At 42.6% G+C, this 144,179-nt stretch overlaps 1 protein-coding gene across 1 annotated transcript; it reads left to right on the top strand.

Moving 5' to 3' along the window:
* The first annotated feature begins 27,055 nt into the window (after positions 1–27,055).
* On the top strand, positions 27,056–122,252 carry THBS2 (thrombospondin 2). The gene is made up of 22 exons (XM_060242482.1): positions 27,056–27,076; positions 29,410–29,484; positions 30,951–31,507; positions 40,800–40,884; positions 52,314–52,510; positions 60,101–60,241; positions 61,548–61,644; positions 63,917–64,087; positions 66,360–66,536; positions 67,857–68,030; positions 68,475–68,602; positions 68,716–68,868; positions 70,401–70,619; positions 72,738–72,845; positions 74,143–74,302; positions 77,501–77,619; positions 81,425–81,659; positions 96,544–96,771; positions 97,668–97,939; positions 102,756–102,853; positions 111,233–111,372; positions 121,931–122,252. Exons 2-22 carry the CDS (start codon positions 29,415–29,417, stop codon positions 121,936–121,938), a joined length of 3,537 nt encoding a protein of 1,178 aa, XP_060098465.1. The 5' UTR covers positions 27,056–27,076; positions 29,410–29,414; the 3' UTR covers positions 121,939–122,252.
* The last annotated feature ends 21,927 nt before the right edge of the window (positions 122,253–144,179 follow it).

Below are 144,179 nucleotides of genomic sequence, written 5' to 3'. Positions count from 1 at the left end.
AGTGACCCGAGCATCTTATAGAGAGAGTTTGAAGGCCTATGAGATGGCAATCAAATCCGCAAAGAGGGCATTCTTTGCGGCTAAGATTGCATCCGCAACTTCGCGCCCGGCACAATTATTTGATGTAATTAGAGGACTTACTACGCTGCCGCAAGGCAGGTTAAATTCTACTGAATTGGAAATAGGCTGTGAGGCTTTTGCGAAATTTTTTGCGGATAAAGTCGCATCACTCCGCCCCGACTCCCCTGTCAGTTTGGAGACAGTTAGCGAACCTGAGGCCCCGAGCCTGTCCTCGGATTATATACTGGATGGCTTTGACCCCCTCAGTCTGGAGGAAGTTGACAGGATTCTTGTATCTGCTCGCCCAACAACTTGTAAATTAGACCCATGCCCTTCCTGGCTTATTAAATCTTGCAAGGGGGACCTTAGATATCCCGTGCGGGATATCATAAATAGATCCCTAACGGAAGGGCACTTTCCAACGCCACTTAAAGAGGCTGTGGTCCGACCCCTCTTAAAAAAGCCATCTCTAGATCCGGCCCAATTGACACACTATCGGCCGGTTTCAAATTTGCCCTTTCTGGGTAAACTTATTGAGAGGGCAGTGGCGAAGCAGTTACAGACCTTCCTGGATGACACTTCCGTCCTCGACCCATTTCAGTCCGGCTTTCGCCCGGGACACGGGACGGAGACAGTGTTGGTTGCCTTAGTGGATGACCTTCAACGGCATCTGGATCGGGGTGGCTCGGCGGTGCTGATGTTGTTAGACCTGTCGGCGGCGTTCGACACGGTCGACCATCGGCTACTGACGTGCCGCCTCGCCGACGCAGGGATTCAGGGGTTGGCCTTACAGTGGCTTTCCTCTTTCCTGGAAGGTCGGGGACAAAGGGTCGCAATTGGGGGGGAGCTGTCTCAGAGGCGCCCACTTGATTGTGGTGTGCCCCAAGGGGCGGTTCTCTCCCCGATGTTATTTAACATCTACATGCGGCCCCTTGCCCAGATTGCCCGAAGGTATGGGTTGGGGTGTCACCAGTATGCTGATGACACCCAGCTCTATCTGCTGATGGATGGTCAGCCTGTCTGCGCCCCGGAAAACCTTGACCAGGCACTACGGGCCGTGGCTGAGTGGCTCAGACTGAGTGGGCTGAAGTTAAATCCTACGAAGACAGAGGTCCTTTGCTTGGGCCGCCGCGGCCCGGGGAGGGGGATCCCCCTGCCGGCTTTTGATGGTGCGCCGCTTATGGCGGCGGACAGGGTCAGGAGCTTGGGGGTGCTATTGGAGCCTTCTTTAAAGATGGAGGCTCAGATAGCAGCCGCTGCCAAGTCCGCATTTTTTCATCTTAGACGGGCAAGGCAGCTGGCCCCCTTTCTGGAGCGCGACGACCTAGCAACAGTGATCCATGCTACGGTCACCTCAAGGTTGGACTACTGCAACGGCCTCTACATGGGGCTGCCCTTGTCTCGGACCCGGAAACTGCAGCTGGTGCAGAATGCCGCGGCCCGGCTGTTATTGGGTCTCCCAAAGTGGGAACACATTCAGCCGGGTCTTCGGACCCTGCACTGGCTTCCAGTGATATACCGAGTCCGGTACAAGGTGCTGGTTATTACCTTTAAAGCCCTATATGGCCTGGGACCTGCCTACCTGAAGGACCGTCTCTCCCCACATGTTCCCCAGAGAGCACTGAGGTCAGGAACACAAAATCTCCTCACTATCCCCGGGCCAAAAGAAGCCCGCCTGAAAGCCACCAGGGAAAGGGCTTTCTCCGTTATGGCCCCTGTATGGTGGAATCAGCTGCCGGAAGAGGTGAGGGCCCTGCGGGACTTAGCGCAGTTCCGCAGGGCCTGTAAGACGACCCTCTTCCGGCTAGCCTATACCTAGCCTACATTTAGCTAGGATAACAACCTGAGGAAACTGGCCAGCCATCTGTTCATAGGAAACTGCATTACTCTGTTTTAATGTTTTAACTGTTTAAATTATTTAATTGTTTTACATTTGAAATTGTTTATTTTTAAGTTTGATTAATTGTTGGAAGCCGCCCTGAGCCATCCGTGGGAAGGGCGGGATATAAATCCCAAATAAATATATATATATATATATATATATATATATATATATATATATATATATATATATAATTTTTTGGGCCACTGTGTGACACAGAGTGTTGGACTGGATGGGCCATTGGCCTGATCCAACATGGCTTCTCTCATATTCTTATGTTCTCAGGAAAAAAATTACTTCCGACTTTTTCCAGATTCTCATCATTTTTATTTCAAAGCTGGTTTCCTCCAGGCAATGAAACAAAGGTCACAGAAATCTGGAGACAAGCGGGACTAACAAGACTAGTAGATATAGCTAATAATTCTGGATTATTACCTAAAAATATATTGGAAAGAAAACTGCAATGACAGATTCCTTGGTACTTTCATCTCCTCACTCTGATTTTGAACTACTTCTTAAACATTCGGACTATAATCACAAAGGCATAATTCCTAAAACTTATGCTATATTGATTTCTCTGGATAGTGTTCAACATTTACCATTCCAGTCAAAATGGCAACATAATTGTGGGATACCTCTCAGCGATGACCAATGGGACAAGATCTGGTCCTCTGATTTGTTCCGCATCAAACTGATCAGTTCAAAATTAATATCTTACAAAATTATAACGCAGTGGTACCTTACACCTAAAAGACTATCCTTATTATCATTTAACCACTCTCTGTTATGCTGGAAAAACTGTGGTGAAGTCAGTGATTTTGCCTGCTGCTGGTGAAGATGTCCTCATATTACTTCATTCTGGCATGAGATTTTACAACAAATCAAAATTATAACAGGATATGAAATTCCATTACTTCCTCAACTGATCTGCCTGGACCCCTGGCAAGATCCAACAGTACCTCAATTTAGGCGAACACTGATAACTAACATGATGATAGTAGCAAAAACCCTAATTGCATGTTTAATTAATTGTGTATGAATATTAATATTAACTTGTACATTTTTTAAAAAATGCAATTAAAAATATAAAGAGGAAAAGACTGAGAAAAAGATTGCCAAAAAAAAAAGATAGTGCTGGCTGGTATAAACTAGAAAAATCATTATACCAGATTCTTTCATTCCTGATTTATGGCACTAGGACTATGACCCATTTGCAACATCAGTCACTGACTTGGGTGACATAGGAAACATGAAAATAAACTGCAATTAAAAATTTTCAGTGGGAAATTAAGTGCCATATTGTCCCTTCCAGGAGGCTAAAGTCTATCCAATCAGTGCCCCCCCTCCCTACAAAGGTTTTGACTCCTGCCATGGACAACTCCCCAGGGAGTTGTGCACACGGCACAGCACTCTGCTCCAGAGGGCCATGCCATGTGGACTTAGCGCAAGGAGGGGTGCACTTGGTGGAGGGAACGACACAGAGAAGGATGTTAGTTAAGTTAGAGCAGCTGGACTTGGGGGGAGGTGAGCTATGCTGGCATACCCAGCATAGTGGAAGCAGAAAGGCACTAGTGGAAGCAGAAAGCACACGCCGACGGCGCCGATGCGGCAGTGCACAAACCTGTTTGAGAGCCGTGTTATGGCCCCACCAATCCCCTCCCGCTCCAGGCTGGGCACGGCCCCCTCCCACACCCAATCAGTGCCCCCCTTCCCTACAAAGGTTTTTACTCCTGCCATGCACAACTTTCCAGGGAGGTCAGGGTGCACAGCACAGCACTCTGCTCTGGAGGGCCATGCCATGCGTTCTTAGCGCGAGGAGGGGTGCACTCAGTGGAGGAAACGGCACAAAGAAGGATGTTAGTTAAGTTAGAGCAACTGGACTTGGGGGGAGGTGAGCTAAATTTGGGCTGCCTGTTTAACCGCTTGTGCTTCCCAGTCCTAACAGGTCTTGCTTCCAGAGCCCCCCATATCCCCACGGCCCCCAGGCCCCAAGACTGTCCAGTGTGATTGTGGCTTCAGCCAGGGTGCCGGCCACTGCACATGTGCATGTGGGAGTGCGCCCTGGCTGTCCATCCCACTGGTGGCCCTCCACACCCCAACGTGTCTCGGGCATCCACGTGCCGGGGCGAAGGGGGTGCGACACGTGTCCCGGTTTTTCTGCAGCCCAGCCAGCAACTCGACATATGTGGCAGGTCCTGCCACTCACACCAACCCCTGCCACAGCTGCCGTGATTGCAGGGAGCACGTGGGGAGCTGTGAGTGGTGGCTATCATCCCCGTAGGTCGCTGTTTGCCGAGGGATGGCTTTAGCCGGGAGTTGAGTCTGTGGCCACTCAAATCTCACAGAATGCCTGCCAGGGTGCTCTGCCTGACAGTCCCATGGCCATGGCATGCGGGAATCCTGCCGAGGCGTGCCCGACATTGTATACGGGTTTCCTGGTCCCCTCCCTACGTTTTTCTACCTTGTCTTTCTTTTTTGTGTCTCCCCCCAGGACTTCAGCTCTGCCTGCCATTTTGTCATCTTCCCCATGCCTTTTCCAACAAGTGCATGAATTTTTGAAGGGATCCCGAGAGTGGTCCCGACAATTCTGGTTTAATAATAGAATGAAGTGCCAGACTTCTGGGGAAGGAAAATGCCGAGCTGAACTGTCTCTCATAACGGGAGCAGGCTGAAACTCTTGTTCGGGGTAGTAGAAGGCAAATTAATGCCTACTGCCTACTTTTCTCAGTGAGAGAAAGGTCCAAGACTTGCACAGAAACTTTGAAAAGAGATTTACCTTGGCTGAAAAGAAGCCCTGGAGGGGGACTTCTTTGAGGCTTTGAGGGGTCTCCTGGAGTTTGCATAGCCAACGTCTGCAAGAGTTCTCAGAGTCATTGATTTGACATAAGCTCACCAGGATCCTAACCTTCTTGGACATTTCTAAACAACTAAAGCTTTGAAAGACCAGTGGAAACTTGGATAAGTGGAGAAAAAGGTACAGAAGTTTTCTTTTCATTCCGGAGCTATTTATAGCTTAAAGGGACAAACTTAAAGGTGGAGAAAAGGAAAAATAGAAAGCCTGCAAGAAGAAGAAGGAAGGGGTGAAGTTTGGACTGTTTAAATATAAGGACAGTGCTAAAAACTGCTAAAAAAAGTGAAAAGGAATAATTGTTTAGTCTACTTGCGGTTTTGAAAAAAAAGCAGCCACATCGCACTGGAATACATTGGAACAGATCTGCAGCACTACTGAGCAAGACAGGAAGTACGTCAAGTATCGTGAGATCTCCATGAGAGTTGATGGTGACAGAGGCAGGAAGCAGTAAAGAAAAAAGCCTACTCTATACCATAGAGAAACATCGGCAGCCATTGCTGGGAGGTCAAATTTAAAACATTGTTTTAAAAAGAATTTGGGACTTTAAAAATTGACAGAATCAACTGGAAAAAGGGTAAGAAGACAGGAACTATTGGCTACATTATTTGTGGGCTCCTAGGGTGATTTTAAAAGGAATTTTTTTTTGAAGAAGGAGTAAAAAATCGCGGCCGCCATTTTGAAAATTTTAAAGACTTCTTTGTTAAATATCTTGATTTTGGGGGCTCAGAAACCAGCGAAATTGGGCTTGCTGGAAAGGGCAAGTCCTACTCTATTGAACCTGACTGTCAGATTCCAAATTGGTGAGGATAAAAATTTTGTCATTTTTTTAAAGGGGAAATTTTTTTAAAAAAAATTATATCTGGGCCTGGGAAGCTCAGAAGAAGATAGAATAAAGTTTAATTAAAAGAGTAAATTTAGATCTTTTGAATTTGGTAGTTAAACTTGTAATTTGTGAGACTGAAATTTTTGGTATTTATTATTATTATTATTATTATTATTATTATTATTTTATTCCTTCTATCCCTTTGGGGGTTTTTTTGCCTAAATGTCTGAACCCAAGCAGACCCGACAAAGGGCTCTTTCACTAGAGAAAATGCAGGATCAAATGGACGCCATGGAAGTTAGAATAATAAAAGGAGTTAAGAGAATGATAGATGATTTAAAGGAAGAAATTATTACAGAGATTAAAAAAGAAGTGGATGATCTCAAAATAAAAGCTGAGGAAACAGATAAGAAAGTGCAGGGGATGGAAGAGAAAGTTAAAGTACATGATACCACCTTGTTGAAAATTCAAGAAAAAGTGACAATCCACGACTGCAAATTAATGGAAACTCAGATACGTCTGAGAGGAGTACCTGAAGCAGAGAAGGGAGATTTGAAAGGATATATAATAAAAATAATTGCAGAATTTTTAGATGAAGACCCTGATGAGACCAAAAACATGTATGATTACATGTATAGAGTTAATTCACTCTATGCCAAGAAAAACAATTTACCAAGAGATGTTGTTATAAGATATATGACAAAGGAAATGGTGGGAAGGATCATGAACAAAAACTTTAAAAAGTCACTGATAGTAGGAGGCAGTAAAGTGAGAATCATGAAGGAGCTGCCAAGACAAGTGATAAACGACAGGAGAACTTACAAAAAGTTGACAGAAAAACTGAAAGACAATGGCACAAGGTTCAGATGGATAATACCCGAATGTTTGAGCTTTGAACTTCAGAGGAAGAGAGTTACAATTACAAATGCTCGGGAGTTGAGTAGATTTTTTGAAGAAAATAAAGAATTTGCACCATGATGGATTACAAATTACTGTCTTGGAATGTTAATGGTCTAAATTCACCACAAAAAAGAAGGGCAACATTTCATTGGATCAAGAAGCAAAATTGTAACATAATTTGTTTGCAAGAAGTACACATTAAACAAAAGGATTATAAATTTCTATGGAACAAACAATTGGGAATGGAATTTTTTTCATTAGCTGAACAGAAGAAAAGGGGAGTAATTTTCTATATTAAACAAGAATTGGAGCCAAAGTTAGTATTTAAAGATAAAGATGGAAGATTTGTAGCAGTTGAGATAATATTAAGTGGGAAAAAAAGTTGTTATTGGGACTATAAGCACCTAATGGTGCAAAGGATGCTTTTTTAAAAGACATTATACAACAGTTAGATGAGTTGACTTACGATCAAATACTCTTAATGGGAGATTTTAATGGAACAGTCGAGAACTCATTGGATAGATCTGGAGGGGGAAAAAATGATGGGAAAGAAGGGAAACTGCCAAAGTCTTTCTTTGAATTAGTTAAACAAGAAAATTTAGAAGATATATGGAGGAAGTTCAATCCTGAAGTGCGGGACTATACTTTTTTTTCTGCAAGACATAAGACTTTTTCCAGAATTGACATGCTGTGGGGAACTAGAGACTTAGGCCTCATAACAAGGAAGATAGAGATTCTACCTAAAATTGGGGCTGATCATAACCCAATAATGTGGATTACAAAATTGTCCAAAAGATTGAGAAGATGGAGACTGAATGAAGATTTGCTACAGAGCAAAGAAACAGTGACATTTCTAGGAAAAGAAACTAAGGAATTTTTCCAAGTGAATGACAAAGAAGATATTGACTTTCAGATGGTCTGGGATGCCTATAAAGCAGTAATGAGAGGGTTGTTGATTACTCTGAACAATAAAGACAAAAGGAAAAAAGAAAAACAATTATTGGACATTCAAAATGAAATAAAGAAAAAAGAAGGGGAGCTGAGGAAAAGACCAGGGAAAAAGAAAATTCTAAGGGAAATTTCAATATTACAAACTCAAGACATTTGTTAAACAAAGAAGTGGAATGGAACCTGAAAAGGCTTCAGCAGAAATCATTTGAAGGGGCAAATAAGACGAGAAAGTATTTGGCGTGGCAATTGAAGAAAAAGAGAAAACAAAATAATTAGTAGAATTGTGATAGATGGAAGAGAAGTAGTTACTCAAGAGGGAATAAAAAGAGAATTTTTTAAGTACTATGCCAAGCTGTTTAAAGGTGCTGAAGTAAAGAGAGAAAAGATAGATGAATATCTACAAAAAAATAAAAATTGAGCCCCTAACTGAAAATATGAGAAAAGTTTTGAATGATCCAATTGAAAAAATAGAAATTGAAGCAGCAATCAACGCGATGAAAAATGACAAAACTCCCGGGCCAGATGGATATACAGCTAAATACTTTAAAACTTTTAAAGATGAATTAATACCAAAATTGCAGAAGCTGATGAATGTAATAAGAACCAAAGGGAATGTACCAAATACATGGAAAGAAGCCGTTATTTCTTTGATACCTAACGAAGATAGAGAAGCCACAAATGTGAAAAATTACAGACCAATTTCGCTTTTGAATAATGATTATAAAATATTTACAAGAATTCTGGCAGAACGACTTAAGCAATATTTGATAAACTTTATAAAGGAAGATCAAGCTGGTTTTCTTCCCAAAAGACAAATAAGAGACAATATTAGAACTGTTGTAAATATTGTAGAATATTATGAAAGACATCCAGAAAAAGAAGTAGCATTATTCTTTGTGGATGCAGAGAAAGCATTTGATAATTTAAACTGGGACTTTATGTTTGCAGTGATGGAAAAAATGGAGCTTGGAGAAAGTTTTATAAGAATGATAAAGGCAATATATTCTGAACAAAGGGCAAGGTTGTGTGTTAATGCAGATCTTACAGATGAAATGAAAATCAGCAAAGGTACTAGACAAGGTTGCCCGCTTTCACCATTGTTGTTCATAATGACTCTTGAAATTTTATTGATGCAGATCCAAGAAGAAAAAGATTTAGAAGGGTTACAAATAAAAGGATATACCTATAAGTACAGAGCATTTGCTGATGATATAATGTTTATAAATGAAAATCCCATACAAGTTACACCTTTGTTATTAATGAGAATACAAGAGTTTGGGGAGTTGGCGGGACTTTATATAAATAAAGAAAAATCAAAAATGTTGTGCAAGAATATGCAGGTAAATAGACAACAATAATTACAAAGACTAACGGGTTGTGAAGTTACCTCTAAGGTAAAATACCTAGGGGTAGAGATAACAATGAAAAATATTGATTTGTTCAAGAATAATTATGAGAAGCTATGGCATAGAATAGAGGAAGATATGCTAAAGTGGAACAAGCTCAATTTGTCATTGTTGGGCAGAATAGCTGCAATAAAAATGAACATTCTACCAAGGATTATGTATCTGTTTCAAACTATTCCTATTGTGAAAGATGCTAAACAGTTTGATAAATGGCGAAGGAAAATTTCAGAATTTGTGTGGGCCGGGAAGAAACCAAGAATTAAAATGAAAATTTTGACAGATGCAAAAGAGAGAGGTGGATTCCAATTACCAGATTTGAAATTGTATCATGAAGCAGTTTGTTTAGTATGGATGAAAGAATGGATAACGTTGTTAAATAAAAAAACTTTTAGTGCTGGAAGGCCATGGAAAAAAATTTGGCTGGCATGCATACTTGTATTACGGAAAAAAGAAGATGGATGGCCTTTTCTCTCACCATTATATAAGAAGTAATCTACTAAATGTATGGATAAAGTATAAGGAATATGGTGATGAGAGGAGACCTTTGTGGATAGTGCCAGCTGAAGTGATAAAGATAACGGCTAAAACAGCCAAAGAAAAACGGCTATCATACAACCAGTTACTAAAAATACAAAGTGGAAAAATAGAACTGAAAACTGCAGAAGAACTGAGTTACAAATATGTTTGGTTTCAAATGCAACAAATAAACAGTTTGGTGGAAAATGATATTAAAACTGAAGGAATAAGGAAAGAGCAAACAGAAATGGAAAGAGTTCTGCTTGGAGATAATGAGAAATTAATTTCAAAAGTATATAAATTACTTTTACAATGGTCTACAGAAGATGAAGTAGTGAAATCTCAAATGATAAAATGGGCAATTAATGTAAACAAAGAAATAAAGATGGAATCTTGGGAATATCTGTGGAAGAATTCTATGAAACTCGCAACATGTCATAGTATTAAAGAAAACTATTTTAAGATGATATATAGATGGTATATGACTCCAAAAAAAATTAGCAAAGATGAACAACAAGATGCCAGATAGGTGTTGGAAATGTAAAAAGCACGAAGGCTCTTTCTACCATATGTGGTGGACTTGTGAAAGGGCTAAAATGTTTTGGCAGATGATTCAGCAAGAGATTTCTAAGATTTTGGGATATGAATTCAACAAAGTGGCAGAGACTTTTCTGCTGGGATTACAAATGGAAAAATTTCCAAAAGAAGATAGAACTTTAATATGGTACTTGCTCTCAGCTGCTAGGACATTGTATGCGCAGCTGTGGAAGCAAGAAAAAATACCAGAGAAATGGGATTGGATTACAAAAGTTATGTCATGGAGTGAAATGGACAATTTAACAAGAAAACTAAGAGACTATGATTTGGAACTTTTTAAGTTGGAGTGGAAGAAATTCAGAAGATACGTAGAAAAAGAGTGGAAAATAAAAGGACATTGGAAATCTTTGATGATGATTAAGATTTTTAAAATAAGAATATAACTTATGGGTTTTTTTGTTTTTTCTTAATAGTTAAGGGTACCTTTAATATTTGCTTTCTTTAAGAAAATAACACTGGCGGGGGTCAAGTAACAGAGGGAGGGGTGGGGGAAAAGTAAGATATGGGGTAGAAAGATCTTTCTTTTATTTTAAGCTTTTATAAGTTGTAGATATAGTTCTGCTACCATATGTTACTAATAAAATTGTTTATACCACGAATAATAGAATGAAGTGCCCAAGAGGCATCAGCATATATGGGAATGCATGGTGTCCCCCCAGTGGCCCTGCGTGTGTGAGCGGCTGCACTTACGGCATGCTCTCGTCCCTGAGTGCCCTGCCCGTGTGCCAATTGGCCCATATGTGAGTTCGCACACGCTTCTGGTGCAAGTGCCCCCCATAGTCCTGCTGGGTGGCGGCCCATACCCCCGCCTCCTCATTCTCCCCCATTGGTGACCTGGGGTCTGGGAGGGGAAGGTTCTGGGAGGCTGGCAGGCATTGACGAGTGGCGATGTTGTATAGCTTGATGCACACAGTGACCAGCATAGCCACAGACAGGGGCTACATTGGCCACCTGTGTGGTGCAGGAAGCGGAACCTCATCTTCACCTGCCCGAAGGCATGCTCGATGACCATGCGAGTGGCCCTGTGCATCTGGTTGTATGCTGCCCGGTCCTCGGCTGCGTCCTCCTGGTACAGCGTCAGCAGGTAGGTCAGCAAGGGGTACCCTCGGTAACCTGTGGAGGACAGGAAGGTGAGGACAGGGGATGGGAGGGGCGTCTCATGCCACCACCTGGTGGCCTTATCTAGCAACCACCCCTGCCCATCTGGCCAGGTTGCCAGGAGGCGATTGAGGCCTGAGGACGTGAAGATCTGGGCATCGTGTACACTCCCTGGGAACTTCGTCACCAGATCTGTGAAAAGTCCCTGGTGGTCGCAGGATGCCTGCACGTTGAGGCTGTAGAAGTGGTGCCTGTTCTGGTACACCATGGGATCCTCCCGCGGGGCCACCAGGGTGACATGCATGCAGTCCAATGCCCCCACAATATTGGGGAACCCCGTGACTGCTGTGAAGCCAGCTCTGGCAGTCCGCAGCCCCTCCTTGCCTGTTGGGAACCGCACATGCTTCTGGAGGTGCTGAAGCATGGTGTCTAGTAAGGAGTGGAGGCAGCGGATGGCCAATGACTGGGAGACCTCCAGGACCTTGGCCACTGCAACCTGGAAGGAAATGGTTGCCAGGAAGCGCAGGGAGATGAGGATCCGCTGCAGGACGGGGATAGGGTGGGGGCTGGTCACGTGGCTGCAGAGGCTCGCCCTGAGCTGCTCACACAGGTCCTGTATGGCGGCGCGGTCCAGGTGAAAGCAGTCCAGACAGGTGGCATCCTTGAGACACAAAGTGCTCAGGCGCTTCTGGTATCTGCGTGTCTGACGGCATCTCTGCCATCACCGTGCAACCCACACATAGAGAGTGGGGAGGATGTACAATGCCGCCAAACCCAGGAAGGCTTTGGAGGCAGGATGAGGAGGCACCACTCACCATGGGCCCCCATGGTTTGCATGCTGTGGCGCGGGCTGTGGTGGCCGTGCTGCCGCCCCAAGGCACTCCACCACAGCTTCCAGACACTGCTGGAGCTGTGAGGGGCCCTGCACGAGCAGCGGCATGGGGCCATCGAGGCCAAAAGATGCCCTGCTTGTGTCCCATGGGAAAGCTGGGCAGGGTGGCATGAGAGTGACCACTGTCAGCCAACTGCGGACAGCAGCTCCCGCATTCTACTGCCTGTTGGAGGAATGGTGGCAGACAGATCGGCATCGACTGAGAGTCACCGCCAACTGAACTGGACTGAGGCAGAAAAGATGCTTCTCTTTGGCTTGGTGGCTGAGAACGCTGCAGTGGTGCTCACTGCCATAAGAGCCAGTGGGGCGAACTCCTGTTGGCGGGGTTTCTGGCGAATGGCAGTGGAGCGAGTGTCCTCTGTGAGCCAGGTTCCCCACACAGAGCAGTCCACCTTGAAGTGGTGGAACGACTCCTTCGGCCCTGCCAAGAAGTGAGTCTGGCATCTCATCGCTTAGGGCTCGACCTATGAGGAAGCAGTGGCCCGGGCCCTGACCGGCTCTGAGGCAATCATGGGACCCCTCATCCGCCTGGTGGCTGTAGCTGGCCATGGCATTGAGGTGATTTGCGGTAGGTTGGCACCTTCCCCACCCCCCCCGTCCTCGCCACCGTGGGACTGCCAGATTCTGATGGCAACACCCTTTGCCCCCCCCTCCAGGTGACTCCCAGGAATCGTCGCGGGCTGCCACGAGCTTCACTGTGGACTCAGAGGCAGGAGGCTGCTCTAGCAAGATAGCCGAGGACTGGAGCTGGCTGCCCAGCACCTGCAGGATGGGAGGTCAGCAAGTCCAGCGCCCCCCACTGCCCCCAGGACGTCCAGACAGCCTTTAGGAGGTGCCTAATTGGGAGGAGGACACATCGAATGAGGAGGTCATGGATGCTGCGGTGGGTGACCTCCGTCTGTCCACAGATGATGAGTGACCTCAACATGTGACACTGAGCGTGGGGCGTCCTCGACTGGCCCTTCGTGCCAGCATCTGACCCCTGTCCAATTCCGCAGATAGCCACTCCATGACACTGGTGGCCAACGTGATGGAGAACCTATGGAGGGTGTCACCACACAGACAATAGGCCCTAGCTGCCTTCCTCATGCTGTGGACCCTGGGTCTGCCCACATCCCTTCCCCATGTCCCGGGGGCCGGGAATGCAGAGGGACTGGGCACAGCAGACCTAACCAGGGGGAGCCGCTGAGGGATCCGGAAGGTGACAGGGGGAGCCGCTGAGGGATCCGGAAGCTGAGGGATCCGGAAGCAGTGCAGAAGGCTGTGCAGGTGGCCGGGAACCAGGACCCAGGGTTTGGGGACCACGGTCAGCTCAGAGATCCCCGCCACCCTGTCCTCCATGTGGGCAACCATTGAGTGGGACCAGCTTGAGGGTCACTGAGAATGGCGGGAGGTCACGGCCGCGGGCCAACACTGGACGGCAAGAATGGAGGGGACCTTGTCCACTGCCACTGGCCACCTGTCCAGTCTTCTGGCCATGGCGAGGCAGTCACGGGAGTGGTGCGCAAGGGTGGAGCGGCTGCTTGCCAATATTGATTAGTCCCTGGTGGCCGGCAGAGGGGCTGCTCCTGACACTCCTGAAGCGGGCCCCCCTGGCAAGGTGGGTGGGGAGATGCTGCATGTGGATGCCACCAGGGACGACATCTGGGACACCATGCCCGCCCTTGAGAGGGGACCAGCCGCCCCACATTTCCTCCCTCAGGCAGCCACCTCTGCCCACCGCAGCTTGAGACGGCTTTCTGTGAGGGGGCCGGGCGGCAGCCCCTCTACAGCCCGGTGCTTTAATAAATTTTAACCCTGCACATTGCATTGAGTCCTTATTCAAGGGGGATCTGGGGGTGGGGGATGGCGAGTCCTGCACATGGCCACTTCAAAACCACCTTGCGCCCCTCATGGGTGTCCGATTCTCTGTGGGCGGGCACGAGCGCAAGTCACCGCAGCGACTGTCTCCGGCACCTTTGGTGCATGGGTGCACCCAGTGGGTGGCCTACTGTGTCCTGGCAGGGAGTCCCTGTGGCATCTGGGATGCCATCCGGCCATGCAACCAATGGGAGGGACACTGACAGGGGCTCGGCTTTGCTCCTTTGGTGGGTAGGCTTCTCCATGGAGCTAGCCGTAAGTGCTTCCCCAAGGATTACACAGCCACACCATGGGGCTGGGTGTGTGCGTGAGGGGGGTGGGGCATGCGGGCAGCCTATCACCGGGGAGCGCCTAGTGTCATGTGGGTCGGCTCCCTGGCCGCCGCCAGCCAATCCCTGGCATCCCTGTGGAAGCGCCCCCTCCTGTCCCCACCCTCAAGCTGCTCTGGGAGCCTACACTCCAGCGTATTTTACACATCTACAGGCTGCAGTCTGGGCTTGGGCCTGCTGTGCTCTGGCGCTCCAAACCCCTTTGGAAGCCAACGAGCAGCGCCATAGATCTGCCCGAGCGGCCGGCTGCCACATATGTCTGGATTGGGTTGCCCATTTTCCATGTTCTCTCCCTAAATTTAAGTATTGCAATATCACTCCCTCATATACAAACACCTCAGTGGGAATATCACAGTGTAGAAGATGAAGAAGAAGAAGAAGATAGAAGATATTGGATTTATATCCCGCCCTCCACTCCAAAGAGTCTCAGAGCGGCTCACAATCTCTTTTACCTTCCTCCCCCACAACAAACACCCTGTGAGGTGGGTGGGGCTGGAGAGGGCTCTCACAGCAGCTGCCCTTTCAAGGACAACTTCTGCCAGAGCTATGGCTGACCCAAGGCCATTCCAGCAGGTGCAAGTGGAGGAGTGGGGAATCAAACCCGCTTCTCCCAGATAAGAGTCCGCACACTTAACCACTACACCAAAGTGTAAAACTCTGCAGAGGCTTAGCAAATATGCAATCAGTCTTGCCTGTTTCTTTCTCCACTTCAGCTTTTACTTCCCTTTTACTTTCTTCTCTTTCCTGGATGGAATTTACAGATTATAACCTTGTGACACATTTTGGACCCCCCCCCCAAAAAAAAAAAAAACATATAGTCCTTCTCTTCTTAGCATATTGGCTCTTGTGTGAAAGGAAAGAGTGGGTGGGAGAGGTGATGTCATTAGTGAAGAATGTCATTGGTTTATCTGAGATCTACAATCATAGTGGAAAACTGTAAACAGACAAGCACTGTAGTATTAACAAAAGTGAAGGGTGGCATATGTCACACATCAGTAGCTTAATTTCCTCGGCAAAAATATGTGGGCAATACAGAAGTCATACATTTGATAAAGGACTTAAAAATCTTGGTTGTCTCCTGATATTTTAATCTGATCTGAAGCCAGTAAGGTTATGAATGGGTTCTCATGCAAAATCAGTTACAAAAGCAAAGACTGGACATTGGGCAATAATTACAAGAGCTAACATGCAAGTCTTGTTACAAGTTTAGGAAAGAACCTACAGACTAGAGAAATGACACAAAATAGGTCTTTGGGGACTGCAATTCTGGCTGTCTGATGGAAGCCGCTAGGGGAAGCTGGGTTTGAGATAGTTCCAGGTTAACTGGGAGTTGTTTCCCAAGGTCTTCTTCTGAGTAAAAATAAATAAATAAAGTGGAGAATCAATGAGATCAACAGAGTTGGAACTAGTTGTAGAAAACATTTACATAATTTCCCAATTAAGATACACAGGACGGTTTTGGACAAGCCTTTCAATGATTCTCAAGTTGATCTTTAGCTGTGGCTTTAGGATGGGGTATCCTCAGAATATTTATGGGGGCTATATGTGGAGCCACAACTATAGTCTATAGAAAGCAGCAGAGCAAACAAATGCCTTGACAGTCACATCAAAACTTTCTGTTGACTGTACTGGAGACACTCTAACATCAGCCTAAACAGTGATTTAGCATAAATGACAGTTATAAAAACAGACAAATGCTTCTCCAGCTCCCATCTGTGAACACCCCTCTTATAGAGATTTATTGATATTTTAATCATCTGGATGCATGGGAAAGAAGCACTGAAGCAATTTCACCACACCTTCGTCAACTTCCAATCTACCATCTGTCCAAGAATCGATGCATACAAGAAATCCCTTTTCTAGACATTTCTAGACACCACAGTACAACCACATAATGGTGGTATAAAAAACACCTTATACTGGAAACCTACTGATTGCCAAACATGTCTACATGTCTCCAGTCGCCATTCTAAACCTTGTGAACCTTCTGATGGCCCTTGGGGGTTTTTTTTGGCCATTGTGTGACACAGAGTGTTGGACTGGATGGGCCATTGGCCTGATCCAACATGGCTTCTCTTATGTTCTTATGTTCTAAACACACCAAGCATTCCATTGTCTATCGGCTGCGTTCAATACGGTTGACCACGGGTTACTGACCTGCCGCCTTGCCAACGCAGGTATTCAGGGGCTGGCCTGACAATGGCTTTCCTCTTTTCTGGATGGTTGGGGACAAAGAGTGGTGATTAGGGGAGAGCTGTCCCAGAGATACCCACTTAATTGTGGGGTGCCTCAGGGGGCAGTGCTCTCCCCGATGTTGTTTAACATCTACATGTGCCCCCTTGCCTAGATTGCCCGGAGGTATGGGCTGGGTTGCCATCAGTACGCTGATGCCACCCAGCTCTATCTACTGATGGACAACTGGCCTGGCGATGTCCCAGAAAATCTGGACTGGGAGTTGCAAGCTGTGGCAGGCTGGCTCAGGCTGAGTGGGTTGAAGCTGAATCCAGTGAAGACAGAGGTCCTGTGCCTGGGCCATGGCGGTCTAGGAAGGGAAATTCCTCTACCGGTCTTTGATGGTGCGCCACTGAAAACAGTGCGCAGGATCAAGAGCCTGGGGGTACTACTGGAGCCTTCCTTGTCAATGGAGGCCCAGATAGCAGCCACTGCTAAATCTGCCTTTTTTCATCTGAGATGGGCGAGGCAGTTGGCTCCCTTCCTGGAGCACGATGACCTGGCAACAGTGATCCATGCAACAGTCACCTTGAGGTTAGACTACTGTAATGCCCTCTACATGGAGCTGCCCCTGTGCCAAACCCTGAAACTGCAGCTAGTGCAGAATGCAGCGGCCAGATTGTTAATGGGACTCCCTAAGTGGGAGCACATACAGCCTAGACTGCGGGAACTGCACTGGCTGCCAATTTTGTACTGGATTCGTTATAAGGTGCTGGTTACTATCTTTAAATCCCTATATGGCTGAGGACCTGTCTACCTTAGGGATCGTCTCTCCCCATTTGTTCCCCAGAGAGTGCTTTGATCTAGCTCGCAAAACCTGCTGACAATCCCTGGGCTGAAGGAGGTCAAATTGAAAACAACAAGAGAGAGGGCCTTCTTGGCTATAGCTCCCCGCCGGTGGAACCAGCTACCAGAAGAGGTACAGGCCTTGCGGGACCTTAACCAGTTCCGCCGAACCTGTAAGACCATCCTCTTCCAGCTGGCTTTTTAATGTGGAAATTATACCATCACTATGCAAGCTATGTTATATTTGTAGCACCAATTAATCTGTGGTTTTAAATTTTGTTTTATTGATGTCTTAATGCTTAACTGAGTAATAACTGTAAATTGGGATATTTTATCTGTTTTATTATTTTATTATTGTAATGCTGTATTTATGCTATGTGAGCATAACCTGAACCTGCTTCGGCGGGGAGGGCGGGATATAAATTATTATTATTATTATAGTCAAGCTTTACACTACAGCCACATTTGACCCCTATGACAGAGATTCTCACCTGTGGGATCTACAACAGAGATTTCTGGAATTACAATACCCATCTGATGTAATAAAGAAGCAGATCAACAAAGCAAGAATTACACCATGCGTTAACTTGCTACAAGACAGGCCCAAACAGACGAACAACAGAACACCACTGGGGTCACATGAAGCACTGAGCTCAAACTATTCCAATGCATCATTAATGACTTGCAAACTCTGCTAGACAATGACTTGCAAACTCTGCTAGACAATGATACCCCTCTCTCATAGTCATTGGGAGGCAAACCTTCTTTTGTCCGGAGACAGCCACTTAATTTTAAACAACTTCTCATCCACAATAATGGACTTTATAATATGGACACCAACTCTGGGACCAGAGCCTGCAACCAGCCAAATGCCAGTTCTGTCCCCATATTCACTCTGACAACAAACATAATCATAAACCTAATAACACCAGTTGTACCATCTCAGGACCATTCACTGGTTTATCTTCCAGCAGTATACATGCCATTAAGTGTCTCTCACTACCCCATTCCAATCTTATTCAGCTCCATTATTCCTTATTCCTTATGAGGAATCTTTCCTGAGGACTGAAGTGGCTTCCACCCTTTTAAAAGCAAATTGCACCAAAATTGCAGTGGATCTGCTAGTATCTGACCTTTAAGGACTCAAAAATTCCAAGTGAATTGGACCAAGAGATCCAATTCTATGGGCCCTGAACAAGGTGCTCCCCCCAGCCATTCTTCATTTTTTGCTATGGGAGCTAGTCCTTTCTTCAGGACAAAGAATAGTCAATTACACAAGAGCAAACCAAGCAATCCCAGGCCAAAAGCCTCTCAAAGCAGACAGAACCAACAAGCTCAGTGCAGAACCAGGGAAACCCAGAAGAACATTAGGGCAATACGACAAACTTAACACAACAAATGTACAACCTGAAAATCCATGCCAACATCAAACCAGAGGATTGTCCAATCCAATCAAAATAGGACCACTGCTGCAAGCCCAACAAATGTAAAATTAGAAAATCAGAGCAATGTACAACCCAATAATCAAAGCCAATGCCAAAACCCAAGAATCCACAGTAAAAATCAGACCCAATACAAAGCAACTTGGACAAGGAATACATTGTTGCAAGACTAGCAAAACCAGTTTCAAAGGACATCATCAAAGTCATCCAACATGGCAAGCCAATACCAAGCCCTGGGAACACACAGACACTCCAGCAAAATAAAGAAAAAGCAGTCCTGGGAGTCTCAAAATTCAGGCTCTCAATATTTCCAGTTATTCCTGAACATTTCTGGGATTTTTCAGGACCTGTTTATTAATATCCCAACAATTCATATACCATCTGGACACCTAAATATATCCAGAAAATACCAATAATGTTTAATATATATTTTACCAGATATATCCAAATACATATCCCTCATCCTGACACCTTTCTTTGCAACAAATCTCCCACCTTCAGATCATGATATAAAGACTAATGGATCTCCAGTCCAATTTGCAGGTCTCATTTTGGGTAGGAGCTTATAGGAGCAGAACTCCAGAACCTCTAAATTTTATTGAGCTCTTTCTTTCTTAACCCCCCTCTCATAATTACGTCTGGGCTCCATTGTTCCAATCCCATGAGAATTTTGCTAACTTTCTAATATTTTCCTCCACAAAAAACGAGAAAATAACCAAAATATATAAAGCAGAAAGATGGAAATCTTCATGCCACTGTGGCCACATAGGAGAAAGTCATTTAAAAAGTATGATGTAAGTAAGTTTTATTATGACATTTATAATTCAAGAAGCATTTTAAGGTAGATGCTGAACTGACATAATTTAGTACACCTTTTGGTGACATCAGGGTGTGTGGCATATGCAAATGAGTTGTGCTAATGAGCTCTGGCACCTCTTTTTTATGAAATGATCCCTGCTCACTTATATCTGATGAAGGGAACATTGACTCTTGAAAGCTCAACCCCCCTAAAATCTTGTTGGTCTCTAAGGTGCTACTGGGATCAAATCTAGCTTTTCCAGACCAGGCTAAAGATATGGAGCAATTAATAAATTATATACATAGGAAAATAATGGTATGAATTTGATATGAGAAGATAATGTCAGTAGATGAGCAGTACTGAAGCAAAGTGCTGGTGATATTTGACTTCCACCCCACACACTAGATTTTTCAGAATAAAAACAGTAAAAGGACTGAATAACAACTCAAAATGGGTTCCAGCAATGGATTCAACTACAGGATAAGTTCATTTTATTTTTTGAGTTATGCAAAGAGAGTGTTTATTTTATAGGTACACTTCCTGGGTGGATGAAGTGACCTGTACTTTGTAAAATATGCCAACATCTTTGAATGGGAAGATCTATCATGATTCAAATTATTGTGGTCTGTCTCATGACCAGCTCTGTTAATTCTGTTACAAATATAGCACATCTTTCAAAGGAAGAAAAACATGAACATATTTATAAGTTTATTTTGTTGTTGTTTTCCTTCTCTCTGCAGAAGGTGAAAACGACAATTTACAAGCCATTTGAGCACATCATTCTCATAACTGATAGAGATGTGTTGCAAAATGTTCCCTGAACACCCAAGACAATGAGATAGCAATGAAATCAGTAAAGTCCACCTGTTCCTCAAACAGCCATTTACAGAGTCATCTTGAGGGTAATCATATATGTTCTACTCACAGTCTGTCATTATTCATTTACAACCCCCGTTTCCTTCAAGGAAGACTCCCTTTTCATCTTCAACCCTATGAGGTGGGTTACACTAAGAGAGAGTGATTCTCCTGAGGCCATCCAGTGAACTTAATGGCTGAGTGGAGAACTGAATGCCTGTTTCCCCTACTGAGGGGTGGGCAAGGCCAGCACACTACCCAATACACTACATTGGTTCATCAAGCAATTTCCTTGCACTTTTGTGCTCAATTGCTGATGGACAGAAAACCATATAAGCACCAGATAGTGAGGAATGCTGCATGTCTTCAGGATCTCCTTAGGAGAATGCTTAACAGAGCTGAAAATACTTCCCCCCCCCCCATCAAGTCACAGTTGACTTATGGAAACCCTGTACAGTTTTTAAGGCAAGAGATGTTCAGAGGTGATTTGCCATTGCCTGCCTCTGCCTAGAGACCCTAGAATTCCTTGGTGGTCTCCCATTCAAATACTAACTAGGGCTAACTCAGCTTCTGTGATCTGACAAGATCAGGCTACTCTGGGCTGTCCATGTCAGGCGAAAGATACTTACATTACTGTAATTACATGAATCACCTCTGGATGAGATTGAATGTAGAACATAAGAACATAAGAGAAGCCATGTTGGATCAGGCCAACAGCCCATCAAGTCCAACACTCTGTGTCACACAGTGGCAAAAAAATTTATATACACACATACACTGTGGCTAATAGCTCTCATTAATAACTCTAATGTAGAGTCTGAAGACAAGCGTACCCTGGGAAGAGATGTTTATCAAAATACCATGTGTACTTTAAACAGGTTGCTTTTCAGTCAGGCGTGGAGTAGCTCTTGTGCAAACAAGAGTGAATGAAAATGAGGGAGTGAGATCTTGTGGCACAGGGGCTCCAGGATTTGCTAGCAACTCCCTGAAGGACTGCTAGTAAGCATAATGCATCTGGACAAGTGTGAGCAGTAGAAGTGGTGTTTATGTAGATGGATCATACAGGGTGATGCTGGTCAAGATTTCTCACACAACATATGCAAAATTGTTCATCATTAAAACTTTTAAAATCTGGTTTGTTAAGGTGGTGAGACTCAAGATTAATAAGGCCACTTGCCAAGCCCTCTCCCTAATCACCTTATGGTAGCTTCATTGTTGCAGTCCCCACCTCAGGTAATAATCTGTTTTCATCTCATCTCATGTCTTGAAATGAATATGATTATCATTTCAAAAGTCACTCAAACAGAGGTGGTAAAATGTCCCGCTTAAGACTGTGGCAAGGGGATCGCATACTAAAATGCTCCTCCATCTTAAAAGATCCTGGGATACAGAAATCTTAATATCAGTGAGGACAGGTCAAGTGTAGCTTTCTCCCCCATGTGCTAAAAGTCTAGGGATTTCTTTCTCCCTCATGGGAGAAACCTATTCAACCATGTGATCCACAGTATTAAGTGGTACACTTCTGGAACAGTGTTACCATGTCATCTGCTGTTTGTGTGAATCAGAACTTACAGGAGCAAAAGACCTGAACTAGGAAATGGCAGAAGAACTCTTGAAATCAGCTACTGTAGAAGGGTAAGTTTAGTTCATAAAATCAATCTTCCAGTTTAGAGGTGGAGCAGAGCAAGATGAAGAATTTCCTGTCTGGAGCTCCAAGGCTGCCAGTATGGCATACTGTTCTGCACTGCAAAGATTTTCCCTGGCTGTTGTCTTGCAGCTGGACCCTGCTGAAGTGTTCACTTTTGCGTGCTCTCTCTCTTCCCCTCCTGCTCTGGAGTCATTTTGCTGTTTCACCTCCTGTCGCATGCCAGCATCTCCGAAAGTGAAGAATAGATCCCCCCCCCCTTTTTAATTCCCTTGCTGTGCCTATATTCTGACACTGGAGCTGGGGAGGCAGCGGCTGCTGCTGCTCTCTGGCCTCAAGCCTTGCTTCAACCCAGCTAATGAGGGCCAGGTGTATTCCACACACTAGTGTGGCTGCCAAGGAGACAGCATTGCTGGAAGCTGGAGGAGAAATCCACGTCAGGCATGACTTCCCACTGCTTTTTTTAAGTCTGGCAACTGGAACAATCAGCGATGTGATATGGATGTGTCTGAATCAGGCACCACTGTATGCCTCTCTCTTTCCCTAGTCTACTCTTCAGTAAAAATAAATACTTGACTGATCATAAATTTCAGCAAAACTTAGTATAAATAGCCCTTTAATAAATAACAAACAGAAAAATGCATGAGTTGTTCTCATAGGTCCTGTAGTTTTTTTTTCTACAAACCAGGTTGCTGGGATTGCCATCTACTGAGATGCTTGCATGGGGACTTTGCTGATACATGTGGCTTGGCTGTGCACCTCAGCAGGGAAAGAAATATGCTCTGATGATGTTCAGAACTATTTCCTGTGTTAGTCTTGTCACCAGGGTCGGCCCTAGATTGTCTGGCACCCTAGTCAAGGCTAATTTCTGGTCCCACCCCCTCACTGATAATGTCACTGAGTCACATGGGGACACCCAATACAGCACCCCCAGAAGGCCAGCGCCCTAGTACATTGCCTAGTTTGCCTAGTGGCAGGATTGGCCCTGCTTGTCACAAAAATCCTAAAGAGTTACAGCCTTCTAAGCCATAGAAGGGTGTGACTCCAATTTAGGATTGCAGTGTATTTTCAGCAGAGTGCAATACATACTGCTTTAAGATATGTCATTGAGCATTTGAGAGCTGTTATATCTGCCTGGCATACTTCCAAGTGGTGGTGCTTACTTTTAAAGCCCTAAACCCCTTCGGATGGGGTACTTGGGGCTGCCTTCTTCCATAGTGTCTGAACTCCTATATAAGATAATCATTGCAAGCCCGCTAACAGTGTCATCACCCACAAGACTGGCAGTGAGAGACAGGGCTTTCTCAGTGACTATTTCCCCAGTTGTGGAATGCCCTCTCCTTGTCCCTACCTTTTGCGCATCAGGTGAAAATATTTCTCTTCACCCAGATTTTTAGATCATCTTAACTCCCATTTGGCATTTGGCCTCTACTCTACAGCTTGTCCTCTCTGCTGTCTGGGTGGGAAAATTCAAATTTTCTGCCCCATATGGCAGTCATTTCCCTTGACCCTGTAGCAGCCATTTCTTTCCCTGATGGGACGTGGGGGGGGGGGGGACTTGTAATTTTTTAAATTAAAAAATCAGTACTAGAATATCATTATTATGTCAATATACCATTGCCACAATAGGTGTAGCTGCTGCAGCTGAAGTAACAGTATAGTGATATAATAGATCCCAGTAGGCAGCCGTGTTGGTCTGAAGCAATAGAACAAAGCAGTAGACAAGTGCACCTTTAAGACAAACTAAGTTTTATTTAGAATGTAAGCTTTCGTATGCTCTTAAGCAGACTTCATCAGATAGTGATATAATGATATTCTATTGCTGATTTAAAAACAAACAAACAAACCCAATAGCCTTGGAGGCCTTGGAGAGGAGTAGCCACTGTTGGAGGATGAGGGCAGGAAAACTTAACATGTGTAAGTCCCCTTGCTGCTGCACTTTACCCAAAGCTGTGCCAACAATGGGGAAACTGCACAATCCCACACCCATATGGATGACACCTTGAGTACCATCTGGCTTTCAGTTATGCCTCATGGCTCTCTATGGACAATGTGACTTGTCCTTCTTAGTGTCAGGAACATTGTACTTGTCTCTCGGGCTCATCAACTGTATGAGGGAAAAACTGCCATCTTTCAATTGGACAAATCAACTCATTCTCTCCTTACAATCCAGCTTGCCTACTCCCCCTTTCCCACCATCCTGGGAATTTTTTAGTCCCTGCTGAAGTGAGAAGTGTGCCTGCACAGGAGGCTTATGCGCAGAATAAAATTTTGTTGATCCTAAGGGTGCCACTGGACTGACTCAGACTTTGCAGTGTCATCCTAAGCATTTCTACTCAAAATCCTACCGCAAGTTTACTTGGGAAAAGGTTCCTGGGTTTGTAATGTAAATTGTTTTGCAGTTAATGCTTTCACTCTCATGGGCTGAATTGTCCTGTCAACTGATGAAGAGGATTTTAACCATTCATCTGGTGCAGAGGTGTGGAAGAAAGAATGTGCGCTAACATTCCACAAGTTAGGAAGGGCACAAACAAGTATAAGAGAAGGCCTGCATGGTTAACAAACAAAGTAATGGAAGCTGTAAAAGGTAAGAAGGACTCCTTAAAGCGGTGGAAAGCTAGTCCAAGTGAGATTAATAAAAGGGAACACAGGCTGTGGCAAATCAAATGCAAGACTGTGATCAGGCAGGCAAAAAGGGACTATGAGGAGCATATTGCAAAAAACATAAAGACCAACAATAAAAATTTCTTCAAATATATTAGAAGCAGGAAACCAGCCAGGGAGGCAGTGGGGCCCTTGGATGACCAAGGGGTAAAAGGATTACTGAAGGAGGATAGGGAAATGGCTGAGAAGCTGAATTCATTTGTTGCCTCCATCTTCACTGTGGAAGATGAGAAGTGTTTGCCCACTCCAGAACCACTAATTTTGGAAGGGGTGTTGAAAGACCTGAGTCAGATTGAGGTGACAAGAGAGGAGGTCCTACAACTGATAGACAAATTAAAAACTAATAAGTCACCAGGTCCGGATGGCATACATCCAAGAGTTCTGAAAGAACTCAAAGTTGAACTTGTGGATCTTCTGACAAAAATATGTAATCTTTCATTGAAATCTGCCTCCGTTCCTGAGGACTGGAAGGTAGCAAATGTTACCCCCATCTTTAAAAAGGGTTCCAGAGGAGATCCGGGAAATTACAGGCCAGTCAGTCTGACTTCAATACCGGGAAAGTTGGTAGAAATCATTATCAAGGACAGAAAGAGTAAGCACATTGATGAACATGGGTTATTGAGCAAGACTCAGCATGGCTTCTGTAAGGGAAGATCTTGCCTCACTAACCTGTTACATTTCTTTGAGGGGGTGATGTTGTTTACCTTGACTTCCAGAAAGCTTCTGATAGTTCCTCATCAAAGGCTTCTTAGAAAGCTCGAGAGTCATGGAGTAAAAGGACAGGTCCTCTTGTGGATCAAAAACTGGCTAATTAATAGGAAGCAGAGAGTGAGTATAAATGGGCAGTCTTCGCAGTGGAGGACGGTAAGCAGTAGGGTGCCGCAGGGCTCGGTACTGGGTCCCATGCTCTTTAACTTGTTCATAAATGATTTGGAGTTGGGAGTGAGCAGTGAAGTGGCCAAGTTTGCAGATGACACTAAATTGTTCAGGGTGGTGAGAACCAGAGAAGATTGTGTGGCACTCCAAAGGGATCTGTTGAGGCTGAGTGAGTGGGCGTCAACATGGCAGATGAGGTTCAATGTGGTCAAGTGCAAAGTAATGCACATTGGGGCCAAGAATCCCAGCTACAAATACAAGTTGATGGGGTGTGAACTGACAGAGACTGACCAAGAGAGATATCTTGGGGTCCTGGTAGATAACTCACTGAAAATGTCAAGACAATGTGCGATTGCAATAAAAAAGGCCAACACCATGCTGGGAATTATTATGAAGGGAATTGAAAACAAATCAGCCAGTATCATAATGCCCCTGTATAAATCGATGGTGCGGTCTCATTTGGAATACTGTGTGCAATTCTGGTCACCACACCTCAAAAAGGATATTATAGCATTGGAAAAAGTCCAGAAAAGGGCAACTAGAATGATTAAAGGGTTGGAACACTTTCCCTATGAAGAGAGTTAAAATGCTTGGGGCTCTTTAGCTTGGAGAAACGTCGACTGTGGGGTGACATGATAGAGTTTTACAAGATAATGCATGGGATGGAAAAAGTAGAGAAAGAAGTACTTTTCTCCCTTTCTCACAATACAAGAACTCGTGGGCATTCAATGAAATTGCTGGCAGGTTAAAACGGATAAAAGGAAGTACTTCTTCACCCAAAGGGTGATTAACATGTGGAATTCACTGCCACAGGAGGTGGTGGCGGCTACAAGCATAGACATCTTCAAGAGGGGTTAGATAAAAATATGGAGCAGAGGTCCATCAATGGCTATTAGCCACAGTGTGTATATGTGTGTGTGTGTGTATATATAATGTTTTGGGCCACTGTGTGACACAGAGTGTTGGACTGGATGGGCCACTGGCCTGATCCAACATGGCTTCTCTTATGTTCTAACATAGGCATCTCACCAGCCTTTGTTTCTCATGTTGTTTTTCAGGTCCCCCCCCCCCCTTCAGATTTCGTACGCGATAAAATCTAGGGGGTTCTTCTCAGTTCGACAGAAGGCAATCCCTTCGAAGGTTTAGGATTGGGGTGAGGAGGGCAGAGTCACTGGCGAGCTGCCTGGCTCCTCCTCTCCCCTAAATGAGCAACTGCCAGTGGGGCGGAGGGGGGTGGGGAGAGTGCACTGGTTCAGGATGTGGCTGGATTTGGGGTCGCTTTCCAGGTAGACGCGAGAAACTCTTCAGCTGGGAATTATGTCATAGCCGCAGAGGAATGGATTCGAAAGCGTTTCCTCTGCTGGCTGACTGACAGCTCTTGCATGGAAAAGGAGCCTATATAAAGCAGACGCGCGCGCCGCTGGAAAGCCACTTAAAGAGCTCCCCGCCAGAGGCCAAGCGGGGTTTTTTCCACACCCCCACCGCGGAGGAGGACTGCCCTGGGAAGGAGCTCGCCTGTGCTCGCGGCCATAGACGCTGGAGCCGGGACTCCTCGGGGAGTGATTGGTCAGCGGGCAAGTCTCCGAGCATCACTGGAGACCTTTGGGGCCAGGTAAGGGCGGCGATCGTGACCCCGGGGGCCTTTGGCAGTGGAAACGCGCCTTTCCTCAGCTGGGACTCGCGCAGCGTCCAATTGAGGGGCTTGCTGCCACGTCAAAGAGACCAAACACTTTCTCTGATTCCGCCTCCCACCCCCATTTACTCTTGTTAGTCGACTACTCGTCGGAGCCTTGTTATATTTTCCTGCTAGGGCTAAAAAGAGAATCGATGTTTTGGCTAGGGAACGATCTACAGGGAAGTTTAATTGTCCTGCCCAAAGAGCGTTGAAAACGAATGGGAGGCATGCAAGAGCGCAAGTGAGTCGTGTGCCTACAGCACCGGAGAAGATAGCCTTTGGGGCAGGGACTCTTTTGATCTGTACAGCATCATCCGAATTTGAATGAAGAAGCTTTTGCTTCCAGAAATGCACATGCCAGTCTCCAACAGGCATCGGAGTCTGAGGGGCAAAATCCATGAGGAAGCGTACAAGCTTGCCCGTTCACTTCAGTGGCACTTGTGCAGAAGACATTCCCCTTCTCCGTAGTATTTCTAAAGGATTTTCTCTATGTTCAGGCAGATTACCTTTGACCTGCTGATCTCTTTCCTAATGGCTTGCTAGGGTAACACTGCTTCGAAAGTAGTGCACGCTAAGCACACGTTGAGTGGCAAACATTTTTAGACCTGACCACACTAAGCATGTGCCTGAATCTTCCAGTGAAGTCCATAAGATGAAATTGTTCCTAACTTTGTCTTGTCCTAGCTGTATATCCACCAAAGGAATAAATAAAAGCACATATCTGTAATTGGTCCTATTCTGGTGTTCAGGGAATGTGGAGAATAGATCAGCTGCCTCTGCCTGGACATCCATGCATTAATATCAAGTCCACATGGAGCCCGGATATACAAAGTCTCTGCACAAGCAGTCTGGGAGTCTACTTTTTACTGGGTTACTGACAGCATAAGGAGATATGTACATATTGTTTGCACAGGCTGTGACCATACCTTCAGATCCATGCATTCACTGAATCCGGGAAAGCCCTCAGTCAAACAATATCAAAGTGCTTCATTCCTAACATGGGAATAGTAATCTTATTCAAGCTGTCTTGATTTTGATGTTACCTTTGTATCAAGGTTCCCTCTAAGCTGTGGAGTCTTGTGAGCAAAAATTCTACTTTGTGAGCTACTGGCATTAAAGTTATTTTTCCAGAGCTAAAACAAAAATGTGTGAGCTGAAGGCTAAAAGTCTGTGAGCCAGCTCATGCTAACTCAGCTTAGAGGGAATAATGCTTTGGATATATGCAGTTGGTAATGATGAGGGATGGAGAAAGGGTTAGAGGTTCAGTCCTACACTTTACACAGAGGTCTGCCCCACTGATTCATGAGGATGTATTTCCTATTAAGTATATTTGCAGCCTCAAAAATAAATACCACTGAAGTCAGTAGCACTTACTTCCAGAGAAGGGTGTATAGGATTGCAGGCTTAAATACTAACTTTGGTTGGCTCATGAGATTGTAGATAGTTATGATTAAAACAAAGAGAATTTAGCAAGGAATGTACAAACCCTTTAGGCTTCCTCTGCTGGGTCCATTCTACTCACACACCCTCACGTGCACACGCCAGATGTGCAATCCATTCCTATGAATGTTTACTCAGAAGTAAGTTTCCCTGAGTACAGAATAGCTTACTTCAAAGCAAGTATGCTTTGGATTGCAGTCTTAGATCCAGACAGAGATATAGGATCATTTCATGCTAGTGTAAAAAATAAAGAGAAGCAGACTGCTATTTTTACCACACTGCACATGAGAGGGAGAGAGAGAGAGAGAGAGATTTGACTTTGTAGCATAAATGTAGGTTAAATTACATGTGAAACCCTGCTGGAAATACCATTATCTTTCAAGAATGTGGCTCTACAGCTAGCCAAAAGTGGATTTAAGAGATGCAATAACTAGCAGACCTATATCTGAGTGCCTAGACATCTCACAGAAGAGTTTAAAGTCAATTTTACATATGCAGTATATATTTCCTTTAATATATTAGGAAAGTTATTATTTGCTTCTGAATTTCCAAGGAATGTTCTCTTGACCACCACCAAAATCAATTGAGGATAAAGCATTCACATGATTACAGATGTAGAAGTAGGGCCAAAACTATGGAATAAACAGCAAGATTAAAAAATAAAATGGCAAAAATGCCTTCTTTTGAGTCAAAGAATAACAAAGTTGCTATAATGTAAGAACAGAATTTCCTTCCAATATAGTGGTTTTCATTTTAAGTTTATAGGGGAATGTGTTGATCTTTGGAAAAGGACAAAGACTCAATAATGCATACATCTTGTTTTTTCATAGACATTATGGTGTACAAGAGCTGGCTGTTGTGGCTAACAGTTTTGCTAACATTGTGGATGTCATCAAAAGCTCAAGGTAGGTCATGAACAATGCAGTACCATACAGTTTTTATAGAAAGAATGCTTTCTTATGATGGATTTTTTTTGTATTTGTATTTTGTTTGTTCTTAAGAAAACCCAGAACAGCTGACATAGGGGATTTCTATACTCTCCAGATACTGCTCCAAACTTGCTAGGCTTCAATAATGCTCCAGTATTGGGTTCTTATTGACAATTCACTGGACCCGAAGATTTCAGATTAAAACTTTCTTCAGTTTCACTTACGGTAGTTCTTCCATAGATTGGCCAAGCAGCAACAGCAAATAAGTAACTTGCTGAATATGGTGTTTTGTGCTAAATAAGCAGCAGTTACCCATATGACCAGCCAGAGGCAGTAACAGATATAGGAACAAAGCTGCATATGTGCTGTTATTCTCTGTTCTACCACCAGTCCAGTTGGACAAGTCATCACATAGTGGCAGAGCTCAGACTGAGTCCCTGTCATTTCCAGTTATAGGATCTCAGGCAACAGATCTAGGGAAGACCTTTGCCTGAAGGCCCAACTGCTGCATTGGAATAGATTATTTAGTTAGATGAACTGTTGGTCTGAATTGGTATAAAACAGTGCTTGATTTAATTTGGTAATCTATCTATGGCAGTGGATACTTAAGAAATAGTCTCATGTGAGTGATGGAGTTCCTGTGTCTTCTCGTAGTCATAGGCCATTGTTTTGAATCTACAGCATACAGGCTGTTGCAGTGCCAATCCTTCAAGCACATTTAAGTAATCTGAGAAGCTTTGTTCTATGCAGGAGGCAATTCTCCCTCTAAACTGTGGAGTCTTGTGAGCAAAAAAAATCTACTTTGTGAGCTACTGCCATTAAAGGTGTGAGCTGCTGCATAAATTAGTTCACTCTGGGGCCATTTTTCCTGAGCTAAGACAAAAATGTGTGAGCCAGAGGCCAAAAAACTGTGAGCTAGCTCACACTAACTCAGCTTAAAGGGGACACTGGTAGGAGGACCCCGTGCTGAAGCTCTCCAACACCAGTGTCAATGCTTTAATGCCTGGGCAAGGAACAGCAGCAGAATTTACTCTTCACGCTTAAACCGAGGCTGGGGCAGTGCAGAATGAATCAGCACTTCAGTATTCCCTATGCTGCTGTGGTAACAACCTTGGAAAAAATCTACTGATATATTCCTGCTTTATTGAGCCAGTGTATTCAGTTGGCAGCATTGAATTCAGATTTCTGTTTCAATATGAACCTTCTGGGTGGTTGAGGAAAAAAATGAACTCTCAGCCTTCCATCTGAGAAAATGGAATATGAATGACTTAGCCTCTCTGGTGTTGTGAAGATATAAGTTACAATACCAGTAAATCACTCTGTAACTTTGAAGAATAATTATAGCTAGCAATGCTAAAAACTATGCTACTGAGAGAAAGTGATTGGATCGATGGATGCTGTATGTTACTAATCATGTTGCTGCATGTTGGTGGCTTCTGCAGATGGTGACAGAGGGGATGAGATGACTTTTGACTTACTGCAAATCAGCAATATAAACAGGAAGACAATTGGAGCAAAAACGTTTCGGGGGAACATTTCCAGTGGCCCAGCATACCGTTTTGTCCGGTTTGATCACATCCCTCCCATTAATGCAGAGAAAGCAGAACAAATTATTAAACTGATCCAGCAGAATGAGGGCTTCATCCTCACAGCCACCTTAAGGCAGGATAGGAAGTCCAGAGGCACCCTCATTGGTCTGGAAGGATCTGGTATCTCTCAGCGACAGTTTGAGATTATTTCTAATGGCCGAGACAATACCCTGGAACTTTCCTACTGGGTAGATGGCTTCCGGAAGGTGTTTCCTTTAGAAGATGTGGACCTAGCAGATTCACACTGGAAGAATATCACAGTGCAAGTAACAGGAGAAAACTACAGCCTCTATATAGGCTGTGACCTCATTGACAGCCTAAACCTGGAGGAACCTTTCTATGAACGCCTGAAAGCAGAGAACAGTAGAATGTATGTGGTAAAAGGATCTATCAGAGAGAACCATTTCCGGGTAGGTAACCTGAAAGAAACATATCTTAAAATGACATATGACTGTCAACGTAATCCAAAATATGTTTACTTGGATGTATGTAGCGGTTGAGTTAAATGGAGCTTGCTCCATTGTAAATATGTTGCAGTGCAATCCTAAACATGCATACTTAGAAATTAATGGGAACTTACTCCCAACATGTGTGTTTAGGATTGCAGCCTTGGTGTTGCAGAGTTTAGGTCAGAACTAAATGTGATGGACATCACAAGCCATTGCCCCAAACCGCAGCCCCTCTACAACTCTCTGTCAGTATCTGCTCCTCATAATGTCTGATTAAGGAAATACCATCATGGGGTGAGGAAATGTATGACAGACAATAACAAAATGTCACACATTCCTTTAACTACACATAATTATGGAGAGAAAACTTGACATGGGATTGCAGTTTTTGGCAGCAACCATATGGTTCACTGCATGTCTAGTTCTGGCCTTAGTGCCAGGTTAACCACATAGAATTCCTGGATAATTCCCCCAGGGGCCATCCATTTCTTGACGATTTGCCTTTCCTCCAATTAAGGGACTCCTTATGATAAAATATATAAGCCCACAGCTTATATATGGCTAAAGAATTAATCATATAAAGAACTGAGGTGTACTTTGCCACTAGTGACTAGAACATCCTTCTAGAGAATGCTGAGGTATATACAGTACATTTGGAGGTGGTTATATAATTGTTTCCTGGTCATTGATGGTTGTAGTATAGCTGTGAAGTACTGTTTTCATCAGAGGGAGGGTCAGTTCACATGATTAGTTGAGGTGGTAGTATAGGTATTACCTTGACTCCTTTGATTGGTGTGTTCTTAAACAGAATGCTTACCTCTTCTAGCTGTTTTAACAACATTGAACAAATATGAAAAACAGTAGTATTGTTTCTTCCTGGAATTGCCCTCCTGGGCCTTTACCTTTTCTAAACTTCTTTTCTGTTTTGTTTTTCAAATGAGGTTCACTGCAAAGAATTATTAGATCAACCCTTTCCTTTCTTGATGGTGGTATTCAATGTTCCCTCTAAGCTGCAGAGTCTTGTGAGCAAAAATTCTACTTTGTGAGCTACTGGCATTCAAGTTGTGAGCTATTGCATAAATTAGTGTGCTCTGGGGTCAATTTTCCTGAGCTAAGACACAAATGTGTGAGCTGGAGGCTAAAATTCTGTGAGCTAGCTTATGCTAACTCAGCTTAGAGGGAACACTGGTGGTATTTCAGTTTTTTAAAAGGGACATGACACCAAATTGAACACTCACGTTCCCCATGCAGTGAATGATGCATATATGCATTTTGCACACCTGAGTAGAAAAACCAAAGTCACACACTTGTGTAACCAAGAATTGGTCACTAGAGTGAAGCGATGTAGAGGCAAACTCATTTCTCAAGGTTGCATTTTGTTCCACAACATTCAAAAATGCAAGTCACAGTTAAGACACAGAAGGATAATGGGGGCAGGGCTTCCCTCTAGCCCAGACAATGTTATGGAGAGAGGTGGTTTTGCTCCCTCCAACTATGTTTCTGAGTACTGTTGCTTACTTTCTCTCATTTGTCAGTGATTTTCATTGACTTATGTCGGACAAAGAGAATATGCACAAAGAGGCAATGGATAGAGATAAAATCTGCTCCTGCCCAACATACTGGGCAGAACAATGCTTCCAGGTACATCCCTTTGATTTCTTTCATGTAACTGAGAAAACAGGGCCACAGGAACCACTTGTGGGTGCTCCAGACTCTGCTGTCAAGAACTCCTTCTTTATGTGAGTGAATGTGTCTTGTACATATTGTATATGGAGGTGCATTACAGTTTGAGCTCCTTGAAAATATTTAATCAACAAATAAAGGAGACCAGGGATGATCACATAGCTATAAAATACAAGAAAAGCCCCAGAGTAACAAAATACTTGAATACTTAACAGCACTATAAAGAAGTGATGGCGAACCTTTTAGAGACTGAGTGCCCAAACTGCAACCCAAAACCCACTTATTTATCGCAAAGTGCCAACACGGCAATTTAACCTGAATACTGAAGTTTTAGTTTAGAAAAAAAACAACTAATAGTGAAATTAACAAACTGAAAGAACATTTGGTCTGGATAGCATTTGCTTAGGAAACCAACAAAAATAGTAACATGTCAGAATGGGAGAATGATGGTGAGAGTGTCATAAGGCAATAAATGGAGGCTGTTCATTGCTCTGTTGCTTGCAAGTCTGGGTTAAACTGAGAACATGCCTTTCCCAGAGGTGTTTCTGTCCACCTAATTTACTTTTGAACATGTAACATACATTATAAACATCATTCTTGTTTGCCAGAGGAAAAAAGAATACATTAAAATATAGTGTGTTTAGTAGGAGCTGGTGATTAGGGTGTCCAAATCAGACCTGGGAGGTCATGATTCATATGCCCAATCTGCCCTAGCAGTTTGCTGGGAAACCTTGGACCAGTAATATACTCTGAGTTAATCTGCCTCATAGGTTTGTTGTGAGGATAAAAGAGAAGGGGAGAGTGTGTCAAACCACTTCAGTATCCTTTTGGGGGAGGAAGGCAGGGGATACAGGATGTTAGTTAATAAATTAAGTTGATGAAAGGAGTCCACTGATTTATATGGCTAAATCTGAGTCCAGCAACACCTTAGAGAACAAGATTTTTGAGAGTCAAAGCTCCTTTTATCTAATCAAGGGAGCTCTAATGCTGGAAAACTTGTGCCCCCTTCCCAAAATCTTGTTAGTCTCTAAGGTGCTCCTGGGCTCGAATCTAGTTGTTCTACTATGGACCAGCATGGCTACCCTTGGAAACTTCAGGGATTGTATTAACTAGAAAGTCTGATGTGAGAAAGGAGGGCCAGTTTGGTGTAGAGATTAAGTGCATGGACTCTTATCTGGGAGAACCGGGGTTGATTCCCCACCCTTCCACTTTCAGCTGCTGGAATGCCCTTGGGTCAGCCATAGCTATCACAAAGCTGCCCTTGAAAGGGCAGCTTCTGGGAGAGCTTCTCTCAGCCCAACCTACCTCACAGGATGTCTGTTGTGGGGGAGGAAGATAAAGGAGATTGTGAGCTGCTCTGAGACCCTGTGATTCAGAGTGAAGGGTGGGATATAAATCCAATATCTTCTTCTTTCTTTAAACTAAAACTGCAATCCTGAGCATGTGTAGAGAGTAGGTGCCACAGTGCTCACTGTAAATTACTTCCAAGTAACCATGGAGAGCAAGCCCAATGAGGAAAGGCTAAGGGACTTGGGGATATTCAGTCTGGAGAAGAGGAGGTTGGGGAGAGACATGATTGCTCTTTTGAAGTATTAGAAGGGCTGCGACTTAGAGAAGGGCAGGGAGCTGTTCCTGCTGGCAGCAGAAGAGAGGACTGGCATAGGAAAAACTTTTTAACAGTAAGAGTTCAACAGTGCAATCAACCCCCTCACTGGCAGTCTTTAAGCAGCAGCTGGACAAACACTTGTCAGGGATGCTCTAGAAAACCAGAACAGCAGTGCAACAGTTCAAAAACAGCTTATCAAAATTTTGCCTTATGGTCCCTGTAGCTTGAAAGAGCTCTGCTCAGATACTGCTATCAGAAGCATCGTATTTGAAAGCAAGGAAGCTAGCAGTTCCTCCCTTTCCACTCCTAAACCAGAGGCGATCCTGGCCGCTGTTTCTGCCAGATTAGTAGGATCCAACATTTCCTGTAATAAACCCACATCCCTTCAAAAAAACATGCTTGATTCAAGGTCCTGATCTCTCCTCAGCCCCCCTCCATCCCCCCACACCCATGCTCTCTTCTTCCATTTGGCTTGGACCATGCCACAACAGTTTTGAAATATGAAACACAACCAGGTCTTGGCCTCATGAAAACGTGAAGCTGCCTTAAACCCATCTCTCTAGTGCAGGGGTGGCCAAACTGTGGCTCAGGAGTCACATATGGCTCTTTTACATACATTGTGCGGCTCTTGAAGCCCCTTCCAGAGAAGGCATTTGCCTCTTCAAATCACTTCTTCAAGCCAAGCCAGCCAGTGGCTTGGAGAATGCATTTAAAGAACCTTTGGAGACCAGCTTGGAGAATGCATTTAAAGTTCACGTTGCTTTCTTTCCACCTCTCCCTCCCTGCTCCCACCCACCATCTATTTTCCTTCCTTCCTTCCTTCCTTCCTTCCTTCCTTCCTTCCTTCCTTCCTTCCTTCCTTCCTTCCTTCCTTCCTTCCTTCCTTCCTTCCTTCCTTCCTTCCTTCCTTCCTTCTCTCAGATATCTGGCATTTGTGTCTGGTGGCTCTCACATGTCTTACATTTATTCTATGTGGCTCTTATGTTAAGCAACTTTGGCCACCCCTGCCCTAGTGGGTCCCATCTAACCCCCTCCCTAAAACTGCAGGAACACCTGCAAGGAAGTTTCCTCTGTGTGTTGTGCTTGGGGGCTGCATTGTGGTTGCAGCCCCCCCCCCCAATGTCAGAATTCCAAAGGTGCCCATGAGCTCAAAAAGGTTGGAGTACCCTGTTGTCTCTCTGAAGGAGGCTCAGATAGGGTTGCCAGGTTTGGGTTGGGAAATACCTGGAGATTTGGGAGAAGGAGCCTGAGTTTGGGGAGAGAAGGAGCTTCAATGATATCTCATTGACTCCATAGAGTCCACCTTCCAAAGCAGCCATCTTCTCCAGGAAAACTGTTCTCTTATTGCCTAGAGATTCATTGTAATCCCAGGAGGTTTCCAGCCACCACCTGGGGGTTGGCAACCCTGTTCTGCACCCATGCTCAGAAGGGCATAATGCCACAGGGTCCACCTTCCAAAGCAGATATTTTCTCCAGGCGAACTGACCTCTGTCACCTGGAGATCAGTTGTAAAAGTCAGCAACCTCCAGCTACCACCTGGGGCAGGGGTGGCCAAACCGTGACTTGGGAGCTACAGATGGTTCTTTCGCAACTATTGTGTGGCTCTCGAAGCCCCCACTGCCCCATCAGCCAGCTTGGAGAAGGCATTTTTTTCTTTAAATTCCTCTTCAAACCATGCCACTCAGAGTCCTCGTGCACTCCCTGCCCCTCCCCACGCACAAGGCTCAGCTCCCCCCCCCCCGTGACTCCCCTGCTGCCTTCCCTCCCTCCCTGGAGTTGCAATGCAGCCGTGCTCCATGGCCCCCCCTCCTCTTCAGAGGCACGCCACACCGCACTGAAGGTGGACCCTACTGGCTTTGATGTGGCTGGCGCACCTTCTAACTCTTTGAAGCCGGAAGTGAGGGGGAGTAAAGCCTTCTCCCGCGTGGGCTTCAAAGAGTTAGAAGGTGTGCCGGCTGCACTGAAGCTGGTAGGGTCCAGCTTCAGCGCAGCATGGCTCGGCACACCTCAGAGCATTGCAGCTCTGGGGAGGGAGGGAAGACGGGGGGCAGCAGTGGGAAGGCTGCGGTGTGGGGGGGAGCCGAGCCTCGTGCGCGGGGGTGGGGGGGGGTGAGGGAGCGCGTGTGCCATAGGTTCACCACCACTGCAAGTATTTGACAACTGTAATAACAAACATAAATAAAGTAACAGAGCCCACTCTGACAAGGAAAATTCTGCTAACAAGTAATACAACAAGCAGTGTAACACAGTGCAGTAATCAGTACAAATGCAGGTTGCTCTTGACAAACAAATAAATATCAAGCCAGTCTAAAAACGTGGCTCAGCCAACAGTATTCTTCTCTGGCCACTTTAGACTTGAGCACCTTAAAGAAGCAAAGCTGGATTGGTGATCGATAAAATCCGGTTTCAGGTAGCCTTAGTCTTCAGCTTGCATAAATCTCAGAGCAATGTCCCCATGCCTGAAATACATTCTAAAAAGGACTAGGAGTAGAAGAATATTTCAATCCAAAGGAAGGCAGTAGACGTCCCAACAGCTAGAACTGGCTAGATATTTATTTGTTTGTCAGGAGCAACTTGCATTTGTACTGATTACTGCACTGTGTTACACTGCTTGTTATATTACTTGTTAGTAGAATTTTCCTTGTTAGAGTGGCTCTGTTACTTTATATATTGTTTGTTATTACAGTTGTCAAATACTTTAGAGTGTTGTTAAGTATTCAAGTCTTTTGTTACCCTGGGGTTTTTCTTGTATTTTATACTTTGAAAATATTTACGCTGCCTCTATTTTGCAGATTTTGTCTACATAATAATGTAAATTTTGTCCTTGATGTAACCTAATGAAAAAAGGTAGGTGTCTACTAGCATAGTCTGGTCATGAGTATGATAATGCATATAATGTAAGGCTAGGATCTCACATATAGCCACCTTTAGACTTTGGTCTGTTGAGCTGGGGAAGCTAAGAGCATCTGACTATATTATCTCTTTGTGTATTCTAAGGTGTAAGGGAATTTAGGGAAATAACATCTGCTTATCTCAGTTTCTCCTTTCTCTGCTCCCTAGATCTCTTTTTTTCTCTTCCTTCTCCCCACCACTCCAATCACTGCCTTCTCTCCATTCTCCTATGCCATGCCAGTAGGGTTGCCAACTTACCAATGAAGGCTGGAGTTTCCCTGGAATTACAGACTACAGAGTTCAGAAAATGGCAGCTTTGTAGGGTGGACTAGTAGCATCATATCATTGCTGGGCTCCCTCCCCAAACTCCCCCTCCAGGCTTTGCCCCAAATTGTCCAGAAATTTCTCAACCTGGAGTTGGCAACTCTGGGTGTCAGGGTTCCAAGGCAACCCCACAATGCCACTGTTTTGTGACACCAGTTAATATTCTCTTTGGGGTTTTTTTTTTTTACCCTCTCTGAATTTTTAAAAATAAATGTTTGGATTTTTTTTTCTATAGTTGAATGTCTGCTTAATGTCAGTGCATATGATTTTCAGGTCATGTTTTAGAATAAGCCCAGTTTTGAAGAACACACTCTTACTTTCTAAGAATTACATCTGTGCTATAAAACTGTTTTTACTTTCTAAAATTTCAAATGAAGCATTTCTGGATCCACTTACACCTTTTGTATTTCTAAACATTTTCATAAGTGCCTGATATCTGGTGACCTGATGAATGGGATGAGTTCCTATATAGAGAAATTAATTAGGGTTGCCAGGTCCCCCCTGGCAACTGGCGGGTGGTGGTGGGGGTACAATTGATAGATGCAGGTTGGGAAACTCCTGGAAATTTTGGGATGGTGTCTGGGATGGACATTGGGTTGCCAGGTCCTACCTGCTTCCCGGTGGGGGGATTTTCTGGGATTCCCGGGAGCTTCTGGCACACATGCTTTGTGTGTGTGGTGCAGTGATGTCACCCAGAAGTGACATCATAATGCAGACAGTGTTGCACAGGGGTGGCCAAACTTGTTTAACGCAAGAGCCATAAAGAATAAACATCAGATGTTTGAGAGCTGCAAGACATGAAGGTCAGATGTTTGAGAGAAGGAAGGAAGGAAGGAAGGAAGGAAGGAAGGAAGGAAGGAAGGAAGGAAGGAAGGAAGGAAGGAAGGAAGGAAGGAAGGAAGGAAGGAAGGAAGGAAGGAAGGAAGGAAGGAAGGAAAATAGATTGAGGAGGGAGAGGTGGAAAGAAAGCAACTTTAACAGCTGGCTTGACTTGGAGAAGTGATTTAAAGAGACAAATGCCCTTTCCAAGCCAGCTGATGGGGCAGTGGGGGCTTCAAGAGGCACACAGTAGGTGTGAAAGTGTCACATGTGGCTCCCACGCTACAGTTTAGACACCCCTGATGTTGCAGATAGATTTTTGCACCAAAACTAGTTGGCAGATGATGTCATTTCCAGGTTTGAAAACCTGCATCAGTTGCTCCCCTACAGTGCAATCCTAAGCAGAGATACACCCTTCTAAGTCAATTGGCATCTGTCACAAGCAGGGGACCTGGGAGGGCCTTTACAGGCTGCCACCACTCTTGTATGGGTCTGTCTGGGAGGACCCAGAGCACCCACCTGACCCATGTCTTCCTTTTATCCATGACCGAAGAAATGTGAGGACCCAGGCAGCATGACAATACGTTTATTGTAAGTGCTCAGTAACAAACAAGTGAGTTTTAATTATTAGTGGAACCAGGGGGTGGAATTCTAACAGGAGCTCCTTTGCATATTAGGCCACACACCCCTGATGTAGCCAATCCTTCAAGAGCTTACAAGGCTCTTTTGTAAACTCTTGGAGGATTGGCTACATCAGGAGGTGTGGCCTAATATGCAAAGGAGTTCCTGCTAGAATTCCACCCCTGAGTACAACAATTAAATAGGAAGGAGGAGGAGATTGGATTTATACCCCACCCTTCACTACCCGAAGGAGTTTCAGAGTGGCTTACAATCTCCTTTCCCTTCCCTTCTCCTCAACAGATACCCTGTGATAATGTAGGTGGAGCTGAGATCTCTGAGAGAAACTGCTCTTTCCAGAACAGCCTCTGACAAATTTAATATTGACCCAAGTTCACTCCAGCAATTGCATGTGCAGGAGTGGGGAATCAAACCCAGTTCTCCCAGATAAGAGTCTGAGCACTTAACCACTATACCAAATTGGCATCAAAACAGTAAAAGGTGGTACAAAGAAAAATAAAAACCCTGATGCAACTAAGTATACATTCCCTCCTTCTGATTCCAACTCACCCACCCCTCTTTGGATGAAGGAACCCTGCTGCAGCCTCTCTCCCATTCAGCCTTTTCAAAGAGAACACCCCTCCCTCTCTAGCTAGTTCTTTTATTGTTTCCTTCAAGGTCCCACCCCTCTGGTCCCCACAGAGCAAGTTTTCCCTCCAAAATTTTTGCCCACCCAATCAGAGGGGCAGAAGGGATTGTGGGAAATGTAGGCCTGGTTGCTACTGTAATACAGGCTTCCCTGGAGCCTGTAGGTGGCATTAGGCCTAGGATCATGATAGCATTGCAACTACACATTATTTATTTAGCTATCTCCCCTCCCCCCCGGGAATTCTGGGAACTATAATTGTGTGGGTGGGTCTAGGGATCCGTATGAGATAATTCTCACCATCTGTTTCAAATTACAATCCTGTACTGGTTGGGAAGAACATGATTGATATAAAGCTAATATGAATGTGTACTTTAGATGAACCCTGCCACTACAGTTGAGTTTAGAATTCTTGATAAGGCACCAAAAGGAAAGAAGCTGCTTGAATATTATCTCACATGCTGAAACATGTTTATTAGGTAAATAATATTTATCACATACATAATCATCTCTGCATTACTGCAAGATTAATTTCAGTCAAAGTGGAAAAGATATAGATACAAAGATTGATTTATATCAATCATGTTCTTCATATGTTCATATGACCCCACATATATTATCAGCCTGTCTTTGGATTGTACATTTTCCCGTTTTCTAATTTGCAGGGTCTCTTACAAAATATTCACCTGATTTTTGAAACTTCAATAGAGGACATTTTATACAGCAAAGGATGCCGGAAGGGCCAGTCAGGTAAGGGATTCTTTTTTTTTTTTTAACCACTGTTAGTTAGAGTTGCCAGAACCCCTGGTAGAGTGTGCACTGGAACTGATGCCATGTTGGTGAAGTCTGGGTGATGCTCTGATTTTTGGGCAAAAACTTTATGGTAGAAGCCAATTTTACCATAGAGTATTCCCTCAAATAGCAATGCATTGCCTCAGTGTCATGCTATGACATCACCATATCCCAGGTGATATCACCTGGGCCTCCTTCCTGCTTCTGGTAAGTCCCCCATCCCCTGCCAGTTGCCAGGAGGGTCCTGGCAACTCTACTGTGAAGTCTTATGCAGGTTGGTTTCTTCCACAGCTGGTATTAGGAAATGTGACAGTATTAGGAAACATTTCTTTTTCAAAAAATAAAAAAAAATAATGCGACTGGCTGTAAAGCCTATTAGGGTTGCCAGGTCCAACTCAGAAAATATCTGGGACTTTGGGGGTAGAGCCAGGAGACTTTGGGGCTGGAGCTGGGAGACTTTCCCAGTCTCTAAAAAGAAATAATAAAAAATACAGCAGTGCAGTTCCCCTGAATACAGTATTTCCTCTTCCTCATTTTTTTCATTCAAATGGTTCCACAGCAGTTGCACTTCCACTAAAATGAAAGTGAACTCACACATACTTACAAAGCAGCGAAAATGAACAGTTTGCATGCCCACACTTTCGTGATTTGCTTGGGGCAATGATATAGATAGGGTTTTTTCCACCATAGCTGCTGAATGTAACAATCTGATGTATTTCAACCAGCTTACAGAGAGAGAGGTCTACAGGGTGGAGTTTTCCTCTATCCCCTATGCAGGTTCTAGTTAACGCTTTACTATCCCTTTTACTATGCAAACAGCTTCCGAAAGAAATGCAAAATAAACAGAGAGACTGGGGTCTCTTGCTTCCTCTCTCTCTGACACACACACGTGGCTTTTCCTGTTCAACCCCCCATGCAGCTTCAGTCTCACTGAGATTTAAAGGCACACACATACATTCCAAAACAGAAGCAGCTGCAAGCTTCCAAACCTGCCTGAGATCTAAAAGGTACATCATGGCTGTTGGGGTGGGGCTTCCCCCCAGCTGCCAGCTGGCTGGCAGCAGGGAAGAGCCTGGAAAACCAGGGGATCCTCTGCCTGGACCTGGAAACTGGCAATCCTAAAGCCTATGGATGGTTATAAATGGATAGGGGAGCCTGGGAGTTACAGTTCATTTCCAGGCTGCACTTCCCTTGGAGAAAATGGCTGCTTTGGAGGCCGCTCTATGGCATTGTACCCCACTGAGGTCCCTGTCTACCATAGGCGCCATTCCCAAATCTCCAGGAGTCTCCCAGCCCAGATCAGGCAACCCTACCCCTCATCCCCGGCCAGTGGACAGGGAAGCCTGGCAACCCTTGGGAGGACCATGGGAAGTATGTCAGCCAGCCCAACACCAACAAACACATGTTTAATATTATCAGTTTGTCAAAATGTCTGAATACAGCCAAAGTTAAGTAATGATGGCTTTCTTATTTTGCTAGGTGTTAGATGTCTACTACTATGAATATACCTGAACCATAACTCTTTAATTCTTGCATCGAAAGTGTTATAATTTGCATGTATAATGGAAAGATTCACAATATCAATTATTAAAGCTGCACATTAAAATTATACATACAGAAATCTACATTAAATAGGGTTGGCAAATTCAGACTGGGAAATTCCTGGAGATTTGGAGGTGGAGCTTAGAGAGGGTGGGGTACAATGTGACACAGCGCACTCTCCAAAACAGCCATTTTCTTCAGGGCACATGATCTCTGCAGTCTGATACCAGTTGCAATTCCAGGAGCACTTCAGGCTCCACCTGGAGGTTGGTAACCTTATATTAGTTCTCACTCCTTCTGTACAGCTTAATTATTCTCTCTTTTTTTTTTTTGCTTAATTGTCCTTTGAAAGTTTGGTAGGGGGAGTGATCAGATCAAGGAGACGGGTTTCCTAAGTATACTGTGTTAAGGAGTTTAGTAGGCCAGTCAAAACTACTCAACAGAATCTCTTAAACATATAAGGGACAGGAGCACAGCGATTGCTAAACATCAGGTTGCTGATCACCTCCCTCCTATAATAAACTAAGGAAAAAGAAGCAAACAAAAACAAATTTCCTGCAATGCACATGCATTGATAGACGTGAACAGTGCATCAAAATAAACTGGAGTAAAAATAGAAGACTCTCGGGGAAAATATTTAAAATAGTAAAGACTTTATGAGTTAATAATGACATTTTTAAATGTACACCAGAAATTTGGTAGTAGTAAAAAAGTAAAGGTAAAGGTAGTCCCCTGTGCAAGCACCAGTCGTTTCCGACTCTGGGGTGACGTTGCTTTCACAACGTTTTCACGGCAGACTTTTAATGGGCTGGTTTGCCATTGCCTTCCCCAGTCATCCACACTTATCCCCCAGCAAGCTGGGTCCTCATTTTACCGAACTTGGAAGGATGGAAGGCTGAGTCAACCCGGAGCCAGCTACCTGAGCCCAGCTTCCGCCAGGATCAAACTCAGGTCGTGAGCAGGGAGCTCAGACTGCTGTAGCAGGGAAATAATGAGGCACACACTTACTGATTGAAAACGAGGTATTTTACTATTTGGCACCAATAGCAAGGTTCATTTGAGCAACAAGGCTCCTAAAAATAATGAACCCCGCACACTTCTCAGACCATCCGCTTTAAGCAAAAGCAAGCCTGCAGGCTGGCCCCTTACACGTTATCTGATTCACTTCCCCCCTCCCCTTTCTCCCTGGTAGTTTTCCATTGTGTCTGCTTATCTATTCAGCAAGGAGTTTCCTTATAGAAACGTGTCTGCCATCAATACACATCTGTGACTCATACCCATTTGGGCTGCCTGGTTTTAACAGTTTAGCAGAAGCTCCTCTGAGGGGCCTCTTAACAGTCACTCTAAATGTTGCATCAGACATTCTCTTTTGAAGGCACAACCATATTTTCATTTATTATTATTATAGGGGTGTTCATAATTATTCAGGGGTCTCCCCTTCATTGCAGTACTGCAGCTTTACCACTCTGCACCACGGGGCTCAATTGGTAGTAGTAGTAAAGCCCAATCTACAAAGAGCAGTATTTGCAAAGAAAGAGAGAGAGGGAAAGAGAGAGATTATTCCAATTAAAAATGAAGTTATAAAACTAAGGGCAGAGAAGGAAAAGCCTGAGAAGATTCACCCTGCAAAAAAGATTCAAATTAAACAAAATCATCCCGTAGCTGTTGGCCTAGTCTCAAAAGTGCACAATCCACAATCTCAGGACATGGCTACACACATTCTCAGCACTGACTCCTTCCAATATGAAAATTGTGTGAAGAAGCAAATACAAAATTTGAGCATCCACATAACAAGTGCAGGGCTCCCAGCAAACTCTAGCCTTAGATGGTGTCTGGATGTCAAATGCCAGGAAGAAGTGTGGCCTGCATATGTAGTTTGGATGCCTGAACCTCACAGTGCTGCTTTCAGTCTTAATAAGATTCCTAAAATGCTCAAATTGAGCCATAATTGAGGTTGGTGTCAAAATCAGAAGTTGATGACTGCAAAAATGTTGCATGTTTAGTTTCAGCACACAAGCTTTTTATGCTCCTACATAGCAAGAATACTTCATTTCATTGAGTAAAGATGACACTCAAGCAAATGGCAGTCTTTGATTAATTGCTGTGTTGTGCTGTCTTGCATTTTTAGGGTTTCCTGTTTGGAGGCCAAGGCAGCCAAGTTATTTACATTTTTGAGTGCTGGAAATAATTCTTTATGGACTTTGGAACGTGTTTACAATAATTGTCACCATGGTTAGATTGATGAGCTTTTTGAACAGAAACTGTCACCCGCCAAACTGTGTGTTTGATTTTTGTGTCTCTGATTGTTTACAGATCTATTGCCTGTTTTTTGTTGTCATTTACTCTCTGCTTACATGGTGTTAGAATTTTATTCGCTCCCCTGGAATTACTCCTTATTTTACACCAATTAATTATACAGTTGCCAGGTCTTAGGTTTTGACCCTAAAGCTAAGGTTTTGGGATTCAGTTTTAGGGCCTCAGAGCAATGGTTTGTAATAATTTCTATTATGTAAATTGGAGATTGGAAGCGATAATCTGGCACTACCTAACTACATTTTCCTTTAAGCACATCATTAATTTGACTTTTAAATGTGAGAATGGTAAATAGAGGTGTTTTTTTAAAGCCACATGATTGTGATTAGTAGGGTTGCCAACTCTGGGTTAGGACATTCATTCAAATTTTGAGGTGGACTTTGGGGGGGGGTGGTTTGGAAAGGACTTCAGCAGGGTATAATGCCTTTGAGTCCACCCTCCAAAGCAGCCATTTTCTCCAGGAGAACTGATCTCTATAGTCTGGACATCAGTTGTAATTCCAGGAGACCTCCAGGTCTTACCTGGAGGATTGTGACTCTAGTTTATCACAGGTGACATATAGTACAATCCTAGTGTTTTGTGTATGTACTACTGTTAGTATTGCTATTCAATCTGACATCACCAAGCCCTGACCAATAACATTGCTGGGGCCTGTCCCATGAATTGAGAAGCAGGCCTCCTACACACTGGGACACTTCTTGGCCAGGTCCCCTGTTTCCCACTGTTGCTCATCAGGCCAGCAGTGGGCAGGGTTGCCAGCCCCCCTGGTGGAGGTGCCAACCCCCTACCAATCCTCACCCCCACCACTGGCCCTTCTGCTGCTGATCAGTTGGCCAGTGGGGAGACTTTTCAGGAGACAAAGGGAGGGCCAGGCTACATCACTGGTGATGTGGTGATATCACTTCTGGTGCACATCATCATGCTGGCAACATATAGGTGACCCTCTGGCATTTGGGAAAAACTCTATGGTAGAAGCAATTTTTACCATAGAATCTCTGCCCAAATACCAGAGGGTCACCACGACATCACAATATGATGATGTCACTTCTAGCACACACTGAAAGTGACATAGCCACATCAGTGGCAACATTGCTTGGGCCTTCCTGCCACACCTGGTAAGTGGAAATCTGGCAACCCTGGGGAGGGGTGAGGAATAGAGGGGAAATTGGTGCAAATTGGAAGTGACATCAATATGTTGGGGAATTTTACCTTAGAGTTTTAGGCAAATGCTAGAACACTATTCCCAAATATTGACATGCCTTCCATTTCTCACCAGATGTGACACTGCAACTCCAGAGAGACTAAATTTGGTAGCCACCATCCCCGCCCCCCCAGTAGTATCATTAGTAATGTTTGAGGACAAATGAAGAAATGTATTAATAAATAAGTAAATGACTAGATTTTAATTCACAAGCTCTACTATCTGATTCTTCCTGTTGTGATAGTTCTTAAAAGGAAAAGTTTTATAATTACATACCTTTCTGTAAATAAGTTGAACAAAATATGAACAACAATATTATTGAGCTGCTTCCATTGTTCTTGTGCCTCTTTAAGTAATATAAATTTTACTGGAAAAATGTGCACTACTATATAAAATGGGCATCAATCGTCTAGCCAAAACTGCCCCTCACGCCAGTCTCAAATGTTATACAAAGTGAAGTTTCTTTCATATGGAGTAGAAAAATATATTAAAAATGTAAGACATACAGGTATTCCCATTTTGATTAGAGGAGTCTGGTCCTATCTGTATTTAGTTGGAAAAATCCACTGTGTTTAATGGGGCTTGACCTTTCTTTGGGATCTGTAATGCTCTCAGTGTTCCTGAGTACATGTCCTCTGTGGCTGCAAAACATTTATGGCTCAATGGTACCAGATTCATTATGGCAGCTGATCACCCATGTCACTTTGCGCAGCAAAATACTTCCAGTCCCAAACTACTGTCTGGAGAACATAGGGTTGCAGAGTCTTTTCACTGCTCCGGCAGGGAACTCTTTTCTTGTGAGCGGCATGATGACATCACCCACAAGTGGTGTCATCATGCCAGGCATGTTGTGCCACAGATGCTCTAGGATTCACAGTCCAAACTCAATGGTACCATAGAGTTTACTGCAAATCCTAGAGTGTCCACGGTGTGACGTGCCTGGCGTGATTACATCACTTCCAGGTGACATCATCATGTCGGATATGTCACATGGTGATGGGGCTGTTTGGGGTGGGATCCCTCCAGTGGCCTGCTCTGTGCCTGTGGGTTGGGCCTCCCCAAACCAGGGGATCCCCTGCCCTCAGTGGGAACTTGGGAGCCCTAGGAGAACAGGATATATAGAAGTTGGCCATCCAAGAGTCATAATAGAAGATCTCTTTCTACTAGCTATGTTGAGAAGCATTCTAAGTATTAGGATGTATTATGATGGAGTGTCTCAATAGGACACATATTGCCCTATTTTTTAGACATGGTACAGAATCTCCAGATGACTATAATGTTAAATCTATGTGAGGGAAATGCTGGACAAATTTTTTAAAATCATTCAGTGATCTGCTTTATGCAAAACAAAAAACAAAAACCAATAACTATTTTTGTAATGGTATTAAGGGTGTGCAAGATTCTATTAGGGTTTTATTTTCTGTACTTGGACTTTTAGCAAAAACACTCTTCTAGCAAAAAAACTGCAAGACCCAGTGCTTTTTTGTAGAAAAAGCCCAGCAGGAGCTCATTTGCATATTAGGCCACACTGCCTGGCCTGGGAGCATGTGGCTCCTGTATGGCAGATTGGGCCAGCTGGAGCCCTGGCCAGCCCAGGTGGAGCTCTGCTCCAATGGGCTCTGGCAGGAAAAAAGCCCTGGCAAGGCCTACATTGCTGTCTGCAGAGAACCATCTGCTGAGAGGACCATCTAGTTCAGAAGGGACTAGGATTGCCAGGTCCCGCCGGCCACTTGTGGGGGATGGGTAGGGTTGCCAGATCCAGGTTGGGAAACTCCTGGAGATTTGGGGATTGAGCCTGGGGAGGACAGGGACCTTAGGGGGTACTATGCCATAGGCAGGGGTGGCAATCAGGGCCTGGGGGCCGAATCAGGCCTCTGGAGGGCTCCTATCAGGCCCCCAAGTAACTGGCTGTCATCTGCTTCTGTAATGTACTCAGTGACGAGACGTGTAAGGCAACATACTTTATTAGAAGGTACATTACGGAACTGTGACACGTGGGCCGGGACCCGCTTTATATACATTTATCCCAGAACAGTCCCCTAGCTGGCCAGCCCAATCCTGGCCAGTCAAACTTCCCGCCGCTGGTCTTGATAGGCGGAGTCTTTTCCCGCACTGCACAGGGTGACCAAGGGACTTCCCCTGGTCGCCCTTTACTGTGGGGCCACGTGTACCCGGCCAGCTACCCATTCTGGACCGCTTGCAAAGTTCTTCGCATAGACGGGATCGCCCGGAAAGAACCCTTGCACCGCTTCCCTGACTTCTGGGGAACTGCGGGCGTCTGTGGCTCGGTCCGGGTGTAGCCTGTCTAACCTGGTTGTTAATTTCCTCCCCATGAGTACTTCCGCGGGGCTGGACCCTGTTGTTGGGTTGGGGGTAATCCTGTTGTGGAACAGGAAGGCTGCGAGGCGGTGGTCCCAGTCCCCTTGGACAATGCGACCCAGCGCCTCTTTGGTGGTTCGCACCATGCGTTCAGCCTGGCCGTTGGTGGCTGGATGGAAGGGGACGGACATAATGTGCTTTATGAAGTATCTCTCGATGAACTCCCGGAACTCCCGGGAGGTAAATGCGGTGCCATATTCAGTGACCAGGGTATCGGGGATCCCGTGCATGCAGAAAACCCTCCGTAAGGCTCTGATGGCTGTCGCCGTGGAGGTAGACGCTACCGGGATTACCTCCAGCCATTTTGAATAGGCATCGACCAGGATAAAGAATATTTGACCCTGGTATGGCCCAGCGAAATCTAAGTGAAGACGGGACCACGGCCGCCTGTTAGACTCCCATCAGTGGACTGGTGCGGAGGGCGAATCGGGCCTGGACTCCTGGCATGGTTGGCACCTTCTCATCCACCCCTCTATTTCCTCATCCATGCCTGGCCACCACACATAGCTTCGGGCCAGGGCTTTCATCCTTACAATCCCCGGGTGGGTTTCGTGCAGAGCTTCGAGTACCTGTTTGCGCATGGGGGGGGGGGGGGGAACCACCAGCCTGCTACCCCAGAGTATGCACCCCTTGTGGGAGGATAGTTCGTCTTTACGGGATGCGAATGGCCTGAACTCACTGTCCACCTTGCCCATGGGCCACCCCCTTCCCACCCAGTCCAAAACCCGTGCTTTGTTTAAGCACACGACACTACAGCTTCCTTCTCCCTCTCTCTTGCTTCCTTCTGCATAACAGCTTGCTTTGCAAGGCTTGCTCAATCGCAGAAGAGCTACAGAGCAAAACCTCTGTTTGGCTGTGGCTCCTCCCTTGGGGAGGAAGGGGGGAGACAGAGCTTGCTTTGCCAGGCTCTCTCAATTACACAGCAGAACTACTGAGCCAAGCCTCTCTTCCTTCTCTTGACTGAGGCTCCTCCCCCTCCTGGTCCCCTGGGGAAGGAAGGAAAGAGCCAGAGCTTCCTTTGCCCAGTTTCCTGAATCCCTTGGGAAAAATACCAAAAAAGCACATTTAAGACTGAGAGCTAATGTTTTAAGGATGATTTAATTTTCTTTTAAAAAACCTTTAATTGTGTTTGTCTGTGTCCTTTATAAAGTTTATAACTCTGCTACCTAATCTTAAATAGGTACGCACATGGCCCAGCCCAACATGACCTGGCCCGAAAAGGTCTCATTTATGTCAGATCTGGTCCTCATAATAAATGAGTTTGACACCCCTGGCATAGAGTCCACCCTCCAGAGCACCCATTTGCTCCAGGGAAACTCATCTCTGTAGTCTGGAGATGAGCTATAAATCCAGAGGATCCCCAGATCCCACTGGTAGACTGGCACCCCTAGAGTTAGGAGGGTGAAATAGGGTTCAGATTTTTTCAAGAAATTATAGAAGTACTGCACTGTTTAAGAAAAACAAAAATGTTTTTGTTGACTAGAAATGTTCTGAAATTCAATTATCTAGAGGGGGCAGTGCTTTAAAGGAGAGTAGAAATACTCCCTGCAGGAGGAAAAAAATCCTCTTTATTATCCTCTTTATTATCTCTCTTTCCCCCCTCCCAGCTTTGTTGGCCATTGTTATCATTGTGTCCCATCTCTGCTGCTTTTGTGCCATTTTTTTTCTCCTTTGATCTCAGCCAGCTGGAGATTTTGTAGTCAATGAGATGATGTCACAATTCTATTACTGAGAATGAAGTTAGCCAATGTCCTCATTCTGAATAAGCAAACACTTACAGGCTAGTCATACTCTAAACCTAAACTACTACACAGGATTGTTGTGGGGATAAAACAGAGAAAGGGAACAGGGTAAAGAGAGGGAGTAAAATAACTTTGTGTTTTGCTTCTTAGATTGCTGATGCACCCTTCACTATATTTTCAATATTAACATGCCCAAACCCTTTCTGAGTGTTCTTTCCCACAAATATGCCCCCCTTTAGGTTCAGCTCTAGTTCTCACAGCCTGTCTGAATCTCCAATAACTGAGAATTCACAGCTATTTTTTTTTTAGAAAAGACAAGTTGTTAAATAAGTGCTCCTGCTAGAACGACTCCAGTTGTAAAGATTGGTGATTTATTTAGTTCAGGATAATTGCCTTTCCTTGAAGAGATATAATTATAAAATAATTTTATTAATATATGTAAATTAGTTTTCCTGTTACAAATGTATCTTAGAGAATAAATGGATCAACCAAAATTTTTACATTTTTGACACGTTTTTAATTCTGACACCAGAATGCTGCCATACTTCAGCACAAGCCTTTTCTTTACAATAAATACAATGTCTGGAATTAGGACTGTTGTGTCTGAATGTTCCTGCTCTGGCCTACACCTGAAGAGGCTTTTCTGCCACTCTTGGGTAGCCCATCAGCACCACCTGAACTTATGCAGGATTTCCTACTGGGAAGGTCAGGACTCCCAGCTTCGAATCCCAGCTTCCCTTTCAAGTTTTGAGGTCTTGTCTCTTGTGTGTCCCTAAAGGAATAGTCACTTGCCCACTGCCTGCCTTCTCCTTGGCACTCCTTTTCAAATATGGTGTCTAAGACAGTGGAGGTCTATGTGGTACAGAGAACCACTGCCAGCATAAAAAGTTATAAAGTATTAATTAAAAAGAAAATGTTCAGAAGCATACTTGTAGCACAGCACCAGATTGAGTAAGGAATTCAAAAGAAATGGGTAAAACACAAATTCTCTCTCTCTCTCTCTCCCTGCCCTATCAAATGTTAAAATAGGACAGGCCTTTTAGTTTAGGAGTTCTTGATCTCTACAGAGTTTGCATTACCTTGAAGCTTGTTCCAGCTCTTTAGGCGAGCACATGATCAATGGCTGCTTTCCCAATTGAGACTTGGTGACCTCTCATGGACTCAGCATCTAAGGAAAGAGATCTCCTTCTGGCACAAGGAGTTTTTATCATATCTGTTTCTCCACCCACTGACCAGATCACACCAGGTCCAAGAGGCTTTTCCTAGAGATTTCCAGGAATTTCCTCCCTGAGATCTGAGAGAACCAGTTTGGTGTAGTGGTTTAAGTGTGCAGACTCTAATCTGGGAGAACCAGGTATGATCCCCCACTCCTCCATGTGCAGCTGCTGGGTGACCTTGGGTCAGTCAGAGTTCTCTCAGAGCTGTTCTCTTAAGAGCAGTTTTTGAAAGAGCTCTCTCAGCCCCACCTACCTCACAGGGTGTCTGTTGTGGGGAGAGGATAGAGACTATAAGCTGCTCCGAGGGTCTGAGGGAAGGGCGGGGTATAATACCAATCTCCTCCTCCTCTAGCACTTAACACCTTCAAATCTGTTCCTGGCTTGAAGGGGGAGATGAGTGGGCTGACCCATCAAATTGTTTCTAGCTAGACATATTAGCATTTGTTAAGAGGCAGCTATGGTGAGCCTGGACAGCCACTGACTGACTTCTTCCTGCTCACTTGTTCAGCTCGAATTTCCCAGGAAAAAAGGTGTTTCTTCACAATTATAAATGATACCTTCTTGTTAATAGCACTGCATATCTTGATATGCATACTGTATCTTGATATTATGTTCAAGAGGTTAGCCATGTTGCAGTAGAGCAAAGTTTGAGTCCAGTGGCGCCTTTAAGACCAACAAAGTTGTTGATGCCACTGGATTCAAACTTTGTTCTGATGTTATGTGGTCTTCCTAAAGGATTGTTTTCTATCGCTTCAGATGAGGCTATTTTTGAGCTAGGATATAACTTTTGAAAAGGAATGACTACAACAGGAAGAAGGTTGCATCCAATCCTTTTCTTTTGCTCTTGGGTATAATTTGATATGAAACATGTTTCAAAAGAGAGATAGTTAAAACCCACCTATTATGCCAATATATAATTTGAGTCCAAAGTTATAGTCAGACAAAAGCTGTTGCATATACATAACTCATTTTCCTTTGTGCTTTTCTTGTCAGCTGAAGTGAATACCATCAATGAGAGCACAGAAATCCTTCATCTTAACCCTTCCATCATGACAGAATATGTTGGTGAAAAGACAGAGAAGAAGGCAGAGTTTTGTGATCGCTCTTGTGAGGAGCTTGGATCTATGTTTACTGAATTAACTGGACTGCGTATTGTTGTCAATGGCTTAACAGAAAATCTACAAAAAGTGGTAGGTATGCCTCAAGTGGTCAGGCACTGTTTTGCAGGAATACTTTTAGAAGATTTGTAAAAGTCAGAATCATGAGACAAGAGTATAGTCCTAAGCCTTTTGGTTATAAACCAGTCATCACCAATGGGACCCATCCACAAGACCTAAAGCCCTTTGTGAAATGGTCTATAAAGGGCAGAGAATCATGGGATGATATATTACTTATGTCATCCATGGCTTGGCCATGCTGTAAAGCAGACTGTTGCCTCAGGTAATAGATTATGAGTGTCTATTGCTAGTTACTTAAATTGTGAGTATATTTTTAATGGATGCTATTTGAAGATAGTGCCTCAGCTACGAAAGGATTTTGAACTGCCATCATGTTATTGTGGCTTTTCCTAACTTTCCAGAAATCCCATAGTAATTTATTCTCATTAGCCAAGGCAAGTTGATATAACAAAAGAGAGCAGGAATAACCTTGCTGTGAGCGCAATACATTATCATAGGAGACAGCCAAATTTATAAACACACACCCTCTTGGCAAAAAAAGATGGGTAAGGGCAAAAAGATATTAATTACTCTCCCCCCCCCTGCCCAATGCTGAGATTTGAGTCTAGGCAGGAAATGACAGCACAGTCACAGGCTGGAAGGTTATGGTAAACTACAGCAGTTATTATAAAACTACAAAATGGAGAGTTATGGTAAACCTACAGTCAGGCACCTGTGGCACTGGTGCAACCTTTGTCTCCACTGCAAACATTTGTTGTAGGGCAAGAATAACTGTATCATAGCAATTGACAGAAGGATGGGAACACCTAGCTTATCAACAACAACAATCTGCCAATACTACGTTATTGGTGCAGATGGAATTGGGGATCAGCATAAAGGCTCTCAGTAGATAATCACCAGAATATCTGTATATTGTATGCAATAACTAGGGATAATTCAGATTTGAAAATATTTAGAAACACCAAGTAATGGTTCAGATGGTTAAGAATAATTGTGAATCCAAGTTTTATAGTTCTGGATACTTGAAATAATTCCTAATATTCAAAGTCCCATTGACTCCTATAAAAAGCAGGCTAGGCTGCTTGCAAGAAGAGGGAACTAAAACCTGTTCCTCAGAGGACATGGTCTGGCTTCTTGATAAATGAAACTGAAACTTCTCCTTCAGTGAGGGAAGTCATCTAAGCTGATAGCCCTACAGCTCCAGCAAATGCATCAGTGTAGACTCTATGCCTTAAAAAAGAAAGAAAGAAATTTAATTAGAAAGAAGTGAAACAAAGAAACAAATTATTTTACTGAAATGAAAGACTAAAAGACCTCAAGAAAGGCCTCTATGGTGGGATCAAATCCTCTCCTGCCCAGAGCTCTGGAGCCGGCAGCTGCTGCTACGAGCAGAGCAGGAAGATCCAAAGCTTGAGATCTCTCCCTTGGTGTACCACTGCTGCAAGCTGTGTGAGGGCCCCTGTAGTGGGCCACACAGAGCAGACTATGACTGGATTTGCCTGATGGCACCTGGAAGCTTCCAGGTGTACAGGCACTGCAGTCATCAGGTAGAGCAGGGCAATCTGAAGCTTTGGATCTCTCCTTTACTGCACTGCTTATGGAAGATGTATGAAGGCCCCTGCAGACTGTAGCAGGCCATGTGGAGTAGATCAGGGTTAGAGTTGCCAATCCCCAGTTGGGTAATACCAAAAAAACACTGTGTAATAGTACTCTTATAACTTCATATGGTACTTTATTTATATTTTTCAACCAGTTTTATACAAAGTATACTATCACCTTACAAATTGAACCAAATGTATACACTATCCTTGAAGCATATAATTTGTATACATACAAATAGCCATTCTACAGAGTCATTCAATATCAGCAGTAATTCATTAGTCTCTCAATACTTAAAGTGATAATCCATTTGTCTGATGCTGAGGCATGAGGCTGGCACTCCCATCTGCTACTATGCTGGAAATCCTGTATTGAAGCCTGCAGACAATAACAGATCAACCTTGACTTGTAGTTGGGCAGTAAGACTGCTGTTCAACAGGCTACATGATTCCTAGGTAGTTCGTGTTTCATGGACCACTTCCTCTGGCCACAAATTTACACCAGAATTAACAAATTAACAACACATTACTAAGAAAACTGAAAAATTGAAATCATAATAATATTACAGAAACATTTCATAGCTTACCCCGTGCTCAAGCGATCACTCTCATTGTGATACTACAACATTCCGTCGGCATGCTCAGTTCTCAATGCATTGCTCTCCCATTCACCACTTAAATATCTGACTCAGCTGAATCCAATTATACAGCTAATTAATACCCAGCATAACAACACTCAAAATACTAAAAAACATTAAATAAATACTAACGAAGCGTTCAGACCCCATGGAGCTAAAGTCTGAAATTTGTGGATGAAAAAGGCTTCTTTCTGTAACAAAATCTTTCAAGCATTCTCTACATTAAAGCGATGTCCCTTAAAGTCATACACTTCTGTACACTGAATATCCTCATATTTGTGCCCAAATTCTGTGGAGTGCTGTACAGTCGGTGCTTCCTGAATGCCCAGTTTAATTTGGAACCAGTGCTTCAAAAAATGTGCTCTTAAACTGTTCATACTTGACCTGATGTAGTATTTTAAACATGGATTTAATTGGAAATTTACACATTTTAGTACATGTGAAACTTCCAGAATAATATATGCCCTAAAATGTCAAGAGTTACTCAGTATCATGTCAGGGACTGAGAAGGGAGGGATTTCAGGAAAATCCTTGCCCTTGGTCACTGGCCCAGGTTTTAGCACAGGTAGTTTTCTGTGCAACATACATGACAGGGGGAAGGGGTTTCTCACAAAGAAACCAATTGCCTGACTACAGATAGGGGGTCACCTTCAGAACTTCTCCCATACCTGGAGGAAAACCATGACAGGCCAGTGGGTCACCTCAATCATCAAACACAGTCACAAGGTAGAGTTCACAGCTCTACTGCATGGCAGGTTCATTCTATCCCCAGCTCCCAGAAAAAAAACAAAGCATCATCTACTACTAGAAGCAGTACAGCCTCCTCTAACCATGGGCGCAATCAAGATGCTGCCTACCTCATACAGGTTTCAAGGGATCTACTTAGACCTCTTTGTGATATCTAAGAAGTCAGGGGATTGGAGATCAATTCTCAGTCAAAAGGGGCTGAACCTGTGAGTGAAAGAGTGGAAATTTTGTATGGAGTTGCATTGCTCTATTCTCCCAATTCTCCAAATCATCTTAGCAGGAGGACTTCATTTGCCCCAGAAGTAAACTTAGCCTATCTCTTAAACCAGCAGCTAGATCTCCCCTCCCTTTTTTCTTTGTCCACAACTCTTGCACATGAAGGAAAAGACCTGATATAAGCTCGATGTTTGCAAGAGTTGCAGGACAATACAGCTCAGGCTGACAGATAGCTTATTTGTGTTGCATAATATGGCCAGTGTTGGGAGAAAATCCAGTGTTGCCCTTTGACTAAAACTTTGCATCTGGAAAGCCCATGAAGTCATGGGTTTTTGGGCACCATGGGGCAATGCAGCCCATTCTACCGGGGCAGAGACCACTTTTCCACTAGAGCACCCACTGACAAGGTCTGTACAACATTCTACCGGGGCAGAGACCACTTTTCCACTAGAGCATCCACTGACAAGGTCTGTACAACAGATACCTTCTCCACCTTGTCAGGTATTATAGGATTGATCAGCAGGTCTCTATGGAGATGGCCTTTGGGGGAAAGAGTGTTGCAGCAAGTAGTAGGGGACGTGATAATTATAAAAGCCTTTTTTCTGAGTCTCTCTTACCCTATCAGCTAGTGAAGTACCAGATACTTAAAAACCACTTACATCATCTTATAAGGACTAAAAGGTTGGCTTTTATTAATAAACAATGTGGACAACTTCTCAGTTCTATTATCCTGAAGGATTCCAGGCAATTTTGGGCCATAATCACTGGTGTTACCCATTCTGAAACTCCTTTTATATTAGCTATTTCCCCTGATACATGGTTCCAGTATTTTTCTGATGTATTTCATGAGGATTTCTCTAATGGAATGCAACTGGGTTATTCCCCCCTGGATGGTCTCCCAGAGTGGCCTCCTGTTACCCCTGAAGAAATAGCAACTCTTATAGATCAACTAAAATTAGGCAAAGTTCCTGGCCCAGATGTGATAATTCCTGAGGTACTGAAAGCTGACACAGAGTGGTGGGCCCTTCCATTAGCTGCTCTTTTCACCCTGGTAAATAAGACCGGCCAGATGCCAGCAGCCTGGACTAATGGAATAATTGTTCCCATCTACAAAAAGGGCTGTCATCTCAATCCCTCTAATTTTAGACCAATTAGTCTTTTATCTGTTATTGGAAAACTATATGCAAATTTTTGGCAAATTAAGCTTTGTACCTGAATGCTATCTAGTAAAATTTTGGGACCAGAACAGGTGTGTTTCTGCCAGGGGAAGTCAGCTTTGGATCACTGTTTAGTCCTCACTCATTTGACCAGTAAGTACACGAGACGGAAAAGGTCTAAACTGTATATTGCCTTTTTGGACCTTAAAGGGGCTTTTGATTCAGTTTCAAGGGAACTTCTCTGGGTAAAGCTTGAGGGGATGTATTTAGATAACAGGTTATTGTTTCTTATCAAAAGACTCCACATCTCCACATCCTGTCAACTCCATGTTCTTCGTCTGGGAGACTCTCCCCCAAGATCCACACAAGGAAAGGAGTTAACAGGGGTGTATTTTAGCCCCCCATTTGTTTAATCTTTTTAAAAATGATCTTGCCCCCTTCTTATCTTTAGTTGATGGCCACAGCCCTAGACTTGGTTCTTCTCCCATTCCCTTGTTGTTATATGTGGATGATACAGTTCTCGTCTACCTCTTGTGTTAGATTAAAATGCTTACTGAACTGTTGTCGTGAATATTGTGTGACTAACAGACTGAAGCTAAACTATGAAAAATCAAAGGTATTGGTCTGTCCTTTTTCCCGAAAATCATATAAATGGACTATTAGGGATAACAAACTTGAACAGGTTAAACACTTCAAATAACTGGGCGTCTATTTTCAATCCAACACTACTTAGACCCACTATTGCAGAATGGCTATTAATGTAGCTAAAGTTAGTGCTGCAGTATTATCTCACTTTTATTTCTCTGACAGAGGTAATCATTATGTGCCAGCAGCACTTAAGGCCTTTAATGCTAAAACTCGAGCACAATTATTGTATGGGGTACCTTTCTGGATTGATGCAGTTGACATTTCAATTTAACATGTCCACTCTACCTTTTTGTGAAAGATCATGGAGGTACCTATGTGTGTTCCTTATGCCATTTTACGTTTGGAGTGTGGTCAGAATTTGTTGGCTACTAAGGCATGGGTTCACACTATTAAATTCTGGTTACGACTCCAACTCTGATCCACTTAGTTTTCTGTACCAGCTAATTTCTGAATCTGATCATTTTAGCTGGCTATTTTACATTGAAGCTAAAATAAGTTCCTTGAATCTATCTTTAGACTCCTTATCCTTGCTTTGTGAGTGCGAGACTTTTTTAGAAATAAAATCTAGTATACTGAGCTCAGAGCTACAAACTCTTTATGGTCTTGCAAACAGAACCTGTTCTCCCTTAAACTTAGGGATTGTTCCAAATGTAAATATTCCAGCTATGTACCTCTACCAACCTCTAGCTCCAAATTTGCGCAGAGCCTTTTCCTTGGCCAGATTCAATGTCCTTCCATCAGCCATTTTATTTGGCAGATTCCAAGGGACTCCCTATCCAAGTAGGTGGTGTCCCTATAAAATGGATTGTGTTGAGACTGTTGCCCATGTTCTTCTCCAATGTCCTTCCTATTTGGCGTCCCACTGGGATCTTTTATACCCCATATTGGCCCAAATTTTAGAGACCTTCGATGATTTTAAGGTGCTTTTCTTGCTTGATAATTCTGATCTGGAAATAGCAGAATTAGTAGCAAAGTTTTTTTTATAGAGCTATGGTTACTCATCCTGATAAGTAGTACTACGTATCAGGTTTTACTATGTTGCTACTTTGTTTTTATTTTGTAATCCTAATTTTATTCTGTATGGATTATGTATTCTTTTAATATGTAACCTGGCCAACCCTCTATTTTATATTCTTATATATGCTAATAAAGGCTGTCTTGTGTGTATGCTAGCTTTGGCATATAGCCATTTGGGGTGACTTTTTCCACAGAAGGAGAATGAAACATTGAACTTACCTAAAGGTTTCTTCTCTTCAGTGGGGCAAAGTCATCCACTCCCCCCCCCCAATACAATAATTAGCAAGTTTTTGGGGAAGATAAATAAAAGTAGAGGCAGATATGAAGTTAGGCTATTGGATGACTGAAGGGATGGTTTTGCTCTGCCCAGGAGAGTTTCAGAAAAAATTTCAGAGCCCTGCATGGAGTGAGATCTAACCAACAGTGATGATTTTGCCCCACTGAAGAGAAGAAACCTTCAGGTATGTCCTGTTGTGATTCCACAGACAGACAGGAATGAAGGGTAGTGTTCCCTGGTTGGTGTTGTACTTTTACCATGGTTTCAAGTCCAGATTACAGTAATTACCTGATGTTGGCATCACTACCAGACACTAATGTATGCTTCTGTGTGCACTTTCCACACCATTTCAGCTTTTTGGAGTTGGCATAGGTACTGGGAAAGGGGGCAGAGGAAAACTTTTTAAAAAGTGTTTTGCTTTGTGTATATGTGTGTGTGTGTGTAAGTGGAAAATGGCTATTCCTATTGACCTGAATGGATATTCAGAAATTCTGTATTTTTTAATTTCCAAATTCTGAATTTGAAGGATCCTGATTCTGAATTTGAATTTCAAATCTGAGTTTGATGCTAGTGCACATCCCTTGTAATGCCACTGTGCTGTCATATCCTCTCTCTCTCTCTCTGTATAAATATATATTGATCAGTATATAATGTATATCCATATTAATATGTTATTTTGGAATAACTGAATGGTCCTTGTTTGTTATTATTGGTTCTGGATTGATTGCCTGCTTCCTTCTGTTTCAAGGGTTAGGGTCACACTTATTAGGGTAAAATGGCTGGTTGCATACCACCGACTCAGGGCAGCAGCATGCTGACCCAGAAATGAGCTGATAGAAACTGGAGGGCCTGGAGCATCCAGACAGTCTGCAGAACAGGAACAGGCCATGGGCACCCTGGGGGAGCATCCAGAGCGTTCATGCACCCCATCTGCCACTCCCTGGGTGCTTTCTGGGCACTTCCCAGACATCCAAATGGCTGGGGAAGTGCCTCAGAGGCTCCCCAGTGATTAGGTACCACTTTGTAAGTGGTACCTTTTAAAGCCAGCTCCAGGTAAGGTGGGGACGGGTTGAGGGTGGGAGCAGGATGGCAGGCAGATGTGTGCATTTGGACATGCTTTTTTAGTCCACTCACCTGCCATCCCTGGGGTGGCTTAAACCACCCATCTGGCTTTGGTCATGAGTATCCTTTTTGAGTATTTTAATTTTATATAGTCAAAGGGAAGAGCTTCACACTTGTTGGCTTGCACATTGATTACAGGTTAGCTTGCCTCTACTGATATACATATTTTTTTCATTGTACAGTCTAAGGAGAATGAAATCATGTGGGAATTACTTGGCCCCAACAAAACACTCAAGAACCAATCAGCTTGCTGGCAAGATGGACGTGAATTTGCAAACAATGCACAGTGGGTTGTGGACAGCTGCACAAAGTGTACTTGCCAGGTGAGGCTTAACACATATGTGACCAGATTAAATTAATAAACTCACACATCCTGGTTTGGGTTAAGTGGTTTATTAACTTTGCATAAACATCCAGTGTGAAATAAGGAGCGCTAATGAGTTTTTTGAGAAAGCTTCCAAGTGTTGTGCTTTGAGACTGAGCCTAGTTACAGATATAGGTTGTAGTCCTGAACACATTTATTAGAAGTTGTCCTACTGTATACAATGGGATATTTCCAAATATACTTGCTTAGAATTTGGCTGACCATCTGGAAGCCTTGCCATTTAAAATGCTCATAGCAAGCTAAGCTATCACAAGAGGGATGAGAACTTACATATGCTAAGGCAGTGATCATAATTGCTTTTGTAAGCCTATCAGGACAATTTGATTCAACAGACCTATGGTTGTTTTTTTCTTGTACCACTGCAATTACCATGACATGCTAACTCTGGGATGATAAAGCGATACAGACAGCACACCTTTACTTTACTTTATTTGATTTATATCCCCCCTTCCCCTCTGAAGCAGGCTCAGGGTGGCTCACAGAATAAAACCACAACAGACAATTAAAATCCACAACAATGTTATAAAATTTAATGTTCAATAATTAAAACAATCAAAACAATGTGGTGCTAGCATCCTTGATGTTATATAATTACAGCGGCAACAGTATTTCTTAAATTTTCCCTACACTACAAGGCTCAGTGTCAGTTAAACGCCAACTGGAAGAAAGTGGTCTTACAGGCCTTGCGGAACTGGATGAGGTCCCGCAAGGCCCTCACTTCCTCCAGCAGCTGGTTCCACCAGTAGGGGGCTGCTATCGAGCTTTGTGTGTGAACATCTCTTCTGGGTAGAGTCTTCTGCTTGTGTTCTTTGCCTCCAACATTCAGAGCTCTTCCTTTTTGTCCTCAGCAGTGCTGCACATGTGATTTCCATCTTAGTGGCATAACCTTAATGTTGCACTAGTACAACTATAGGAGAGGAGAACTTGTTTGCTGTCTCCTGCTGAGCTGAAAGCCCCTCCAGTAGTGACTTGTTGGACTGTGATTCCTACTGGCACACAGATGTCTCCAATCAGAGTAGGTGTGGCCCGACTGGTCAGTGGTAATCTGGGAGCTGGCCATCTGGGCATTGACACCCAGAGTAGAGCTGGAGGTGGAAGTCCATTCCAGCTCTGAATGCAAACCTTATGTGGTTTGTGCAATGTGGAGATGGGGAGGGGGTAGATTAAAAGTCTTCTCAAAGGTGAGGTGTTCAGTTGGCTTAATTTTTAAACAATAGTTGTATTTTTGTTTCTTTTGAATGTAGGACTCTAAGACAATATGTCATAAAATCACATGTCCAGCAGTGCATTGTGTCAGCCCATTATTTATTGATGGCGAGTGTTGTCCTGTCTGCTCTTACCGTAAGTATCATATATAAGATGTATATTAAAAATTTGTATAGTGGAGAGTTGCTAACTTGTACATTCCTGTCCAATGCTTCAAGCAGTGCCTACAAGGGCAGGCACAGGCTGCTGCTGGCTCTCATCAGACTTCTTGTGCTGATTTCACTCACATGCCAGCTATCTTTATGGCTGTTGTTAATATATTAGCCCCCTTTAGTGATTTCGGAAAATATTATCCCATGTATTGTTCTCTTCAGTTGTTGAAAGATTCTTGAAGTATAGGACAAGGTTATGAGGTGTGGAGGAAAAAGGGGAAGTGGTAGAAGGAAAGCGGTCCTTGGGCCTTGTAAAAACGGAGTGCCTTGAGGGTGGGTTAACACTAACCTCAGGTCTGATTCAAACCTGTGATCTGGGGTGATAGTTTTCACACCAGAAGCTTCCACCTCAGTTTTTAGAAGGGGGGTTGTCTACAAGTGACCTGTGTAAAAATCACACTCAATGTGGAAAACATACTGGGCTGGAGCCCCAAAACCTGTTAATTTTTGCCCACTCCCCCAAATAAATGGCATTACCTTCTTCTAGCCAAGGAGCTGCTAATGAAAGTTTCTCTTTCATTACTAAAAGACTTGTTAAAGAGAGGTCTGCCATTAGCAGAAAAGATTTGAGGGGTCAGCAAAGCCAGCACTACCCAGTTGGTGAGGTAGGCAGCTGCCTAGAATGCCATCTAGTGGCAGGGGAAGCACCTGCAGGCCTACCTCGGAGACTCCATTTGCCAGTGGGTCACCACAAGATGGTGTTGGCAGAGCCAGAGACAGCAAATGAGTTACACATTGCACTACAAGAGTTAAGGTGGCCTCTGACTGATCGATCAGAGACAGAGGCTGGCTGCACCATCCAGCAGTAACAACTTGTTTAGGGTAGCAAAAGTTCAGGCTCTGGAAGCCCTGATTGGTTATCAGTGGAAAGGCAGCCCTGCCCCCCAGGGCACTAATTGGCCCAACTGAAGTGATAGGTGGCTCACCTGCACTCACTGATTGTCTCTGATTGCAAGACATTCTGTTATGCTGATTGGCTCCTGGCGGCAACACTCATGCCACGTTTCCCCACCCTCTGGCGGCAACACTCATGCCACGTTTCCCCACCCTCTGGCTGCTATTCTCAATGGGGGAAAATGCAGCTGGCATTTTGCAGCTAGAGGCAGGGGTCTATTTGGAAGTAAGTCCCTCTGTGTTCCATCGAGCTTCTTTGCGATGTAGCTCAATCCCTTTCCTGGTTTGGGTGTGTGCTGTTGCCAAGCAAAGGATTGCACCATAGCCCTGTTGTACATTGTGAGACCTACTTCTGAGCTGCGGCTGGCTCAGTGGCTGACCCCTTACAAACACCAGGGAGTAGGAGCCCGATGGGAGCACATGCTTCCCTTCCTGGCAGGCACACTGGCACCCTTGCTTTCCAGATGCCTAGGAACTATTGGTGGGTCTTTCTCCTTTCTGCTTGCCTTGTGCAAGATTTGGCTGCCAGGGGGGCAGTTCCTTTTCCTTCAAGCCTGCAGGCGGTGGGACAGGAAGTTGTGGGTGGGGGGCTGTCAGCAGAGGGGAAGGCTGGTGGGGTGGGGTGACCTCACCTAGGGTGCGGAAAAGCCTGGTGTCTGCCCTGTAAGCCAAACAAATATATCAGCAATCAAGTTTGAAAACTGTCTTTCTGCTAGAGTTGCTACATCTGTTTTAGATGCTGGCAGAGGGTGGGGGGATGTTCCAGGAGCCAGAAGTGTTGCCCTTGATGTGCTGATGTCACCTGAAGTGACATTGCATACTGTGCCTATGTCACCCAGAAGTAATGGAGGCACATCGTGGGTGATGATCTGGTGTTTTGGCAAAACTTGATGATAAAATTGCCGTCAGACCATAGAGTTTTGCCCCAAAACCAGAGCATTGCCCCTATAGTGTCCACATCACTTCTGGGTCTTCCAAAATCTTGTTCCTGAGGAATGGGGACATTCCATAATAGGATTTTGAGGGGCATATCAGGCTTTTGGTGGGAGGTGTGATACAGAGGCAGGAAAATTTTGTTCCCTAGCAGAAATCCTGGTGCCTGTGGAAATGCTTGCTGGGATCCAACATGGTAAGTTTTCCATGTTGGGAGCATATGTCAGATGGGACACTTTACAAACCTTTAGAGTACAGAGCTTAGGAGAGCTGCTATTGATCCACTCACAGTTTGGATCTGTGTTTTATCAGGCTTCCACTTACAAATACCTAACAAGGCAGATAATTTTTTTTCTTCCAATCTGTAGCTGATGACAGTGAAGAGGGATGGTCTCCATGGTCTGAGTGGACAGAATGCTCTGTCACTTGTGGTTCCGGAACCCAGCAGCGAGGAAGGTCATGTGATGTCACCAGCAACACTTGCCGAGGCCCCTCCATTCAAACCAGAATCTGTTCCCTTGGCAAATGTGACAATCGCAGTGGGTGCTATAATTTTCTTCATTTTCATCGTGGTGCATCTTTTGCTTCCTGTTTGAAACAAATCTGGGAATTCAGTTTTATATGTGAAATAATTGTATCCCAAATAGAGAACACTTGGGTAACTCATTACCTTCTAGGGCTGCCAATCTCCAGGTGGGTTCTGGAGATTTCCCAGAATTACAATTGATTTTCGGATTACAGAGGTCAGTTGCCAAACTTCCCATGGAGAAAATGGCAGGAACATTCTGGCATCATGTTCCTGCTGAGCTCCCTCCCCTCCCCTAACTCCACCCTCCCAGGCTACATCTCCAAATCTCTAGGAATTCTCTACAGTTGGCAACCCTATTAACCATATTAACTTCACCAGATGTCAAGATATTACCAGATGTCAAGATATTACCTGGAGAGCCAGTTTGGTGTAGTGGTTAAGTGTGCGGACTCTTATCTGGGAGAACCGGGTTTGATTCCCCACTCCTCCACTTGCACCTGCTAGCATGGCCTTGGGTCAGCCATAGCTCTGGCAGAGGTTGTCCTTGAAAGGGCAGCTGCTGTGAGAGCCCTCTCCAGCCCCACCCACCTCACAGGGTGTCTGTTGTGGGGGAGGAAGGTAAAGGAGATTGTGAGCTGCTCTGAGACTCTTTGGAGTGGAGGGCGGGATATAAATCCAATATCTTGAATTACTTTGGAGTTGTCCCATTTTTCTACAATGAAAATTGATGAATCACATAAAACTGGCAAGTGTCGTAGATAGTTCTCTGTGTGATCCCATGTTGGAGCTTTTGTTGGATCATAGAAAGGCCTATTTAACTGAATTCAGCACATGAGAGCAGCAAGCAGATTATTGCCTTCCCATAGGGTAACACTGCTAAAGGTATCTGTTTGTGCCAGCACCCAGAAAAGAGACCTAAGACACCAAATGTAGATTAAAATGTTGTATGAATGGCCAGTCTACATCAACAAAGCAATAACCCTAACTTCTAGTGTGGGTTGCTGCTAAAGTCAGCCTAGCATGGCTACTAGTGTTTTGGGCAAACACATTCATTGCTAGAGTTGCCAACTTCCAGGTGGCACCTGAATATCTCCTGCTATTACAGTTGATCTCCAGATGACCAATATCAGTTCTCCTGAAGAAAATGGCTGATTTGGAGGGTGGAATCTTTTATTATACCTGATGAATTCCCTCCCTTCCCCAAATCCTGCCCTCCGCAGACTCCTCCTCCAAAATCTTCAGGTATTTCCCAACCCAGCACCAGCAAGTCTATTCATTCCCTTTAGCTATTGTAGCCTCCATAGGAAAGACCAAATTATAATTAGCTAACCCCCCAACAATGTGGAACAGGGGGAGGAGGTTCTATTCCATATTAGTTTGAAAGAGTCTCAGAAATTCCTGCTTGACACCTAAAAGGTGAAGGGTCCCCAGGAAGGGAGGGTGGATGGGCCAGTTTCTGGTAAAAATCTTCAATGGGGAGGGGAAGCCGGCATCCCAATTCAGTGGCTGGACTGAAGTAGAAAAAAATGGTCCAGTCTGAGGCCAATAAAAGTTGTGTATTATTTTTAAAAATGGGATGGCACAAAAACTGCACTCCAGTACAATAAGCTGTGAACAGAGCTTATAACATTTTTATTCTACTTATTCTCCCCCCAAAAAACCCAAAAAGAAAGAAACCAAAACTCAGAGTAGCGTTCATGGGTTGCCCTTGTTCCATTTTACCCTTACAAGCACCCTGGAAGGCTGAGAGAGAATGACTGATGCAGTGTTAACATTAGTTTCATGGGTGAGTGGTTCCCCAAGTTTTAGTCTTAGAGCCAGTGTGGTATAGCGGTTAAAAGTGGTGAACTCTAATCTGGAGAAGTGGGTTTGATTCCGCACTCCTCCACATGAAGCCTTCTGGGTGACCTTGGACCAGTCACAGTTTTCTTGGAGCTCTCTCAGTCTCACTTACCTCACAAAGTGCTTGCTGGGGGGAGAGGAAGGGAAGGTGATTGTAAGCTGCTTCGAGACTTCCAAAGGTCGATAAAAGTGGGGCATAAAAACCTACTTCTCTTCTTCCTTTGACTCTCCAAGCCAGAGTGTGCTGACCGCTAACTGTGGCTGCTACAGGCAAAAATATTTGTAATAACAGCCCTTAGTCAGTGGTTATAGAATAGGATTTTACATTGCAAATGAATGCAGTTCTTTTAGTTCCTAGTAGATCTCTGAAGCCTTCTGTTGGAACTTTTGAGAATGTAGAGAGCCTTGCTTGAACTGTGATTATTTACCCCCCTGTCCAGTACGTCAGAATGGTGGCTGGAGCCATTGGTCCCCTTGGTCTTCCTGTTCTGTGAGCTGTGGAATGGGCAATATAACTCGCATACGACTCTGCAACTCACCGATCCCACAGATGGGTGGGAAAAACTGTAAAGGCAGTGGCCGGGAAACAAAAGACTGTGAAGGAGTCCCTTGTCCAAGTAAGTTGTTGGCCTGAATGTCTAGGTTACATGTGCTTCGTCTTCTGACAGGGCAACACCTTGGATGTTAGCATTCATTAGATTAACCAAATTTATCCTCACCCTATTCTTTCTGAGCCAACAGCTAGAGGCTCCTGGGGCCAATGTAGCCCAATTAGAAGTGCCATCAAGCCCCTCAGCTGCCATGTAGAAATTTTTAAAAAGTGTAGACCAAATGGAATTTATGATAACAAAAGTTGCCAGCAGTGAAAGTACAGCTTGAACCACCTGCAGGGGCTTTATCACTCATATTTGGAAGAGGGCCCTTTCAGAATATTTGTTCTTCATAAGGCTATAAACAGGCTACAGAAATATGCTACAGACACATTTGGAACCCCAGGCTGGGTTTGCCGGGTTGTATTCCTCCTTCCACAGAAGTCTTTGTTTCAGAGATTACTCTGGTGGCAATATGCGCAAGAAATAAATTTTATGTGGAGAGCAGAATGCTCTTCTTTGTTGTGTACCATCCATCATGCTTATTTCACTGAATCATTAAAGAGGGAACCTAACAGTTAAAATCTTTCCAAAAGATTTGGAGTTGAGGGAAGTAAGGAAGGAAATATTTTCCATGAAAATACAGCATTCAGATTTTTTGTTGGTACTCTGTTTTTCTAATGCAAGGGTATGGGGATTGTGGTGGGTTTTTTAAAAAATTCAACATAACTTTAGCCTTTGAACATATTCCTAATTTTGTCTAGCATGATCAACTTTAAGCTAATTTAACAGAGAATGTGATATCTACTTTGAATTTTCCTTCTGGAAAGGCAGTCCAGGTTTCAGTACTTTGAATAATGATAGACTACCAATATTTATTCTCATGTAAGCTTTTGTGAGATGCAGGAAGCTCTGACTCATAAAGGCTTGTGTGAAAACAGATTCCTGTTTTATTCCACTGCTGTAGGCTGTCAGAGCTATCCATCTGGATTATTATCTTGGATGATGTTGTCTTCTAGTTCTAGAGAATGACAAAGGTCACAATCCACAATTCAGTTATTCTAAATTAGCCTCTGAATATTATTACTCTGAATATGTGGGCTGTGAATACTGGCCCAAATATGTATAGCAATAGCTTCCCAATGGGACACATTCTGTTGACTTATACAAAGATTTCTGGTTCTCAGTGTCAAGAAAAAAAGATTTGTCCTCATACTGATGCAGTGAACATTTGCAATTACATCTTGAGATCAGCTAATTAAACCAGTGCATGTGGTTACTGTACTGGTGCTTAATTGTTATCTGTGCTGTATTACCTAATTTCCTGTGTTGTCTGCCTTATTCCAGTCAATGGTCGTTGGGGCCCTTGGTCTCCATGGTCGACTTGCACTGTTACATGTGAAGGGGGGATTCGAGAAAGGTCTCGCCTCTGTAACAGTCCAAAACCTCAGTATGGTGGAAAGTCATGTGTGGGAGATGTCATACAGTATGATATGTGCAATAAACAGGATTGCCCAATAGGTGAGTATGGGAAGGTACTAGATAATTTGCTAATCTTTTCACACCTGTTACTTTATAGAAATATGTCCACTTGTTCAAACCTGGAATCTCCAGTTAAAAGGATCTTGGCCATTTCCTTTGCCTAAAACCATAGAGGGTTGCTACCAGTAGGAGTAGCACTGGGTTAGATGGAGCAGTAATATAGTTCAGTAGAAGAGAGTTTCATATGCCATTGTTGCTATACCTTCATAACAAGTATATGCATAATAATTGTCAATACAGCCAACTGTTTATAATAGCCTATAAACAGAAAAGGGGAAAAAAAGGCTTTGTTAAGTAGTACAGCCAGTTGTTGTTTTATCACTTTTTACGGAATGAGTTTTTCCCTCTTTATACCTCCCTTTGAACAAGATTAGTTTGAACAAGTGTGGACATCACTGATACTAGTTTGGATGCTTTTGGCAGATGGATGTTTGTCAAATCCTTGCTTTCCTGGAGCAGAATGCAACAGTTACCCTGATGGTTCTTGGTCCTGTGGCCCTTGTCCTGCTGGTTACCTTGGAAATGGAACATTTTGTGAGGACCTGGATGAGGTACATGAATTTTGAGTTTGTGTGGAAAGACATCTTTGATCCCTCCCATTGTCATTGTTGGAGGTTTCCCATTGAGATAACTCAGTAAATATTTCTACTTGTTTTCTTGGCAGTGTGTGGTAGTGCCAGACATTTGCTTTAAATTAAACCAGAACCACCGTTGTATAAACACAAACCCAGGATTCCATTGCTTGCCATGCCCTCCACGCTACAAAGGAACTCAGCCTTATGGGGTGGGCCTTGAGGCTGCCAAGAAAGAAAAGCAAGTAAGTGTTGTTGAAAGCAGACCCATTGCAAAATGGAAAATATGATGCATCTGGTATAAAGAGTAGGGAGAGAATGCCCTGTCAGTCCCAAAATCTGATGGAAATGAAATGATATTTCATTTTTTGTCTTTTTGCAGTTTTATTAGTATACATGATCATAGAACATGTACAAAAAGATATGTTTCAGTTTTGCTTGACAAACAATGCAGTTCTAAGCACAGTCACAGTCTTCTAAGCTCATTAATGTCAATGAGCTTAGAATGGTAGTAACTGTTTAGGTTTGCCCTAGAGTTGCCAACTCTGGCTTGGGAAATTCCTGACAATTGAGGGTGGAGTCTTGGAAAGGCAAAGTTTGGATGCCCAGCCGGGGCGTGATTCCATAAGATCCCTCTGAAGGTACCATTTTCTCCAGGGGAACTGATCTCTATAGTCTGCAAATCCATTGTAAATCTGGGAGAACTCCAGGATCCACCTAGAGGATGGTAACCATTGATTGACCTGAAAGTCTTCTGTGTTGCTTGGAAGATTATTCCTCTTCTTTTGCCAAAGTTCCAATAAAACTGCAAAGTTATAGGGCAAATCTCAACAGAGAGCAGCCCATCACCCATACTGAATGATTTGCTGTCTGTTTGGCAACTCCCCTGTTTTCTTGCTGTGGTAGGCAACAAGGACAGGCTGTTTCTCAGTCTTCTGGTAAGGTATAGTTGACTGTTGAGATACATTTGGCTTGAGGAGGTCAAAAGGCATACATGCAACTTTTGGAAATTCAATTTTTGTTCTGACAGTTATTTACTTAAATTGTGTCTCCACTCACTTGCTCTAAGTGTTTAAGCATCTTCTGAATGACATTTTATCACATATACTTCTCTCCAACCAGATTTGCAAAATGAATTTTCATTTCTGAAAGGCAGTTGTAAAGAAGCTTGTAAGATCAAGCCTAGGAACACTTGCTTGATCACATTTCATAAGTCTCAAAGGAAATGTTGCTGCTGTTTCAGGTATATTTATTCCCAGCCTCCTGCTAGGGGTGGGTTTCCCCCTGATTTTGGAGCCTCCAACCAGCCACCACAGAACTGGCTGGTGGGGGGAGCCCTGTCCATGAAGAGCAACGGTGAGCTCTGACGTGCCTGGTGCAATTATATCAACCAGAAGTAATATTATTATGCTGGGCATGTTGCAGGGGGACACTCTAGAATTTGGGGGGGAAACTCTATGATAATCATAAAGTTTTTTCCCAGGTGCTAGAGCATCTCCCCTGCGATGTGCCTGGCACGATAATGTCACTTCCAGGTGACATCATCACTTTGCACACACAAGGAAGATCCCTCACTGTCTTACCTGGCAACCCTAGGTGTATTTGATGAAAGGCAGAAGAAGAGTTTTGCTGCTATTAGAGCAGCCTCTTCTACACTTTATATGGGCTCCTGCCCTGCAGTTTACTTAGCATAATCCAGTTTTAGGCCTGTTTTTTAAAAAAATAACTTTAGTTCTAACTGAAGCATAGTGTGAATCTTTGTGAACTACTTTTTCAGGTTTGTGAACCTGCAAACCCTTGCAAAGATAAGACACACAACTGCCACAGATCTGCAGAATGTATCTACTTGGGACATTTCAGTGATCCCATGTACAAATGTGAATGTCTGACAGGCTATGCTGGTGATGGATTCATCTGTGGAGAAGATTCTGACCTTGATGGATGGCCCAATAATAACCTGGTCTGTGCTGCCAATGCTACTTATCACTGCATAAAAGTGAGTAAGAAGAGATCATGGGAAAATCATTATGGCTCAATGGATGGTAACTAAAGGAGTCAGTAGCTGACTGCCAATTTGGATGAGCCATTCATTAATTTCTATTGATAGAAAGAATGATGAACAAAATATTTTACTGGCTCAGTTTGTATCTTATTGTCTGCAGACAAACACCTAAAACACTGCTAAGACTATATCTTTGGCCTATATTATTATTAAAGTCCTCTTGAGGACCATCAAGCAGAACTGAATGTATAATTGCAAGATAATTCCTGGTACCGTATTTGGTAGGAATTATTGGTTTATGCAGTGAATCTCTTGTCTTGTTTTGCTCCTACAAACTCTGGAATTATGAAAATACAACAGACTAACGTGGCTGCCTATGCTTATCCTGGCCTACTGAATAATTTAATATATGCTCCTCCCTGTTGTGTCCTGGGCTCAAATGGGAGAACTGTTACTTTTGGAGGGAAGCTGAACAAGCCAGAGCTTGAACACCACACCAGGGTTTCAGAGAAGTCCTAAGCGTGCCCAATCAGGGGAAGAATTGAAACATACGCAGCCTATCAACATCCAGGCTCATACTGTCCCCTGATAGGCCCTTAGGGCCCTGTAAATAGCCAATCCGTTTAAATAGTTAAGGACCAATCAGAAGGGGGCAAGAACTGTATAAAAGAGAGCGGGAAGTTTGAACAGAGTTCAGTGTGTGTGTGTGTGTTCCTGAAGTAAAGCTTGCTTAAATCACTCTCCGCCTCTGGTCTCTTACTGCGCTGACCCCAGTACTTAACACTCCCAAGTATTTCCAGGTAAAAGTAAACTACAGATTTTCTTTTCCAAATATATGGGATATCCCATCAGCCGTTTGAGACAGATATTATTTCAGAATCCATATCAAAAATGTTGCAAGCGAGTTTTTACATGCAGAGCAAAATTTATTTCCATTGAGGTCACATGCATAAAATTCATAGTTTGCTCTTATTAATCATTGCAACTTTGCATGAAGGAGGCAAGTTGTCTTCTAAACAATAAGGGAGAATAATATTTCATGCTGGAAACTGACTACCCAAACCTATGTACCGGTACATTGACTTGAAAGTTATTTCTACTGTAATTCAGCTGAGGTTATTCCTTAATAAGTATGCATAGGAGCACAGATTGAGAAGGCAGGAATAATGTAGAAGGCATTTTGGAAGATTAATGAACTGTGCTTAATAATCACAAAGTAATTCTAAAATTCAGTTTATTGCAGATTATATCTGTTCCACTGAGTAGATACTCTATTCTAGAAAGTTTCATAATATCCACAGCATAAGCAATGCTCGCTATTCCAAAGATGGCTCCCTTCTCATACTGAGGCTCAGAGCTCTCTGCAAATGTAACCTATTTATTTTTCACAAAAAAGATATTTCTCATTTCAAAATGCTTTATTCCTAATTGTTCATTTTATAGAAGGTTTCTGTGCCATAAATTAAAGAGACATGTTTGTAAATTGAAAATAGGGTGTGACTCAATAAGACAATAGGAAGGAACTAGGAATAAATATCTCTGCTCATGAACAGGGCTACTACTGAGGAGTATAAAATTCAAACCCCAAAGTGCTTCAGCATTGGCTGATGTCTTCTTGCTAGTTTGTTAATGTGGCCAACTCAGCACTTACAGTTCATATTTCTTCCTCCCACCCCACAGTTCCTGTCATCAGGACATACTTCATTTGACTCAAGAAGCAATATGGAAGGTCTGCTTTTATGAAGAACCTAACATGTTGAATCCATTTAGAAGAGACTCTTCCCAAAACCCCAGCCCATTATTTTTGTAATACATATGTGGATATAATAGAGGTTAAATGCCTTTTTAAATGACCTAACAAAATTGTCAGGTGGTAGCCATCATTACATATCATGCCAGTGTTAACAATACCATTTAGTATAACCAAAGATTGCCTTCCATTACAAACTAAAATTGGATGAAAAGTGATTACACATGCAATTGAACATTCAGTTTCTAGACATGGCTTCAGAGTCTGATTTTATTCTTTTAGATTCTCTTGTGGGGCACAACGTGTGTTTAAGTAATGTTTGAAACTCTTATAAATAGAATGATGTTGTTTTTTGTGTACAGGATAACTGTCCTCTTTTGCCTAATTCTGGGCAAGAAGACTTTGATAAAGATGGAAAAGGTGATGCCTGTGATGAGGATGATGACAACGATGGTGTAGAGGATGATAAGGTAAACTCTCTTCCTTCAGTAAGCCCTCTTTAGGGGGAAAACACTTATGGACAGCATCTTGAAGTTGCCCAGTATTTATGCATATTCTGATGTCTTTAATGATCAAACTATATGTGGCTATGGGCTTCTAGTGGATCCACGTATAATGCAGTGGCAAAAAGCTGTCACAGAGTCCAATATTAGCACTGGAGAAAAGTTACAAAAAGAAAAGGGGGAAAGCCTGGTTTGCTGTGCATACTTTTCCCCATTGAAAAGGTCCCTTTCCTCATGTGCTGTAATTCCAGATGAGAAGAAAAGGCAGCCACAATTTGTCTCTGTTTATCTGTCAAAGTTTAAAGCATCTGCAGATAGGGCATTCCCCCCCCCCCCAACCCGGGAAATGGTAGAATGAGGAAAAATTAAACTGAGTGTTACAGACCTGATCCACATTAAATCCTCTGTATCTGTTTTTTAAGAGGAAAGAAGATATGGTGTATAGGAAAAACATTCTTTGATCTGGACAGCTCAGGTTATTACACTTATTTTACAGGGGGCAATGAATGTTATATTCTTGACATTTGGCTTCAGTACAGTTTCTCAAAAACCCTGTTCACAAATTACAGTAAACACATGTACAATTTGTTTACAGTGTGTGCTTGATTTTTAAAGTACATGTGTTGAGTTGCATTCAATGTGTGTACAGCTGAATGTGTGATACAAACCCCACCTTTATTCAGGTATGGGCCCTGATTTCAATTGCATTGGCTCTTTCTTACAATAAATGTACACAAATGCATGCAGGATGTACAGGCATGAATCATAACATGTAAAAGGAATGGAACAGTCCTGTATCTAGTTTGGGTTTATGTTTGTCAGAGGAAAAGCTTATTTCTGATGTGGCTACGATGATCTATTATATTCATCGGAGCTTTTTTTTTGTAGCAGGAACTTCTTTGCATATTAGGCCACACACCCCTGATGGAACCAATCCTCCAAGAGCTTACAGTGGGCTCTATACTAAGAGCTCTGTAAGCAGTTGGAGGATTGGCTACATCAGGGGTGTGTGGCCTAATATGCAAAGAAGTTCCTGCTACAAAAATAGCCCTGATATTCATCTACCAGGATGCGTTGAACATGCCTCATTGAGTATGTCTCATTGAGTATTATTAGCATCAGCATGAGGCCCATTTGGGAATCCCAATGGAAACACCATTCCGAAGTATATTTCATGTACAGAAGGGAGAAATTCTTATTATAGTATAATAGCTTTTGAACTCTACTTTTATTATTTTTATTTAATTCTATTTCTCTTTTTCAGGACAATTGCCCTCTTCTTTTCAATCCCCGTCAATTTGATTATGATAAGGATGAAGTTGGTGACCGCTGTGATAACTGCCCTTATGTTCATAATCCTGCTCAGATTGATACCAATAATAATGGAGAAGGAGATGCATGCGCAGTGGATATTGATGGAGATGGTATATTTATTCATTCTTCTGTATCTTGTATTTATTCAGTGTTGTGGTAAATGATTCAGAATAAATCTTTATTTTCCATTGGGAATAACTACTCCTATCCACAAACAATATGATGCTATAGCCCAACACTCTTGTGCATTTGCTTGAAAAAGGTGACATATAAGTACAATCCGAAAATTAGATACTTTCAAATCTCATTTACCTCCATGTTGAACACAACCATCCCAGGTCTTTGATTTATGTTCCCAAATATATATTGCCCAGCCCTAGGATTTGTTTAGGATCAAGCTAAAGATTTTATAATAGGATCAAGATTTGCTTAGGATTTTATAATACTGTTGTGTTTGTTCATTATGCAAATAATGAAGTTGCTTTCACATGCTCATTGGATCATTGACATAGTCCTGATTTAGCTGTAGTTATACAAAAGCTGTTACTTGTGCAAATAGTAGTGAAAGAATGCAAGTGGAGATTAATATTTAAGTTCACACTAGAATGTGTATCCCATTCCAAACAATATTCTTCTCATTGAACACTGCTGTCCATAGTTATATATGGAAATTTCAACCATATGTATTAAATCATTACAAGAAATTCTCATGATACAGCCAAAGCTGTGCATTTTCAAATCTGATTAATTTCAATAGAATTAAATATATGCTTAAATAATTTCCAGTGAAATCAGTGAAACTTAAAAGGATTTCATTAAGCTTTGCTGTGCCTATTTTTTTTAATTAAACCAAGTCTCTGAAGACTATTTCTGATTTTACAATCATTCCAACAATTTTTTTAAATCCGTTTTTATTTACTTAAGAATCTACATCCTGCTTTTCTATGTAAACCTAAGGTGACTACCAAATGGAGATGGGCATCTGCAAATACAAAACACCATTAAACTAGTAAAAACATCTCAATGGAAAATATACAAAGCTTAGTCCTATTAAAGCCCGTAAAACTAACCAACATCCAGAATCCTCTGAAAAGGAAATGTTGAAGAGTAGCATTTTACATAAGGTTATAAAAACTGCAGATTTGGACTCTGCTATAACTTGATTAGCAACTTATCCTATCAAGTTGGGGGATATACAGAAAAAACTTCATGTTACCTCTCCCGTGATTATTGAATAGAAGACTTTGAATTAGGATCTCTTCAGCAAGTCTGAAAGAGAAGCTTTACTCAGAAGTAAGTCCCATATTCAGTATTTATATCCAGGAAAACATTCTTAGGCTTTTACCATAGTGACCAAAGGCTTATGGTGGGAGAGGTTTTCTATAAGACTATAATATTCATTAAATATATTTGAATAATCTTACAAAGAATGAAAATATAATTATGGTTGAGCCATAGCCACAGTTTGGGATAATGACTTGCCTAAAGTATGCCTAGATGATGTGCTAGCTAAATGAAATGTCTTCACTGAACCATTTTGTCAAAAACCCATGTGGATGCTTCTGCTTATAAACTGCATCTAAAACCACAAACCTTGAAGCATTCCAAAGAACACCAAAAATGTTTGGGGTTGCTAGATTTTTCAGGACTCAGCTACTGTTCAGGTCAGTTTTGTCAGTTTACTAGCCCTAAATACCACCACCACACCTCTACAGCCAGAAGTGTAATTTGAGACCTTCTTTAATCTGGCATTCAAAAATAAATTTTCCTTCCCTCCACATGGGATTTTGACAAAATCATTATCTGACAAGATTTGCTGTACTCAAACTGCATAGTGCTTTAAAAAGTAAAGCCACGGCCTTTAATTAGGCCCGGCCCTTCCCAGCCAAGTATCGCCGGCGTTCAGGCTGGGGGCCGTCTTTGCCCCCTCGGAAGGAGGGAGCAACAGAACACTCGGCCCGGTACATCCGGGTCTATTTCTGGGCATGGCATCAGGGCTATATAAGCCCAGAGCTCTTCAGTTCCTTTTGGGCTCTCTGCCTGCCCACCCTCCCTTGACAGTACAGGTTTCAACCGGTCGCCTTGTTAGGGGCCAGGTAGGAATTTTTTCATCTTCACATAATTGGCCCATGTGGAGTTGTTTTTCGCCTACCTTGTACTGCCTTGTAGCGTTAGGTGTTAGCAGTAGAAGTTTTAATTCGGTCGCAGGCTGGAGGATGTTTTGGCCACAGTGTTTTCAGGGGAGCACCTATGGCCTAGCACCAGTGGTGCGGGTGGTCTGTAGGAACCGCAGATGGGCTACACGGCTCAGTGCGGGGAATGCAGATCACGGAGAGCCTCACCTGGGCGGATCTTTCCATGGGGGATTGATGCTAGCCCAGGTGGAGAATGGCTGGGGCCTGGCCGCTCAGCTACAACCCGAATACGGCGGGCTTGTGCTGGGGGCAGGGTGGCTCGCCCTTTGGACAAGGCGGGGTCAGGGGGTGACCCCAGGGCTTGTCCCGTTCAGGTCCCATCCCTGCCAGTTATAGGTTGATTAATTATTTAATAAAGCGGCCCAGTTTTTATACCCAACACTTTGTGTCTGTCTCTTCATTCCGACTGGGGGGGCAAAATATGAAACCTGATAGGTATGCAATGGAGTTATCATAAAACAAGTTGGTTATATTTTGCCTTTCCAGCATTGTCAGATAATGTGTCATACATGTAGTCTTTGTATGGTTGAAAGTTGGTCAGCATGAAGCTACTGAGAAAGTGAACAGGAAAATGATTCACTGATGTGTTATTCAAAAAGCATTTTAACCAACATGGAACCAAGTGACAGATCCATACAGACCTGCTTGGTTATAACCATTTATATGGGTATTGCGAATGCAGGTGAACAGAGCATTCCCATATATGCTTTATTTAACAAGCACTGAACTGTGCGGTAGCTATATAAGAGAATGACATTTACAGAGGCATTCTAGAATTGCCATCCCGTGCTATACTACCCACACCAGTAGAAATGCCAATGCAAATACTTAAAACTAAAGATTTGCACATTCATTCTTAAGACATGATGTCTAACAAATGAAAGTTTAGGATAATGTGCATTCTAATCTCAGAGTACAGGATATGTATTGAGAAGGTTATCACTCTATTATATTTTTTCCTCCTATGATCTCAAACTGCAGTATAATTGTCTCAAAAAAGGAGGTAAATCATGGATGTCTCTTTGCTAGTTTCCTGTAATCTCATGAATGTTGCATTGTAAAAGTGGGATCTAAACATATGGTTTTATTGGTATTGCATTTACATCCTGGCAGATGTTTTCAATGAACGAGATAATTGCCCATATGTCTACAACACAGACCAGACAGATACAGATGGGGATGGAGTTGGTGATCATTGTGATAACTGTCCGCTGGTGCACAATCCTGATCAGGTAAATGGGGACTGTAGAGATATGATAAACTACTACAAAGCTCCCTCTCTGAGGTATGCTTTTGGATGACTCAACAATCCCATCATTCCACCTGCATTGCAAGACTCAAAGTGTAATGAGGGAGGAAAGGAGGTGGAATGAAGATTTGAGAGATGCTTGGTGTTTCCCTCATCTACCCGTCTCTATTTATTGGGGAGAAACCATTTCAAAATGTACGTAAGTGGGAGCAAATGACAACTTTCTACTAAGTTTATTTTCAGCCTGATTTTGGGTTTCCACCAGTGTTCCCTCTAAGCTGAGTTAGTGTGAGCTAGCTCACAGTTTTTTACCCTTTGGGTTACACATTTTTGTCATAGCTCAGGAAAAATGGTCCCAGAGCAAACTAATGTATGCACTAGCTCACAACTTTAATGCTAGTAGCTCACAAAATAGAATTTTTGCTTACAAGACTGCACAGCTTAGAGGACTATTGGTTTCCACATGTATGTTCATCATTTAGTAGGGTTGCCAGACACCCAGTCCAAGCAAAGGAAACCCCAATAAATAGTACATCACAGTATTCACTAATACTTTACCATGTAATAGTATATAATAATATCAAACAGACACCTCTCATACAATATCAAAATAACAAGATACACAGTAAGCAATGAACTTTCAATAGTACAATTAGAAATTACACACAACAAAAATATACAAACATACTCCCAAGTCCATACTTCCACAAGTCAAAACTGCTCTCCAAAATTCTGTTACAAATTCTCCAGGTAGCTACATGGAAAGGTCTCTGATGGTGCTACTCATGGAGATAAAAATATCCATTCAGCTGACCGGTAATCAATGCAAAAGGTCTGGTTTCGGAATCTTGATCCACAGCTGAACTTCTCTCACAGAGCAATATCCTCTTAATGCATCATTTTAAACATAGAGGAGAAAAAATTCTCAAAGTATGGAGCACCCAGGCCTCAAGGTATTTTTAAATGACCATCCTATGTCTTTCTCAGCAGGCATGGAGAATAATAATTATCGATTACCTGTCATTTTATATTGTTTGTACATTTTTGTTGTGTGTAATTTCTAATTGTGCTATTGAAAGTTCATTGCTTACTGTGTATTTTGTTATTTTGATATTGTATGAGAGGTGTCTGTTTGATATTATTATGTACTATTACATGGTAAAGTATTAGTGAAGACTGTAATGTACTATTTACTGGGGGTTTCTTTTGCTTGAGCTTGATTACCTCCAGGACCTTGTGTGTTTGCTTTTTTAGACCCTCGATCCAGCTAGGGGATCCCCCAGTCTTCAGGGCTGCAATCCATTGACCCTGAGCTGGCCAGTGGGGAAACTCCACCTCCAAACAGGGATGTTATCACATGATGTCTTTGACATGATGATGTTATCACATTGCATGACAATGCTCTGGGTTTTGGGCAAACTATGGTTTTGTAGCAAAGAAGACTCCCAGACTGGCTACAGGATCCCCCCACTGGTAGCTAGGTAGGACCTGGCAACCCTATCATTCAGTAGCTTCCACATGAAGATTTATGTGTATGAAACTGCTTAGACAGAGGTTCCATCTCATCTTGCATGACTGTAAGCACAATACCTCCCAAAAGAGGCATCAAATGAAACATTTATAGTATTTATGCATGTGTGATATGGTGCAAGGCCAGCAGGAGTGTTGGCCTTCTTTTGGTGAGAGTCTTCTTTTTTCAGCTTAAATGTTTCCTGCTTAAATATTTCAAATGAGGTTTGTGAAGAGGAAATAAGGGTTTTTGCTATTTTTCAAGCACAGTAGCAAAGCAACTACTCTTGTTGAAAAAGTAAATGAACAAAAGTTTTGTTGCCCACTTCTGTTCATAAAAAAAATTATAATTAGTAACATAAGTCCTAGACCAAAATGGGCTTTCTAGTCTTGCACAAGTGCTGTGCTCTACTTATTCAGCCTTCTGTTCTGGAAGGAAAACAGTCCAGTTTACATAGGACTAAGATTTTTCTGCTCAGAACCAAATGTACAATTATATTAAAGGCAGATACAAATAGGAAAGTGCTTGGTCTGTGGTGAATTGTATGCATAGTTGTATGAAAAAGCTCCAGTACTAAATGTTTGCCTTTGAGTTGAGTGAATGGTCTGGAATTTCCAATTGTGCAAAATTATTGCTGCCAGCTTCTCAGGATTTATAAAAAGGGAATGTTGCTGAGGTCAGTGGCAGCCACTTATATCTAAAGAATGTTGCCTGGGCAAGACAAGTTTCTTTGAAGAAGTCCAGTTTTTCTCAGTCTCATCTGTAAAATCTTACAAAGAGGCCTAAGGCTAAAATCAAGACCTTCGGTGGTCAAGGAATTTTTGCATTGGCACTGGGTTTGTGAAAACAATTGCAGCAATTTTTCTGCATCAATTGTTGTGTCAAATATCTACACAGCACATGCAATAATGACTCCATGCCATAGGAATAGATCTGAGCTGTTCATACATCCAAAGGATGTATAAATTTTAATACTTTGTTGGAGAGGATTTTGTTAATTAAAGAAGCTAAGCTTTCATCTTTACGCCCTCCCAACCACAAAATAAACAAAAGCAAGCCAATGATCTGGGTTTTTTTGCTTTAACTAACTGTTATTGCATGCTGGAAGCAAAGGTCTTAGTAAACTTTTGTTTCCCAAATATCTATCAGTTTACACATTAGAGCTAGAGGACAAATGAAACAGACTTATACAGAGTCAGACCATTGGTTTCCCTCACTATATAGCTCAGCTGCTTCCAGTCAGAGTAGACATAGTCTCCAGCAGAGAATCCCAGTATCTACAACATGGGATTCTTTAACTGGAAAGGCTGAGAACTGAATCTGGGGCCTTCTGAATACAAGTTGATGATCTACAATGGAGGCATGGCACTTGCCATAAGATTCAGCATGCATTACTAATTTGAACATTCCTTACTTATTGGAATTACCGACTTACTCTAGTGACTTCCTGTAGAAATGCAATACGCAGTCAAGTCTGCTGCATCTCTTTATTGGCAGTCTGGTTTATTCAATCTTGTGCGAAGATGTGATTAAGAAGAGAAAAGATGGGTTTTATGCCTTACTTTTTTCTACTCTAAGGTGTCTCAAATGGTTTTCCATCTAAGCTGAGTTAGTCAGTTTCTTAGCCTCCAGCTCATATATTTTTGTCTTTGCTCAGGAAAAATGACCCCAGAGCAAACTAATTTATGCAGTAGCTCACAACTTTAATGCCAGTAGCTCACAAAGTAGAATTTTTGCTCACAAGACTCCACAGCTTAGAGGGAGTATTGGTCTCAAAGTGTTTTACAGTTGCCTCCCTTCCTCTCCCCACAAGAAGCACCTTGTGAGGTAGGTGGGGCTGAGAGAGTTCTGAGAAAACAGTGACTGGTCCAAAATCACCCAAAAGGCTTCATATGAAGAAGGAATGGTGAATCAAACCTGGTTCTCCAGATTAGAGTTCACGACTCTTACTACTACATCTCTCTGTCTCTCACAGATGTCATTACCTACATGCCTTTATTCTTCTTTACCTCTCCTTAGCACTGGCTAATGTAACTACATTTTGAAATCCAAAAAGATTCCAAACCAGAAAACCGAAGAACCAAGATGCAAAATGTAATTTAGGATTTTTTGAAAGAAATCCTAATAAACAAAAGATACTATTTCTGATTTTAAGAAATTTTCTCCATCAAACATTTTCTTCACTAAACAGTGCAACTATTGGCACTACTGTTGTATACTTATTACTTGGGATGTGCAGTTACCAAGATCCCAATTCTAGTTGTTCTCTCCCCTTTAGACTGATATAGATAATGACTTGGTTGGTGACCAGTGTGACAACAATGAGGACATAGATGAAGATGGTCACCAGAACAACAAAGATAACTGTCCTTACATTTCCAATGCCAATCAGGCTGATCATGACAAGGATGGTAAAGGGGATGCTTGTGATCCCGATGATGACAATGATGGGATCCCAGATGACCGAGACAACTGCCGCCTGACTTTCAACCCTGACCAAAAGGATTCAGATGGTAAGAATATTACACAACCACCAAGCCCAAACTTGTTTTTCATATGCATTAAAGCTGTTGCACCCCATAGAGGTAATTATTTGCAGAGGTTTCCTAAACAAGTCTTAGCAGTGAATAGTAGTATAAAGAAGGTTCTCTAAATCCAAGCAAACACCTGGATTAGAATACCAGCCTGATTTTGACCTATTTATAACATAGGGGGACCTGTTTAGGTGCTGATTTACCTTTCGTGTTGGATCCAATATTGAAAATGTTTTGAGAGATGTGGACATCCAATATGGTCTCTCTCTCTCGCTCTCCTAAAAGTGTGCTGCAATTTGTATACTACAAATATTTATTTACTTCCTTTACTTACTTTCTTGTTGAGACTCAAAACAAATTACGGAATTATAAAAAGGGGGGGGGAACCCTAAGACACACTATAAACTATGCTAAAATTATATTAGAAGAATAAGAACCAGTGGTCATTTTGTAGAAAAATAGGTGGTGGAGCTCATCCAGGGATTGTTATGCAACTGCACATACTATTCAGTGGACAAGGTAGGAAGGAGTAGGTGGAACTCTCAGAAAAGTTCAGGAACTGTGCTTCTGTGAACTCCCACTGAATCTGAGGCCTGATGAGAACACAATGCAGTAAAAGATAATGCATGCAATAATTAGTGCAGTAAAGTGTAACCCCATTTTATAAAAGAGCTCCCTTGAACAATTTCATTTTACCTTATTCCCATAGCTATCACACAAGTTGTCCTTGAAAGGGCAGCTGCTATGAGAGCCCTCTCAGCCCTCACAGGGAGGGAGACGATCTAAGAGGAGAAGATATAGGAGATTGTAAGCCGCCCTGAGTCTCTGATTCAGAGAGAAGAGAGAAGGGCGGGGTATAAATCTGTAGTCTTCTTCCTCTTCTAAAAATGCCCCCAATGAACATGCCCCTTTTTTACATACCTGTAGAATGATAAGTGTGGGAACCTTCCTGACCTCCTCAGGCAGGCCATTCAACTAGGTTGGAGCCATAAATAGAAAATTCCCAAATATGGGAAATTGTTGATCTTACTCATTTGCAGGATAATATGTTCAGGAGGTTTTGCTCAGATGAGCAATATCACTAAATGAGTATTAGAATTTCAGTATTAGGAAGCCAGTCATATTTACAAAAAACTAGGCCTAATCACTTCTGGAAAGAATTGTAGCTTGAAGATGGTGAAGTTACTAGTGTATGAAGTAATATAGGAATACATTCAGCATCTACTTAGGTGTTGAATCAAAACTAATACAAATGCACTTCTTTTTTTTGCTGAAATTTGCAAGTGGATATCCAGATGAGCAGTGTTTCCCATTTGCAGGGTCGTGACCCAGTACCGGGCCACGGAAGCCTCACTACTGGGTCACAAGAAAAGCCAAAGCTAGCCCCATCCTCAGCAAAGCTAGCACCGCCCCATCTCTGTGTTGCACAGAGAGGAGCTGGGCTGCCTCTCCTTCCCTCTCCCCCACTCCCAGTGTTTGAGAGAAAAGCTAGCATCCACTGGTACTTTAGACCCATGAAGTATTCTTCAGGATATGAGCTGTCATGTGCTTTACAGTATGTTCTTTTGGGGAGATTTCCCTGGGAGGCCTAGGTGGCAAAGAAGGGTGTGTGTGTTTTTTTCAGCCCGGAGGGGTGGGGAGTGGGCATTCCAGTAGCTATTTTTTTTTTTTTACCAAACGACCCCTGGGCAGAACTTTTGCTGGCTGGGGTCATCTGATGGTAAGGAAGGCTTCCCCCCACCCTTTCTTTCTTTCCCTGCAAGTGATGCTCTGTCTGTATTCTTGGTGCTGGGAGGGGGGAAGCAACAGTAGGAGGGCTGCTAGTGCCCTGGCCCCACTGGTGGTGCTTTTGGGGCATTGTATGAGGGAATTTTGGACTGGATAGTCCACTGGCCTGATCCAACATGGCTCCTCTTATGTTTATGTTCTTTCTTTCCATGTCTTTCCTTTCCTTTCCTTTCCTTTCCTTTCCTTTCCTTTCCTTTCCTTTCCTTTCCTTTCCTTTCCTTTCCTTTCCTTTCCTTTCCTTTCCTTTCCTTCCATTTCATTCTTTCCCTTTTTCTTTCTTTCCTTCCATTTTTACTGGATGAAACTTTTCTGTTCATCATACTGTTGTTGCAGACATAGGAGTTCTGCCAATGAAAAGTTGGCACCCCCAGTTGTAGCCAGGTGGCCTTCTATGAGATTTCTGTGTGAGTGAGTGAGAATAAGAGGTGTGGGGCAGAAAGAGATTATTAGAGATTACTGCAGTATATCTCAACAGCACTGGAAGAGATGGTACTTTGAACTTGGCACCATTTTACTGGTCCTGCTTTTAACAGCTGTCTGACACCAAAATTAAACTCCTCCTGTAGATATTAAAAAGGATGAAAGTAGTTCACTGGCTAAGTATCTGCACAACAGATTGCTTTTAAAGGCATGGGAAACACAGCCAGTAAAAAGCTACAAGCCCCTCATGAATATCCTTTTTGGGATAACTGCAGAAAAGCTTGTATGGACTTCATATAACTTGAAATTAATTCATTAATTGTAATACAATTCTATGCTACCTTTCACAGCAATTTCCTCATGTTTCAACCAAAGAAAAGTATGAAAAATAGCTGTCAAAAGATTTTCTTGAAACCAAGCAAGCTTGGTTGTAGCTTGAGGCAGGGTTCCAGTAGTAGCAGCTGAAGGAAGGGCCTATTACATGTGTCAGCATATTTTGAGGTAGAGCAGCTGCCAGGGCCCAGTGTGGGTGGTACACAGTGCTGGCATTCCTGATGGAATGGCAACAGCACTCCCAATTGCATACATTGGCCAGTGCTGTTGAGGAATGGATGTGTAGGTGGTGCAGGCAATTGAACATGGGCATTAAGAGTGCTTGCAAGCCGGAGAAGAATACACAAACAAATAGGTGCATGCGGGTGTGGGGGTGAAAAGAGAGGACTGCCCACTTTCCACCCCCATTTTGGCTCAGCATGAGTTTCAGAGAGATTTTTCTGAAAATGAATTTACTTCCGAAGAAGAGGCAGGCTTGGGGGAGTGCCCTGGAAGTGACATCACAGTAAAAGGTGAAGTTTTGCCCGGAAGTGACATCACTTGGTCCTTGATACCACAGGAAATGACATAATTCCTGTCTCCCAGCACCACCACCAAAGTCTCCTGGCTCCACCCCCAAATTTTAGTGGGCCACGAAGGAGAAGTGTAAAAATAACCAGGCCACAGGAAATAAAAGTTTGGGAAACCCTGCAGTTGAGGGATTTTTCACAGAATAATTGCCTATCTGTTTGTGAGGCAGTGCTGTGTGGTGGTCAGAGCATTAGACTTTACCTGAGGCAACCCAGGTTCATACCCCCACTTTGTCATGGAATTCCGTAGGTAATCATGACTAGTTATTCTCTCTCTGTCTGAGTTACAGGATGGTTATTGTGTGAATCAGGGAAAGCGATAGAGTTGCCAGCTTCTAGGAGGGAGCCTCAGGTTCTTCCAGATTTACAGTTGTTCTCCAGACTACAGATATCAATTCCCCTGGAGGAAGTGGCATGTTAGGAGCACAGATGTGTATGGCATCACATCTCCACTGAATGGTTTCCTCTCCTCAAACATTAGACACCACCCCCAAATCACCAGGAATTTCCAAAGCCAGAGCTGACATCCTTGTACATCATCTAAGTTCCTTGAAAGAAGGGTAGGATAAAAGTTGTAACAAATAAATAGTAACTCTAGGACAGGAAGGATTGTCAAGGACTAGAACTGATGCGAAGAACCAACTTTGAGATAGCAGGACTCAACAGAGTTTGAAAATATGAGGGGTAGGACAACTGCTTTTGTTGTGTCTTGAAGGAAAGGCAGCTGTGTCTGCAGTAAGCACCAGAAGGAGCATCGACAACATATTTGCTAGATAATTAAAACCTTATTTAGTCAAAGAAATTACTACTTTGATGTTGGCAAAGGGAATAAAACTGGGAACATTCACTTTCTCCTTTAAGTGTTAGGAGAAACACATTCTGGAGAATGCAGCTGGTCAGAATTTGTATTTCAGCTTGGCTGCCTTCCAATCAGTGAATGGAATGTGGAGCCATTTTCTCATAGAAATGAACTGCAGAAAACATTTGAGGTGTTTGACTGTCTCTTCTTTTTTATGTTTTGAACTATTACATAACAAAGTCTGACCTTAAAAATTAAATATTGTGGTAAGGAAACATGCCTCTGAAACATATAGACTTCTTTTGATAAGAGGAAACATGCCTTTGAAACATATAGACTTCTTTTGATAAGAGAAATTAATGTGGACTTGGACATGGAAGAATTATGCACTCATGTGGAAATGGCTACTGCGGTAATCTCATTATTCTCTTTTCAGCCCTTAGCTATGCATTGAGAGTGTATGGGAGTCATTTTGCTATGGTATGGCCCCACACACCAGTTGTCTGTATATAAATACTGACATTTCCCCATATGAGTTTTCTGACCTATACTGCAGATATCAATTCCCTTGGAGGAAATGGCAGGTTAGGAGTTCAGACTTGTATGGCATCACATCCCCATGAATACTTACCTCTTCTCTAACACTAGGCACCTCCCTTGAATAGGAGCTTAGGGAAATGAAGTGAGAACTTAAATGGCTAGTGTGAACTTGGTGTCAGTCTCGTGATGAAGCCACAAGAACATCTTATAGGTTGCTTATGAAACCCTATGAAATGGTAGTGAGGACTGCTAAGAGGAAATTCTTTGCAGCCTCCATCACATCCACTAGCTGTCACCTGGTGTAATTGGTTAGGACAATTAGGTCTTTGACTTTTCTCATGGAGAGAACCCAAAATGTTACTAATCTGACATTAGCTGTGAGGATTTTGTGAGCTGTTTTTGCAGATAAGATCTCATCACTTTGCCATGACCTGTCTACCAATATTGATACAGTATGTGAACTGGAGGCTCCTTGACTGTTTTTTGATTCAGTATTTGACAATTCAGCTGACTCTCTAGGGTTGATATTGACAGGGTTCTGGGTGCTGTTAAACTGACCACTTTCCTCCTAAACCTGGGTTCATCATGGCTGTTGAAAGCCAGTGGTGATGGAATACACCCCCCCCCCTCCGGTGAACATTATTAACCTGCCCTTTAGTACAGGGGTCTATCCAGGATGATTGTGTTTAAAAGAGACTGTGGTAGTACTGCTCTTAAAGAAACTGTCTTTGGATCCATCAGATCCTGCCAATTACTGCCTAGTCTTGAACCTTCCATTTCTGGGCAAGGTAATTGAGAGAGTGGCAGCAGAGCAGCTCCAGAATTTCCTGGAAGACATATTGGTTCTGGACCCATTCCAGTCTGGCTTCCTCCCTGGCCATGGGATGGAGATGACACTGGTCACCCTCACAGCTGCATCCTCTCTGCACGCAGTTGGATTGAAGCCAGTCGGCACTGCTGTTTTTGTTACATTTGACAGCAGTGCTCGACATGGTTAGTCATGACTCACAGCCCCGCCAACGTAGGAGTTTGTGGGGTGGCCTTAAAGTGATTTGCCCCATTTCTCCAGGGTTGGGGACGGAAGGTGGCCCTAGGAAAGAGGGTGTCACCTTGAGGGTCTTTGGAGCCCCTCAGGGAGCTATCCTCTCCCCAATGTTGTTTAACATCTATATGCACCCCCTTGCCCAGCTGACATAGAGTTTTGGACTGGGTTGTCATCAGTATGTGGATGACACCCAGCTGTATCTGTTGATGGACAGCTGGCCAGATGCCACCCCATCTGTTTTGGCTGAAGGGCTGGAAGCTGTGGTTGGATGACCGAAACAGATCCAGCTGAAACTGAATTCACCAAAGGTGGAGGTCATGTGGCTGGGTGAGAGGTTTTCAGGGTTGGGTGCCAACTCCCAACTCTTAATGGTGTACTTTTAACACTGGTGCTGGCTACCAGGAGCCTTGGTGTGTTTCTGGGTGCCTCCAGTTTGGTGTAGTGGTTAAGTGTGCAGACTCTTATCTGGGAGAACCGGGTTTGATTCCCCTCTCCTCCATTTGCACCTGCTGGCATGGCCTTGGGTCAGCCATAGCTCTGGCAGAGGTTGTCCTTGAAAGGACAGCTGCTGTGAAAGCCCTCTCCAGCCCCACCCACCTCACAGGGTGTCTGTTGTGGGGGAGGAAGGTAAAGGAGATTGTGAGCTGCTCTGAGACTCTTCGGAGTGGAGGGCAGGATATAAATCCAATATCATCTTCTTCCTTATTGATGGAGGCCCAGATCACAAATGTTGCCAAAGTGGCATTTTTCTAGCTGTGTGAAATCAGGGAACTGGCCTCCTACCTGTCTTGCTCCGTCCTAGCCACAGTAATCAATGCAATGGTCACCTGTAGGCTAGACTACTGTAATTCGCTCTACACAGGGCTCCCCTTGAGACTAGGGCTGCCAAGTCCAATTCAAGAAATATCTGGGGACTTTGGGGGTGGAGCCAGGAGACATTGGGGCGGAGCCAGGAGCAAGGGTGTGACAAGCATAATTGAACTTCAAGGGAGTTCTGGCCATCACATTTAAAGGGACCACACATCTTTTAAATCCCTTCCTTCCATAGGAAATAATGAAGGATAGGGGCACCTTCTTTTGGGGCTCATAGAATTGGACCGCCTGGTCCAATCTTTTTGAAACTTGGGGGATATTTTGGGGAGAGGTACTGGATGCTACGCTGCAAATCTGGTGCCTCAACCACAAAAAACAGCTCCCCCAGAGCCCCAGATACTCGCAGATCAATTTTCCATTATTTCCTATGAGAATCAGTCTCCATAGGGAATAATGGAGTTCCCTCCCCCCGTTTTCTCTCTCTCACACACACACGCTTAACTGTCTCTGGTGCAAGTGGGCAGCCATGTTGGTCTGAAGCAGTAGAACAAAGCAGGAGTCTCTGGTGCCTCCACAACCAGGTCTGGAAAGTACAGGGGCTACGCTGCTCTTTTACACACACACTCACTTGTCTGAAAGGAAAGCAAAACAAACAGAGGGGCTGCACTCTCACGAGGTCTGCTGTTGCTAACCCTTCCCCATGAAGTACTTCCTGCTCCAATTTAGGGGCACACACACATTTTAAAACTGTACCTGTTTGCAGGTCCTGCCCAAGATCTAGAGGTACAGGGTGGCTGTGGGGGAGGAGCTTCCCCCGCCAGCCAGCTGGCAGGGGAAAGCCTGTAAAACCTGGGAATCCCCCGCTGGGACCTGGGGATTGGGAAGCCTAAGGGGAAGGGAAGGGGCAAAGAGAAGCTTCTGTGATGGGGCTGGGTGGGAGGGGAAGGGAAGGGGTGAGGAGAAGCTGCTGCGATGGGGCTGGGTAGGAGGGGAAGGAAAGGGAAGGGGCGAGGAGAAGCTGCTGCGATCGGGGCTGGGTGGGAGGGGAAGGGGAGGGGTGAGGAGAAGCTGTTGCGATCGGGGCTGGGTGGGAAGGGAAGGGGCGAGGAGAAGCTGCTGTGATGGGGCTGGGTGGGAAGGGAAGGGGTGAGGAGAAGCTGCTGCGATTGGGGTTGGGTGGGAAGGGAAGGGGCGAGGAGAAGCTGTTGCGATCGGGGCTGGGTGGGAAGGGAAGGGGCGAGGAGAAGCTGCTGTGATGGGGCTGGGTGGGAAGGGAAGGGGTGAGGAGAAGCTGCTGCGATTGGGGTTGGGTGGGAAGGGAAGGGGCGAGGAGATGCTGCTGCGATGGGGCTGGGTGGAAAGGGAAGGGACGAGGAGAAGCTGCTGCGATTGGGGCTGGGTGGGAAGGGCTGCCATTTCCCCCCCCGCTTCTAGATCTTTGGCGAGCGGGGGAGTAGGCTCCAAATCGGGGGGTCCCCCACCCGGGGCGGGGGATTGGGCAGCCTACTTGAGACTGACTGGGAAATTACAACTGGTCCAGAACACAGTGGCCTGTGTCCTTACTGGGACCTTGCTGACAGCACATGCTCAACAGGTGCTTTGCCAGCTGCACAGGCTCTAGATTGAGTACAGGATCAGTTTCAAGGTTTTGGTACTAATCTTCAAGGCCCTAAACAGTCTGGGACCAATGTATCTATGTGACTGCATGTCCTGGTATACCTCCCTAAGAGCATTATGTTCTGGATAGAACCTCCTTATGTTCCCTGGCCTGAAACCTATCTGGCTGTCCTCAGCTTTGACACCAGCCTGGTGATACTCTTTGCCTTGTGACATCTAGGCCCTGTGGGACTTAGTGCAGTTTTGCAGGGCCTGTAAGACAGACATGTTCCTCCAAGTCTATGGTAGAGGACTTCACTGGGTGCCACTGAGCCTGGCCTCCTCCCCTGCTCCTCTCCCCTCATCAGGAAAGGACATAAAGTGTTCTTAAAATGCCCTCGAACATGGCCTCCTCCATTTCTCCTCTCCCTTATGGGGAAAGGACAAACACCATCCTGAGATAATTGTATTACTGTTTTAATTGTTTTAATACTCTTAGTTTTCCTTATGGTTAATTCATAAAGGTATTTATTGATATGATGTACACTGTCCTGAATCCTGTGTACAGGGGAGAGTGGTCAATAAATGAATAAATATTGTGACCTGGCCTAACTGAGAATCATTGGAAAAGACATATTTAGCTAGCCCTCTTAAAACTCTGCCATCCCAAGGGCATCACATCCATCCCTATCCCAGACTTTGCCACCCCCAGGGTGTACCCCAAACCACAAGCTTACACTCTTCTAGCAAAGTAAAAATCCTTGGGAAAACTCATACAATTTGTGTGAGGTACTCCTGTGAGAATACAGTGAGCCTGCAGAATGAGAAGACAGAAATCATGATTGTGAAATTTCAGTTCTGTTCTTTGACACTGGGCAATACTTAACATTTATATTACATTGATATTACACTTGTTCAAAGAATTTCACAGATTGCATTTTGTAATTTACATACAACATAGATTGCAATCCTCAAATTAGAACCTGGCAATCTCCTGGAATTACGATTGATCTCCAGACTACAGAGATCACTTCTTCTGGAGGAAATGGCAGCTTTAGAGGGAGGACTCTATGGCATCACATGGCTCCCCTCCTCAAACTCTGCTATCCCCAGGGCATCACATCCATCCCTGCCCAGACTTTGCCACCCCCAGGGTGTACCCCAAATCTTCAGAAATTTCCCAATCCAGAGTTGGCCACCCTAAGACAACAGCTCAGAAAGGTATTGCAGGAGTGAGGAGTTAAGGGAGGCAGGCTTGCTTAAGGCCACCAAGTGAAGAGGTGGCCTGGAACAACTGGACAGCTTTTTCTCCTGCCAGCTTGCTGCAGCAGCTCCTACTTAAGAGCTACAGTTCTTCAGCCTAAGCAATCCTCAGTCAGAACCATTTTAAATAGGACATCAAGAGTGGCAGTGTTTAAATCATTTATTGCATCACCTTCAACACACAGAACATTTCTTGGTTTAGGCCTCTGTTCACTGGGAGCTGTGCCACAGATAACACATTAATCAATGGAGATTATAACCACATTCCAAAATTCAGAAGAGTGGTTATTTTCACCCCACGGTTTATTACTGTTATTTTCCTGCAAAGTAAACAGTTTTCCTCATAAAAAAGAACATGAAGCCAAAAGCTATTTTTGTATGATTTACTGTAATTCCTTACTATACTGACAAAAATACATAGCCATAGTCTAAAGTATTTCATGAAGGAATGTTGCTGAGGGCATCTGATGACACAGAGATATAATTTGTAATTTAAAAATGCCAAAGCTCCTCTTTAATACCCAGCTTTGTAGGACTCAGGGTTTGTTATCCAGTCTTATTAGGATATGATGGCTAGGATTATCAGTTGTTTTTCTCAGCAACTTTTATTGTTTGCTCATGTGCAGCTGAGATATTGCTTTTCAGATATTTCTCTTCATATTCAGCTCAAGTACATTAGTGGTCACAAGGCATATAGCAGTCATCTTGGGACAAGTAAAATTACAATTACAAATCCTGCATTCAGATAACAAATAAAAAATAATCTCTGGCCTGGATAACCAGGCTAGCCTGATCCCGTCAGAACTCAGAAACTAAGCAAGATTGACCTTGGCTAGTGTTTGAATGGGCTACCTCCAAGGAGTACCAGGATCATGACACAGAGGCAGGCAAGACAAACCACATCTGAAACTTCTGTTGCTTTAAAAACAAGTCTAGCTTACCATCTAGTGGCGCAGAGCACTAAAAGAGCAGGAACTTCTGACTGCCAGACAATCCTAGAATCTCCTGGCTATACTACAAACACTGCCATATGATAATTAATTAACTAGGAATAAGGCCTATTGTGGAAATGAATACAATGGGCTGTAGAAAGAAGCTCTGGGCAAGTCCCCCAATCTTGGGCACACAACATCAATTTGCTGTGGTATCATAGCATGTCAATAGTTATGCAGATACTGAAATGCAGTATTCCTTTATCTTCAGTGTGCTGTTGCCACCTTTTTCTGTTGTATCCAGTCTTGTGGCATTTAGCATCACCACATGCTTGTGATGTGATCTGTCTTTTTTGGCCTGGTTGTGTTGTGGTATACCATAGAGTATGCACTTTAAGGTGACCACTTTCTGTAGGAGAAGTGATCTGACTTCAGCTTTCCATCTCCTCCCCCCTTCCTGCAGTCTTTACCTAGGAAAAGGACAGTTTTTCTCCACAGTGAGGACCAAAGCAGGAGAGAAGTGACCTCAGCAGGGTATAATGACACAGAATATACCATTTTCTCCAGGGGAAGTGATCTCTGGGAACTGGAGAGCAGTTGCAATTCTGAGTGATCTCCAGCCCTCACCTGGCGATTGGCAACAATAGTTCCCCGGGAAGAAATGGCTGGTTTGCAGGGTAGAGTCTTTGGAATTGTAACTGTCTGAGGTCCCACACCTCCTCAAACCTCACTCTCTCCAGGCTCTACCCCCTCAAGTGTCCAGGAATTTCCCAACCTGGACTTGGCAACCCTATCTCCTTCACAGCCAATCATCAGCCTACCCTTATCTGACCTTTTGACTTCAGCTTTCCATCCTCTCTCCCTCCCTGCAGCCTCTACTTAGGAAAAGTACAAACCGATTTCTCAGTAGTGTTGCTCCACGCCCAGGCTTCTGTTCCCTCAGTGCAAACAATCGATTTCCCACCAGTTGCTCTGCCAGCACATTTTCAAGCAGGGCTCCCTTCAGTTCCCCACACAGTTTTGTGATGCTGTCCTTTAAGGATTACAATGCCATGTGGGGAACTGGAAGAAGCCCCATGTCAAAATGTGCCCACGGAGCAACTCTTGGGAAATCAATCACTTGTGCCGGGGGGAAACAGAAGCCTTGGGGTGGAGCAGTGCTTACATCATTCTCTTTCCCCCTTTTGATCTGCACAACCCTGTGAAGTAGGTTAGGCTGAAAGTCTGTGACTGGTTCAAAATCACCCAGTCAGCTTCCACAGCAAGAATCTGGGTCTGGCAGACCCTGCTCTGAAGTGCCAACTGCTGTGCCACACTAGCTGGTCTAAAATCACCCAGTCACCTTCCACAGCAGGAATCTGGGTCTGGCAGACCCTCCTCTGAAGTGCTAACTGCTATGCCACACTGGCTGTCATAGGGAGTTTGTTGCAGTGCATCTAGGCCTAGTTATGTCATACCAGTCAGGTGGCATCATCACCCAGAGGTGCAGCCCGAAGATCTCCTGGTATCACAACTAAACTCCAGACAACAGATCTCTCTTCCCCTGGAGAAAATAACTGCTTTGGAGGGTGGAACTATGGCATTATATTCAGCTGAGGCCTCTTCCCTTCTCAAACTCTAGTCTCCATAGACTCCACCATAAAATCTCCAGGAATTTCCCAAGCTGGAGCCTGCAACCTTAATCAGGACTAGACCCAATGAGTTCTCCCTCAATGCCAAAATAGACCTGGAAAAGGTTTCCTTCCACCACCTTTTATTGACAGAATCAAGCTCGGAATACTGTGGTTACCTAGCAACAGCCACTGAAGAAAAAGTGAGTAATTAGCAAAGGCTGCTTCCCCAGTGGCCCAATCCTGTGGCTCAGCCAATGAAGACAAGATGAGTCATCGGAAACATAACTTGCCATAGATAGATAGACAGACAGACAGACACACACACACACACACATATATACATGCATACATATATAGGGCTTTTTGTAGAAAAGGCCCAGCAGGAACTCATTTGCATATTAGGCCACACCCCCTGATGTCACCAGCAGGAACACGTTTTCATACTAGGCCACACCCCCTGACACCAAGCCAGCTAAAACTGCATTCCTGTGCGTTCCTGCCCCCCAAAAGCCCTCTGTCTGTCTATCTATCTATCTACAGGGCTCTTTTTCTAGCAGGAGCTCCTCTGCATATTAGGCCATGCCCCCTGGTGTGGCCAATCCTCCTGGAGCTTACAGTAGGCCCTGTACTAAGAGCTCTCTAAGCTCTTGGAGGATTGGCTACATCAGGGGGGCATGGCCTGATATAGAATCATAGAGTAGGAAGGGACCTCCAGGGAAGCTACAGTTCATTGAGGAAACCATGAATGCCAACATTACTGTGGCATACTGAAGCAGAGCATGATCCCCTCCCTTCGGAGACTGGGCCACAGGGCAGTATTCCAACATGATAACGACCCCAAAAGCACCTCCAAAATGACCACTGCCTTGCTAAAGAAGCTGAGGGTAAAGGTGATGGACTGGCCAAGCATGTCTCCAGACCTAAACCCTATTCAGCATCTGTAGGGCATCCTGAAATGGAAGGTGGAGGTGCGCAAGGTCTCTAACATCCACCACCTATGTGACGTCATGGAGGAGTGGAAGAGGACTCCAGTGGCAACCTGTGAAGCTCTGGTGAACTCTGTGCCCAAGAGGGTTAAGGCAGTGCTGGAAAATAATGGTGGCCACACAAAATATTGACACTGGGCCCCATTTGGACATTATCATGTAGGGGTGTACTTGATTTTGTTGCCAGCAGTTTAGACATTAATGGCTGTGTGTTGCATAATTTTGAGGGGACAGCACATTTATTGTAGCCAAGTGTCATTTCTTCAGTGTTGTCACATGAAAAGATATACTTAAAAGATATATGTATGTGTGTGTGTGTGTGTGTATGTATATATATATATATATAAACTAATGAAGTGCATCTGTAGTGTAGATCAGCGGTATCAAACTCATTTGTTATGAGGGCTGGATCCAACATAAATGAGACCTTGTCAGGCCGGGCCATGCCATTTGTCTATCTGCCTAAGATTAGGTAGTAGAGATATAAACTTTATAAAGGACAGAGACAAACAAAAAAAATAAAGCATACTTAAAACATTAAAGGTGCTTTCTTTGTATTTCTCCCATGGGATCCAGGGGACTGGACAAAGGAAGCTCTGGCTTTTTCCTTCTTTCCCCAGGGGGCCGGGGGGGAGGAGTCTCAGCCAGTAGAAGGAAGAGAGGCTTGACTCAGTAGCTCTGTTATGTGATTGAGAGAGCCTGGCAAAGGAAGCTTTCCCACCCCCCCTTCCTCCCCAAGGGAAGAGTCTCAGCCAATGGAGAAACTAGAGGTTTTGCTCTGTAGTTCCTGTGTGATTCAGCAAGCCTTGCAAAGCAAACTGTTATGCAGAAGGAAGCAAGAGAGAGGGAGAAGGAAGCAGATGATAGCCAGTTCCACGGCGGCCTGATAGGAGCCCTCTGAGGGCCTGATTTGGCCCCCGGGCCACATGTTTGACACCCCTGGTGTAGATGTTATAATTCAGTATATAATGCAGTCTTAATTCCACATTTTACATGGATGTGGTTCATATTGTAAAAATGCTTCCAGACTAAAAATCATTTCTACCTGTTTTTGTAATATCAGCTTATCTTTTCAGATAGATTCCAATGTCTCCCTAGTTTATGCTTTCCTAAATTACAACAATTGCTTGTGTGCAGAGGACAATGGTGACAGGGCCTGATGCATGCTGTTTTTCTGTGCTTTTGTATGGTTGCACTGTACAAGAGCCTCCTCATGCTTTGAATCAAAACATATTTTCTTTAATCTGGCTCTCATTCTGGAAATTTTAGCTATCTATTAATGAAACTATGGAGGGATTTTTAATTGGCCAGCCTGTCTCCTTCTCTTGGGGACACACCCTGATGCATTACCTTTGTACTTCCCTAAGTCATGGCAAAATGGCTCTAATATGCATTTACTTCACCAGCATGATTTAATTCTAGTTTCTTCAGGGGGTATGAAAATGAATTAGGGCTGCTAGTAGCCCACTGAGGGTGGGGAAATCTCCTACTCTTGCTGTTCACTGGCTGCCCTTGCTCCAGTGTGCAGTGGTAGGAAAATGGTGTGTGGGGGGAGAATACATCACAACAGGTGTTTTGATGTCGCTTTCAGGTGAAGACCCATAAGTGAAGTAGTTGCTACCTCGTTATGCTCTAAGTACTCACCAAATATCTATGGCATTTTCAATAGAGCTTGAGGATTCCTAAAGGAGGAAAATGGAGAGGGGGAATATATTGCCACTGGTATTTTGATGTCATGTTCAGATGACCAAATCTCTATGGGATTTATCATAAATTTTGGGGGATTCCTAGAGCATTGTAGCGGGGGGGGGAGTTGCATGAATTCCAATTCTTCACCTGTGGATAACATCAAAGCATCACTGATGCTTTCCCCTCCCAGGGCCTGCCCCCAAACGACTCACATGACCATAGGTGTGGGCCTAGCATCCCTATGCTGAATTTATAGTATTTGTTTTGTCAGCTCTGACTAGGTTTGTCCAAACATTGTTCCAGTCTGCACCTGGCCTCAGTGTCTAGATTTTAATATGTGCACCTTAAGGTCCAGATGCATGATATAAACTAAGTTTACAAAATTCTTTCTGGAGACTACCTCTTCCTACAGAGAGGGAGAGTTGTAGAGATCACCTTAAACAACACTCTTTGTTTTCACTTTATCTTGTATCATAGGTGATGGCAGAGGTGATATCTGCAAAGATGATTTTGACAATGACAGAGTCCCTGATATTCATGATGTATGTCCTGAAAACGATGCCATTAGTGAAACTGATTTTAGAAAGTTCCAAATGGTGCCCTTGGATCCTAAGGGAACAGCTCAGATTGATCCAAATTGGGTCATTCGTCACCAGGGCAAAGAACTAGTACAGACTGCTAACTCAGATCCTGGCATAGCTGTAGGTGAGTATTAGTACAATCTGAAATCACCAGCAGAGTATACTGTACCTAATGCTAAACAGAAGAAGTGGAAGTATTTCAGCCAGTTTATGCATTCAAGTGAACCACATAGTAAAGGTTGTCATGGACATGTTTGAATATTTGCTATGGAGTAAACTTTCAGCATGTGGGGAAATAACAAAATATATAAAAGGCTAGACTAGGCTAGTCTTAAGAAGATTCCCTGATATGCTAGTGTTCCAAGTGAAGGGAAATTGTGGGAGAAAGATAATTCAGATTTACGACTTCCCCATTTGTAGCCTAAACTGGAAACAGTTTACAGTTTCCTAAGCAGTCTAGGAAAATCTCTTTCACTATGTTTGACAAAAAGACGCAGCAGCTTTGAAAATACCCACATACAAGTAATATTTTTACAGAAAAAGCAAGATTCTGTACTGTTGCTCCGGTATGTGGTAGACAATATATGATCAGTTCATAGCCTGCAGATTTTAAGTAAATATCTTGAGATTGCTTCTGTTTTCATTTTCAAAATCACAATGACTTATTTTCCATAGAACTGAACTATAAATGTGAAAGCACTTTGCTCAAAATTATGTGTAAGCACAGGTGAATATCTGTTTCCTAAACATATTCATTCCAGAAGGGAAGGGGCAGATAATGCATAATGTCAAGTAACAACCAAGTGAAAGGTACATAATATCTTGTTCACCCTGGGAAATAAAAAGGTATTAATTGTAATGATAGAAATTAATAACAGATGTCTGAAACCAAGTAGACAATCTTGGAAGGTGGACAAAGTAAGGACATTTTACAACCAGGTTATTTCTGGTAGTGAAGTCACCAGAATGTCAAATGCACTACAGCTCCTGAGACTTGTACCATTTTTCATCCTGCTCCAGGTTATGATGAGTTCAGTTCTGTTGACTTCAGTGGTACATTCTACGTTAACACAGATCGAGATGATGATTATGCTGGATTTGTCTTTGGCTATCAGTCCAGCAGTCGTTTCTATGTCCTGATGTGGAAACAAGTTACTCAGACCTATTGGGAGGACAAGCCCACCAGAGCTTATGGTTACTCTGGAGTGTCACTTAAAGTAGTAAATTCTACAACTGGTGTTGGAGAACATCTGAGAAATGCCCTTTGGCATACTGGAAACACACCTGGACAGGTATGCATAGAATTGAAGTCTAACTGTGGGCTGCTAATATTAGCCCCCCCCCCATGGCCTTCTTAATCCGGTGATTATAATATAATCTAATTTTTAAAAGCTATTGGGGCATAGTTTACAAGATTTGATTACACAGCCTACAATGCATATATCTGATTATTTAGACTTTGATTGCTGCAGCAGATATAGTATTAGATATAGCTATAGAAGATCCAGGCTCAAATTCCTGCTGCACATTTCATTTGCTACCAGGGAAATGTAGCACAAGAGTACCATATAAGGTTTACTGTGCTACTCTAGCTGGAGTTGTCTATGGAATCCTATGGACCTTTTGACCACTAGCTTTGATTAAAGATAGCTATGACAAATGTGTTCTGGTCACCTCTTACAGTAAGTGAAGAAATAGAATGGACAGAATTGACTCTCTAAGGAGAAGGTTGTGCTTCAGCTTCAGAATCCACAGTTGTTAATATGCCATTTTTCACTGTTGAGGGGGTTTATTACTCAGTGGTTACCACATGCTTTGCATCCAGAAGATTCATTCCTTGGTACCACCAGGTAAAAAGATTTAAGTAGTAGAGGTGGTTTAGACTATAAGTGATTTGTCTAGGGGCATGCTTTTGGTCTATCTGAACCAAAAACATACCCCAAAATATGTTAGTGGTATTTATTGGGTATATTTCAGCTTTCCAAATGTATCCAGGATTTTTCAGAGAACACCCCTCCCCCCCCCCAAAAAAAATCCCATATATATTTAGGAATTACTGAGAAAATCGGGCAGAGCCACAGCAGAACCAGCAGGGAGAGTTCTTCCCAAAGGATTGACTCCTGGGTGAGCTCTGTTGGGCAGTCTGGTCTAAATCAGGCTGCACAGCAGAGCACCACCCAAGTCTGTGGAGAGAACTCTCTCCACAGGATTGACTACTTGGTGGGTTTTGTTATGCTGTATGGTTTAAGTTCTCCCTGCAGGATCAACTGCTTGGGCAACCCATTTTAAAGGATCACCCCAAAGAGCCCCAGCTGAGCTGCCTCTCGGATGTTTTTAGTGGTTTGCCACTGCTTTTTTTTTCTTGGTGTTTTTCAGTTTGAGTCTATTAGATTTCATAATATCCAGGATTTCTGAAAAATCCCAGATTTGAATACTTTACTGGTATTGGGATCCAGATTCTTTTGGAATCCCCAGAATTTTTTTCAGGTCCAATAGACATGAACTGAGAAAAAAAAAACACACATACCTAGATAAGACCCTGGAAACCCCTGTTAGAGCAAGTTATACTGAGCTACTAATAAAGGGTGGGATCATATCAGCTGATTATCATGGCAGTCTTGTGATCTTTAATAAGCTGCCCCTGGTAGAGATGTGCTGCAGACACCTGGTAGTCAATACATTCACAGACCACACGCACACTGAGAAGAGCATTCACACCACTCTTGCATGTGCATGGCATGTCTATGGGGTACCTGGGCAGATCACACAGTCAGAAATGTACCATGGAAGCACTGCAATGACTTGCCATTGGAAAGTTCTGGTGTTGCCTTCACTCTCAGGCTGCCCTACTGTGAGGTAAGGATGAGTGGCCATGGGGAACAGATGTGTGTGTGTGATTGCACACATTAAATCCGGGGGTGGGGGTGCCTATGGTGGGCCAAAAAGCCTGTCTGATTGCACCCTAAGATGGAGCAATGATTTGACTTCATAGATGGCAGATTCATTTACAGTTCACCCTTGCAGCTTATTTCCTTTATTCAGGGTCTATAACTCAGTTGTATGTTTCAGAGGGTAGCTATGTTGGTATGCAGTAGAGCAGTTAGCTTTGAGTCCAGTAGCACCTTAGAGACCATCAAGAATTTTGGAGTATAAGCTTTCAAGAGTGCACACTCCCTTCATCAGTTACCTGACAAAGAGAGCTTTGAGTCTTGACAGCTTATACTCCAAAAATCTTGTTAGTCTCTAAGGTGTTACTGGTCTTGAGTCTAGTTGTTCTTGTATAAGTGTATATGCTTTGTGAATATTAGGTTGCAGGCCTGAATTACATTGCACTTGATACAGGAATGTTCAGCAAGGGAAGCCAGCTAGCAGTGCTTTCAAATAATCAAGAACATAATGTAGGATGATCACAGATCATAAAGCAAACTTAATGCTTAGAGACCTTCATTAAGTACTAAGAGCTAGAGTAAAGGAGCTAAACCTGTTCTGCCAGTATGCTTGGGCTATAAATGCAAAGTTTAGCCTCTGTTCAAGTGATTCTCTTGACACAAGTGATGTCCAGATTACTCACTACTGTATCTTTGAATTGGTACCATTTGCTGTTATGAGAAAACTGTATTTGGGAATAATATGTTGTAGAAATAAAATATGCTTCCCCCTTTATGCAGGATACATGAGTGCCACCCCTTTCTGACCTCCTCATAATATACAGCTTTCTGTCTACTCTTCCAGTTATCACACCAACATTTAATTGATTTGTAATACTAGTAGAAGAGTGAACCTATAATATAGTGGGTTCTTAGGCACTGAAGAGGTGAGGTGGAAGTGATGACCAGCTCTTTATTGCGTACAGCATGGTAGGTGGCTGCACTAGCAAGACTGGTGAATGGGGTCCACTGGGCCAACTATATACAACACTGGGTTCCCGTGGTAGCATGTTGTTGGGTCATTCAAACCAGCAGGGGGCCTGTGATTGGAGCAGGGCAGTTTGGATTTGGATCCTACTGCCCATTGTTCCTAAGTCGCCAAGCTCAGTCCTTCAGGCTTTAATGAGCCAGGCAGGAACACCATTGATAACTGCAGGGGTCATTTTGTAGACAAATAGGTAGTGGAGCTCATCCAGGGATTGTTATGCAGCTGCACATACAATTCAATGGACAAGGAGGTGGAACTCTCAGAAGGAGGAGGTGGAACTCTCAGAAAGGTTCAGGAGCTGTGCTCCTGTGAGCTCCCACTGAATCTGAGGCCTGGATAACAGCATTTACTCTCATACATAACATCCCTCCCCCCCAGTTTGCAAGCCTTAGCAATCATAGTCCTGTAGATAGGCAGGCTTGCGGCACTCTCGTGTTGACCTCCAAAGCACTGGAGTGGGCATTTCTATTGTGGCTGGTTGCAGGTCCAATGATGCAGGAACTTTGCCTGGCAGTTCCAGGACCTCGGAGGTCTCGAGCGTGTATGGCGGCTCCGGTTCTCCAGAGGCCTTGGGTGCTGATGGGGAAGTGGGAACCGGGACCTCAGCTTCGTGTGGCCCCTGGCCGCTTGGGGCTGGTGCGGTCGGTAGATCACTCCTGCCCCCCAACCCCTCATGTGACCACAATTGGTCTATGTGCTGCCTCCATGTAAAACCGTCCTTGGAGATGACCTCATACATGATGGCCACAAGAACCCTGGAGACCCGGGTCGGTATCAAGGCTGGCCCCCCCCTGAAGTTCTTTGCAAACACCAAGTCTCCTGTGTTGAACCCTCGGGGAGCCCGGACTGCATCTGGACCTTCTTGTAGGTCTGGGGTGTGGTCCGGGTGCATGCGGTCTAGCAAGGTTGTCAGCCGCCGGCCATGAGGAGCTCAGCCGGGCTGTGGCCAGTGACTGTACTGGGGATAGAATGTTGTGCCAATAGACACTCCGCAAGGGGGGCTTCCCAGTCCCCATGTATGAAGCGGTGGAGCGTTTTCTTAGTTGCCTGCACCATCCGTTCTGCTTGGCCATTTGTGGCTGGGTGGAATGGGGTCGATCTTATGTGTTTGATTAATTTGCGGCCGCAGAAATCCTGGAACTCAGCCAAGGTGAAGGCCGTCCTATTATCTGATACTAACGTGTTGGGCAGGGGTGCGTTTAACAGTCTGTAGTGGGCAGGTGACACTGAGTAGAGCCAATAGAAAAGCCAAAGGTTGCAGAAGATACTGGAGAAGCAGCAGAGATATGTCTCTGTGGTAAGTTCGTTTTGGCAGTTGGGGGGAGCATTTTACAGTCTACAGTAGGCGGGTGACACTGATCAGAGCCAATAGGAAAGCCAACTGGTGACAAAGTCTTCATTATCCAATTGCTGATGCAGTGCAGTCTCACCCAGTCCCAACAAATGAGGGAGTAGGTATTTCCGAACATGAAACTGGTTTTATGTCTATAGATGATGGAGGGAAGGCATTTAAAAGGCGCATGGTCCCTTTAAATGCGATGGCCAGAACTCCATTTGGAGTTTAGTCATGCTTACCACACCTTGCTCCTGGCTCCACCCCCAAAGTCTCCTTGCTCCACCCCCAAAGTCCACAGGTATTTCTTGCGTTGGACCTGGCAATCCTAGGATATCACTATTTGCTATGGCAGTGAATTCTACAAGTTAATATGCTTTTCATGAAGTATTTATTTTGTCTGACATATCTACTTTCTATCAATTTCATTACTCCTCCCTAATATCTAGTATTATGGGGGAGACAATATCACCCCACAATCTGTGTTCACTTTCTCCACCCTTGTGAATAATCTATGCATCTCTGTCACATTCTCCGACATCTTTTCTCTAAACAAAAAGACCCAAACTCTTTAGCCTTACTCCTATTATCATTTTGGCTGCTCTCTTCCAACACTACAATATCCATTTTGAGATGCAGGAACCAGACAAAGTATTTGGGATTTGGCCACACCATAGATCTATTGTTTCTTGCCTCAAACTGAATAGGCATTTTCATCAAGCTGCCTGTTTCAACTGCAAAATCTCATTTTTGGTCAACTACTGACAGTTCAAACCCCACCAGTATATATTTAAATGTGTGAGGGTTTTTACACATGAGGTTTTTCTTTTTAATTTGAAGTGTTTTAAATCCTATCTCAGGTGCGCACCCTGTGGCATGACCCTAAGAATATTGGCTGGAAAGATTACACGGCCTACAGGTGGCATTTGATCCACAGGCCCAAGACGGGATTAATAAAGTAAGACATTCTTTGTAATAGCTGGTATTTATTTTCCATCTGATCATAAAATAAGGTTTTATTTAGTGGTTTGTAATCAAATTCCAGTGCTGTCAGTTGGGTCACGACAGTTTGTCTGCTTGTTGCTGGTTGATTTGAGACAATCCTGAACAGTGTGCTTTTCCTTTCAGATGTGTTCAATTTCCTTTGAATGATTCAGAGAAAAAAATCCATAACTGAATTAAAAAAAAATACCTCAAACTCTTGGAAAGGGATTTTTTTTTTTCTGGAATAACAGAGTGCGGAGGGGAGAGAAATATTAAAGCAAAGCTAAAAAGATTGAAATACGGATTTTTTTCTTCTTAGTGTCCTTTGAACTTGGATTAAAAATTAATTCAAAGGTGTATCTATGTAACTTTTTACACTTGTAGTGTTACCCCTAGCAGTCCTGATTGAAATACAAGCACATCCATTTACACAATTATTCACAGAAATTATTTCAATAAAAAAACAAATTAAAGTCCCCATTTTACACAACATTTCCCTTTGTATGAGTTTAATGCAATGGCAGAATTACCATTCTAATATGATGTGAAAATGGAGCAGGCATATGAACTGTTCTGCAGACATAGACATGAATCCTAATTGAAACCAACAGTTTCTTCCAAGTCATCAATCTATTGTCTGAACCATTCTTCCCATAGTACATTAATGCAGCAATGCTGTTGTGGACAAATTCTAGAGCACTGATATTTGTTTGCACTGCAGTACCAAAAAGAGTGCTGGTGGCAACTCAAGAGACAAATGGGTTTATTGCAGTACAAGCATGTGTAGCTTAGGCAGCAGCCTACTCTACTTTTTGTCATTGCCTGTAAGAGTCCTCATGCCATAATAAATAATTCAGTTTCCACTGTGCTCTGTGTCCTTTCCAGTAAGGATAAGTTTGCTAGGTTGTTGGCAAAACTGACCAAGTCCAAAAAAGTTAATACCCAAGGGATGAATGAGCCTGTATGACTGTTTAGAAAATAGGATATGATAACAGGCCTTTATGGAACATACCATAGGTCATATTTGGATGGTCCCACAAATTAAAAATACCTGCATAATGTCTCCTTCACAAATTCAGAGGGCTCTTTTTAAACACTGGAGAGCATTAAGAACATAAGAGAAGCCATGTTGGATCAGGCCAATGGCCCATCCAGTTTTATCCTTTCTTCATAGGGAAAGTGTTCCAAACCTTTAATCATTCTAGTTGCCCTTTTCTGGACTTTTTCCAGTGCTAGAATATCCTTTTTGAGGTGTGGTGACCAAAATTGTACACAGTATTCCAAATAAGACTGCACCATCGATTTATACAGGGGCATTATGATACTGGCTGGTTTGTTTTCAATCCCCTTCCTAATAATTCCCAGCATGGCATTGGCCTTTTTTTTATTGCAACCACACACTGTCTTGACATTTTCAGTGAATTATCTACCATGACCCCAAGATCTCTCTCTTGGTCAGTCTCTGCCAGTTCATACTCCATCAACTTGTATTTGTAGCTGGGATTTTTAGACCCAATGTGCATAACTTTGCATTTGGCCACATTAAACCTCTTTTGCCATGCTGACGCCCACTCACCCAGCCTCAACAGATCCCTTTGGAGTGCCTCACAATCCTCTCTGATTCTCACCACCCTGAACAATTTAGTGTCATCTGCAAACTTGGCCACTTTACTGCTTTCTCCCAACTCCAAATCATTAATGAACGAGTTAAAGAGCATGGGACCCAGTACTGAGCCTTGCGGCACCTCACTGCGAAGGTGCCCATTTATATTCACTCTCTGCTTCCTATTAATTAGCCAGTTTTTGATCCACAAGAGGACCTGTCCTTTTACTCCATGACTCTTGAGCTTACTAAGGAGCCTTTGATGAGGAACTTTATCAAAAGCTTTCTGGAAGTCAAGATAAACAACATCTATTGCGTCCCCTTTGTCCACATGTTTGTTGACCCCCTCAAAGAACTGTAACAGGTTAGTGAGGCAAGATCTTCCCTTACAGAAACCATGCTGAGTCTTCCTCAATAACTTGTGTTCATTAATGTGCCTACTCATTCTGTCCTTGAGAATGGTTTCTACAAACTTTCCCGGTATTGAAGTCAGACTGACTGGCCTGTAGTTTCCCGGATCTCCTCTGGAACCCTTTTTAAAGATGGGGGTGACATTTGCTACCTTCTAGTCCTCAGAAATGGAGGCAGATTTCAATGAAAGATTACATATTTTTGTCAGGAGATCCACAAGTTCACCTTTGAGTTCTTTCAGAAACCTTGGATGTATGCCATCCGGACCTGGTGACTTATTAGTTTTTAATTTGTGAATCAGTTGTAGGACCTCCTCCCTTGTCAATCTGACTTAGGTCTTTAAACACCCCTTCCACAATCAGTGGTTCTGGAGCAGGCAAACACTTCTCATGTTCCACAGTGAAGATGGAGGTAAAAAATGCATTCAGCTTCTCAGCCATTTCCCTAGCTTCCTTCAGTAATCCTTTTACCCCTTGGTCATCCAAGGGCCCCAACTGCCTCCCTGGCTGGTTTCCTGCTTCTAATATATTTGAAGAAATTTTTATTGTTGGTCTTTATGTTTTTTGCAATATGCTCCTCATAGTCCCTTTTTGCCTGCCTGATCACAGTCTTGCATTTGATTTGCCACAGCCTGTGTTTCCTTTTATTAATCTCACTTGGACCAGCTTTCCACCGCATAAAGGAATCCTTCTTACCTTTTACAGCTTCCATTACTTTGTTTGTTAACCATGCAGGCCTTTTCTTATACCTGTTAGTGCTTTTCCTAACTTGTGATATATATTTTATCTGAGCTTCTAGGATTGTAGTTTTAAATAGCCTCCAAGCTTTCCGAAGGGTTTTGACTGTATTCACCTTTCCTTTCAGTTTCCTCTTCACATGCCTCCTCTTCTCAGAGAATTTACCTCTTTTAAACATGGTTGTGCTGGTCTTTTGGGGCAACCCCCTATTTATACAAATGATGAAACGTTATGGTCACTGCTCCCAAGTGGTGCCATCACTTTTATATCTCTCACCAAGTCTTGGGCATTACTTAGGACCAAATCCAGGATTGCCCCACCCCTGGTAGGTTCTGTGACCATCTGCTCCATAGCCCAGTCATTGAGAGCGTCTAGAAACTCACTCTCTTTCTCTTGACCAGAACATATATTGACCCAATCAATCTGCGGGTAGTTAAAATCACCTATTATGACAGTTTTTACATTTAGCCACTATCTTTAATCCTTCCATCATATTATAATCATTAAGCACATGATTACTGTACTTACAGTCTAAAGTCTGGGGGGCAGTATATCACATGCTATTTTTGCATGTCTGCACTGATTCTAATTGTACTGAATTGTAATATCCTGGCACTGTAAAAGCACTTGCAGAGAACATACAGAAACAGCACCATGTTTTCAAACATAGTAGTCAGCGATATGGTATACCAGTCCCTCCTACACCAAGGAGGAAAACCTCTAGGATATGGCATACTGGCTGTTTGCCTGCAAAGTCATACTTTTTGTCTGGATGCAGAAGAAACCCAACTAGGGATGCTCTGCTCCACCTTTTTGATTGTATCTTAGTTCTGTACTACATAAAATCTGTACTACACTGTTCTTCCATATAGCTTCTGTCCCACTAAAAGAAATGTTGACTTACCAGGCTAAAACCATTCACATTTTTAATAGTTAGTAATTAGTTCTCTTTTTTAATTTAAAAGTTTTAATTAGTTTTAAGAATTGGGAATAGGGGATAAAGAAGGGATAAGAAATAAAGGTTACAAATCAGTCTTAATCTGCATAGAGAGTACTTTCAAAAATACAAGTCTGCATCTACTTCTTAAAATACATGGATTCTCACATATTATTCTCTCTTAGCTTTACATCATCAACATTTTGATATTTTATATTACAATTCTTGTTAAAACACCTATTGGATTTGACATTTCCAGTAGAAGCAATCTTATAATATGGAATACAGGAAAAAGGAGATATCAGTTCACACCAGAGAATCTTGAGAGTCTTTTGTATCTAGCCAAGCATAGAATTTCAACCAATATTTTCTTGCTTCTTCCTTAAATTTCCCAGCCAACAGCTGGGATAAAAAGTCCAACTCTGCTGTTTCCAAAATTTTTCCCACCAAGTCTATTCTCGTGGGAGTTTCTTGAAGTTTCCATCTCTGTGCCAAAAGAATCCTGACTGCTGTAGTGATATGAGCCAACAAATGTCCCATCTCTTTGGAGTAGTCCTCAGGAAATATGTTCAATAAAAATAATTCTGGTTTGAATTGAATCTGTGTCTTCATAATCTTCTGTAGTAATTCATGAACCATTTCCCAATCTTCCTTCACCATCTCACATGACCACCACATATGATAAAAATAACCCACCTGTTTAGCACATTTCCAACATTTGTTAGACATATTAGTATACATCTTACACAACTTCTGTGGAGTTATGTACCATCTATACTGGTTATTACCTTTAAAGCCCTATATGGGCGAGGACCTGCCTACCTTAGGGACCGTCTCTCTCCATATGAACCCCAGAGAGCACTGAGGTCAGCTGGGAAAAACCTGCTGACTATTCCTGGACCGAAAGAGGTGAAGCTACAAAGCACCCGCGACCGGGCTTTCTCCACTATGGCTCCACGCCTATGGAACCAACTTCCAGAGGAAATGTGGGCCCTGCGGGATCTTGAACAGTTCCGCAGGGCCTGCAAGACTATCCTCTTTCGATTGGCCTTCACTGACCAAGAGGGAAACAGCTAAGGAATTCGTCTTTGTAAATAGCACCAGTATATTTTTATCAATTTTAGAATTTTAATAGATTTTAATTAAATTGTTAATGTAGTCTTTGTTTAAACATTTTGCATAACTAATGTATGGAATTGTGTTGTTAGCCGCCCTGAGCCTGCTTCGGCGGGGAGGGCAGGATATAAATAAAAATTGTTGTTGTTGTTGTTGTATAAAACATCTTGTACAAGTTTTCTTTAAAGGTTACTGACTTCCACAATCTTTCCCATTCTTCTAACATAATGTTATGACCCATGTTTTTCGCCCATTGGACCATACAATCTTTTACAACTTCATCTTGCATTTTCATCTGTAGTAGGTGTGCATATAGTTTGGAGATTAGGTTTTCTTGAGGACCTAGAAAAATTTTATCAAATGGGTATTGTTCTGTGTTAAAGCCTATCGTCTTGTCTTTGACATACCTAGATTCGACTTGCATTCTCAACCACCAATTCATTTTAATGTCCATGCTTTCTAACTCATCTCTGGTTTTCAGTTGATTGTCTTTTCCCAACAGGTCATCATATCTATAACTCTGGTTAGGTTTTAAAAGCTTTGGATGAGTGAATGCTTCCACTGGAGATACCCATCTTGGAATTTTCTGATAAATTCTCATTTTTAACCATGACCATGTGTGATACAAATATTTCCCCGAACCAATGATTCTTAAAATAAGAATGTCCTTTGATGCCATAGATATGCATGCCAGTCCAAATTAAGATCATGTTCCTCTAGCAGCCTCTTATCATTCAATAGTATCCAGTCTCTTACTCACAAGAGCACAGAAGCTTTATAATAAAATTGCCAATCTGGAAGGCCCATACCTGCTCTCAATTTAGAATTTTGCAGTATCTTTAGTTTGATTCTAGGTTTTTTGCCTTGCCAAATATATTTAGAAACCGTCTTATTAAATTCTTGAAAAAACCCACTGTTTAAGAATACTGGGATAGTTTGAAATAGAAATAATAGCCTTGGGAGGATATTCATCTTTATTGAAGCTATTATTCCCATTAAGGATAAATTCAAATCATGCCATTTTTCCAAGTCTTTTTAAATTTTGTTGAGTAGTTCATCATAGTTGTCCATTTTTAAACTACTACACTTATTTGAGATAAGTACACCTAAATATTTAATTTTTTTTCTCATACAAAAACCCTGATTTTTGTTGAAGAGATTGAATTTGTTCTATCATCATATACTTTGTCAAAAATTTAGTTTTGTGGTAATTGATCTTCAATCCTGCCCAGTGACCAAACTGAGAGATCTTGTTTATAAGACAGTCTATTGAGTCTATTGGTTCCTCTAATATAAAAACTAGGTCATCTGCAAAAGTTCTCAATTTGTATTGTTCGCCTTTTACCACTGCTCCCTTGATACCTGTATCTTCTCTTATCTGATTATTCAATATCTCTAAACATAAAATAAAAAGTGGGCAGCCTTGTCGTCCCCTTTTGAATATTGATTGATTCTGTTAGTTCACCATTCACCATCACCCTTGCTCTTTGGGAAGAATATATTGATTCTATTGCTCCCAAGAAATTTTCACCACATTCCATACCTTTCAGTTGTTGTAACATAAATTGCCAACAAATATTATCAAAGGTCTTTTCAGTATCCAAACAAATTAGTGCCAGTTGTTTTTCTGGATGAGTCTAATATTCCAATATATTATAAACTGTTCTAACATTATCTTTCAAATATCTTCTGGGAAGGATTCCAGTCTGATCTTGATGTATTGTGGACTGTAGAACTTTCATCAAACGTTGTGCCAATATTGCAGCAAAGATTTTATAGAACACATTTAAAAGAGAGATTGGACGGTAGTTTTTTATATCTTTCAAATCCGCATCTTCTTTTAGAATTAAGAATATTGTAGCTTCTTGCCATGAAGCTGGTATTTGACCTTTGTCTTGAATACTTTCAAGGAGACGTTTAAATGGTAACAATAAGGGCTCCTCATCAGCTTTGTAGAATTCCACAGGTAGTCCATCTGGACCCGAGGCTTTACCATTCTTTTGAGATGCCATTATGTCTCCAAGTTCCCTTATTGTTATTGGTTCATTCAAATTTTTTTGTTGTTCTTCTGAAAATGTATTAAGATTATTTTGGTTAATATAATCTTCTAAATCTGTCTTGTGAACTTGTTTATCTTCATATAGTTTTTTATAAAATTGTTCCACAGTTTGGCATATCTCCTACTTTTGAACTTTCTCTTTGTTATTCTCATCTTTCAAAACCAGTATTATTCTTTTGGTGTTCTCTTTTCTCATTCTACAGGCCAACCACCTTTCAGGTTTATTAGCATGCTCAAAAATGTTTTGTCTAGCATATCTCAATGTTGTCTCCATCTCCCCTATGAGTAATAAGTTCAGTTGATATTGTGTTTCCTTAACCTTATTTTGGAACAAAATCTCAATTTTGTCTCCATCTCCTCTATGAGTAATAAGTTCAGTTGATGTTGTGTTTCCTTAACCTTATTTTGGAACTCCTGTCTTGCCGGTTGTGTTTTTAAGTTCTTTTTGGCTTCTCCAGCTTTCAACATTAGTTTTTGAAAATTTTCAGTTCTTTCTTTCTTTTTCTTTGCACTATATCTAATTGCAAGGCCCCTGAAGTATGCCAGTGATATGAAACCTTCATTTTCACAGTGTTTCTTACTGCAGTTTGACTTAGAATTGACTTAGAAAACTGACAATTTTTTCAGGAGTCAGGTACCTTCTGATATGCATCCAATCTTCACGTGTCAGTGCTGTGCCCACATTACATAGATAAAGTGACCCCAAACCAATATAAGTTATGCTTCTGACCTGTTGAGTTTAATGCAACTTAAATTAGTCATAGTTAACTTGTCCCATTGTTTTCAGTAGGCCTTAAGCATGGCTGACTTTCCTTGGTTTGGAGTCATGTGCTCTTCTGTTGCCATTTGTCTATACTGCACCAGGAGCAGTATTGCTATGAGTTTCTCCCACATTAAATCAGGCCTTCTTTGACTGTTTTATGTTTTCTCATGCTCCAGCATCTAGCCACTACTACTTGAAAAGCAGCAGAGACAAAGCAGTCTTGTAGAAAACCCCCAGTAATTCAACAGAACCAGAGTGTCTCCATTCTAGTCTTATGTCTTTGACACAGAAATGTCTGTGCTGGTTTTTTAATTGCTTTTAAATGCAACAAAAGATAATGACTGTGTAATTTAGCTTCAGTTTACTATATATACCTCACAACACTGTAAATCTATCTCCTGAGAATACAACGACTTTCAAGCAATTGCTGCTTTCTCTTCCAATAAGAGACTGAAGTATCACTGGTTAAAGGGGAGAAGAGAATTTGGAAGGAACTGTTGCTATGGAGTTCAATTGTTTTATTGCCTCTTGATTTTATGGCTCTAGGGCAGCAGCAGCCTGAAACTTAAATCTCCTTTGCATGCCAGAAATTCCATCATATTCTTGCATGAGAGGGTCTTAAGATCATGATGATCTCCTCCTTCCATTACTTCTAAATTTTGTAACATCTGGCCTGATGAAGATTTCAAGCACCATGTTTGACCTGCATTGTATACTTCCTTCACAGGGTATTAGTATATGAAGGAAAGCAAATCATGGCAGATTCCGGACCAATCTACGATAAGACCTATGCTGGTGGGCGGTTAGGTCTTTTTGTCTTTTCACAAGAGATGGTATATTTCTCTGACCTCAAGTATGAATGTAGAGGTAAGTTGATACATAAGATTATATGTGTGTATGTTCCTTGAATGGTTCAGCTTCCAAGAGAATTTGGAAAATTCTTGCACATGTAATATGCATAACCTGCAGAGAAAGATTGCAATGAATATGGAAACAGGCAAGTAAAAAAATCTAATTGATGCTGTATAATTGAATGTCCCCAGCTGTATATATGAACTGAGTTCATGGAAAAGTACTGTGATGAGCCATTGAATGATCTTAATGTTCTGTTTGTGATATTGGATCCAACATGTCTTTCACAGTTGTGCAACTCGGTAAAATATAATATTTTTTTTCCTGCTGCACTATCATTTTTTTTCTTCTCTGCTTTGACTCATTCACACTTGTAAATCATTACTTGATCTTGTGGTCATCAAGTAATGAATGTGCATGTGTGAATCAGCCCTCAGAGTTATTAACATTATCCCTAATACCACTATCAGGTCCTCTTAATTGCACTGAATTTTTCCACATTGTTTAACATAAGATCCCCAACCTTTTTCAGCCTGTGGGTATCTTTGGAATTCTCACCCAGGAGGGTAGGCACAACTACAAAAAATGGCTGCCATAGCAGGTGGAGCCAACCACAAAATGGCTGCCACCCAAGGCAGAGCCAACTACAAAATATCAGGGAGTGAAGTTACATGTAACTTTAATAGTAATTCTTCAATATTTGAGGCAGAAGTTCTGTTTAATAGGATATATTTTCATCTGCCCAGCCAATCAGAAGACCTATTGGGCAAAAAGCCTCACTTGGTCCCACTCATTTCTTAACAGGGTTGCTAGGTCCTGACTTCCGGGGTTAGAAAAATGGAGAGCTGGCATGCTTCTTTCAAGAGGAGTGGATTGGACCCTTTGTTTTGGGCATAAAAGGCGATTCCAACGCCTGCTGCCTACATTTTCCAGAAAGGGAACTGTCTAAGACATGCTTGAAGAATTTTGAGGGGGTTTACTTTGGCAGATGAGGAATCCCAGTGGGATTCCTTTTCGGCTTTGAAGAGCCCCTGGTGAAGAATTGCATTCCATCGTCTACAAAGGGTCTCCGGGGTCATTAATTTGACATAAGCTCATCAAAATTCCAGCTTTCTATGGATTACAATAACATCTGAAAGGGAAGAGATCGGTGCACAGAAGAATAGACATTCGTTAAGGTAGAGATCTTTATCTACTATGCCAGGACTGAAATAGTTTTTTAAAATTAAAAGATTAAGATCTGGGACTAACTGTAAGAGCATAAAGTCAAGGAGAAGAAGAAGGGGGTAAATTTGGAACTTTTGGGACTTAAGATAAGCTGGAAAGTGCAGAAAAATAACTGTTGTTTGACATACCTGTGGTTTTGGAAACCCCCCCCCCCCCGACATAACAGAGTTGCTGTTCTTCAAGACGAAACAGGAAGTGACATTTTATAACTATCGTTAGACTATTAATCATTGGGAACGAGACTTCACGGCCAGAGAGTCAGGAAGAAAAAACTGAAAGAAGGGAAATCTTCAAGCCTCCAGAGACATCTCTAGAGCCAAAAACCATAGAGAAACATCGACAGCCATTAAAGAAGGATCAAAGGTTTTATATTTTTTAATAAAGAACAGAACTTTAAAAGTTTATAAAACCGTCAGGAATCATCCTAAAAAGGAGAAATATTTTGGATTATATGAGTAAAAGTATTATTGAAAAAAGGAAAACTTTTTTAAAAAGGGGCTTGGAAAAGTCATGGCCGCCATTTTGGATTTTATAAAAACTTTAAAAATTAATAACTTGAGCTAGGAAGCTCAGAGGATGGCGATTTTGGGCTTGTTGGAAAGGGCATGCCCTAATCTATTGAACCCTGTCCTTGGTTTGCTAATTGGTGAGGTCAACATTAGAGCCTATTTTATGCAATGGGAGGACAGTGATGTCTGATCAAAAGCTGGCAACACGTTTGAGATCAGGCTCATTGGGGGAAGGAAAAATGGTAAAACAAGTTCAAGAGCAACTAGATGTAATGGAGGCAAGATTGGTGAAGGTGATGAAGGATTTGATAACTGGAAGTGAGAAGAAATTAACCAAAGAAATTAACTCTAGTGTTGAAGAAGTCAAGAAAGAAATCAAAAAAGAGATTGAAGATCGCAGGAAAGAGTCATAAGCAACAGTGCCGAAGACTCAGGAGATTGAAGCTAAAGTAAAAGATCAAGATGTTATTATTAAGAAGATGCAGGAGAAAGCAACACTACAAGATTGCAGATTAATGGAAAACTTGATTCGTTTAAGAGGTGTTCCCGAAAATGAACAAGAGGATTTAAAGAAGTACATTTCAACAATCATTGCTGAGTATATGGGAGAGGACCCTGAGGGGACAGGACATTTATATGACTATGTTTACAGGGTTAACTCTGAATTTGCTAGAAAATGTAAGCTCAAAGAAAACGTAAAATCAAAAAGGTGGCAGAGCAGTTTTTAAACTAAATCTTGGGGGAAAGCCAACAGGAGATGAAATGTCTCTGGTTCGGGAGGACTCGTCTCAAAGAGATGAAGGGTTAGCTGCTATTTTTCTACCGGGTAACAGACCAGAGTTGTCCACTGTGAAGGCGACAAGCAATATGGACTGTCTGCCAGAGTCTCGAGGTGGCAGGAGGAAGGTGGCGGGCCTAGCTCGCCTGGGAAATTATAGATGTTTGTATGCAAATGCTAGAAGTGTTCGAAGTAAAATGGGAGAAATGGAATGTTTAGTGTTGGAAGAAAACATAGACATTGTGGGAATTTCAGAAACTTGGTGGAATGAGGAGAATCAGTGGGACACGGTGATTCCTGGATATAAGCTATATCGGAAGGATAGGGTGGGAAGGGTTGGAGGTGGGGTGGCTCTGTATGTCAGAGAGGATATACAGTCCAGTAAGACTGAGGTCAGAGAATTAGATTCACTTTTAGAAATGCTTTGGGTTGAAATAGAGGGCCCAAAAGGAAATTTAACTATGGGAGTTTGTTATCGCCCACCAAATCAAAAGAGAGAGGATGATTATAATATGATGGAAGCGGCTAAACTTTTATGACGTTTAGCGGCTAAACGTAAAAACTGTGTCGTAATAGGTGATTTTAACTACCCGCAGATTGATTGGGTCAATATGTGTTCTGGTCGAGAAAAAGAGATTGAGTTTCTTGATGCTCTCAATGACTGTGCTATGGAGCAGATGGTCTCAGAACCTACCAGGGGTGGGGCGATCCTGGATTTGGTCCTAAGTAATGCCCAAGACTTGGTGAGAGATGTAAAAGTGATTGCGCCGCTTGGGAGCAGTGACCATAATGTTATTGATTTCACCGTTTGTATAAATAGGGAGTTGTCCAAAAAGACCGCCACAACCACGTTTAACTTTAAAAGGGGTAAATACACTGAGATGAGGAGGCATGTGAGGAGGAAACTGAAAGGAAAGGTACATACGGTCAAAACCCTTGGGGAAGCTTGGACGCTATTTAAAACTATAATCCTAGAAGCTCAGATAAAATACATACCACAAGTTAGGAAAGGCACAAACAGGCATAAGAAAAGGCCTCCATGGTTAACAAACAAAGTAATGGAAGCTGTAAAAGGTAAGAAGGACTCCTTTAAGCGGTGGAAAACCAGTCCAAGTGAGATTAGTAAAAGGGAACACAGGCTGTGGCAAATCAAATGCAAGTCTGTGATCAGGCAGACAAAAAGGGACTATGAGGAGCATATTGCAAAAAACATAAAGACCAACAATAAAACTTTCTTCAAATATATTAGAAGTAGGAAACCAGCCAGGGAGGCAGTGGGGCCCTTGGATGACCATGGGGTAAAAGGATTACTGAAGGAGGATAGGGAAATGGCTGAGAAGCTAAATGAATTTTTTGCCTCCGTCTTCACTGTGGAAGACGAGAACTTTTTGCCCGCCCCAGAACCACTAATTTTGGAAGGGGTGTTGAAAGACCTGAGTCAGATTGAGGTGACAAAAGAGGAGGTCCTACAACTGATAGACAAATTAAAAACTAATAAGTCACCAGGTCCGGATGGCATACATCCGACAGTTCTGAAAGAACTCAAAGTTGAACTTGTGGATCTTCTAACAAAAATCTGTAATCTTTCATTGAAATCTGCCTCCGTTCCTGAGGACTGGAAGGTAGCAAATGTCACCCCCATCTTTAAAAAGGGTTCCAGAGGAGATCCGGGAAATTACAGGCCAGTCAGTCTGACTTCAATACCGGGAAAGTTGGTAGAAACCATTATCAAGGACAGAATGAGTAGGCACATTGATGAACACGGGTTATTGAGGAAGACTCAGCATGGGTTCTGCAAGAGAAGATATTGCCTCACTAACCTGTTACATTTCTTTGAGGGGGTGAACAAACATGTGGACAAAGGCGACCCGATAGATGTTGTTTACCTTGACTTCCAGAAAGCTTTTGATAAAGTTCCTCATCAAAGGCTCCTTAGAAAACTTGAGAGTCATGGAGTAAAAGGACAGGTCCTCTTGTGGATCAAAAACTGGCTTAGTAATAGGAAGCAGAGAGTCAGTATAAATGGGCAGTCTTCGCAGTGGAGGACGGTAAGCAGTGGGGTGCCGCAGGGCTCGGTACTGAGTCCCATGCTCTTTAACTTGTTCATAAATGATTTAGAGTTGGGAGTGAGCAGTGAAGTGGCCAAGTTTGCAGATGACACTAAATTGTTCAGGGTGGTGAGAACCAGAGAGGATTGTGAGGAACTCCAAAGGGATCTGTTGAGGCTGGGTGAGTGGGCGTCAACGTGGCAGATGCGGTTCAATGTGGCCAAGTGCAAAGTAATGCACATTGGGGCCAAGAATCCCAGCTACAAATACAAGTTGATGGGGTGTGAACTGGCAGAGAATGACCAAGAGAGAGATCTTGGGGTCGTGGTAGATAACTCACTGAAAATGTCAAGACAGTGTGCGTCTGCAATAAAAAAGGCCAACGCCATGCTGGGAATTATTAGGAAGGGAATTGAAAATAAATCAGCCAGTATCATAATGCCCCTGTATAAATAGATGGTGCGGTCTCATTTGGAGTACTGTGTGCAATTCTGGTCGCCACACCTCAAAAAGGATATTATAGCATTGGAGAAAGTCCAGAGAAGGGCAACTAGAATGATTAAAGGGCTGGAGCACTTTGCCTATGAAGAAAGGTTGAAACGCTTGGAGCTCATTAGCTTGGAGAAACGTCGACTGCGGGGTGACATGATAGAGGTTTACAAGATAATGCATGGGATGGAGAAAGTAGAGAAAGAAGTACTTTTCTCCCTTTCTCACAATACAAGAACTCATGGGCATTCGATGAAATTTCTGAGCAGAAAGGTTAAAACAGATAAAAGGAAGTACTTCTTCACCCAAAGGGTGATTAACATGTGGAATTCACTGCCACAGGAGGTGGTGGCGGCCACAAGTATAGCCACCTTCAAGAGGGGTTTAGATAAAAATATGGAGCACAGGTCCATCAGTGGCTATTAGCCACAGTGTATGTGTGTATATAAAAATTTTTGCCACTGTGTGACACAGAGTGTTGGACTTGATGGGCCGTTGGCCTGATCCAACATGGCTTCTCTTATGTTCTTATGTCCCAAGAGATGTGGTAGTAAAATTTGCTACAAGAGATATGGTGGGAAGGATCTTAAGTCAGCAATTTGAAAAAGCAATGGTGGTGGAAGAAAGCAGAGTAAGAATAATGAAGGAGCTGCCGAGGAAGGTCAAAAGTGACAGAAGACAATTTAAGAAATTGACAGATAAGTTAAGGGTGAAGGGAATAAGATACAGATGGATTTTACCTGAAGGCCTTAGCTTTGAGTATAAAGGACTGAGAATCACAATAATAGATATTCAAGGCATGGAAAGTTTTTTTGCGGACAATAAAGAATTTGGAGATACAGATTAATTGAAGAATCATTATGGATTACAAACTAATTTCTTGGAATGTAAATGGACTAAATTCACCGTAAAAAAGAAAAGCAACGTTTCATTGGATTAAAAAGCAAAAATGTAATATAATTTGTTTACAGGAAGTACATATTAAACAAACGGATTACAAATTTTTATGGAACAAATCCTTGGGTGAAGAATTCTTTTCATTGGCTAAGGAAAAGAAAATAGGAGTGATTTTTTATATCAAAAAAGAATTGGAGCCAAAGTTGATTTTTAAGGACAGTGAAGGTAGATATGTTGCAGTGGAGGTGTTGATGAATGAGAAAAAAACATTGTTATTGGGACTATATGCCCCAAATGGGGCAAAGAATGCTTTTTTCAAAGACATCATGCAACAAGTAGACCAACTGACATATGACCAAATAATGTTAATGGGAGACTTTAATGGAACTATTAAGAATTCTTTGGATAGGTCCAGGAAAAAAAATACAGATGGCAAACTGCCAAAGTCATTTTTTGAACTAATAAAACAAGAAACTCTGGAAGATGTATGGAGAAAGTTCATTCCTAATGTACGTGACTACACTTTCTTTTCAGCAAGGCACAACTCCTTCTCAAGAATTGATATGTTATATACTACTAAAAATTTGGGACTTATTACAAATAAGATAGAGATTCTTCTGAAAATAGGTGCAGACCATAATCCATTATTGTAGTTGGCTAAAGACAGGAAAAAGGTGAGGAGATGGAGATTAAATGAGGATTTATTGCAAAATGCAGAAATAGTGGCCTCTCTTGAAAAAGAAACTAAAGCCTTCTTCCAAATAAATGAAAATCAGGACGTTCAACATCAAACCATGTTGGATGCATATAAAGCTGTAATGAGAGGAATTTTAATTATATTGAACAACAAAGATAGAAGGGATAAAGAAAAACAAATGGTGGACTTACAAAAAGAAATTGGCAAAAAAGAAAGAGAATTGAGAAAAAGACCAGGAAAGAAATTTTTTTTGCAGGAGATTACAATTTTACAGAGTCAGTTTAGACATCTATTGAATAAGGAGGTGGAATGGAACTTAAAAAGATTGCAGCAGAAATCTTTTGAGGGTGCTAACAAACCTGGGAAATACCTGGCGTGGCAAATGAAGAAAAAAAGGGAGAACAAATGTATTAATAAAATTATAGTTGGAGGTAAAGATATCGTGGATCAAGCAGGAATTAAAAGGGAATTTTATAAATACTATGCTAAACTATTTAAAGGCCAACAAGTAGATTGAAGCGTATCTGCAGAGAATAAAAGTAAAGCCATTAAAGAAACTATGGAAAAAACTTTAAATGAACCAATTGAAAAAGTTGAAATAGAAGCAGCAATTAATTAATTAAACTTAGGTAAAGCACCGGGTCCTGATGGCTTTTCAGCAAAATTTTATAAAGTCCTGGCAAACGTATCAGTACCGAAACTCCAAAAATTGATGAATAATATTAGACAAGATGGGAAAGTGCCAAATACATGGAAGGAAGCAGTTGTTTCATTGATATCAAAGGAAGACAGAGATGCCATGAGTGTTAAAAATTATAGACCGATTTCACTGCTTAACAATGATTATAAAATCTTTGCTAGGATACTAGCAGAACGACTCAAACAGCACTTAAATACCTTTATTCAAGAGGAGCAAGCAAGTTTTCTCCCCAAAAGGCAAATAAGAGATAATATTAGAACAGTAATAGACATTGTAGAATATTACGAAAAGCATCCAGAAAAAGAGGTAGCATTATTTTTTGCTGATGCAGAGAAAGCTTTTGATAATCTTAATTGGGACTTTATGTTTGCGGTGATGGAGAAATTGAAATTGGGATGTGATTTTATAAGAATGGTCAAGGCAATCTATTCAGAACAACAAACGAAACTTTGTGTGAATGCAGACTTGACAGAGCAAATGACAATTAGTAAAGGAACAAGACAAGGTTGCCCCATATCTCCGTTGCTATTCATAATTATTTTAGAGATTTTGCTGAAGCAAATTAAAGAGGACAAAGAAATAGAGGGGCTAAAATTGAAAGGTTTTTCGTATAAATATAGGACATTCGGAGATGATGTGATGTTCATTAATGAAAACCTATTACAAGTGATGCCCTTGTTATTAAATAAAATTAAAGAGTATGGCGAGCTGGCAGGCTTCCATATAAATAAAGAAAAATCGAAAATGTTAAGTAAGAATCTGTCATTGAGTGAACAGAAAGAACTACAGAGTATAAATGGATGTGAAGTTACCTCGAAGGTAAAATATTTAGGTGTAGAGATTACGATGAAAAACATTGATTTGTATAAAAACAACTATGAAAAGCTTTGGCGTAAAATTGAAGATATGTTAAAGTGGAATAACTTGAATTCATCTATGCTGAGTAGGATCCCTGAAATTAAAATGAATGTTCTACCAAGAACTATGTTTCTTTTTCGAACAATTCCAATAGTGAAAGATAACAAAAATTTAATCTTTGGCAAAAAAAGATTTCAGAATTTGTATAGGCGGGAAAAAAGCCAAGAATTAAAATGAAAATTCTGACGGATGCGAAAGAAAGGAGTGGCTTCCATCTGCCTGATTTTAAATTATATCTTGATGCAGTTTGTTTGGTATGGATTAAGGACTGGATAATCTTGCTCAACAGGAAATTATTGGCATTAGAAAGCCATGGGAATGTTTTTGGTTGGCATGCTTATATGTATTATGGGAAGGAGAAGATGGATGGACTTTTCTCACATCATTACATAAGAAGAAACCTGTTGAATACTTGGAAAAAATATACTAAATATAGTGATGAGAGAAAGCCGTTATGGATTGTGCCAACTGAAGTCATAAAGTTGTCTTCAGATCCACAGGAAGATAAATGGTTATCATATAAAGAACTGCTAAAAATACAGGGAGGCAAGGTGGAACTTAAACCAGCTGAAGAATTGTAGGACAAACTTAATTGGTACCAATTACAACAAATTAAAAAGCTTGGTGGAGCAAGATATTAGAAATGCAGGAATAAGACAAGAGCAAACAGAACTGGAACAAGTGCTGTTGGGTGAGAATGAAAAATTGATTTCAAAGGTTTATGTTACTATTGAAATGGTCTACAGACGATGAAGTGGTGAAAACTCAAATGATAAAATGGGCAATAAATATGAACAAATGGAGACATGGGAACACCTATGGAAGAACTCTATGAAAATATCGACGTGTTACAATGTAAAAGAGAACTGTTTCAAAATGTTGTACAGAAGGTATATGACACCTAAGAAATTAGCAAAAATGAATAATCAAATATCAGATAGTCAAATATCAGATAGGTGTTGGAATAATCAAATATCAGATAGGTGTTGGAAGTGTAAAAAACATGAAAGTTCTTTCTACCATATGTGGTGGACTTGCGATAAAGTGAAATGATTCAAATGATTCAACAAGAGACCCCTAAAATTTTGGGTTATGACATCAAGAGAGCACCAGATATCTTTCTGGTAGGATTACAAATGGAAAGTTTTCCGAAACAAGATAGGACACTATTGTGGTACTTGCTTTCAGCTGCAAAGACATTATATGCGCAAATGTGGAAGCAAGATAAAATACCAGAGAAATGGGACTGTATCTTAAAAATGGTACACTGGAGTAAAATGGATAAACTTACTAGAATCTTAAAAGACTGCAACTCAGAAAAATTTAAGGATGATTGGAAGAAATTTCAAAAATATGTTGAAAAACAATGGAAAGTCAAGAGACACTTAGTGGTTTTTGATAATATTATCTGAACTTTTAAGGGGAAGATAAAGTGGTAAACATGGATTTCTGATCTGATATGTAACTTAGTAGAGGTTAGATTGTGAGATAAATATAGGGTTAATTTTAATAATAATCAATATATAGTCTTGGTTCATTTTGTATTACATTTTGTAATTGTATTTTAATTGCTAATTGCTTTGAATTTTATTGTATCATGGTACAATGTACTATGTCACATAAGCCGCCCTGAGCCTGCTTCGGCGGGAAGGGCCGGATATAAATTAAAATTTATTATTATTATTAAAGTAAACAGGAAGAGAAGATACAATAAGAGAAGATACTATAAGCGTGAATTTTACCTTTTTTTTTCCTTTTTAATTATTTTAAGCACCGGTGGAGGTCAAGAAATAGAGGGCTGGGGGGAGGTGGAAATTCGTAATGTATTGGTCAATATTTTGAAATTAAGGTTTGGTAATTGTCTTTCAATATGTTGCGAAAATAATAAAATTGGTTTAACGGAGGGTTGCTAGGTCCTCTTTGCTCCCCAGCAGGGGTGGATAGGAGGGAGCTCTCCGGGAGAGCAGGGATTGGAGGGATACCACATGGTGATGCTCTGGTATTTTGCCTAAAACTCTAGAGCATCACCACACGGCATCCACAGGATGATGATTATTTTAAGAATAAAATGGTCACCCTGAACTTGATAAAAGCTCAGGATACAAATGTGATAACAGTTCATTGGTGCATATCAGTTTTATGGTGATTTTCATTGCATACTCTTGCTGTATCCTGATAGCTTATGGTTTTTGTTAGTCTCTTTGAGTCTCATATATGGATAAATATACCATACCATTTTGTGTCAGATGTTTACTGTACAGCTTTCCAAATATGTCATTCATACTAACCAATTGCTTTGTTCTGTTGCAGATGTCTGAACTAAGGATGTTGCATAATCAGCAAAGTACTGTAAATGCTATTCAACCTAGACACCTCTGTACATACTGGTACTTCAACCCCCTCACTCTCCTTTCATCTCACCTTATGGCTCACTCCCCTGACTTTCCACTTCCATGCTGCCAGGAGAGATTCCTCCAATCCTATCAAAAAGTGCCTTTGAAGAGCTTGGACTGGCAGGGCCTAAATGTGAGCATTGAATCCACCGCTGAAGCAAAAGCAAATTGATGTGTAGAATGAAAACATGGCAGACACATTCATTGTTCATTGTTTAAAAATGGTGTTTACATTTAAAATACTTTAATACTTAATGTATTTATATAAATATGGGAGAAAGGGGGGTATTACATCAACTAAAAGAGAAAGAGCAACTTCTTAAGAAGACCACACTACGATCTTGGATCAGGGCTGGGCCTTGGTAACATAAAGTTTAGGAGACCAATTTCTGCAAAATTAGGAAGGACCAAACTCTAACTAACCCTCGTTAACTTACAAACCATTGGAAAATATGGCAGGGCCATACAAGAAGGTGGCTTAATGTCATTAAAATGTTATGATTTTTCAGATGTATCATGTGCTTGGAGATTTTAGAATAGAGCTTCCTCTTGTAAAAACAAATTCTAACACCACGTTTTGTGTTGTTTTGCTCTTATAAGTATTACATGGTTTTTGTTTTCAAATTTCAACAGTACAGCTGGACATCCCAAAGAAATATTTAGGTCTGATATTAATTCTAGTCTATGAGAACGAATTTGCAATAACTTTTGTGGAGGCATACACTTGAGAATGTTATTTCAGAATTGTTCATACAGTAATGTGAATTTCATTGAATGAATCCACCAATCTACTCCATAGAAATTACTTTTAAGGATTCAATACTCATTCACCTATCCTACAAAGCTAGGAGTGGGGTTGTCATAAAATAACCCTAAAATGAAAATTGTTTTTGTGTGTATGTGCATACAAAATTGTTCCACTTGGCTTCATGAACAAACCAGTATTGCACAAAATCCTTCCAGCATTACAAAATCAACATTCTCTACAGCCATTCTATTGACATTAATAGGACTGTACTAGAATCAACAAAAATGGTTTATGAATCAGTCTTTTCTAATTTTAATTTACATTCCCTCATGTCTTAGATCCACAACTTTATGCTGTGTAATGTAGCACAAATGTATGTAGAGCTTGGCCATCATGTGTTTTAAACTCCTGAAACATTACACACTTATTCAGTGCAGTCTTAAGCGAAGGGCCAAAGTAAATGTCACTGTTTTAAAGAGTTGGATCATCATAACAGCTGTGAACAATGGCTTCTAAAAAAAGGAAAGCCCAAACAGGTCTGGAATAGCACTGTGGAGGAAAAATGGGCTCCTGCCTCCCCACTAAAGCCATTTTGCTATGCAGAATTGTGCCCTGGGTTGGGGGAGTTATTTTCCTAATTTTGCTGATCCATATACACAGATACTCCACATGGAGCAGCAAAAATGGGGAAATAATCCCCTACTGCTTTTTCAAAATGTGAAACTGCCAGGAGGCAGGTGGGAAGAGACAGGAGTCCTTCCTCCCCTCACAGTGCCATTCCAAGTCCGATTGGACTCTCCTTTTATTTTGGGGTGTTTTTACACTGACAGTGACTGTCTATCATCGCATTGGAAATTCACCTTTAACATTACCTAACGTTCTCACAACTGTTTTTCATTGTTGCTGCCCGAAACATCTACATTTGTTTAGGTGAGATGAGTTCTGGCACTGCTGCTGCAATGTTTTTCTCAAAACTAGTTTTGTTCAGGTCATTTCTCTACAAGCGTTTTAAACTTGTATTGTAGAAGTTTTCATGCATTTTAAAAGACTCCTCCAAAAGCCACAAGGTGCAGTAATTTGCATGAGAACTGACAGCACTTTAAATTTTTACATATCATTGCTTGCCTCATCTTGTAATTTAAATGTGTATTGTTTTTGCAGTGTTGACACCATTTCCAAGCAATCGTATACATTTAAATAAGCACTGGTATTCCATCTGCCCTCTGAAAGAGACCCCCCCCCCCCAAAAAAAAATATTGAAACGCTTTCAGCAGGAAATATAGAAGTTTGGCTACGTAAAATGAGTGCAGCAAATCCACCAATGTAAAAGGAAAATAATTAAAGCAGAATGGTGGCAGGTGATTTGAAGACTCTAAAATTCTGGATCAAACTGAATGTAAAAACACCCAAGGTGTTCCCTACAGCTAACATTCCCATGTGGCAGAAAGTTACAGCCTGCTAAGAAGAATGAAGTCGGTGGGTGTAGAAGGTTATGCTTTGCTTAAGATTGCTCCGCTATCAGCCAAGTAGCAAGCTCACGTCTTACAGAGTGTGAAACACTAATCAGTATTTCCTGTTGGAAGAAAATAATTATTGAGAACTTAATTTGCTTTAGCAGTAAAAGCATTTCTATAACTATGCCATTTCTGAAGACCTGTTTGTGTGCATAGAACATTCAGAGGAAACAGCTTGTGGCCATGTGACCCATTTTCTCAATGTTGCTGCAACAAGCACTTCAATACCTTGATTTGGTTTTTTGAGAAGGTGGCAATGCTACTATTACTATATTACGGTTCCAGTTATAAGGGCATCAATGCTATTTATTATTAGAATTTACAGCTATATTTGCCAGTAATTTATTTGTGAAGCATACCAGAGAGCACATTACCAATGAAACATCTCAAAGAACATAGCTATAGAACACAATTAATGGTACAATCTGCAGTATGAATGTATTTGGTTATATGTATGATTATATATTATAATTATTTTAACACTCCCTGAATTGTACACGTTGTAACCAGCTGAGACCCTGTAAGCAGAACCGTAATATATACCAAGGCCCCCATTAAAAAAAAGTTTTACGTATGTCTGCTGTATATAGGAATGTTAAGAGAAACTATACTGAAGATACGTCAGCCTTTATTCTATCCAGATACAAGTGTTATTCAAGTACACAATGATATGCAAATATTTAACACTTTTTTGTTTTAAGTTGAATGAACTTTGCCTATGAGTTGATGTAGTTGTATTCATGGATGAGATTTACAAGAGAAAATTAATCACCTTGATCTTGATCCTTGTGCATATTGCCGCACACAAGGGGTCCTGATCCCACAGAATATACATAAGCTAGGCTTGTGCAAGTGCAGCTGTGTTAAAAAGAGAAGCTGGAATCAACTGTTTAAGAGAAGAGGACTGCAAAAGAGAAGGGGACCCAGCTATCTGCTAGGTTAGAATCCTGTTCTGTTTTGTTTTTCACTTTACTGTGCACATACAACCCTGACAGGTGTATTGGGTTGGGAAACCATATGCAAGATTCCCCACCCAGCCAAGGCTATGTACATGGAAACCTCTAGCAGAATGAGGGGGCTGGAATATGTGTGCATATGGGCAACATGCTCTCATACAAAGAGATGCTTGCCCAGAGTTGGTGCTTGTTGCACAACTGAAGTGAATGAGGCAGCCTATGGAGATAGAGGCTCCAGGAATGTATGAGAGCTGCTATACCCACAGCATCACACTGGCAATCTCTTGCCTTATATGGGGATACAATGAGCCTATTCAGTTTAGCTGTTTTAAAACAAACTTTTAAATAGATTTTGATGCTATATGCCTTATAAAGAATCAACAGTTTCTGACTTTATTGCACATTCTTAGTTTTGCCATATTAACATCTTAAAAGTCTTCCTTATGAGATATTTTTTTGTTTGTTGGAGGTGTTTTTGCAATTTATTATTTTTTAAATGTAACCCAAGGAGGTGAATTGAAGGGAGTTTCATTTCTGTAATGGCTATGTTTCCTTTGAATAAAAAGCCAAGACCAGTGTTGGGACTAAGATGTTAATATTTAAATTGTATTATACTTGCCTATGCTATGTAAATTATTTATGATTTTTTGTTTTTGCGAGTGTGTGTGTGTTTGTGTGTGAGAGAGACAGCAACAAAACTTACCTTTTGTTTTGCCAAAGACTGTAAATAACTATTTATTTGTCTGCAGACAGAATTTTTGCCATTTAATGTCCCTCATTTATTCAGATTCTCCTTTTTATACATTTAATGATAGACAATAAACCATAAAAAGTTTTATTGAAAGTGTTCTCTTTACTTTTCTATAGTTTAATTTTTCAATTTACAAAAAACCCAAGATGACCCTCTTCTGAAATATCTATTTTACTAAAGCCAAGCATCCTTTCTGTGATCTTGTTGTTAAATAACCAGTATTGGCAGGAATGGAACTCAGCTTCTTATATTAACAGTAAAGGAGAGTAGATGCCACAAGTATTCCTTTCTCTCCAGCTTTTAGTTGACCTTGCTGTTTTATTTTTTCTTGTTGTCTTTGCAGCTTAGTTTTAGCATATGCTTCTGATTTTTCAAGTTTTGTGCAATAGTAACCTATTAGAATTGTTCCAAGCTGTTGATTTTATTGTTTCCCCTTTTTATGCTGTTCTGAAGCCTTTTCTGGTCTTTTGTGTGTGTGTGTGTGTGTGTGTGTGTGTGTCATTGAAAGCATTTCATAGCAATATTTGATGAGAGTGGGGCATATATTATGGAAATCTATGGTGAAACTCCTGCTCAATTTAATGGAGCTTTTGCTGGAGATGTTAATTGTGAACTGTACTGTCATTTATTTTATTTTTATTTATTTATTTAGAATTTATATCCCGCCCTTCCCACGAATGGCTCAGGGCGGCTTCCAATAATGAATCCAACATAAAAATTAAACAATATTTAGGCATGTAAAGGGTTAAACATTTAAAACAGATAAAACAGATAAAACCTTAAAATTAATAAATAAATAAATTGTTATTAGGGTTGCCAAGTCCAATTCAAGAAATATCTGGGGACTTTGGGGGCGGAGCCAGGAGACTTTGGGGGTGGAGCCAGGAGACATTGGGGGTGGAGCCAGGAACAAGGGTGTGACAAGCATAATTGAACTCCAAGGGAGTTCTGGCCATCACATTTAAAGGGGCAGCACACCTTTTCAAATGCCTTTCTTCCATAGGAAATAATGAAGGATAGGAGCACCATATTTTGGGGCTCAGAGAATTGGACCCCCTGGTCCAATCGTTTTGAAACTTGGGGGTATTTTGGGGAGAGGCACTAGATGCTATACTAAAAGTTTGGTGCCTCTACCTCAAAAAATAGCCCCCCAGAGCCCTCAATACGCATGGATCAATTCCCCATTATTCCCTATGGGAATCGTTCTCCATAGGGAACAATAGAGTGCCCAGTAGACATTTCCCTCCCCCCTCACACTTTCTAAAGTGCAGGGAGGGCCTCCAAACCAGGGAATCCCCTGCCCCCTCCCTCTCACACACACAAATACTTACTGAGTCTTGTTCCTGCAGAATATTCCTGCTTGCTCTGAAAACGAAACCAAAAGAAAGGGAGGGGCCGTTCTCTGAGGAAACTGTTACTGATTCCTTCCCATGAAGCCCTTCCTGTTTCCTGCTTCCTGCTCAGCCTTAAAGGGACACATTTTAAAAACTGTTTGCAGGTTTCTAAACCTGCAGGAGCTCTAAAACGGCGGTGTGTGTGTGTGCGTGCGTGCGTGCTGCAGATGGAAGAGCGACAGCAGGGAGAGGTTTGAGACTTCCCAAAGCTACTTGGTTTAGCCTGCTGCGATCAGGGCTTTATAAATTATTACATGTGTTTGCCAGTAAACCCAGATGCCTGTGAGCTGTAAATATGATGCTCTTTAATTTTGCAGTTGAGAGCCTGATCTCCTGGAAACCGTACACTGCACATCGTATACAGAGAGCATGCACTATTGGTTAATCTGGAAATACTCTTTTTTAAATAGACTTTTATGGGTAGATTTCACTATGCATTTTTTAAAACCACCATATTATTATTGGAGCAGGTGAGAAATTTCCCCAACCGTGTCATTATAGCTTTATATGCCTAATATTACATATTAATAGTATATAGAAGAATGGCTGGAAACTCTCCCTTTTTGTCCAAGCACAAGATGCCAACACAGGCAGCACAGAAACAGCAGTATATGAAACCTTTTGTGCATCATGTCAAGGATAACGCTTCCTACCCAATCCATTAAGCAGACTTGAGGCACAAATGAAAATAATATGGAAGCTGCCAAGGTCTCGTTGCCTTTGTCTTCCTAGTAGCTTTCTAGCAGCAATGGGTATGGGAACAGGCATCAAACAGACTGGTTAATGAGATTGTCCAATGCAACTTGCCTAGACTGCCACTGTGCTGCTCTTTCTGGAAATCTTTTTTTTATCATTCTGCTATGGACCTGATCCTGACAAAACTCAGCAGTACTGCCAACATCACAACTGATGCTTGATTGATCACCACAATTATATATATTTAGTTAATTGTTCACAACATGCTCTTCCTCCAAAGAGCTCTGCTGGCTGGTGTTTGATTCCCAAATGGAGATTTATGCAGACATGGGCAGGTCTGCCTAATTTCAGCACTAAACAGTGATGCAATGTGATTTTAAGTTTGTTGTAAATTCCTCTAGGCTCTGGGGAAGAAAGGCAAGACAAAAATGTTAAAGTAAAAAATTAAATGTGGCTTCAAATTGTGTTCTGGGGACATCCATTTTCTATATGTTTTTCAGTTAATGAACTGTCATGGTTTTTCCCAAAGACTCCCTCCAATGCTTCTGGGTATCTTCAGATTTAGCTCTTCCTCCATGCTCTTTGTGGTACCAGGTAAGGTTGCTGACTTCCAGTAGATCTCTTGGAATTAAAACTAATTGCCAGACCTCATAACTACATATTGGAATTGGCAGGGCTTTTTTTTGTATCAGGAACTCCTTTGCATTTTAGCCTACACACCCCTGATGTAGCCAATCCTCCTTCAGCTTACAGGGCTCTTAGTACAGGGCCTACTATAAGCTCCAGGAGGATTGGCTACATCAGGGTGTGTGGCCTAATATGCAAAGGAGTTCCTACTACAAAAAAGCCCTAGTAACTGGGTGGGGGAAAGCATCATGTCAATTTAAGGACTCTCCCAGGTACTTTCCCACTGTTTTTGTGGCTGTAGACACTGCCAATCATATACATAGGGTCCAGGGCCTCAAACCTAAGGTCTATTGTGCTTGCTTTGATTTCAGCCTTGCTTTAGTAGTACTCAAAATGCTGTCAATCTGTGATGTATTTCAAAATTATACAGTATCACATTTTGTGAATTTATCTGGAATACAGTGTCCAGTTCTCATCACTGTATATAAAAAAGGACATTGCAAAGCTGGAAAAAGTACAAAAGTGAACAACCAAGAAGTACAAAAGAGAGCAACGAAGATGACTTGGGGTTGGAACACTTTCCTTATGAGGAAAGGCTGAAGAGTATGGGACTTTTCGGTTTTGAAAAGAGATGACTGAGAGAAGATATCATACAGGTTTGTACAATTATACACAGCATAGAGAGAATTGACAAAGAGAACCTTTTTTCTCTCTCCCAAAACACTAGGGCATCAAATGAAGTTAATTGGTAGTAGATTCAGGATGGACAAATAGGAAATACTTATTTACACAGAGAAATTAAAATGCAGAATTTACTGCCTAAAAATATAGTGATGTCCGCAGACACAGACAGCTTTAAAAGGGGATCAGACAGATTCAAGGAAGATAGATCTATCATGCCTATGAGCTGTGGTGAAGGTCTTCAGGGAAGATAGACTTACTAACTATGGTGACTAAACTGAACCTCTGCATTCAGCCAGTCAATCTCTGGATTCCATGGTCAGGAGGCAAAATGAGGAGCTTGGCCTCTATGCCCTGTTTGTTGGCCCTCCAGAGGAAATGGTTGACCGCTCTGTGAGACAGGATCCTGTACTATATGGACCATTGGTCTGATACATCAGGGCTCTTCTTATGTTATTTAAGGGTGGTTTAGAATCAGTGATTTAAAATGCAAGCCACCCGTGGAGGTTATGGAACTATATAAATATAGTTATAAGGAAAAAGGGGTTTTAAAGATGGTGTGTTTGTGTGTTTGCAATACAAAACAAATTGTAGTGAAATAAAAATGAAACATTTAAAATACTCTTACAAATAGGATTGTCTGGTCAGGTCTTAGATCTTGGCTTTTAAACTTTGTTTTGAGGGTTATTCTCAGGTTGGCAAATTGATGGCTTCTTCAGTGCATACTTCGATATCTACCTGCTTGTGGTAATCAGGGCCGGCACATAGGAGCAGGACAAGTAGGTGGATGCCTCGGGCACCATTTGGGCTAGGGGCGCCGTGAGGCACCCCCTCTCCCCATGCCTGCTGCCTTCTGGACTCTGCAAAGTCTGGGGTGGGCGTGGCAGCGAGCATGATCAGAGCCGACTGGCTCTGAACATGCCTGCCTCCTGACTCTTTCAAAACCTCCCAAGCCTCGGGGTAGAGTTGCCAAGTCCAGTTCAAGAAATATCTGGGGACTTTGGGGGTGGAGCCAGGAGACTTTGGGGGTGGAGCCATAAGCAAAGTTGTGACAAGCACAACTGAACTCCAAAGGAAGTTCTGGCCATCACATTTAAGGGGATCACATACCTTTTTAATGCCTTCCCTACATCAGAAATTATGAAGGATAGGGGCACCTTCTTTTGGGGCTTATAAATTGGACCCCCTGGTCCAATCTTTTTGAAACTTGGAGAGCATTTTGAGGAGACTCATCAAATGCTACACTGAAAACTTGGTACCTCTACCTCAAATAACCGCCCCTCCAGAGCCCCTGATACCCTGGGATTAATTCTCCATTATACCCTATGATCCAGCAGACATTTCCCTCCCCCCCCTTTCCGGTGATGACCCTGAAGCTCCAGAGGGCCTCCAAACTGGGGCTTCCCTGTCCCCATCTGGGGATTGGCACCTCTACTCATGAGTTGCTGAACTTTCAAGTTTTTCACAGTAACACAGGGCAACCAAAGGTTCAAGTTTACCTTCACACTATGCAAACGACCTCTGCAAGGATTGTGCAACAAATGGAGGGTCTGGGCTCCTTTCACAGCCATGTTGTTCTGCTTCCTCCTCCCCCCTCCCGCTCCCCTTCAACCTTAAAGAAGCAGACACACCATCCAAAGAGGAAGGCTTTCCCAAGTAGAGACTGACGCCTCTGGAGAGGGAAAGGCACATGATGGCTGTGGGGGCGGGGCTTTCCCCCCCCCCCCCCACTGGCCAGCTGACTGGGGGCAGGAAAGAGCCTGGGAAAGTGGAAGAACCCCCACTGGGACCTGGGGATTGGCAAGCCTACCTCTTTGGAAGAGTCAAGGGTGGATGTGGCAGTGAGCATGCTCAGAGCCAAGTGACTCTGAACGTGCCCACCCCCCGACTCTTCTAAAGCCTCCCAAGCCTTGTGAGGCTTTGGAAGAGTCTGAGGTGGGCATGGCAGTGAGCCACTCAGAGCTAACTGGCTCTGAACGTGCCCCCCCCCCAAACTCTTCTGAAGCCTCCCAAACCTTGGGAGGCTTTGGAAGAGTCCTGGGGCATGGCAGTAATGTCATTGTGATGTCATCCGGGCACATGCACGCTTTGGGCACATGATGACAAATAATTGGGGGGGGGGGTAGACATTCGAGGTTCAGCCTAGGGATTCAGGCACCCCTAGCGCTGGGCCTGGTAGTAATTACTACATATGTAAACTGGAAATGGAAGGTAACAATCTGGTACTGACGTCGTATTTTACATTTAGCAGATAGTTAATATAGAAATTATTTTTCTAAATTATTGGTGTGGTATTCATTTTTTCCAGTGTCATATGTTTGTGATAACCCACATTAACAGAAACCATTTGGTACCATTTCAACTGTACCTCAGATGTCACCCTCAGACAAGAAGCTGGCATGCCTAAAATTCAACTTAAAATATGAGAAAGTGCAATCTTCTACTGGCTTAGAGTTCACTTTGACTCAAAAGGCTTATTGCCATGGTTGCTAGCCTCTGTCCCCTACCCTACATGGTCCTTAAAGATAATTGAGAGAACAAACAAATAAGTCTGGATCCAGAAGCCCTGTTTGACATGGGATTAACTAAGGCAAAAACTCTGGTTATCTGGAGATTAGCAGATAGAGGAGCCCAAAATGATGAGGAGCCACTCCCCTTAAGTTACAAGAGTCTGAGGAAGGATTTGAATTTTACACCATCCTCTTATCTTTTGGACATTACTCAAGCGAGGCACAGATGGGCTTTTTCAAGAGCCCGCTTTAATGCCTTTCCTTCTGCCATTCTAAGCAGTAGATTTTCCAATTTGCCTATCCAACAGCACTGTTGCCTTTGTTTGAGTAATGCAATTGAGACTATCACAAACATACTTTTTCACTGTAACGTCTATCAGGATGAGAGATGTCAAATATTTATCCCATTCTCTAAATTTAAACCTTTGCAAGACTATATTGTCCTCAGACATGAAATATTGCAGACATTCTTGTTAAGGAACAGCCAGAAACAGGTAACACGTGTGGTAGCAAAATTCTGTGTATTAGCTCTTAGGAAAAGGAATCGTGTAATTAAGGGAATTTAATTGATTTAGAATTTATTTTGTGTACATTTACAAACCTGTTTTCTGCTTGCTTCAAACCGGCTGGTCCTTGGACTGTAATAAAGTATTGATTAATTGATTGCTGTGTGTGTATATACTACCATTGGAACTCTTTGATGTGACATCACCAGTGCCTGCCCCATGAGTCTCTGGGTTTGGTGTGCTGAGGACTTGACAGCCCTTTTTACAGAGTTTCTAGATTCAATCTCTTCTCTAATAAATAATCATAACTTGGCCTTCAGGACCTAATTTATACATCCCATTATCTACATATTTCATGAAAATTATGTCTTCCTTCAAATGGTCTAACAGATTATATTCTAGACATATTCTGAAAAAATTCCCACTTTTTTCTCCAGCAGGCAATTTAGTATAATAAGAACATAAGAGAAGCCATGTTGGATCAAGCCAATAGCCCATCCAGTCCAACACTCTGTGTCACACAGTGGCCAAAAATACCAAGTGCCATCAAGAGGTCCACCAGTGGGGCTAGAAGCCCTTCCACTGTGCCCCCCCCAAGCACCAAAACACAGAGCATCACTGTCCCAGACAGTTCCAACAATAAGCTGTGGCTAATAGCCACTGATGGACCTCTGCTCCATATGCTTATCCATTCCCCTCTTGAAGCTGTCTATGCTTGTAGCTGCCACCACCTACTGTGGCAGTGAATTCCACATGTTAATCACCCTTTGGGTGAAAAAGTACTTCCTCTTATCTGTTCTAACCCAACTGCTCAGCAATTTCATTGAATGCTCACGAGTTCTTGTATTGTAAGAAAGGGAGAAAAGTACTTCTTTCTCTACCTTCTCTATCCCATGCATAATCTTGTAAAGCTCGATCACATCACTCCACAGTCGACGTTTCTCCAAGCTAAAGAGCCCCAAGCATTTTAACCTTTCTTCATAGGGAAAGTGTTCCAACCCTTTAATCATTCTAGTTGCCCTTTTCTGCACTTTTTACAATGCTATAATATGTTTTTTGAGGTGCGTTGACCAGAATTGTACACAGTACTCCAAATGAGGCTGTAACATTGATTTATACAGGGGCATTATGATACTGGCTGATTTGTTTTCAATTCCCTTCCTAATAATTTCCAGCATGGTGTTGGCCTTTTTAAATTGCAATTGCACACCGTCTCGACATTTTCAGTGAGTTATCTACCATGACCCCAAGATCTTTCTCTTGGTCAGTCTCTGCTAGTTCACACTCCATCAACTTGTATTTATAGCTAGGATTTTTGGCCCCAATGTGCATTACTTTGCACTTGGCCACATTAAACCTCATTTGCCATGTTGACACCCACTCACCCAGCCTTGACAGATCCCTTTGGAGTGCCTCACAATCCTCTGTGGTTTTCACCACCCTGAACAATTTAGTGTCATCTGCAAACTTAGCCACTTCACTGCTTACTCCCAACTCCAATAGTCAGACAATTACCGCCCAATTTCGAACTTGCCGTTCCTGGGAAAGGTAGTTGAGAAAGCGGTGGCAGAACAGCTGCAGGTTTTCCTGGATGAAACATCTGCCCTGGACTCATTCCAGTCCGGCTTCTGCCCTTGCCATGGGATGGAGACAGTATTAGTTGCCTTCACAGATGACCTAAGAAGGCATCTGGACCAAGGTGGGTCAGCGCTGCTGATTCTTCTTGACCTATCAGCAGCACTTGATACAGTCAATTACGATTGACCCACCACCTCACCATTGTCAGGGTATGGGGGGGTAGCCTTGCAATGGTTTTCCTCCTTCCTCTGGGGACGGGGACAAAGGGTGATGCTTGGCAAGCAGACCTCCCTGCGACACCCAATTATATGTGGAGTGCTGCAGGGAGCTATTCTCTCACCCATATTATTTAACAACTACATGCACCCCCTTGCCCAGATTGCCTGAGGTCTTGGACTGGGTTGTCACCAGTATGTTGATGACACCCATCTCTATCTGTTGATGGACGGCATTCCAGCCTCCACCCCTGAACAACTGTCCGAGGCGTTAGGAGCTTGGCTTGATGGTTACAGCAGAGTCGACTGAAGTTAAATCCAACCAAGATGGAGGTCCTATACTTGAGTCGAGGGGGGTTGGGTTCGTGCATCCACTTCCCAGCCCTGGGTAGTGCCATTCTGGTACCGGCCCAACAGGTGAAGAGTCTGGGTGTGATCCTGGATGCCTCCCTTTCTATGGAGGTCCAGGTCACAGCAGCTGCTGGGTCTGCCTTTTTCCATTTATGGCAGATCAGGCAGCCAGCACCCTATCTACCCACCCCCCCAATACCTGGCTACAGTGACCCATGCAATGCCTCACAATCTGGACTACTGTAACTTGCTCTACACTGGTTTGCCCTTGAAACTGATCCAGAAACTGCAGTGGGTGCAGAATGTGGCAGCTTGCCTGCTGACTGCATCACCTGTACGGGTGAGCATACCGCCAGCGCTCCGTGGCCTGCACTAGCTGCCTATAGAGTACCAGATCCATTTCAAGGTGTTAGTTTTGACTTTTAAAGCCTTGTGCGGCCTGGGACCAATATACCTATGGGACTGTCTCTTCCCATATACGCCCCAGAGGTCACTTCATTTGGCCTCCCAAGATCTTTTGACAGTCCCCGTCCCAAGAGCCAGGACCTTTTCGCTCTTGGCCCCGACCTGGTGGAATCAGCTCCCTATGGAGATCCGGGCCCTACCTGCCTTGCTGGCCTTTTGTAGGGCCTGTAAAACGGATCTGTTCCGTCAGGTTTTTGGATGAGGCAGCAGACATCTATCTATTCGATTGGTTGGCCTCTCCCTACTGCACTGTTTTGTGATACTATTTTTGTGCTAGTCTGTAGTACCAATCTGCCATTCTGTAGTACCATCTTGCTATATTATTCTGTTATATCATCTTGCTGGACCATCCTGTTGCACTTTACTAAATGTTGAAATTGGTTTTATTATGAAGTTATTGTAATTTTATTGTGATTTTATTACTATTTTGATGTACTCCGTTCTGAGCCCCTAAATGGGAGAATGGGTGGAATATAAATAAACAAATGTAATAATAATAATAATTCTATCTACATTCCTAATTAATGTTCTACTCCAAGCAACCTTCTCATAGCAAGCTGTAGCTGGCAATGTGCCAGACAGTATCAAGAGTCACTTGTATACTCAACTTCCAAAACAATACTGACAACTAATGCCTAAATAACCAGTAATTAATGTTTTCTTGGATAAGAGGCTACTTCTTATAATCTTTTGGTACAAAATCTATTGCAATATAAGCATATCATAGTTCAGATCTTCAGTCCATCAGAATCAAAGCTAGCTTCTTTTCCAGGTTCTTAGCGCAATTATAGTTCAATTATAATTTTCTGGCTAAGCAACATCAGGTAATGAGGGCACCTAATCAGCACAGTCTTGCTGGAACCCTTTAGAAAATTACCTTGTCACTCCTGACCTTTCCCTCTCCTTTGGGCTGCAGGTTCTCATGAGAAGCTAATTACCACTCTTCCAGCCCTGGCCTAGAAGATGATAAGGGCTATGTAGGCCAAAAGATCAATTAGTAACACCTGCAAGATGGAACAAGCCCATTACTATTCACATTAACCCATGAGGAGGGGCCAGGGTCACTTTGCCTCACAACTATAGACTGAGTAATGTTGCTTCTTGGCATGTAGAACTTATTACTATTGGAAGGACTTGACACATTGGTTAATGTATAAAAATTTGTCTCGTAATTTTGGATATAAAGCAAGTATTGGTCCCAATTACACACAGTATGTTGAAAGACTGAAGCATACTAACCTGCTTCATTTTAATTGTTTGAAAGTTCACTGGGGACTCCCCAAATCCAGCTTCAAGTATTTCTTGTTAGAACTTTGGAGACCATCAAGATGCAATATAGAAGAATAAAGCCAACTTGGAGCACCTTCCCCTTTCCTTGGCCAAGGGACAACTATTCCCTGTAATACATTCTTATATAGTAATGTTATGAGAATTTTGTGACAGGAAAATTTTTCACTACATCTGTTTTCATCTCAGTATGTGAAAGCTTACATTACAAAACAAATGGAGATATGCAGATCTTCATCATGCTTTCCACTCTCAGATATGAGTTTTGTGCAGTAAATCATACAGAAAAGAGAGATGAAGAGTTGCTGATGATTTCTTTTCCACATTTCAGCATGCAAAAGAGTTAATTTTATCTCCATTATCAGAAGACCCCTTCTGTGGCATAAGTTTTTATTTTCATTATCATGTGGAGAATTGAGGCTACAGAACTTCAACCTCTGCAAAACAAGCCAATTAATGTCTGCCATGTTCTGGATCAGAAATCAGGTTGGGATCACTTCAGCTTAGGCTTGTCAGCTCCTAGGTTCCTGCAGGGGATCCCCTGGTTTTGCAGGCTCCTCCCTGCTGCCAGCCAGTTGGTTGGCAGTGGGAAGCCCTGCGCCAACAGCCATGATGTGCCTTTCCATCTCGGCAGATTTAGAAACTTGCAAACTGCTTGTGTTTTGGAAGGTGAGTGTGTGTGTGTGTGTGTCTTTAAATCTCAGCAAGACTAAAGCTGCTGGGGGGGGGCAAGCAATCAGAGCCATGTGACTCTTCCTGGTGAGAATGTGAGAGAGAAAGTCCCTCTGTTCTCCATTTTTTTAAAAAATATTTTTTTCTTTTTCTTTAAAAATATACATTTTGCATTCTTTTCAGAAGTTGTTTGTATAGTGAAAGGGATAGTAAAGAGTTAACTAGAACCTGATTATGGGATGGAGGAAAATAGCCCTAGACTATTCTGCTAAGTACTTTCATTTTCATGTGTTAGTCTGAAGTACTATGGATTGACCTTTCTTATTGCAATTGCACATTGTCTTGACATTTTCAGTGAGTTATCTACCGTGACCCCGAGATCTCTTTCTTGGTCAGTCTCTGCAAGTTCACACCCCATCAATTTGTATTTATAGTTAGGATTTTTGACCCCAATGTGCATTACTTTGCACTTGGCCACATTGAACCTCATTTGCCATGTTGATGCCCACTCACCCAACCTCAACAGATCCCTTTAGAGTGCCTCACAATCCTCTCTGGTTCTCACCACCCTGAACAATTTAGTGTCATCTGCAAACTTAGCCACTTCACTTAGGCTTCCCAACCCTCCCGCCCTGGCGGGGGACCCCAGGATTTCCAGCCTCTTCCCCCGCTCCCCAAAAAAACGGAAGCGGGGGGAGGGGGGAAATGGCGCCAAGGAGCATGGCGAGCCCATCCTTCTCAGAGCGAGTGACGCCGCTGCGCGGCTGCCGCCTCTTCTCCGTAGCTGCTCCTCCGAGATGGGCTCAGCCTGAGCCCATCTTGGAGGAGCAGCTATGGAGAAGAGGCGGCAGCGCAGCGGCATCGCCCGCTCTGCTCCGCCTCTGATGTAAAATCAGAGAAAGGGAGGCTGGAGGCAGGCCAGGAGCGTGGCGAGCCGCGAATCTGGGTCCTTTTAGGACCCGGACTCATGGCTCGCCACGCTCCTGGCCTGCCTCCACCCTCCTTGTCACACGCTCTGTGTGTCACACCCTCTACCTTGTCACACGCTGTCTGAGCCGCCCCGTTACTCACCGCTTGCAGGCAGGGAGGAGGCCGAGCAGGGCTCCGGGGGCGACGGGACGATGCAGCCGCTGCTGCTGCTGCTTTCCCGACCGGGTGCGCAAAGGTGCCCGGCGGCCCGGAGGAGGAGGAGGAGGGCCTTGCGTGGCCTGCTGCCGCTGGAGCGCCCACCTGGGCCTACTGCTGGGATGCTCCGCTGGGCCCTGGGGGGGTGGGGAGGAGCAGCAGGCGGCGGCTGGGCCGGGAGTCGGCAGGGGCTTGGAAGAGGCACCTTGTGCGGGGTTGCTTTGCCGTGCCTTCGAGCCTGTGGGCCTGGCGACTCCTCGCGCAGTGAAGGCGGCTCCCTCCCTCCCAATAAACAGCTGGCCATATTCAGGCGGGGGAAGGTGATGGCGACCGCTTTGGCATACTTGGCATACCTCCCAATGTCAAGCATGGTTAAATACTATTGGTAATTGATTGTTTTAGGGTCCTGCATAAGCTGGTCTGTGCATTGTCATGGAGGATCCATTCCTCTTAGTTTGTTATTGGAGTTCAATTATGCTTGCCACAGCCTTGATCTTGGCTCCACCCCTAATGTCTCCTGGCTCCACCCCCAAAGTCCCCAGATATTTCTTGAATTGGACTTGGCAACCCTAACTTCACTGTTTACTCCCAAGTCCAAATCATTAATGAATAAGTTAAAAAGCATCAGACCCAGCACTGAGCCCTGCAGCACCCCACTGCTTACCACCCTCCACTGAGAAAATTGCCCATTTATACTCATTCTGTTCCTATTAATTAGCCAGTTTTTGATACACAAGAGGAATTGTCCTTTAACCCCATGTCCTTGATCCCAAGAGGACTTGTCCTTTTACCACTTAAGCTTACTTAGGAGCCTTTGATGAGGAAATTTATGAAAAGCTTTCTGGAAGTCAAGGTAAACAACATCTATTGGTTCCCCTTTGTCCACAAAGAACTCTAACAGGTTAGTGAGACAAGATCTTCCCTTACAGAACCCATGCTGAGTCTTCCTCAATAACTTTTGTTCATCAATGTGCCTACTAATTCTCTCTTTAATAACAGTCTCCACTAACTTTCCCGGTATTGAAGTCAGACTGACTGGCCTGTAATTTCCTGGATCTCCTCTGGAACCTTTTTAAAGATGGAGGTGACATTAGTTATCTTGCAGTCCTCAGGAATGGAGGCAGATTTTAATGAAAGATTACATATTTTTGTTAGGAGATCCACAATTTCACCTTTGAGTTCTTTCAGAACTCTTGGATATATGCCATCCAGGCCTGGTGATTTATCAGTTTTTAAATTGTCTATCAGTCATAGGACCTCCTCTCTCATCACCTCAATCTGACTCAGGTCTTTCAACACCCCTCCGGAAATTAGTGTTTCTGGAGTGGGCAAACACTACTAATCTCCACTCTGGCCTGAGACCTAAACCTGAAAAAGTACAATCTTGTTTAACAGACTCCACTTTAACTGCATATTTTACTGCAAAGCATTTTACATGGGACTAGGAAATACATGTCCTTTTGTTTTACCTAGACTTGTAGCAAAAGCAATTAACAGGCAACTGTTATTATCTTTTATTGGTTTCCCACGCAAATGCTATACAGACCAAATAGCCTTCCAATTTATTATACTATTTTGCCATCTGACCGTAACTTTGTATCAGTTTACACTCTTAACCCACCAGCTATATGTATTTCAGCTCACTGTACCCCATCCCCTCGTCTGAAGAAGTATGCATGCATACGAAAGCTTACATTCTGAATAAAACTTTGTTGGTCTGAAAGATGCTATTTGACTCCTACTCTATTCTACTGTTTCAGACCAACATGGCTGCCCACTTGGATCTATCTACATGGGGCTGTCCTTGAAAAGTGCTCAGAAACTGGTACAGAATGCTGAAGCCAGGATGCTCTGGAGTGGGTCATAGAGTCCATATCATTTCAGTCTTGATCCATCAGCACTGGCTCCCAGTTTGTTTCTGGGCACAATGCAAGGTGCTGGTGCTGACATTTAAAGCCCTGTATGGATTGGACCAATATACCTGAAGGACAGCCCACTCCATTTTGAAACTACCTGACCACTATGGTTATATTTTGAAGCCCTGATTCAGGTATCCTTGTCTCATGAGTTAGGTGAGAACAATCCAGGAGACAGTTGTGGCACCAGTTCTGTGGAACTCTTTCCCCAGAGACATTTGCCCATCCCCTTTCGTTGCTGTCTCTTGCCAGCAGGATTTCCCCTGTTGTATGCCCTCAGTGATTCCTCCTTCCTGTCCTATGTTTTTGTTGTGTATGTGGACCTATGTGTTTGTTGTGTATGTGGACCTTAGAGAAGACTTACTGGGTGTTCCTGCAAAGCTCATTGGAGCCATAAGGACTGAACTTGGCAGCAGAATCCAAATCCCTGCTGCCCTTCTCCAATCATGGGCCCCCTGCTGGTTTGAATGATCCAATAACGTGCTTGCACGGGAGCCCTGAGTTGTATATAGTTGGCCCTGTGGGCCCAGTTAGTCAGTCTTTGAGTGCAGCCCTATACTATGCTGTACCTAATAAAGAGCTGATGATCACTACCACATCGCCTCTTCATTGCATTGAATCCACTATATCATAGTTTTGTTATTTTTATATGTGTATTCTGTTGTATGTAATGTGTATTTTAACTATGTTTTAATTGTTTTAAGGTGGCTAACAAAGCTCATGAAAGCAGAAACAGGGACTATAAAGTTTGTAAATAAATAAACATTGCTTGTGATCAGTTTAGCTCCTTTTCCCTTCAAACTTTTCCATTTGGCATGAACACAGAAAGCATGCACTTCATTGAGAAGTGTTTCTTACCAATGTGCTAGCTTTTCCATGTTCAGAGAGTAATTTGATGCAAGAAGGTATTCATACATTCACCTTCAATCTGAAATTGTTCAAACTAATGAGGGCTATAACACATGAGGGTGGATCAGCCTTAAGTTGACAATGGTCACTTTCAAGATAGACTGGGTTTTTTTAATGAAACCAGTGCTGAAACCTCTTGTAAGCAAGCAAACAACTAGCAAGTATTTTCAAAATCAGAACCATTTCTCACTTAATGATAATGAAGATAATCCAAATTGGCATTGAAAGTACCTTTATATAAATATGATTGTACAGTTTTTAAAATGGAAATTCAGATGTGTAAACAACAACATGTTTCCCTATTACATCAATCAAAATTACTGTCCATACTTTGAATACTACATATTAAAATTCTGTACATAGCTACTGAATGGAGCCTCAACTATGGAGTCTACTGATAAAACAGGGAGAAAACTAATATGCCCACTCTCTTTGAAATTCTTAGAGGTTTGGAGAGTACTTGAAAACAGAGATAATGTCTAGTAAGTACTTCCTCAGTATACCACTCTAAGAGCTAAATACAATGCAGACATTTTTGTGGCCTTCATTGAAAACAGCTTCATCTGAAAGCCCAGAAGATGGCATTCTTTTAGATCAGGGGTCACCAATGTGGTGCCCATGGATGCCATGGCACCCACCAATAGGGATGGGTACAAACTGGCTCATAAAGTTTGTGACAAATTTTGTCCAGTTTGTGGTTTGCAAACTCAAATTCATGGCAGGTCAACTGGCACAAACTTTCCACAAACTTTCAAGCAGTTAGTAGTGGTTTGTGAATGGATATATCTCTAGACAGTCTCTGCTCAATCGAAATGTTTACCAGACTTCAAAGCAATAAGAGGGAAGGAACTTGAAGGGTATGAAAAGGAGCAGCCAGGGGAGGTTCCCTGAGACTTTGATGTCTCTAGCTTCCACAGGATCTATTCTATACACTCCTGAAACCCTTGAATATTGTGATTGGTTATGCTATGTCTCTTGTGGCAGCTATTTTGTAATTTTGTTGACCATCCTGTGTCAGAATTCCAAAGTTACCAACAGGCTCACAAAGGTTTAGTTTACTGCTATAGACAATTTACTGTAGTGCTTTTGTGATATCTCTTGCTTTCTGCTTACATCATACTGTGACAGGGACTGAATGACTGATATGTGGAAGAATGAGCAGTGGAGATGCATCACCTTATGGTGGTGATAAGATCAACTTCATGGCTTTTGATATGGGGTGTCTGAGATACATTGAACATAGACTGAACGCCATCTGAAGTGAGAAAACATCAGATACAATTAGCACCAGACTGTTTTAATTGTTCTTAACCATTGTAATTGTTTAACTTATTGTATTGTTTAACTGTTAAATTATTCTTATTTTGCTGGTTGTGAGCTGCCCTGAGCCTGCTTTGACGGGGAGGGCAGGATATAATGTAAGCCAAAATGCCCTCAAAACGAGGTTGGGGAATTTATAGGTGGGCACCTGGCTTAAAAAGGATCTTTGAATCTGTGTATACAGGATTCCACTTCCAGAAATTATTGCTTAAAATTACCAAGGACCCTAACTAAGAGAAACCATCAAAACTTTATTACAGAAAAATATAGAACACACACACATACAAGGTCATGAATTTATACAACACACATGCAGTCCTAATAAAAATAGAGAGAGATTCAGCGATAACACAAGGATGTACAAACAGGGTGATAATTACCAATTGTAGTCTTCAAGGAAGGCTCCAATGGCAGAAAAAGGAGGACTGGGGGGGGGGAAGGACCCTCAACTGGCCAAGAATCGGGGATGTACCTAGACAGCGGAATTGGGGTACTTCTAGATGCACACGTGTAAAAAGTTGGGTCAGAGGTTATAAGGCTTCCCCTGAGCCCTTAGGGAATGGGAGGTACAGGGGCGGATGACAGGTGGTCAGCTGGTGCATCACCTCAGCAAAAGGGGCGGCTCTGCAGTGACCATAAGGGCTGGACTTATGCAGTAGCCAATAGCCAATTAATTGGCAACCCCTGATGGGATGCTCATAGCTAGCCAATGAGCAGACTTGGCCCTAGTTATCTGATTGGACTACCAGGTAACAATGGGCCAGGGGGGAGGCTCCAGGATGACCATTAATGGAAAGAATGGGGAGGGAAACTCCTGGGGTGAGGGTGATTGAAAGCTGTTAAACATGTCTAAGGGTGACAATGGATAGCCAAATTGATACCTAGGTGACACCAGGTCTACACAAAGATACTTGGCTTTCAGGTGAAGATGTTGCTCCTCTGCTGGCACCATCCTTTGTTTTGGGTTCCGTGGGACAAAGGTTTAGGCAGTCTGACAGGGTCCCCTCCTGGGGTGAGTTTGATTGCCCTCTGCACAGGCGACATCCGTTGAGGACGTGAGCCTCCTGCTTCGCTGTTATGGAGTCTGAAGCTGAAAAGGATAGTTGCTGGGGCTGTTAGCCTTCTCATAGGGATTCTATGATTTAGGCTGAAAGCTGCCTACTTGGACAGCCCCTGTCGGCTTAGCTTCTTCTGTGTAGCGGCTGAGATGGAGGTCGTACGGAGCGACTGGAAACCCGTTCTTCCCCCTATCTAGCACTTCTCCCAAGATACTGAGTGCTGCTTCAAGGTCATGGTTTAGTGCCCACATAAGCTTCCTGCATTTTGGTAGGCAAACCCATACTTTGTAGAAGATGTGTGCGAGTCGAATCTCCAGGCGATCTGGCAACCAAACGGGGGACCACAATGTCCGTGTGCATAAAAGTGAAGGGCTTTTTGCTCACAATAAATCCAATAAACCTTAAACCTTTTGGGCCCCTTCAAAATTACAAATATAATTATAGATTATTGTTTTAATTGTAAGCTGCCAGAAACAGGATTCTGGAGAGGTGGCACAGAAATCTTCTAAATAAATGACCAAATCAAAGGAAGAAAAATATATCCAAATCTCACCACTCTAAATATGGCAAATCCTGCTGTTTTATTATAAATGTGCACAGAATAAGACACAAATGTGTACGGAATAAGACACTAATGCTCATTCTGGTAGTGCAATGTACACATTATTTGCAGCCAGAAATGCCTTCTATGAGCACATAAGACCAGTCTAGTTTTAAAGAGAAATCAAGATATGAATATATACTTTTCCTATGGTGTGTTACTCTATCCCCCCATAAGGATTATAAATTACAAATAGGTTGATGCTTTATGAAATGAGGCAGAAACATTCACTCATAAACCATCATCATATGGATTCCACTAGCACCATTCAACAAGGAAATACTAA

Source organism: Heteronotia binoei, chromosome 1 (genome assembly GCF_032191835.1).
Source record: "Heteronotia binoei isolate CCM8104 ecotype False Entrance Well chromosome 1, APGP_CSIRO_Hbin_v1, whole genome shotgun sequence".
In the NCBI taxonomy this organism is placed as follows: Eukaryota; Metazoa; Chordata; class Lepidosauria; order Squamata; family Gekkonidae; genus Heteronotia; species Heteronotia binoei.
The sequence above is the reverse complement of the archived record's forward strand: the minus strand, read 5'-3'. Positions and strand labels throughout refer to the sequence as shown.

Excerpts from the sequence above, each read along its gene's own strand:
- THBS2 (XM_060242482.1), top strand. The coding sequence starts at position 29,415 with ATGGTGTACAAGAGCTGGCTGTTGTGGCTAACAGTTTTGCTAACATTG. Across the intron at positions 29,485-30,950 it reads GATGTCATCAAAAGCTCAAG|ATGGTGACAGAGGGGATGAG; the intron begins GTAGGTCATGAA and ends TGGCTTCTGCAG. Across the intron at positions 70,620-72,737 it reads CTACTTATCACTGCATAAAA|GATAACTGTCCTCTTTTGCC; the intron begins GTGAGTAAGAAG and ends TTTTGTGTACAG.